The sequence below is a fragment of the Glycine max genome, chromosome 2, assembly GCF_000004515.6.
Source record: "Glycine max cultivar Williams 82 chromosome 2, Glycine_max_v4.0, whole genome shotgun sequence".
Classification (NCBI taxonomy): Eukaryota; Viridiplantae; Streptophyta; class Magnoliopsida; order Fabales; family Fabaceae; genus Glycine; species Glycine max.
In genome coordinates this window covers 17,656,697-17,800,875 of record NC_016089.4, presented here as the reverse complement: position 1 = coordinate 17,800,875, position 144,179 = coordinate 17,656,697, and the positions used below count along the sequence as shown (strand labels likewise).

Here is a 144,179-nt window from a genome sequence, read left to right as displayed (position 1 = left end):
AATGCATTGAACCGAAATTTAATCAAATTAATGAAAATAATAATAACCTTCACGAATGAATCTAACATAAAAATACCAGTCTCCCCAAACTGTCCAAACGGGCAATTCAAGACTAAATACAATGACTAATGCAAACTATCTGCAAGAATCATTGCATTCAGTCTCAAACGGGAATCTAAGGTTCACTCAGCATGAACAACAGTTGTGTATATAGCAAATTAGATTCATGACATAAAACAACATACAAAAGGTAAATTTCAAATTATGGGTTTGGAGGGTCCTTATGCTTTATTATTGTAGTTGGGTATGTGTGTGTGTGTGTCTTTGTGTGTGATGAGGGTGTGTCTGTGTGTTTGTGTCTTTGTTTGTGATGAGGGTGTGTCTGTGTGTCTTTGTGTGTGATGAGGGTGTGTGTAAACCAATCATCAGGGTGTGTCTGTGTGTTTCTGTCTTTGTGACTTTACTGTAAGGGTGTCATACCCTGATTTCGTCCGGGGACCATCGTTTGATGTCATGCAACCTTCTCTTGACCGCCTTGAGGTACTTAACATCCATCGTTAGGTAATCCGCAAAGTTCCGCGACATTCTGGAAGTCAAAAAGAGGCATTGTTGCGCAATCCGTAAAGTTATGCGACATTTCGAAAGTCAAGAAGAGCCTTGTTGCGTAATTCGTAAAGTTTCACAACATTCCGGAAAGGAAATGGGTGTCGTTACGTAATCCGTAAAGTTCCGTAACGTTTCGAGAAGAAACCGGTAAAAAAACACAAAAACAGGAGTGTATTTAGCAAAGTGGGGTGTGTAAATAAAAAGGAGTGCATTTAGCAAAGGGGAGGGGGTGAACTTATCAAGATCCTCCACGTTTTGTTGGAAAATGGTTTCCGGAGCTTCTGAGGCTTTCGTAATGTTTCCGTAAAATTCCTAAAACTTTGAGTAAGCCTATTTCACTTAATATTGGTGAAAGAGAAGAGGAAAAAGAAGGAAATCAAGTCCTATATGCTTCCGTAAAATTCCCATAACCCTAAATAAGAATATTTCACCTAATATGGGTGAGAAGAAATAGAAAAAAGAAGAAAGTCAAGTCCTATATGCTTCCGTAAAGCTTCCGTAACTTTTCCGTAAAATTACGAAAGAAGGGGGTGAACTTATCAAAAGGGGGGGTGCAAATAACAATTTTCAAATTTTCGAGCCTTGGTGAGCTGAGCGACAACCTCCTCCCCCTTTTTCCTATAAATAGGCGAAAGGGGGTTGTTCCAAATATCCCTCATCCCCCTAGCTATGCATTTCAGCTGTTTTGGGTGAAAAAAATTATTTCGGTGAGACAATCCAAGTCGAGGTGCTTCCATAACGCTTCCGAGACGTTTTCGTGAACAAATTCGTGATGGTTTTCCGTCGTTCTTCATCTATTCTTCGTTCGTTCTAAGTTCTTTAACGGGTAAGTTTTCAAATGCGAGACTTTCAATTCATTTCTTGTGTTTTTAGCTTTCATCTTTATTTTGTTCATTTTCGGTTTTCTTTTCTTCTGTTTTTAACAAGCTTTAACCGATCGTTTAAGCCGTTATGTCGCCTAATAAATGATAAAATGAATTTCAACCGCATTTGTGTTGTAATCTCGTTTAATCACTGTAAAAACAAAATCTAACCGATCGTTCACACTGTAACCTCGGTTAAACCAAAAAAAAGCAAAATAATAATAAAATAATCAAAATATATTGAAAAATAATAATAAAATAATCAAAATATCTTTGAATAAAATAATCAAAAAAATCAATCGGACGTTTTTCTTTGAAAGTTTCCTTGGATAAATTGACTAATAATCAAAGTGAAACTAAGGCTAAAATCAACTCACAAATCAAGCTTTGTCCGCAAAAATCACTAAAAACCATTTTAAGGTCCAACACCTTAAACGGTCCTCTTTGCTTTTATCGGTTAACATAGACCGTTCAAAAGCATGAAATCAACATGTAACTTTACCGCTTTTGCAAGAACTACGTAGGTCTGATTTTCTCATCGCAATTGAGGATACGTAGGAGCAAAAGCCCCGCTTTTGTCGACCACCCTAAGAGATCGTTAATGGTCCAACGCCTTAATGTTTCTCTCCTTTTAAAAAAAAAAGAGATCGTTAATGGTCCAACACCTTAACGTTTCTCTCCTTTCAAAAGAATCAAAAGATCATTTAAATGGTCCAACACCTTAAACGACTTTTATTTGGTCAAAATATATCTTGCAAAAAAAGATAAAAACAACTTAACCAACGTTCAGTTCTCAAAGAACTACCTAGGTATGATTTCCTTATTAGAATTGAGGAATACGTAAGAGCAAGGGAAACACCCTTGTCGACCACAAAAAGATAAAAAAATACAAAAAGACATAAAAACGTAAAAGGGAAAATAAAACAAATTGAAGTCATATTTGCACACATGATTAAAGGCTGTCGTCCCTTGTGACGGACGCGTGGGGTGTTAATACCTTCCCTGTGCGTAAATACAACTCCCAAACCTTTCACACTTAAAGTTCGTAGACCACGCCTTTTCCGATTTTTCCGACGTTTTCCTCGAATAAACGTTGGTGGCGACTCCGCGCATTTTCCTTTCTTGGAAGACGCACCCGTGAGCCCCGCGTCGCCCTCCCGCCTAAGGGTAGGTTGCGACAGTTGGCGACTCCACTGGGGACTGTTTTTAGAGAGTTAGGCTAATCAATCAGTGTGCATTCCTTACCATGACTCCTCCTTTGTTAGTTTTCCTTTATTTTTAGATCCTTGTATATAACTCTTTTATGCTTTTAGTATGCTTTTTTAAATGTATGCATGAGATAGATGTTTATTCATTTGATGCACACAAACACCAACACTATTTGCACACACGGTGAGTTGAAAGGGGACCCTATACCCGGGTCCGTGGAAACATACGGAGTGGAGGTGAATCTGTGGTCATGCTAGGTCTCCGACTTGCTTGATAACAGTGAACCCTTATCTAGAGTTTTTCTCTTTAATAGCATATTGTTGCTAGTAGTCCCTATTGCCGCAATATGTTCTTTGAAGGGGATGATACCTCTAGAGACCATCAAGAGAGATATGACCACCTTGGGAATTATCACTAAAAGCCCTTTTAGTTTTCTTCCATGTAGGTCCCTAAAATAGGGGCACAGAGCAAACACGCTTCGTGCCATTTTTTAAACAATGTCATGCACATAACCTAAATGTCATGTATGCTTTTGTTGTATGATTATTTGTGGATATTTCCATACTGTGCACATCCTCGTGTTATGCTTTTGCGCGTCTGCATCATGTCGTCACGCATGCATTGTATGTTGGTCTCGTCTTTTGTCACTGGAAGTTGGAAGGTCCGTATCACCTTCTTAATTGTACACATGGGGCACTGCGTCCCCAAATGTGCAAGTAAAAAGATATGATTTTCCGGGCTCTCATGTCCGTAAATGCATTCATATCATGCATAAGCCTCTCTTCATGACATCATCATGAACATATCGTTCCTGCATTTGTCCATTATCATATTCCCGCATTAGATTTTGCATGAGTCATTGCATCATCATGCATATGTGTTCAACATACTTTTTGTTCTACAAACTGCATACCTTTTGTTTTCATGTTTACTCATGCATGGTCCTTGCGTTTTCCTCTACAAAACAAAAACAAAAAAAAGGGAAGCGTGAAAATTCACACTACATTCTTAGTTGCATGTGTTAGGTACCATGAGCCAACCATGTTGGGATCATAAACTCATTTCTAAAAGAAAACACAAAAAAAAAAAAAAAACAAAATGACTGAGCATGGTACCTAATGCGTTGCTAACTAGGAAATGATGTTTCTTCGGGAATCTCAATCTCAGCATTACATTTTCCATGCATAGCATACGTATTCCCGAGTCTTTCATCTCTATGAAATGTTGTCGAAGTATTGGCGATCAAAATTGTCATTCCTTGGGTTATGGGGTTGAACCAAGCTCATGCTTTTACGAAAAGGTTCATCAAGTCAAGTTGAAGTATGGAAGTAACCATCTTGCAAAAAAATTGGGGCAAAAGATGGATCGAGTTACATCGCTGCTTTGTCTACTGCCAAACACATTTAGGACTGCTGATGTCCCTGTTTACTTCCAGTTTCACCTTGACAAAGATGTCATGGACCATGTTGAAAATCTAAATTGATTCAACCCCATGTCCTGTGTAAAAATTCACAATACTTCAACTGTGCATCATTCGCATAGATCCATGTTTTTCATTGGTTGCATTGTTCATTGCAATCTTTCCTTAAAAAAATGAACTTAATCATTGTTATCAAAAACAAAAAAAAAACATGTTTTACGGTGCCCTTATCGAACCCGTGCTGGAGCTAGAGTAATGGGTGAAGTAGAGGAGGTGCAAAAGCAGATGAAGGCCGACATGGAGGCCATGAAAGAGAAAATGGCCACAATGATGGAGGCCATGATGACCATGAAGAAGATAATGGAAGCCAATGCGGTTATAGTTGCCACTACCAGTGCTGTTGCTAAAGTGAACCCGATGGCCCCATCTGGCCTCAACCAAATGAATCAACCAACCTTAGCTATGGTAGGCAAAGATTTGGGAAGTACGGGCAGCCCCTATTATGTGCAAATTCAAAACAAGCACGCTTTCCCGCTATATGGTTGGCCTCCCAACTAGATGCCACCTAATGTGGCGTACACTCCCAATAAGAATGTCAATAACTCCACTTCCATACTCATTGAGAGCTAACAACCCCAAACCGATCATGCACATGTCTCTTAAACCATGGGGGAGACACATGAAATTCCCCACAACAATCTAGCCGACTTCGAGCCTTGCCTCGGATATGCCACTGAAGGGCAAGCAGTTGGTGGTATACCCCTGCAAAACACTTTGGAGGGCCCTAAGTATCACCCACAACCACACCTCTTGCATTCCACAGTGGGTAGAAACCCTCATGCTATGGCGGAAATGGGAAAGTTGGATCATCTAGAGGAAAGGCTCAGGACCATTAAAGGAGGTTGAGATTATGCCTTTACTGACATAGAAGAGTTGTTCCTAGTACCCAAACATGGTCATTCCCAAGTTCAATGTGCCGGACTTTGACAAGTACAAGGGGACTACTTGCCCCGAGAACCATCTAAAGATGTATTGTCGGAAGATGGGGGCATACGCAAAAGATGAGGAACTGCTAATACATTTCTTCCAAGAAAGTCTTACTGGGGTAGCTGTTACCTGGTACACTAACTTGGAACCTTCCCGAGTCCATTCTTGAAAGGACCTAATGGTTTCCTTTGTTAGGCAGTATCAGTACAATTCTGATATGGCTCCGGATAGGATGCAACTACAGAACATGTGAAAAGAGGGGGCACAAATCCTTCAAAGAATACACCCAAAGGTGGAGGGATTTGGCAGCAAGGTGGCACCCCCAATGATGAAAAGGGAGATGTTAACAATGATAGTAGACACATTACCAGTATTCTACTATGAAAAGATGGTGGGCTACACACCTTCAAGCTTTGCTGATTTAGTTTTCGCCAACGAAAGGATTGAAGTGGGTCTGAAAAGAGGCAAATTTAATCATCCTGCTTGGACGAATGAGAAAACTGGGGCAAATGAAGAGGGTGAGAATGAAGGAGAAACCCATGTTGCGACTACCGTTCCTACATGGCCAAGTTTCCCACCAACCCAACAATGTCATTACTCAACCAATAACAACCCTTCTCCTTACCCACCACCCAGTTATCCACAAAGGCCATCCTTAAATCAACCACAAAACCCACCTACCAGACAACCAATGCCCAAACACCACTTAGCGAAAACCAAAAAGGAATTTTGTAGCAAAAAGCCTGTAGGATTCACCCCAAATTCCAGTGTCATATGCTAACTTGATCCCATATATACTCAATAATTCAATGGTAGCCATAACCTCTGCTAGGTTTCCTCAACCTCCATTTTTCTGAGGATATGACTCGAACGCAACGTGTGCTTATCATGGAGGAGCCCCGGGGCCTTCCATTGAGCATTGTAGGGCCCTGAAGCATAAGGTGCAAGGTCCACTTGATGCGGGCTGGCTGAAATTTGAGGAGAACCACTTGTGAATCCTAACATTGACAAGCGACACCACAAATGGGGCAATTTTGAAAGCTGTTGTTAGATGTCTCTAATGACTCATTAGGATTTTCAAGTTTATGTCATTATTGTAAACCATAGTTACAATGCTAAATAAAATGGATAAATTTGACATCTTTGTCCCTCTTCCTCTCACAAACACATCTTTGCTTATTCAACTTCCACTGGAATGTGGGTGCAAGCCATTGGTTTGTTTGCTCAAGCGACATGCGCTCCTGAGTTTGGACTTCCAAGATTATTCAATTAGAAATTACTAGTGCTACACATTTGGTGAGGGTGCCATAAAACGACGAGTAAAGCAAAAAAAAGTTCAAAAAGAAAAAAGCATTTGATTGATTGTGTTTTCAAGTAAAAATATAGACATTCATGTGAGCTCATTTTATCATTCCTGAAAGTTTGTCTTTTTGACTTAATCTGCCAATTGAAAAATCCTTCAACTGTTTCTCGTCCTTGAAAGTCCTTTTTGAGAATCAGTCGCTTCTTTCGTTCTTCCTTGCTACAAGGTTGTGAAAACAAGACAACGATTGATACCTCAAAGCCCTACACTAGGGCAATGAAAGGCACCATGCATAAACCTTAAGTGAACCTAGGGGCAGATTAGAAGTTCTCACCCAATAGGTTCCCTACTACAAGATCATGACGAAAGACAACGATTGGTACCTCAAAGCCCTACACTGGGGCAATGAAAGGCACCATGCATAAACCTCGAGCAAACCTAGGGGCTGATTAGAAGTTCTCACCCAATGGGTTCCCTGCTACAAGGTCATGACAAAAGACAACGATTGGTACCTCAAAGCCTTACACTGGGGCAATAAGGGGCACTGTGCATGAGCCTCAAGTGAAACTAGGGGCGGATCAAAAGTTCTCACCCATCTATGTTTTTAAACAAAAAGGGGGGGGGGACAAACCCTGAGATTTCAATGGATTGATTAAACATCAAACGGCTCCATTGCCGTCACTCCAAAATGGTCAAGTGAGTAAATAAAACAGAACATACACTCTGAGGGAGTTTCCGGAGAGATTTGCAAAAGATAGGATAAGGTTGCATGAATTATCAACTCTTTCAAAAGGACAGTCAATCTGGGTTTTCCATAAAAGTTAAATCAAAATCAAAATCACAAAATAGGGAAAGAATGTCATGAACATTATACAAATTTCCGTTGCATTGCATTGTTTCATATGAAGTCCACATTTACCAAATTTCAAAGGTTCCATACATCTGCATACCTAAAAATCATGTTAACTGCATAGATTTCCTACACCTAATGTCCCATCTTTTGGAATTTGGGATGGTCGGCCCTCTCAATGAGTCAATCTCTTGCTTTCTCAAAAGGGTGGACCCTAGGGTACTAGTACCCTCACCTTCCGAGGACTACATGTCCTCACCTTAAGAGGGCTACACGCCCTCACCTTCAGAGGGCTACACGCCCTCGCCTTAAGAGGACTACACGTCCTCACAATCAGAGGACAACATGTCCTCGCCTTCAAAGGACTACATGTTCTAGCCATTAGAGGACTACACATCCTCGCCATCAGAGGGCTGCACGCCCTCGCCTTCAGAGGCTACGCGTCCTCACCTTCAGAGGGCTAAATACCCTCGCCATCAGAGGGCTACATGCCCTCACCATCAGAGGGCTGCATGCCCTCGTCTTTAGAGGACTACACATCCTCGCCATCAGAGGGCTGCATGCCCTCACCTTCAGAGGACTGCACGTCCTCACCTTCAGAGGACTGCACGTCCTCGCCTTTAGAGGGCTGCTCGCCCTCGCCTTCAGAGGAATACACATCCTCGCCATCAGAGGACTGCACGTCCTCACCATTAGAGGACTGCACGTCCTCACCTTCAGAGGACTGCACCTCCTCACCATCAGAGGACTGTATGTCCTCACCTTCAGAGGGTTACACGCCCTTGCCTTTAGAGGACTACACGTCCTCGCATTCATAGGGCTACATGCCCTCACCTTCAGAGGACTACACGTCCTCGCCATTAGAGGGCTGCACGCCCTCACCTTCAGAGGACTGCACGTCCTCACCTTTAGAGGGCTGCACACCCTCGCCTTTAGAGGGCTACACGCCCTCGCCTTTAAAGGATTACACGTCCTCGCCTTCATAGGGCTACATGCCCTCACCTTCAGAGGACTACACGTCCTCGCTTTCATAGGGCTACATGCCCTCACCTTTAGAGGACTACACGTCCTCACCTTCATAGGGCTGCACGCCCTCGCCTTTAAAGGACTACACGTCCTCCCCTTCAGAGGACTATGTGTATTCACCTTCAGAGAACTGCACGTCCTCGCCATGAGAGGGCTACACATCCTCGCCATTAGAGGGCTGCACGCCCTCACCTTTAGAAGACTACACGTCCTGACCTTCAGAAGGTTGCATGCCTTCGCCTTCATAGGGCTACATGCCCTCACCTTTAGAGGACTACACGTCCCTGCCATCAGAGGGCTGCACGCCCTCACCATCAGAGGACTACACGTCCTCACCATCAGAGGGCTGCACGCCCTCACCTTCAGAGGATTGCACGTCCTCACCTTCAAAGGACGGCACGTCCTCACCTTCAGAGGGCTGCACGCCCTCGCCTTCAGAGGGCTACATGCCCTCGCTTGTAGAGGACTACACGTCCTTGCCTTCATAGGGCTACATGCCCTCACCTTCAGAGGACTACACGTCCTCGCTTTCATAGGGCTACATGCCCTCACCTTTAGAGGACTACACGTCCTCACCTTCATTGGGCTGCACGCCCTCGCCTTCAGAGGACTACACGTCCTCCCCTTCAGAGGACTACGTGTCCTCACCTTCAGCAGACTGCACGTCCTCGCCATTAGAGGGCTGCACGCCTTCACCTTCAGAGGACTGCACGTCTTCACCTTTAGAGGACTACACGTCCTCACCTTCAGAGGACTACACGTCCTCACCTTTAGAGGACTAGACTTCCTCGCCTTCAGAGGACTTCACATCCTCACCTTCAGAGGACTACTCGTCCTTACCTTCAGGGGGCTACACGTCCCCGCCTTCAGAGGACTACACGTCCTCGCCATCAGAGGGCTGCACGCCCTCACCTTCAAAGGACTACACGTCCTCACCTTCAGAGGGGAGCACGCCCTCGCCTTCATAGAGCTACATGCCCTCACCTTTAGAGGACTTCACGCCCCGCCTTCACAGGGCTACACGCCCTCACCTTTAGAGGACCAGACTTCCTCGCCTTCAGAGTACTACACATCCTTACCTTCACAGGAAAACACGTCCTCGCCTTCAGAGGGCTACACGCTCTCGCCTTCAGTGGGCTCCACATCCTCACCTTAAGAGAATTTAAGGTTTTCTTCTCTTAATGCTTAACCGAGACTTTCACTCCCGGTTAAGGGGCCAGTATTTTCCTTTTATCAGCTTCGGGGCCACCCCCTGATCCTAGAGGAGGGCCAACTATGCAAGTACAACCAGAGAAGGAGACTATCGCGCAGCTATTGTGCATACCGGGGCAAGATTTCACCTGTGCCACTGAAAAGAGACGAGTGCAAATCATGCGCACCAACATGACCACTCTTACACAGATACGGATGACGCTGCTACATAGCAACATTCCGTCCAGCGGCCACAATGCCGATCTCCCCCTACAAAAGTATCAGTTGGTTTGTGTCGTCCCGACATAGGTAAGTATGCATATGGTTCAACTGATTTTTTATACCATCTATTGTTTGAGGAATCACACCCACAAAGACACCCAGTGGACCCGGAGAAGTCCAACAGGGCCCTGGGGTTTCCAACTCTGGTTATGGGCCTCTGTTAGTCCTACAGGGTGCCCGTTCCCCCAGCAAGGTCACGCCATCATGACATAGGTAAGTATGCACATCGCTCAACTGATTTTTGATGTCATCTATTGTTTGCAGGGATCGAGCCCGCAAGACACCCAGTAGACCCGAAGAAGTCCAACAGGGTCTTGGAGTTTCCAGCTCTGATTACGGGCCTCTGTCAGTTCTACGGAGTGCCTATCGCCCCCAGCAAGGTCATCAGGCCCCCTACTAATCGAGCTTTCATCAAGAAGTATTGCGCCCCCAGGCAGGCGCAGAGCGAAACACCACAGCAGCCTGGGGATGGCCGGCAGCGGACAACAGAAGCACCGCCACCACCTCGGTAGGCCGATCCCGCTAGATCACCAGGCATGGAGCGTTATCTACAACACTTGGTTCGCCAGCAGGCGGCCAATCACCGTGGGCAGGTACAGATACATGAGTGTCTCTACCAGTTCAGCCTTAGTCAGTAGGGGCAGGGTTCTGCTCCTTTTGTATGCCCTACTCCGGAGCAGTTTGGGGCTCAGGTCGCATGGCCCAGAGACTGGCCCGAGGCCCAGGCAGGGGAGGAGCCTGCAGGATCCCCCGATGAGGCAGAGGAGGCTCGTATGGATGAAGATATGACTGACTTGCTCAGTTTCTTGGGAGGAAGCGGAGCCACATGACTGAGGTCACTGCACTTTTGTTATTGACATTACTGTTTTCTGTTATTGTCTATGTTTCTATAGACATTACTATTTTTTGTTATTGTCTATACGGTTAATAACGTTGTTGTTATTATTTTTTGTTTCTGTTAGAATTTGGCGTTATGGCCCTCAGTTATTTCGTCACCGTTTTGTTTTGCGACTTACCATTTCGTGCGTTTTTTTTGTTTACCTTATGGTTAGATGTAAGTAGGTAGTGTGCGCCCTCGTCCGCACGACCTGTTCAAAGAGAAAATGAAAAAAAGGGAAATAAACAAATGATAATAACTTAAAAAAGGAAAGAAATAATGCAGAGAGAAAATATATCTTTCGGCTGAAAAGCCAGCACATTTTTGAAAAGAAATAACTTCCATCTTTTCTTTGAAAGAAAAAAGGGGGATTCGCTGATCATAACCAGTTTTTGAAAAAAATGTGTATGCACCTGAAGGGTGAATGCTGTGGAAATTTTCCCGAACACCCAAAATGGACTCGGATGAATGCATAAATTGATAAAAGAGCATATTTTGAAAACAATGGGTTGACTTAAATAGGAAAAATGAATCCTGAACCCTAGTGTCACATGACCATAAAAACTTGATGCTTGAGTGTCCACATGGGTGCATACATGACTAGTTTTGCATAAAATTCCTAATCATCATTGTTGCATGTGTGTCATGGAAATAATGTGGGACATCCCCTTTATCCCTGAACCACTGGCCAGACCAACACCCTGCATATATCTTGTCCATCCGTTCTACAAGCCTTGACCCAAAGTCCCAACTCACCATAAACCTTGCCCTCAAAATAAAACAAAAAGGAGAAAATTCCCGATCAAAAGAATCGGCAAAAAGCAAAAAGAGAAAATTCCCAATCAAGAAAAAATGGGAGAAAGCAAAAAAGAAAGAGAATTCCCGATCAAGGATCGGAAGAAAACAGAAGAAATATGCAGAAAATGTCTTTGGACCAGACAACATCTGACCAATACATAATTGTCACCAAGTAAACAAAAAAGGAAAGGAAACCACGACCTAAAGTGGTCCTCTCACTTTGGTTGCCAACCAAAATCCTGTGCGTCAGTGACTTGTTCGCCTCACACTAAACAAAAACAGAAAAGGAAAGGCCAAGAACACTTAAAGCCAAATTTCCCACCAAGAAACAAACCATTCCCAAGAAAAAGTCTTATTTAGAGAAAAAGTCATATTTATCAAAATCAAGTCATGACATATCTATGGTTCGGAATTAGGATGAAACACTTACCCATGTGAGGTTGATACACTTTGAGTGAGTTCCTTCTATTTTTGTTGGACCCAGTGTTTCCTCTAAATGGTCGTTCAGAAACGAAGTGCTAACATCCAAAATCTCATTTATGGTTATGAGAAAATTTCATCAGCATAGTCTCCTTCCTCGGTAGACACATTGTTTTTCATTCAAAAAAGCATATGTTACTCTAATCAGTTAGAAGTTTTGTCTCTTTGCTAAAGCATGTTCGCATTTTAGTGAAGAAAACACCGAGACTATTTTAGTCTCACAGTTATCCAGAACTACGTAGGTCTGAGTTCCTCCTCACAAATCGAGGATACGTAGCAACAAGAGCCTCGCTTTTGTCGGCCACCCCATAATCTCTATCATACTGACCCTGAGGCCATGTGACACGCAGAGACAAATTATGGTCATTCTGCACCTTTTGTCATCCAGAGGCGGCGAGCCCGATGACATGTGGAGACAAATTATGGTCATTCCACACCTTTTGTCAACCAGAGGCAAGCGAGCCCGTTGACACGCAGAAACAAATTATGGTCATTCTGCACCTTTGGTTATCCAGAGGCGGCGGGCCCGATGACATGCAGAGACAAATTATGGTCATTCTGCACCTTTTGTCAACCAGAGGCAAGCGAGCCTGTTGACACGCAGAGACAAATTATGGTCATTCTGAACCTTTTGTCATCCAGAGGCGGCGAGCCTGTGACATGTGGAGACAAATTATGGTCAGTCCGCACCATTTGTCAACAAGAGGCAAGTGAGCCCGTTGACACGCGAAGACAAATTATGGTCATTCTGCACCTTTTGTCATCCAGAGGCGGCGAGCCTGATGACATGCGGAGACAAATTAGGTTCATTCCACACCTTTTGTCAACCAGAGGCAAGCGAGCCTGTTGACACGCAGAGACAAATTATGGTCATTCTGCACCTTTTGTCATCCAAAGGAGGAAAGCCCGATGACATGCGGAGACAAATTACGGTCATCCGCACACCTTTTCGCCATCCAGAGACGATCGAGTTCGATGGCACACAGAGACAAATTATGGTCATTCTGCACCTTTGGTCATCCAAAGGCGGCAAGCCCGATGACATGCAGAGACAAATTATGGTCATTCCACACCTTTTGTCAAACAGAGGCAACTGAGCCCGTCGACACGTAGAGACGAATTATGGTCATTCTATACCTTTTGTCATCAAGAGGCGACGAGCCTGATGACATGCGGAGACAAATTATGGTCATCCGCACACCTTTTCGCCATCCAGAGATGATCGAGCTCGTTGACACGCAGAGACAAATTATGGTCATTCTGCACCTTTTGTCATCCAGAGCTAATGAGCCCGATGACATGCAGAGACAAATTACGGTCATCCGCACACCTTTTTGCCATCCAGAGACGATCGAGTCCGATGGCACGCAGAGACAAATTATGGTCATTCTGCACCTTTTTTCATCCGGAGGCGGCGAGCCCGATGACATGCGGAGACAAATTATGGTCATTTCGCACCTTTTGTCAACCAGAGGCAAGCGAGCCCGTTGACACGCAAAGACAAATTATGGTCATTCTAAATCTTTTGTCATCCGGAAGCGGCGAGCCCGATGACATGCGGAGACAAATTACGGTCATCCGCACACCTTTTCGCTATTAAGAGAAGATCAAGTCTGATGGCACGCAGAGACAAATTATGATCATTCTGCACCTTTTGTCATCCAGAGGCGGCGAGCCCGATGACATGCGAAGAAACCATATGGTCCCACACCTTTTTTTTTCACTATCCAGATACAATCAAGCCCGATAGCACGCGGAGACAAATTATGGTCATTTGCACGCTTTTGCTATCTGTAAGACTTGATGCCTGATAGCACGCAGAGACTAACGTCGTCTTCTGCACCTTTTTGTCATCCAGAGACAGCGAGTCAGGTGGTGGGCGGAGATACCTTATGGTCATCCGCGCCTTTTGTCGACCGAGGGGAACGAATTCGGCAGTATCAGGATGATGTTGGTCGTTCGGTGCTAATCATTTTTAAAAATTTTGCAGGTTTTTCACTCTCGTCGTCCAGAAACATTCAAGTCCAGCGACGCGCGGAATTCTTCTCTGCTGGGCAGAGACGATCGGGTGCAATGGCGAAGGGAAGTGTCGTGGTTGTCCAACTTTGTCGTTTTCAAAACACTGAAGTTTGTTGATGCTTTTGATGCCTTTTCTTTTCTTTCTGAATGACAGGTTCCACTGGCAGAGATATTGACCGGCCGAATGATGTTCCGCTCAAATGAAATTAGTGTCTTATCTTTACTTCCCGTTTATCTCCAATAAAAGACAAGTAAAGAGGGGCAACTATCATACCCTAATTTCGTCTGGGGACCATCGTTTGATGTCATGCAACCTTCGCTTGACCGCCTTGAGGTACTTAACATCCATCGTTAGGTAATCTGTAAAGTTCTGCGACATTCCGGAAGTCAAAAAGAGGCATTGTTGCGCAATCCGTAAAGTTCTGCGACATTTCGGAAGTCAAGAAGAGCCTTGTTGCGTAATTCGTAAAGTTTCGCAACATTTCGGAAAGGAAATGGGTGTCGTTACGTAATCCGTAAAGTTCCATAAGGTTTCGAGAAGAAACCGGTAAAAAATCACAAAAATGACAGTGTATTTAGCAAAATGGGGTGTGTTAATAAAAAGGAGTGCATTTAGCAAAGGGGAGGGGGTGAACTTATCAAGATCCTCCAGGTTTTGTTGGAAAATGGTTTCCGGAGCTTCTGGGGCTTTCGTAATACTTCCGTAAAATTCCTAAAACTTTGAGTAAGCCTATTTCACTTAATATTGGTGAAAGAGAAGAGGAAAAAAGGGAAATCAAGTCATATATGCTTCCGTAATGCCTCCGTAAAATTCCCATAACCCTAAATAAGAATATTTCACCTAATATTGGTGAGAAGAAATAGAAAAAAAAAAGAAGAAAGTCAAGTCCTATATGCTTCCGTAAAACTTCCATAACTTTTCCTGAACTTATCAAAAGGGGGTGAACTTATCAAAAGGGGGGTGCAAATAACAATTTTCAAATTTTCGAATCCGGACCCTTCAGAATATTTTCGAAGCAAGGTTGCTTCTGGTGGAAGCCCAGAAGCAACCCAGCTCGCCTGGGCGAGCTGGGCGGCAACCTCCTCCCCATTTTTTCCTATAAATAGGCGAAAGGGGGTTGTTCCAAATATCCCTCATCCCCCTGGCTATGCATTTCAGCTGTTTTTGGTGAAAAAAATTGTTTCCGTGAAGAAAATCCAAGCCGAGGTGCTTCCGTAACGCTTCCGAGACATTTCTGTGAGCAAATCCGTGAAGGCTTTCCGTCATTCTTCACCGTTCTTCATCCGTTCTTTGTTCGTTCTTCGTTCTTCAACGGGTAAGTTTTCGAATCTGAGACTTTCAATTCATTTCTTGTTTTTTTAGCTTTCATCATTATTTCGTTCATTTTCGATTTTCTTTTCTTCCGTTTTTAACGAGCTTTAACCGATCGTTTAAGCCTTTATCTCGCCTAATAAATGATAAAATGAATTTCAACCAATCATTTGTGTTGTAATCTCGTTTAATCACTTTTAAAACGAAATCTAACCGATCGTTCACACTGTAACCTCGGTTAAACAAAAAAAAGCAAAATAATAATAAAATAATCAAAATATCTTTGAATACAATAATCAAAACAATCAATCAGACGCTTTTCTATGGAAGTTTCCTTGGATCAATTGACTAATAACCAAAGTGAAACTAAGGCTAAAATCAACTCACAAATCAAGCTTTGTCCGGAAAAATCACTAAAAACCATTTTAAGGTCAAACACCTTAAACGGTCCTCTTTGCTTTTATCGGTTAACATGGACCGTTCAAAAGCATGAAATAAACATGTAACTTTACCGCTTTTGCAAGAACTACGTAGGTCTGATTTCCTCATCGCAATTGAGGATACGTAGGAGCAAAAGCCCCGCTTTCGTTGACCACCCCAAGAGATCGTTAATGGTCCAACGCCTTAACGTTTCTCTCCTTTCGAAAACAAAGAGATCGTTAATGGTCCAACACCTTAACGTTTCTCTCCTTTCAAAAGAATCAAAAGATCGTTTAAATGGTCCAATACCTTAAACGACTTTTGTTTGGTCGAAATATATCTTGCAAAAAAAGATAAAAACAACTTAACCAACGTTCAGTTCTCAAAGAACAATGTAGGTCTGATTTCCTTATCACAATTGAGGAATACGTAGGAGCAAGGGAAACACCCTTGTCAACCACAAAAAGATAAAAAATACAAAAAGACATAAAAACGTAAAAGGGAAAATAAAACAAATTGAATTCATATTTGCACACTTGATTAAAGGCTACCGTCCCTTGTGACGGACGCGTGGGGTGCTAATACCTTCCCCGTGCGTAAATACAACTCCCGAACCTTTCACACTTAAAGTTCATAGACCACGCCTTTTCCGGTGTTTCCGACGTTTTCCTCGAATAAACGTTGGTGGCGACTCCGCGCATTTTCCTTTCTTGGAAGATGCACCCGTGAGCCCCGCGTCGCTCTCCCGCCGAAGGGTAGGTTGTGACAAAGGGCCTTATTTCTTTATTTATAGAGGGTGTGTGTGTGTTTGTGGGTGGGTGTGTGTGTGTGTGTGTGTGTGTGTGTGTGTGTGTGTGCTGGTGTGTGTCTGTGTGTATGTGTGTGTGGGTGTGTGTCTGTGTGTATATGTGTGTGTGTGTGTGGGTGTGTCTTTGTGAAGGGTTAGGGAGGATAGAGTTAAGTTTGAAATCTCACAGCATTTTCAGAATAGATTCTATGAACCTCACCTTCATAGACCTACCCTGGATGAGGTCTCTTTCAGTGCTTTAACTCCTACTCAGAGGGATATCATTGTTGAACCTTTTAAAGAAGAGGAGGTGAGATGTGCAGTGTGGAGTTGTGGCAATGATAAAAGCTTGGGGCCTAATGGGTTTAATTTGAGGTTTATTAAGCATTTTTGGGAGGAGTTAAAACCTGAATTCCTCAGGTTTATTGCAGAATTCTATGTTAATGCTACTTTTCCTAAAGGAAGAAACTCCTCCTTTATTGCTCTTATACCTAAATTAAAGGACCCCCAGGCTATTAGTGACTTCAGACAGCCTTTGTAAAAGGTAGACAATTGCTTCATGGAGTTCGGGTGGCTAATGAGGTGGTTGAGGAGGCTAGGAGGTCTAAGAGGTCTTGCATAGTTTTTAAAGTGAACTTTGAGAAGGCTTATGACTCTATGCCTTGGCAATTTCTTTTCTATATGATGAGAAGAATGGGGTTCCATGAGAGATGGATTAGGTGGATAAGGAGTTGCCTCACCTCAGCTTCTATATCTATCATTGGGAATGGCAGTTCAACCACTGAATTCAAGCCTCAAAGAGGGTTGAGACAAGGGGATCCAACCACTGAAGGTCATTCTCAGAAGTTTTGAGATGGTCTCTGGTTTGAGAATAAATTTTGCAAAGAGTCAATTTGGAGCTGTAGGTCAATCTGAGGATTGGTGCCTCTATGCTGCTGCTTATCTAAATTGTGCTCTGCTCTAGCTTCCTTTCTACTATTTAGGAATTCCAATTGGAGTCAATCAGAAAAGAAAGGTGGTATGGGAACCTATAATAAGGAAGTTTGAGGCTAAGCTGAGCAAGTGGAATCAGAGAAGCATCTCTATGGCTGGCAGAATCACTCTTATCAATGTTGTCCTAACAGCATTACCTCTATTTTATCTGGTGGCTAGCAGCTACAAACTCAATCTGGAAGCTCAGAAATGACATGATATTTCATAATCAGTCTTTTGATATCTCTAAGCTGGCAGATAGTACAGTCTTCCTTATGTGGACTTGGATGAAGGGGTGGAAATGGGATTTCAATGTTCCTTATCACTATTGGTCCTCAGCAATGCCTCTAGTTTTTATTTGATTTTTGGAAGGGCAGGGTTGTGGATTGTTGTTGGGTTGATTTTTTCTTCTCTTTCAGGACTTTATTATCCTATGTATCTTGTAGTACCACTGGTACTTTTCTTAATTTAATATAAATTATCTTTGCAGTTCAAAGAAAAAAAACTAAGCTACCAAAAGTAGATAAAAATACAAAAACATTCAACACTAACAATTAACAACTTGTGAGAGTTAAAATCACAGCAAATACTTCAAAGATATCAGTCCAATGAAAGAAAGGTCATGTAGAGAGGCATAGCATAAGTTACAAATATACCGATAATGCATACAACAACAATTTCAAATTAGTTTTTGAATCAAAGATATAAATACCTGGGTTCGAGGCTTCAGCACAATTGACTTTCCAGCAATGACCGCAGGGCCACTTTCAATTTCGAAACAGCAATGACCACAAGATCAACAATGGCTAAAATCGCTCCTAATGGAATCAGAAAATACTATGGCAGCATAATTTAGTGTTTAGCAAATTAAATAAAAAAGGCTAAATGACATTATAAATAATATATTTCATTCTCTCCTGCATGCATTTCCTTCCCTCTATCTAGTTTTAGCGTTCTCTTCACATAAGCTTTGCTTTCAACCTTGCTAGCTGCTACTTTTGCTTATTATTATGGCCTTTTAGCACTGAAAACTTGTCATAATACTAGTTCTATTACTTGAAAGTATTTTAGTATCCTTACTGAGTGTCTCTAATTTAATTGAGTCTCTCTAATTTGGTTAATAAAATTGATTTTTACTGAGACTTTCTAATTTAACTTTCATTTTATTGCTATAGTAAATATTGATTCGAAGAAGAAAAAGAATACTTTGGGCATAAAAGTTGCTGCTGGGATAGCAGCTGCTGCTTCTGCTTTAGCTATATAATCAGGTACCTAATTTCTAGTTCTTTTTCAAAACTTTGTTGCACTGCTGGATTATGCATGCTTCACTTTTTTTCTTCTTTTAGTTATTTTCTATTTAAGGAATCTATTAGATTGGTTGTTGAATTTGTTGTATTAGCAAAGTGTCAGACCCTTTAATTGTTATAAGATGAAGTGTATTAATGGATGGTCATTTGTTAATTTTATCCCATTCTTCGAAGCTGATGAGGTTTGAGAAATTTGAAAGCTGGAGTCAAGTTGTCTTCTTAGGAGGATTGGCAAGAGAAAATTGTAGGGAAATTGAAGGACAGATGATGGATGAAGGATTCAACTAGCTGATTTTCAATGAGTTTTGACTTGTTGCAGGGAGGCATGATTGTAAAACTGGATCTTTGACATCATATTTAATGCCATTTTAAATATAAGAAAGTCGTAATACCATTCTAAAAAGTTATTTGGATTGCATACTGAAGAGATAGATTGCATAAAGAAAAGGTCAAGGATCATAGTAAATGCATGTGCAATAGGGAGAGATCCTAAGGTTTGGTCAGATAATGTTGAGGTGTTTTATCTTGAGAGATTTGCCAATAGCAACGTGGACATGAGGGGATATGACTTTCGACTTTTACCATTTGGTTCTGGTCATAGAGGCTGCCCTGGGATTCATTTGGGTCTAACTACTGTTAAGATTGTTCTAGCTCAATTAGTGCACTGCTTCAATTGGGAACTTCCATTAGGCATGTCCCCTGATGACTTGGACATGACTGAGAAATTTGGCCTCACAATTCCAAGAAGTAATCACTTGCTAGTTGTGCCAACTTACCGACTAGTTGGTGATGTTGGAAAAGAATAAATTAAAATAGATTAGGTTTGTTGCTAAAATAAGATTTACTTATCATTAAATTAGGAAATGATACTTGTATTTTGTTTCTTAAAATAAGAATTGGTTTATTTTTAATTCTTTTTAACTAGCCTTTTTAATTAGGAAATGCCATTTCAACTAGTCTTTTTTTTAATTCTATTTAAATTTATATTGGTTTATTTTTTTGTATATGAAGGGATAGATTGCATACTGAAGAGTTTGTGAATCCATGGTGCAAACCTAACAGGAAGTTGTGATCGTGTTCGGTGTGAAAAAAAGGTTAAGAGGTTGATCTTGATTGATATTGGAGTCTGTGCTTTTTCTTGAGTTAATTAAATGAGTTTGAGTTATAACGGTGATGGTGGAGGTGCAAGGGTGTTAGGCAAGTTGGAGGAGGACCACAGTTTTTGGATGTGTTGTTTTACTTGGCCTACATGCAATTCTAGTGGATGTGTTGCTATACTTATACGGGGTAAGCAGGGGAGAGATAACGGATACGGAACCCCAACCAAGCAGGTATTTTTTGCAGACTCAAAAGGATATCGGGCCAAGTAGTAACTTGGGCCCAATAGGGAAGGCTGAGGGGTGTAATAAGAATATTTACCCATCCACGGCCCACTCATCTAAGGGGAGCCCAGATATGTTCTCTAAAGTTTATGTTAGACAAAGATATGCATTACCCAAAGCTCTCCCTCTCGAGCCTGTAGCAGAAGAGCCTAACCTGTTAAAGGAGAATAATGATTTGCACGATATAAATGAGTTTCAAGACAAAGGCCCAAACCACAGAGTCTTAGAAGCACATAAGGAAATAAAAAGCTTAGAAGAAAGCAATTCCCAAGTCATGGAAGAGGCTAAGCAGCAATGGCACCTTGCAAATATTATAGGCATACAGGCTGATATAGAACAAGCTGAAGGTATCCAAAGCTTGGCTAATATGGAGTCTCGGGATAGAAAAGAAGCTATGGAGCTGAGAAATAAGAATATTCATAGATGAATATCCTTTCCTACAATATTAGAGGGTTGGGTAGAGGCATTAAATGGGCCTCTATCAGGAACTTGGTGGGGAAGTTCAAAATTGATTTACTTTGTCTTCAAGAAACTAAGAGGGAAGCTATGGATAAAGCTTGCTGCCAATCTCTGTGGGGTCAACCTGATGTGGCTTGGGAATGGCAGCCTGCTTTGAATGCTGCTGGGGGACTGCTTTGTGCTTGGAATAATAATATTGTCCAGGTTGACTTTCGGTTTTCTGACAAAGATTTCATTATGCTGGGTGGGGTCTTGCTGCCTGAAATGCAAAGGGTGGTTGTGGTCAATATTTATGCACCTTGTGACCTTCTGGGAAAAAGACAGCTTTGGCAGACTCTCAAGAGAAAAAAGATTCAATCCCAAGACACATGTTGGTGTCTTGTAGGGGATTTCAATTGTATTAGACACCCTTTAGAAAGAATGGGGAATAATTGTAGCAGCTATGACACCAACATTATAGATGAATTTAATGACTGGATTGCTGAGTTGGAGGTTGATGATATTCCTTGCATGGGCAAGCCTTTTACTTGGGTTAGGCCAAATGGAACTTGTAAAAGCAAGCTTGATAGAGTGTTGGTCACTGATGGGTGGTTAGCTAAATGGCCAGATAGTTCTCAACTCAATCTTGAGAGGAACTATTCTGACCACTGCCCTATTATTTTGAAATCTAAGAGCATCGACTGGGGCCCTAAGCCCTTTAAGGTATTTGATGGCTGGTTAAAGAACAAGGAGTACCAGAAGGTGGTGAGGGATTGCTGGTATGCTAATCAGCCTATTGGATGGGGTGGATTTATTCTAAAAAACAAGCTCAAGACCCTCAAAGCTAGACTGAAATTGTGGAGCAAAGATAACTCAGTAGATTTATGTAACAACATGAAACAACTTCAGCAGAATCTAAATGATTTGGAAAATTCTATGGCATCCCAGCCTTCTAACCATCAAGTCCAGCAGCTGAAGAAACTCCAAGCTGAACTTTGGGAAAAGGCTAATCTCCATGAATCCATCATGAAACAGAAGTCTAAAAGCAAATGGATTAAAGAGGGGGACAGTAACAACATGTATTTTCACAAATTAATCAACCACGGCATGAGGACAAATGCCTTGAGAGGGTTGTTGATTGATGACACTTGGGTTGAAGATCCTCACATGATTAAGGCTGAAATCTTACAACATTTTCAGAGTAGATTCTATGAACCTCAGCTTCATAGACCTACCCTGGATTGGGGTCTCTTTCAATGCTTTAACTCCTATTCAGAGGGACACATTGGTTGAACCTTTTAAAGAAGAGGAGGTGAGGTGTGCAGTGTGGAGCTGTGGGAATGATAAAAGCTTGGGGCCAGATGGATTTAATTTCAAATTTATTAAGCATTTTTGGAAGGAATTAAAACCTGAATTTCTTATGTTTATTGCAGAATTCTTTATTACTGCTACTTTCCCTAAAGGAAGTAACTCCTCCTTTATTGCTCTTATACCTAAGCTAAAGGACCCCCAGGTTATTAGTGATTTCAGGCCTATCTCCCTCATAGGTTGTATCTACAAAGTAATTGCTAAAATGCTGGCTAATAGGCAAAGAAAGGTCATGCCTCACCTTATTGATGAAAGGCGGTCAGCCTTTGTAAAAGGGAGACAATTGCTTCATGGAGTTTTGGTGGCTAATGAGGTGGTTGAGGAGGCTAGGAGGTCTAAGAGGTCTTGCATGGTATTTAAAGTGGACTTTGAGAAGGCCTATGACTCTGTGTCTTGGCAATTTCTTTTTTACATGATGAGCAGAATGGGGTTTCATGAGAGATGGATCAGGTGGTTTAGGGGTTGCCTCACCTCAGCTACTATGTCTATCCTTGTGAATGGCAGCCCAACTATTGAATTCAAACCTCAAAGAGGGTTGAGACAAGGGGATCCTATGGCCCCTCTTTTATTTGATTTAGTGGCTGAAGGCATGACAGGTTTGATGAGGGAAGCAGTATTAAAAAACTGCTTTACAAGTTTCTTGGTGGGGAGTAATAAGGTGTCTGTGGATGTTCTTCAATATGCTGATGACACTATATTCTTTGGAGAAGCATCCATTGAGAATGTCAAAGCTGTGAAGGTTATTCTCAGAAGTTTTGAGTTGGTTTCTGGATTGAGAATTAATTTTGCTAACAGTCAATTTGGAGCTATAGGTCAGTTTGAGGAGTGGTGTCTTCATGCTGCAGATTACCTCAATTGTGCTTTGCTTCAATTTCCTTTCTGCTATTTAGGAATTCCTATTGGAGTCAATCCGAAAAGAAAGGTGGTGTGGGATCCTATAATTAGGAAATTTGAGGCTAGGCTGAACAAGTGGAATCAGAGAAACATCTCCATGGCTGCCAGAATCACTCTTATTAATGTTGTCCTAACAGCATTACCTTTGTTTTATTTGTCTTTTTTTAGGGCCCCTAAAGCAGTGATCAATAGGTTAACTGTCATTCAAAGACAATTTCTTTGGGGTGGTAACCGAGAAGGGAAGAAGATTGCTTGGATATCTTGGAGACAATGTTGTGCTTCTGGAGATGTAGGAGGTCTGGGGATCAAAGATATTAAGATCCTCAATAATGCTCTTCTAATCAAGTGGAAATGGTTGATGTTTCATCAACCACATCAGCTTTGGAATAGGATTTTGATCTCTAAATACAAAGGTTGGAGAGGATTGGATCAGGGGCCTCAAAAGTATTACTTTTCTCCCTGGTGGGCTGACCTAAGGGCTATTAATCAACACCAGAGTATGATTGCTGCCTCTAATCAATTTTGCTGGAAGGTGGGTAGGGGTGATCAGATTCTTTTCTGGGAAGATTCTTGGGTTGATGATGGGACTCCCCTCAAAGACCAATTCCCAGAATTATACCGAATATCTTCCCAAAGAAACTTCATTATGGCAGATATGGGATCATTCTCTGAAAATGGGTGGGATTGGAATCTCCTTTGGAGAAGAAACCTGTTTGATAATGAGATGGGAATAGCTTCAAAATTTATTGATCAAGTCTCAGCAATCAGGTTAAATAGCAACCTGAAGGACACCTGGGTTTGGAGAGCTGAAGCTAATGGAATCTTCTCTACCAAATCTGCTTACCAAGTTATAAAAGATGAGCAGCCTTTTGAAGTTCAGCATCTGGGCTTCCATCAACTCTGGGATATTAAAATCCCTCCGAGAGCCTTTTCCTTTGCCTGGAGATTGTTATGGGATAGACTTCCTACTAAGGATAACCTATCTAAGAGACAAATTCAAACTGACAGTGACCTTTGTCCATTCTACCACAGCAAACCTGAGTCTGCATCTCATTTGTTCTTCACTTGTGACAAAATTCTGCCCCTGTGGTGGGAATTCTTTTCCTGGGTGAAGGAAGTCAGAGTCATTCATTGTAGACCAATTGATAATTTCCTCTAGCATTCATCTAAATCAGGAACAATGGCTACTGATAGAAGATGGAAAGTCTGGTGGTTGGCAGCTACAAACTTAATCTGGAAGCTCAGAAATGACATGATTTTTCATAGCCAGTCCTTTGATATCTCTAAGTTGGCAGATAGTACACTTTTCCTTATGTGGACTTGGTTGAAGGGGTGGGAAAGGGATTTCAATGTCCCTTTTCTCCAGTGGTCCTCAGCAATGTCCTTAGCTTTTATTTAATGCTTCTTAGAAGGGCAGGGTTTGTGGTTTGTTCCTGAGATGTTTGTTATGTTTTTACAGAAGTATTATATTCTATGTATCTTGTAGTACCACTGGTACTTTTCATACATTAATATATATTATCTTTGCAGTCCAAAAAAAAAACATGCAATTCTAGTGGTGTGCAGTGTCAGTCCCCTTCACGTGACTATGCAGCAGAAAGCAGATCAGCAAAAGGAAAGCAGGTTGTGGTAAATGATGGGGCACATGACATAGAAGAAAGCTTTGAACATCAGAATATGGCTTTATAATATGGGCCTAAATTGGGCCAGCCATCAGTATTACTTAATGAACCTCCAAGCTACTTGGGCCACACCCCCTCCAAAAATAAAAATGCAATGGGATGTAATTGGCAGGTATACTCTCGAGGGAGTTGGTCCCATAGGAGACATCAAAGGCTAGAAGTGCAAATACAATTGAAGGGAAACCATGAGCAACCAAATAACATACAGCAAGATAACAAAAGAAATAACTCCAGCAGTGGGACAAGAGATATCAACAGAGACTTTGAACAAGAGGCAACTTAAGATAATATACATACCCAGAAAACTTTTAAAATGTGGGAAATGATCCAGCAATTGGGGGTGACAATGGGAAACATAGAAGATGACCAGCAAAGCAAAATTCTACAAAAATTAAGCAGTATGGAGACCAAAGACAGGTTAGAAGCTGAGAGGTTGGGAGCTAATGTCATGGATCCATGAATATAGCCTCATATAATGTTAGAGGTCTGGGGAGGGGAGTAAAATGGGTTGCCATAAGGAGATTGATCAACAAAGAAAATATTCATATGATATGTCTTCAGGAGACTAAGAAAGACACTATTGACAAGTCATTATGTCAGGCTTTATGGGGAAGTGCTGAAGTCATGTGGGAGATGCAACCTGCAAACAATTCAGCTGGTGGCATTTTATGCATGTGGACTGAAACAGCTTTCAAGCTACAAAATAAGGTCATTGGAAATGGATTCATTTACTTGGAAGGAGAATGCATCAGAGAAGCCCAGAAAATATGCATTGTGACAATATATTCTCCTTGTGACATACATAACAAGAGAATACTGTGGGATTCAGTGAGACAGCTGAAACAATCATCCCAAGTAAGATTATGGTGTGTGCTTGGGGACTTTAATTTCATAAGGAACCCAAATGAGAGAATTGGAAAAACTGATAGGCTACTTGGAGACAATAGTATGCAGGAATTCAATGAATGGATTGATTAGAACCGAACAAGGCCAACACATGACATATTTTTAATCCAATCAAAACACTAATGGAACACTATGAAACCTTAGAGCTGCAAGGATTGATGAGAACGAAACAAGGCCGAACACTAGGTGTTCCTACGTATGAAACCTTACATAAACCAGAAGCTAAATGAGCAAGTAATTGATCTAACGTACATAACCATTCAACTCGTGGAAGGAAAGTTTGCTAATGATAAAAATAAGCAAAACCACCAAAAAATCTAGAAACTCTTACCAGCGCAACTAAACGTAGACCTTAGTCATTAAACATTCGAAAGAAGTATGCAAATAATACTGTTATGAACATCACTAGCTAGAGGCTCACCATGCAGTAGGCATAATCAGCATTCGTATTTCATATTTTTAATAGAAGATAAAACACATGCCAAACAAGTTATATATCAAACAAATTTATATGGAAGGCATTTCGAAAATTTGTGACATACCAAACAAGTGCCCCAAACTCCAAAATAATTGCAAGAAGTGTCAGTAACTTGTTATGAACCTGCTTAATGCAAAATAATGAGATAGTGAGATAAATTACTCACAATAACAGGATCCTTATCACTAGTTATCTCTACTGGTGCTCCAAGCAGTCTATAGATTTAACAGAGACAAACTTCAACATGTTTCCTAAGTAAACTACAAATAAAAAAGAGACCAAACTTACCTCAAACCCAAATAGTGACAATGGCAGTGAGATCTAACAAAATGGCACGGAACTTTAAGCTTTCCTCGTACCTCAATCAGCAATACTGCAACTATTATTATTATTATTATTATGATTATTATTATTATTATTATTATTATTATTATTATTATTATTATTATGTTTATTATTATTATGTTTATTATTATTATTATTATTATTATTATTATTATTATTATTATGTGTATGTAGGGTTTTCTTCGAGCGAGGACAATGTGGGTTCTGTGGGGTTCGAGCGAGGACAATGTGGGTTTTCCGGCAGTGTAGGGGGTTCTGTGGGTTCGAACGAGGACAATGTGGGTTTTTCGGAAGTGTAGGGGGTTCTGTGGGTTCGAGCGAGGACAATGTGGGTGTCAAGGGAGCGGTTTCCGGCAGATTTCAGGCGGGAGGAGAAAGAGAAGAGCGATTTCAGGCAAGAGGATGACAAAGAGAAGAGGGACGACAAGGTTTTCGAGCGCATGCGGCTTGTGAAATCTCAATTTTTATTAACTTATAAACATAACAACATCGGTTTTTTTGGATAACCGATGTTAACTGAATATAGTTAACATCGGTTTTGTAAAAACCGATGTTAACATCAAATACATTACATCGGTTTTTTAACAAATCGATGTTAAAATCAACTCTTTAACATCGGCTTTCTCAAAACCGATGTTAACTCTATGAAGTTAACATCGGTTTTGCCGAAATCGATGTTACCATATTCATCTTAACATCATGTTAACATCGGTTTTTTAAATAACCGATGTTAACATGAAGTAGTTAACATCGGTTTTGCTAAAACCGATGTTAAGTAACTCCATTTAATTACAAAAATGCCACCGCGCTTTCGTTAACATCGGTTTTAGCAATAACCGATGTTAATAGGGAGATGTAGAAAGCCTTTTTTTTAGTAGTGATATTTCTTTTAGAATAGTAATCACTAATCAGCCTTCACATTCAAAATGGAATAAGTTAATTGTTATCCATGTACCTTGAGAAGTGCCACCTTTTGCTCAAGTTCTGTGGCTTTTGTTGTCCTCTCATCCGCTACTCTTTGAAAAGAGGAGCAACTAACAAATCAATCAATATATTTAACCAATGTCAATAAAAATTCAGCAAGCAAAATAGTTGGACAAAGTGGACAGAAGCAGGCTTATTGTGTACTTGTTACAATTGTTCATTTTTGTGTCTTGTAAAGTAAGTCTCTATTTAAAATTTAAATAGCAAGACTGAAACACATCATTCATGACAATATGATGCCAAACTTCACCAAAATCTTAAGGGAATGTAGTCAGACTTACATAACAACATTGAGCAAGCTGGGACGACCCCGCTTCAAATTTAAATGTCACCAAAATCTTTCAACATTTTTGCTGATGAAAATTATTTTACAATCATCACAAGATTGACTATATAAGACTCTTTCATATATTCCCAGACACCCCAGTAATTGAAGATTCACGCATACTTTTATGCATACCAGGACAATTATTAGGATATAGAATTATATATATGAACTTTGTGTCGTTCTTCTAATAGTTGTGTTAATGTAGTAAACTTTTCAGACTAAATGGAGGCTGGGCAGCTTTGCTGCATTTTTTTACTTTCTAGTACTTCCTTTTTTCTGCTAAAGAGGATGCCTTAAACTTCTTTATTTTATGCTTCCCCTCTTCCTTCTAAAAATATTTCTCTATCCCTACAAGGATGCCAAAAGCAATATGACCGGTCCACATAGCAGCCCAAAAATGCTCCAGCCAACCTGATCTATAAGTAAATATGGCAAAAATGCAATCCCAAAAGTAAAAGTAACTGACAGCGATTGCTTGCTGAAAATATCGCAAGGCTTGAATACTAGTATTCTAAATACATGTGTTATTTTAAAAAATATTCTCCACAATAAATTTCCACATGTGCTTATTCCGTACAAGCTGTAGATTACAAAGTTCATATCCAGAATTTTTAGCTGCATAGACAACTTGACAAGCATGTAGTATGTCTACAATTATGTTGCCAATTCAATCATGATATAAACTTAATGACATATGGCAAAAACCAAACGAAAAAATAGTGCTTTAATATGTTTTACACTTCATTTAAAAGTTAAACCACACTAAGCGCTTACATTAGTTATATCCTTGAAAGCGCAGTGGATGACTCAACTGCTCCATGCTCCAATTCCACTTTTCTTTCCATAGCAACCTATTCTACCGATCACAAAATCACTAAAATAGTGGAGAACATCGAAACTTGAGAAATAAATAATTCAAGTTAGAGACCATTTTGGTAGCAATATATGCAGCACGCTTCTCTTCTGCTCTTCGCTCAACAGATTCTACCTCCTCTCTTAGAGCCTACAAGAACAACAGTTTTAATATGCAAACAACTTCATCATTGTATAATTATAGTAATCTTACATGTTACTACAGAATCTACTTACCTACATCGTCGTTGTTTCGCTTAGTTCTCGATTTCTCATCATTGATTCCATGCTTGCCTGGTAAGATATGAATAGTGTTACCTAGGCCATAATTATAAATAACACTCCAGCATTAGAATATACTTAAAGTACAAACTATAGTTAAACAATTAATCCAACACTAATGAAAGAAATTAATGAATGAAACTGAAGTAGGTAGATCACGATGTTGCCTAGTCCAACAAGTCTACAATAGCCAAATATTTTACTGATTCGTAGAGTAAATAGATTCCCTGATTCTGCTAAGCAAGTAAATTTTAACAGAGATCACATACAGACTAACACACAAGCTGCAAATTAATTACAATCTTATAGCTATAACACGGGCAGCAAGAAAAGCATAGTATGTACTGAAAGAAAGTAGTGGTATATTTCTTGGTGATAGTGGCAAAAATTGTTGGTAGAACAATAAAAGTATACAAATTAGATGTTAAGATTCATAGACCAACTTGGAGAAGGGATTATTTAAACTTCAATCAATATGTCACAATTATCCAAGATTGTGTATAAAAATGTATGATGCCAACACTGAAGAAAATCCAACAAGTTCATTATTCATTAAACAAAAAGCTTCCACAAAATCAATCTGGAATGTTTCTGTCTTTAAAATAATTGACACGGTTTTCTACAATGACTACATGAACAAGTGGACTATTAGTAATTTGGAATTTGTATTTATCCATCTATTTGCTTGTAGACATAAGATTAACTTAAGCTTAATAAATGCACTAGTAATATAAATTTAATATAGTGATTCTCAAGATAAATGGGGTGCTGAGAGAATAAAGAATGCCACACATCAAAATAAAAGGTCTGGATGATGTTTTGTTTCTATGACTAGAAGATTCTTTGGTGATTAGCATGTATGATATTTTGGAAAATAAATCAACCCATAAAAGGTGTCCCCAATAGAAGATAGTTAAAGAAGTTGGCTTTCAAGGGATCAGGAGCATTCAAAAAGGATCAATTGATAAATTCTTCATGGCAAAGTTGTCTATCAAACTAAGGCTAAGTTAGCAGTCCAATTTGATAATCTACTCTCACTTTGTGTCACATAGATTCAAATCAAGTCTCTATGTAATATAGATACTGTACACATGTTATATTTGCTCTTGCTGTAATCATACAAAACATTTAGAAAAATTGTACCAATACTAAATCAAAGCAATTTGAACAGAATATAGTTTAGGTGGAAACAGCAGGTGCACGGGAGGAAATAAAATTTTGCAAGACACACATCAATAAATTAACTAAGAGGAACCTGCAGTGAAGCTAGATTTCCTTGTGACATTGCAGCCTGGCTCTTAACAACATCCATAGAACTTACAAGTGCCTCAATTTCAGCATTTTTGGCAGCCAAAGCCTCAACCATATTTGATTCAACTCTGGTCATTTCCCTTTTACTCTCATACAAATCCTTCTGTAGTTGTGTTATGCTAGCTTCATATGATTTACTCAGCTCTCTATGTAGATTTAGAATTAATTTAAGTGATACGATAATCAATATATTGTGAAGAAGTTTTTTATATTCTAGCGTAAAAGGTTTTGTTTAAGTTTTTTAATGAAGAAGCAATGTTCAGTGTCATATAGCATTGGTGGTTATTTATTATGATAGTGGGAAGAAGAAACTGAGGAGAGGGAGTGGTGGGGGATAGAGAAGAGAGATATGATGGTGTTTTGGTCTTTTGAATGCGTTGAACTGGGAATAAAAGGTTGTCCGATAGATAATTGAGTAACAACAAAAGAAGTTTTTTTTCCTGTCCTTCAACCTCTTTTTTGTTCTGTCCCATGTTCATTTTTAAAATAATAAAATCAAACATTGAACAAATGTTTTTGTCCTGTTTTATCCCTTACATTTTAGCAAATCAAACAAACAGAACCTAAGAGACATAAATATTTATTGTTAGTGGAACAAGGCTTGGTTCTTCTTGGTTTTCAGTAGAAAAGATAAAATAAAAGAATACAAAAGAGGGGAGGCACAGGGACTGATTTGACTCGAGCAGAGTTAGTCTACGCAACTTCACCAGTTCCAAATTCCAACTAATCCCAGTTAAGTCCTGACAAAATTTGACCATCCTATAGAAGTAGGCCTAAGTTGTGTAGTTTCTAGAAAATGTTTCAAGCCACCAAGATAAGGGAATTAAAAACATGCAAGAAGAAAGGAACTGACAACAAATACAAAATGCATGCTTCATGAAGAAGAAGAAGAAGAAAGGCACAAATTGATGAATAAATAATAGCAAACAAAGCAATATTGCCAGCACTACTCTTAGTAGTTAGCACAGGTAAAGAAAAAGAACAACTTAGGAGAAATGCACCAAGAATGCCAAAAGAAAAACTACATGAGACACTCGTGTTCACCTATAAATCCGATCTTCCAGCAGCTGAAACCCCATTTGAAATTTTTGTAGATTGCCCCGAAACTGGCAAGAGCAGTACTTGAGGCCTAGAAGCACAAGAGTGAAAAAAGTGCCACTGGTCGCAGGATGGTGTGAAAAATTCCAAGGAAGCTTTGTTGTCCCCTCCAACATCCTACCAACAAGCAGGAGTTGCTCGACACTTTGGTGTCAAATTGCCTACAAGAGACGGGATAAGAATGATTCAAGGAATTAATTCAAATAATTGCAATATTTTAAGTTGAAACTAGATTCAATATTTAATACAATAAAGGAAGTAAGGGGTAAGGCAATGCACCAATGCCTTCAAGCAATTTGATCTTACTCCAATAGGTCAATCACAATGTTTATCAACATATTCAATGTTAAGAAAAATCCATTAGCAATTAGTCATTCAGCATGTGACTATTAGAATATGTACTTGTTCTTCATAATCATTTCGTTCACGTATGCTTGTAGCTAATCCCATTATGTATGTGTCAACAGGGGCTCGCTCCTTATTCCAGCAGATTTGTATTCTTGAAGACGGGATGACAATCCAGCACAGACCTGAGCATCATTAGGAAATAATAATCAGGCATCTATAATAAGCAATTAGGAACATTTTATTGGTTTAAGAAATACCCATACCCGAGCTAACCTTGCCTCTCTAGATTGACCAGTAGATTTTGTTGTTTTAAGTTATCCTTCAGCCTATGTACCAACTAAAAAAATTAGTCAAAAGATTTTTTTACCTCTCCATTATAAGTATTACCTCATCAAGTTGATCCTGTACATGAACTGATTATACATGAACTTATGTAGTTCTAGTTGATGGACAAAAGTATATTTTTTTTCTGGCTCATAAACTTACACATTAGAAAAATAAAAAAAAAATAAAAAAAACTCACTAGTGAATCAACATCCCATATTGAAGTAGCCTCCCCCAAGCGGGAAACCGCACTATAACCCTTAATCATTCCTTGATATATGAAATAGAAAAGATGCTCATATCTAAAAATTTCAACTAAAACAAAACCACACGATAATGAAACAAGCATCATTAATTGGTATTGAAACATAAACAAATTTTGTATTTTAATCACCTATCTACCAATTTTGTTGCTTTACCAACACAAACAATCAATAAACCAGTATCCATTGGGTCAAGAGTCCTAGCATAAATCAGTGTCTACAACATCTCTAATTGTGAAAGAAAGCTCCCAAAAGTATTTCCAAGGTGCTCCACATCACCTGATGTAACCATTGGTTGTGTAGAAGTTGCAGACTCGTTGCAGCAATTAAGAAACACATTTAGACACCAATAATGACAAAGTCAAAACACAAGCAATAATGATTTTCAGGTAAAAGTCTCACTTTGACTTCAGAAAAATCCACTTTCCCATCATGAATCCACAACCAATAATGATTTTGAGGTGCTCTTAGTGTTGGAGAGTCATCTTATAAACCCCCCACCACACCTCATATTAGACTGAATATATTTTGGTATCATAAGGGGTACCAAAATCCATACCTTGGCAAACACCTGCAAAAATGGGCAACTTGTTTGCACAAAAAACACATATCATATCGACGCAAATACCCATTGCAAATACAATGCATTCTCCAAATCTTTTGGTGCATACCAAAATGAAATAAACAAAATTGTTTATAACACTTAAAGAAATACATGAAAAACACCAATGTGGTTGTTCAGATCTCATCTAAAGCTTTCTACATTGGATGCTTTTAACTCTTAAAAAATATGCTGCCCATTTTTTGCGTAATGTTGTCATGGTCTTGATGTCTAGTGGTGTGCCATCAGCAAACCACTACAAATTATAAAAAAACAAGTAATAAGTCATTTTCATTTAAAAAAGGAATAAAAAGAATTACTCAAGTCAATCTTTTGGGGATAGTAAATATAGTCAAATCATTCTTCAACTCCCCACTGATTATGTTCCAAATCCAATGCCTGACATAATAACCACACTCATAGCCTCCGCTTTGAACGTGACTCTACATTCAATGGGAAAAATAATTCAATGTTACAATTCAGATCTTAAACAACACTATCAATCGCAAATAACTGTTAATTGTATGACTAACCTTCACTTCAATCCATTGGGGTGGAGTTTGATCAATTTTTCTGTCAGAAGTAGTCTTTAATGTCTTAAATGCACTGCATTGAAAGATTTGGACGTATAAATGAGGACAAAACTATTTATGTATCCACATTAAAATACATTAAATGGCTTAAAATATGAAACTTAACTTGTTAATTGCAGCTTTTATATGAACACTAAGCTTCTTATGCAACAAATAGAACCACACGACAACATCATTTGTAGGACACAAAACAACCAGCTGCCAATGGGCCCTGAATTTGGCACAATAGTTATGTATGAATAACACAAACATTGGATGCAAGGATACCATAAATATTACTTACTGATTCAAATAAGCTCCTAGGTACACCTCTCGTAGGGATTCCTTAACCCATCATTCGATGTAATCTTGACATTGCCCACGTCTATCCTTTGTGTCACAACCTACCTCATGACGGGACGACGAATGCAAAATAAATAAGCCAAAGTATTCACCTCCAAGGGAGAAAATGAGCAGATTCACCACCAATGTTTATTCGAGGAAAATGTTAGAAAAACCAATAAGAGGTCTACGAATTTTGAAAATAAGGGTTCGGTGGTTGTTTATGCATGAGGAAGGTATTAACACCCCACAAGTCCGTCACAAGGGATGACAATCTTTAATCGAGTGTGCATAACGTGACTTTACAATTATTTATCTTTCCCTTTTTATATATTTTTTTATTTTTTTGGGGTCGACAAGGGGGTTGCCCTTGCTCCTACGTATCCTCAGGTGCGATGAGGAATTCAGACCTACGTAGCTCTTTGAGTCTGAATTTTTGTGTCTTAAATTGATTTTATGTTTTTGAAAAATTTATTTTAATTGCGAACAAAAAGTTGTTTAAGGCGTTAGACCTTGAAACGATGTTTTAAATTTTGAAAAGCGCAAAGAATCATTAAGGCGTCGAACCTTGAAATGATCTTTTAAATTTTGAAAAGCGAAGAGAATCGTTAAGGCGTTAGACCTTGAAACGATCTCAAGTGATATTTGATAAAAAGAAGTTAGTTATGAGTTGGTTTTATCTTGGTTTTGTTTATTAACTTTCAATCTCTTTAAAGACAACTTTACAACACTAGTAGGGAATGATCGTATTCAATCCCAAAAATAAAACTAACCGACGGTCGCACGAAGAACACAAAACAAGAAAACGATGTAGGGAATGATCACAGTTGTGATTTTGTAGTGCCTCGACTTCGTTTCCTCTTTTTTCTTCTTCTTCTTTCTTAATTCTCTCAATTCCCTCCACTTCTGAACCTTGTAACCCTTTAAAACACCCCTATGATGCCTATTTATATGCAAAAGCCCACCTTGGGGCGAGCTAAAACTTAACCCTGAAGCAGTGAGCTCCCCCAGGCAAGCTAGTCCCTTAGCCTTAAAGTTATTTGGTGGCCCAGGCGAGCCAAATGTTGGCCTAGGCTAGCTGGGGCCTAGGAAAAACAAGGAAAATACCTTTTTTCCCTCCTTTCTTGGTATCTTTTGTCTTCCTGATCGAAACACCGAATGGTTCTTTGCTTTGCACTGTAACTGGCGTTCAACACCATAAGTCGACTAGCAAGGATTAAAAGATCAATGAACGATAGTCCCCGGACAAAATTAGGGTATGACAGTTGCCCCTCTTTACTTATCCTTTATTGGAAATAAAAGGGAAGTAAAGATAAGGACACTAATTTCATTCAAGCGACCTTGCTGTCTAAAACAGACACCAGAGAAAACAAAAGAAATTAAACCAAAAAAGCAAAAGGACATTGAAGTCCAATAACACCAAATAGAGGACCTTGAAGTCTTTTAAAAAAACGAAAAAAGGGAGGACATTGAAGTCCTATAGAGCATAAGAGCATAAGTCATTTGATGTTCTTTTCATTTTTTTAAAGCGTAGAAACAGAGGACGTTGAGTCTTAAGAAGCACAAAGACAAGGACATTGAGTCCTATGAAAGATAAGGACAAGGACATTGAGTCCTATTGAGTCTTATGAAAGACAGAAGACGTTGAAGTCTTATAAAGTGTAAAAGATAGAAGACATTGAAGTCTTTGAAATGTAAATGATTGAAGACATTGGAGTTTTTGAAATGTAAAAGACAGAGGACTTTGAGTCCTATGAAAGCATAAAGATAGAGGACTTTGAGTCCAATGAAGGATAAAGGTGAGGAATTTGAGTCCTTTGAATGATAAAGGCGAGGACTTTGAGTCCTGTGAAAGATAAAGGCGAGGACTTTGAGTCTTATGAAAGATAAAGGCGAGGACTTTAAATCCTATGAAAGATAAAAGTGAGGACTTTGAGTCCTATGAAAGATAAAGGCGAGGACTTTGAGTCCTATGAAAGATAAAGACGGAGGACGTTGAGTCCCATGAAATCATAAAGCAAAGGACGTTGAGTCCTATGAAACAAGCCAATAGGTACTAATACCAAAGGGCTCAACCATATGAGAAAGCAAGAGGTTGACTCTTTGAGAGGGCCTCTCATCCTAAACTCAAAAGATAGGACATTAGATTTGGGAAATTGGTATATAAAGAGAAATCTATGCACTTATAGCCTAACATGATTTTTGTGATGCAGATGCATGCAACCTTCATCTTGAAATGTAGTAAATATAGGCTTTGTATCTAGTAATGCAAAAGGTTTTGAATCATGAAAATTGTGTAATGCTCATAACATTCTTCCCTATTTTGGTGACCTTAATTGTTTTCTTTTTTCTTCCCCTCTTTTTTTGTGTGTGAAAAAACACAGATTGATTGTCTTTTTCTAAAAGATGTGATAACTCATGCAACCTCATCCTATTTTTTGCAAATCTCTTTGGGGACTCCCTTAGACTGTATGTTTTGATTTAATCACCTGACAATTTTGGATGACGGCAGTGGAGCCGTTTGACATTTAACCAATCAATTGAAATATTGATCCTAGGGTTCATCCCTTTCTTTTTGTTTAAAACCTTCTATAATTCTGCACAGCAAGGAAACATAAGGCTTTGGGATCAATCATGTGCCCCATTGAAGGATGGCAATGGATTGTCACACTTTGGTATGTGACCAAGTGAATCTTGATTTAAAGTCATAGAGTGATGCCAAGAGTCTGTCAGTCCCACTGAAACTTGATGACATGGGCTGATCTCGAAAGAATTTATACAACAAAGGCTACCCTTGGATTCAAAAAGAATCCTAACGAGTCTGCTTAAGCGACTAACATCAAATGTACCCTACTATCACAATTGTTTTTGGGCATTTTCCATGAGCTCCTAGTCGAATGAGTTTTTTTCTCAAATGTGCAAGTTCGAAACCTCGAGGATTCTCTTTTTCTTTATATATATATATATATATATATATATATATATATATATATATATATATATATATATATATATATATATATATATATATTCTCTTTTTCAACAATCATAAGCGTGCGCGGGTTCCATTCCATAATCCAAACCTAAAAGCAAAATTAGTCATTCTTTGATCCACATGGGCTTTATTGGGCTTGTAACGTGGTCAGGGGTAAGAAGGCTATGAAAGAAAGGATCAAAGAGGCTCAAAGAGTGTTAGGGGTTAGGGTTGCATATATTCGAGCTATCCAAGATATGTATGATAGGGTATCGACTAGTGTTAGGACACAGGGTGGAGAGTCAGACGATTTTCCCATCACAATTGGTTTACATCAAGGGTCAACCCTTAGCCCCTACCTTTTTACCTTAATTCTGGATGTCCTCACGGAACAAATCCAAGAGATAGCGCCGAGATGCATGCTTTTTGCAGATGACATAGTCCTCCTTGGAGAGTCGAGGGAGGAGTTGAATGAGAGGTTGGAAACTTGGAGACGAGCTCTAGAAACACATGGCTTTCGCCTAAGCAGAAGCAAATCGGAGTATATGGAATGTAAGTTCAACAAAAGAAGGAGGGTTTCTAACTCAGAGGTGAAAATAGGAGACCATATTATCCCTCAAGTCACACGGTTTAAATATCTTGGGTCTGTAATACAGGATGATGGGGAAATTGAAGGGGATGTGAATCATCGCATTCAAGCAGGATGGATGAAATGGAGAAAAGCATCGGGGGTGTTATGTGATGCAAAGGTACCGATCAAGCTAAAGGGAAAGTTTTATCGGACTGCGGTAAGACCGGCGATTTTGTACGGAACAGAATGTTGGGCGGTCAAGAGCCAACATGAGAATAAAGTAGGTGTAGCGGAGATAAGGATGTTGCGGTGGATGTGTGGTAAGACTCGACAGGATAAAATTAGAAACGAAGCTATTAGAGAGAGGGTTGGAGTAGCGCCTATTGTAGAGAAGATGGTGGAAAATAGACTTAGGTGGTTTGGGCATGTAGAGAGAAGACCAGTAGACTCTGTAGTAAGGAGAGTAGACCAGATGGAGAGAAGACAAACAATTCGAGGCAGAGGAAGACCCAAAAAGACTATAAGAGAGGTTATCAAAAAAGATCTCGAAATTAATGGTTTGGATAGAAGTATGGTACTTGATAGAACATTATGGCGAAAGTTGATCCATGTAGCCGACCCCACCTAGTGGGATAAGGCGTTGTTGTTGTTGTTGTTGTTGTATTGAGTAAGAACCTCGAGAGCGTTGCTTGTACCTTTTGGGTTGGGCTCTATGTGGCGTCCCTAAATATTGACTGGTTTGATAGTAATAAATTAAATAGCAGAAAACCATGGGAATTTTTTTTTCTTTTTCTTTTCTCTCTCTTTTTCACGGTAATTAAATTCAGAAGGAAAATTATCACTATAGAGTCCAGAATGGCCAGTTCACAACTCTATTCGGAGTCATTTCTTTCTGATCACTCATAACCTCTAAACTATTTTGCTCTTTCAAAAAGAAAAATATATCAGCCATCATTTTAGGTCGTCACGTGAAAAATAATAAGATGCGGTCGGTAAACTCTTTTCAATAAAGTTTGTTAACACTTCCTTTTCAAATAACAAGATTAAACATAATTACATTCATCATCTAAAACTGTCCAAAATATGGGAGTTTGCAAAATGACATAGTGACATCCAGAGCAAAGGTAACAACTGTGGTGGCTTCAGCCACATATATACAATCATCAAAATTTCTATACAATAGGTCTACCCACCCAAAAATCAAAAGAGTAAACCTAGCAGTCTGAACTAGATACACCCACCCACAAAAAGTATGTACACCTAGTCTAAGGAGTCGTCTGCTATGATGAAGAGTCATCACTTTTCGCTGTCCCTCCAGGGCCACTTTCATCTGTAGAGTCTGCCTCAGATGCTGACATAACATCCTCTGGAGAATCAACATCAAGGAGTGGGTCCTCATCATCCTCTGGGAAGTCAGGGGCATCCACAGCAGGTTCAGGAAGTAACTCCTCGGGGTCCTCTTCAAGATCTTCTTCAGAGGATGACACCTCTATCACTTGAACTGGCTCCACTAGTCGATATGGAGTAGGTGTAGGTAGTATCCACTCCACAGGCTGCTGAAGTGTGTGTGCAGGTTCCTCCGGATGTACTAATGAAGTAGCAGTGAGTCGAATCGTGCCACGGAATCGAGGGTCTCCCAAACACCTTCTAGGCACTCCATCACCACGTGATCATGGATCAACTGTGCTGTCATCGCGATCTACAAGAGATAAAAGAAAGAGGGTAGACTCTTTCACAAGAAATCTAACTACAGGTAATAATACAATGCGTCCCATAACCGCTATGCATAGTCAAAATGTCCTTCTCAAGAGATTTCCTCTCTGGTAATCGATTACCAAAGTATGTAATCGATTACCAGTGCCCAAACACGAATTACACAGCATTTGCACATGGAAATCTACAAATTACACTGTGTAATCGATTACACCTAAATGGTAATCGATTACCAGTGCCCTATCTCCCTGTGTAATCGATTACACCCAATTGGTAATCGATTACCAGTGCCTTGTTACTCTGTGTAATCGATTACACACCATTGGTAATCGATTACCAGAGACCATTTTAACATCTTGTCTCCATTTTTAAGCCTTGTAATCGATTACCCACGAATGGTAATCGATTACGATAGGCTAAATTTCAGATACCACCCAAGATACATAGCTGGCCAGCCGCCACACAAGCCTCCTTGCTTTGTGGTACGTCACAGGTTCTCACTGACTGACTATGCCCGGGTTGGTTCGGGATTGGTCAAGCTTGGTTTTGGGAAATAGCACCCCACCTGACGTCCCCAAGGTCTCCTGACCCCTGCAACATATCTCCAAGTACCACTCTGTGGTCAACAAACAAAAGTAGGAAGACTGACTCTTCCACGCTTTCTCACATCAAGCTTGTTGGATTATGGGGCACCCGTCATATTATGGGGCACCCGTCATATGTGGTACTAGGAGGTACTAGACTGACTCTTCAACTCTCCCCCTTCCACAAGTCAAACATAAACACACCATCCCTAGTTGCCCACCTTTCAACTAAGCTCACGCACTCCTACGTAGCCCTCATCCTCGTTCCTCTCAGCACCGGGTCCCCATCAACCCCTCCAAGCTTCCACAATATCCAAGGAATTCAATTCCAAATATCATGAAACTACCCTAAACCAAGAAAGCAGAGTAGAGGCAGAAAACTCTGCCCAAAACACATTCAAATACCACAGCTTTCCTTACTGAAATACCCCAGTAACATTCTCTTTGTTCTGATTCGTTAACCGTTGGATCGCCTTGAAAACTTTACTGGAGGTTACTAGTACATAAATCTACATTTTGACCGTTGGGATCTGCTATAAAATGTCTGGAACCCAAGATGGACTACCCTTCCTGTGACTAGCAAGGCTTAAGCATCTTTCTGCACTATGCTAAAAATCTGTTGCACAATTCAACAACATTTTTCTGCATAATAGGGCAGATTTCGAAATCCAACTTGCCCACATCCAATTTTGCTCAAATTGGATCCTACAAGTCCTAAATCATGTATAAATCATATTTAAACCAAAAGCAAACTTCAGACCAAGGCAAATCAAAATATAGGTACCCAAAACCCACCAATTTAGTGAATTCTCTAGGTTTGAAAGGTGAAAATGAGAATTGGTTAATTTTGGGGTAATCTCTCATCTCAATCAAGTCTATAACATTGATTTAGACTTGCTCAAACTGGTTTTAAGGCGAAAACTCCAGCAATTCAAAATTTGACCTCTCCACACCCAATTTAGCCTAGAAATGGCTCTTTTCTTTCACATTTGTCACTCATCTTCCTCATTTGCTCTGCCCAAGCTTACCTACAAGTCATAATTGACATTCTAAACTAGAATCAACTCACTTTAGACTCCAATTTCTACTAACCCCAAATTTGGCTTCTCTAACCCTCAAAATCTCACACTTTTCTACCTACAACATTGTCATTCTCACATTTCACCCTGAGTTAACTATCCCCATCATCTCTACCAGTTTTCCATCAACAATTTCAGCATACACATACCACAAAGCATCATCATAAAACCCTAAAACAGAATGGGTAGCTTTACTCACATCAAACATGTCAAGTTTAGCATGATTTCAACAAATTCCTTCACAAATAATTACTCTAAGGCAATGACCTAGTAGAACTACCCATGATATCTCCCAAAAACCCAACACCCACGAATTTCATGTGAGAAGAAGTCCACCCATACCTGAAATTCGAAGTCCCACAATGTAGAGGTGTGCTTCAAGACTCCGAAAATGGCTTCTCCTTGCGATTTGGAGTAGAAATGTGGAGGAATTTTGGAGCTTCAATGGGCAACAATGGTGGAGGAGAAAGGAAGAAGAAAAGCAACGTGGGAAAAGGAAAAGCTTTCTGAAATTTCTGGATGAAGAGAGAGAATTTGGCTTTTTAAAAAAAATGATTTTCTTTTCCCCTTTTTTTTCATAAAGCCATGCCACTTGTCCCATTTTTAGTGGAGCAAAAGGGCCCCACCTTTTCCCCTTGATGTGACTTCATACTCAGCCACAAGGAGAGAAAAATTTGACCTTTTGATTGCTAAAATCCTACCTCGGTTTGCATGCTGCCTCTCTGGTTCTAGTTCCTCGCGTTTCTCTGCACCCGTCGGGGCCCATTTTCGAAAGTAGGCAATATATATATATATATATATATATATATATATATATATATATATATATATATATATATATATATATATATATATCAAAACGCTCAGAATGAGACCCAGAGCGTGGTTCAGAGGTTGGTTTCGTTAAATTTTTAGTTGCACGCAAAACGATAATTTTTAGACTAATTAATTGAGAATTAATCTATAACTGTTCAGTTATGGATTACTCTTCGTTAATTAGCCTAACACGTGTATCTTTCCCCCAATGTACATACTTCTACCTAGAATATATATATATATATATTTAAAATGTAACGCTTACAAAATTCCGGGTAGAAATTCTAGGATGTCACACTCTACTCCTTTTTTCTTATACATTAATCTTTATTGCACCTTTTGTGCCTTCCTTGTAAAATCTAGAAATCTTTTGTCTCTCTTTTTCTTCACTCGCCTTTGGCGGATTTGATTTTCTTTTTATTTTCATTGTTGTCCAACTTCATGCATGTGTTGTTTGCATTGCTCTTTCCGCCGGTTTAGTGGTTGTTCCTACTTAGGATTTCTATTTTGTTTTTGTTTTTTTTTTGTGTTGTTTTTAGAAAGCAAATATGCTTTGGCTCAGAGGGGGTAACAAGGGATAAATTAGTGTTTGGGATATTGAAACATGGCCATGTGTCATTTCATATCTTGACTAAATACTTTTGTATTTTGGATTTTGGGGTCAAACCTCTGATAAACACGCTCCTTATCCTTTCTTCCTTTTGTTTATTTATTTTTTATCCTAAATTTTTCCTAGGCCCCCCCTTTCGGGTTTTCAACCTACCGGGTGAGAACTTCTGATCTGCCCCTAGGTTTGCTTGAGGCTCATGCATGGTGTCTCTCATTGCCCTAGCATAGGGCTTTGAGGTATCTGTTGTTGTCTTTTGTCATGACCTTGTAGCAAGGAAAAATGAAAGAAACTGTACAGGTTCTCAAAAATGAATTTTCGAGGACGAGAAATATTTAATTGACAGATTAAGTCGAATGACTCTTGTTCTTGATGACTCACCTTTCTCTCAAAAAGATAACTTTTAAGAATGATAAAATGAGGTCACATGAATGTTTGTACTTCTTATTTTCTTATTTGAAACACAGTCAATCAAACATTTTTTTTACTTTACTCATCGTTTACGGCACCCTCACCAAATGTGTAGAACAAGCAATTTTTGATTGAATAGACTTGGAGATCAACTTAGGAGCGCAAGTCACTTGAGCAAACAAACCAACAACATACATTCACATTCTAGCGAATGTTAAATAAATATGTAAATATGTAACTATGAGAGAACGAGAGACAAGGGCATCAAATTTATCCATATTATCAGCATTGTGATTGTTGGTTACAGTAATCGCATAAACTTGAAAATCCTAATGAGTCATTGGAGACATCTAACAAAAACCTTCAAATTGCCCCAAGTACCATGCATAGTGTTGCTCGAAAACATCAAAATTCATAAGCAATTGTCCTCCTCGAATTTTAGCCAGCCTACATTGATTAGACTTTGCACCTTGTGTTTCAGGGTCATACAATGCTCAATTGAATACCCCAGAACTTCCCTATGATAAGCACATGTTACGTTGGGGTTGTATCCTCTGGGAAACGGAGGTTGAGAAATCTTTGTTGGGCTTATGACCGCCATTGCATTATCAAGCAGATAGGGGAGTAAATCAGCATATGGCATTGGAATTGGGGTGAATTCTACAGGCTTCTTTTCTGGAAAGTTCCTTCCCTGGTTGGTGTTTTGATTGGTATTAGGGGTGGTGTTTGGTCTTGGATGTGAATCAGGTGGATTTTGGGGCCGATTTGGGGGTGGCCTTTGTGGATGATTGGGCATTCTTGGCTGGTAGAGTGATGGGTAATAAGAAGGACTGATATTGGCCGAGTATTGATATTGTTAGGCTAATGGGAAATTTGGCCATGTAGGAACGATAGCCACAACATGGGTTTCTCCCTCCTTCTTATTCCCTTTATTTGCCCCAGGCCTCTTATTACTAGAATTCATTGAAGCAGCGTAATCAAATTTGCCTCTTTTTAGGCTTACTTCAATCCTCTCACCTGCAAACACTAAATCTGCAAAGCTCGAAGGCATGTAACCCACCATCTTCTCATAGTAAAACACTAGTAATGTGTCCACTAACATTGTTATCATTTCCCTCTCCATCATTGGGGGTGCTACTTAAGCTACCAGATCCCTCCACCTTTGGGCATATTCTTTGAAAGATTCATGCTCCCTCTTACACATGTTCTGCAGCTGCATTCTATCCGGAGCCATATCAGAATTGTAATGATACTGCCTAATGAAGGAAACCATTAGGTCCTTCCAGGAATGGACCCGGGAAGGTTCCAGATTAGTATACCAGGTGACGGCTGCCCCAGTAAGACTTTCTTGGAAGAAATGCATCAACAATTTTTCATTTTTCAACTATTCCCCCATTTTCCTATTGTACATCTTCAAGTGATTCTTGGGGCAAGTAGTCCTCTTATACTTATCGAAATCTGGCACCTTGAACTTCGGAGGGATAACGACGTTGGGCACTGGGCACAGTTATGCCATGTCAGCAAAGGCATAATCTCCACTTCCTTCAATAGCCCTCTGCCTTTCCTCTATATGATCGAATTTTTCCCTTTCCACCACAGGAGGCAGTCTTCCCACCACAAAATGTAAGGGTTGTGGTTGTGGGAGATACTGAGGGTCTCCCAAAGTATTTGGTAGGGGTACGCCACAAAATGTCTGCCCCATAGGCCGATACTGAGGGCCTCCCAAAGTATTTGGCATATCCGAGGTGAGGCTCAAAGCCAGATAGAGTGTGGTCTCAGGGTACTTCATGTGTCTCCTGTAACACCCTGAAATATTATTAGTAATTATAATTGATGTTTAATTTTATTTATTGTGTTGTTTTATCCATGTTTTATTTCAAGGATGTGAGTTTAGTTATTAGAAGGGTGTGGGTAGTTAAGACTTTAGCTTCTCAAAGAAGCCTTTCAAGGAAGCTTCACAAAGAAGCCTCATGAGAAAGCTTCTCAAGGAAGCTGCCTGAAGCTGTCTCGATAGAAGCACCCTCCTTCATTAACCTTTTGATCTTCTCAGAATTTGGTCTGGAGGTTCATAGGATAGATGTCCATGATTTGACTGTTGCGATCTGAGATATGTCTTCTGGTGTGTGAGAAACGCTTTTTTTCCTGAGAACAGAAACACTTGAGTGTTTCAAGTCTTATTTTTCGTGTAGCCTTGGAAAAAAGTCATTCCTTTCTCCTTCTTTCTTCCAAAACCCTTTCCTAATGTCCCAAGCTTCTTCTTCACCACCTACAACCACCATGAACCACCGTAGTTCTCCGTTGAAACCCCACACCGAGAGGAACCCTTTAATCAGAGCGGAATCTTCTAAACTTGTCTCGCGGTTTCGGTAGAGAACGAAGCTCAATTTGACCTTCGTGGTTTTCTTCAAGGTAACCATGATTCTACGCTTGTTCCTTGTTAGATTCAGCTTGTCTTTGCATCTTTTCTTTCTTTGGAACCACCATTGTATGTTTTTACGTTTCCTTTGAAAAACCCTAGAGAAAGAGACTTTGTAAAAATTATCTTTTTATGAAATGAGTGTTATTTTCGTGACCTTCATTGAACTCCAATCACATTGACATGATCGAAATATTAAAATGATGTTCCTTTTGTAGAATCCGAAACACCCTTAGCCTTTTCATGTAGTAGCATGAGTATTTGACTCAGAATATTGTTGTTAACCTTATTTCTGAAATCCATAGTAATTTCCTTTGTTTTGGCGTAATAGAGACTTCGTTGGACTGACAAGCATGAATGAAAAATAGGCCTCTAAGTGACGCAAAGAGGAACCGACGGGGAGCTCATGATAGGTGAGGGGAGTTTATTATAAAATTTACCATTTTGACACCATAGTTAGGGTCAGGGAACCTAGCTATGAGAATATATGCCTGTCCCTGTTGCATGCTCATTTTCCTTTATAGAAAACAACGTTTTTAACTAATGGGATGCGATATATTTATTGTTGATGAATGGAATTATTGTCTTTATTTGACTTGTGTTGTTTGAAGACCTGGGGAGTGTGAATCTCAAGCATGAAAGAAATATGTATATGCGGAATGCGATTTACTGTTGATGTTGCTATTGATGACTTTAATTGATATGTGGTGATGTTGATATTTATGATGATATTGATTTGAGATGACGTTGATAATGAAGATCATGTCAACATGAATTGATGTTATTATTGATGATTATGTGAATATGAAATGAGGTTGTTGTTGTTGTTGATAACGTCATTGAGATGAGATGATGTTTATGTTGAGAATGATATTGAAATGGAATGTTGATGATGTTGGAAATGCATTGAGATGTGCATGTTGTGTATGTTCATGGGGGGTGCAGTAACCTTGTCGGATGTCCCTTGTGTGAGAAACTAGAGTGGTTAAAGAATTTAAGCAGTTATGAGGGGATGCTTAGGCTCTTTAATTCATCCATGGTCATGTACTTGACGATGCCCACGTTTATACATCTTATGTTGTGTATGTTCATGGGGGGTGCACTGACCTTGTTGAATGTCTCTTTGGGGGAAAATAGAGTGGTTAAAGGATTTAAGCATTTCTGAGGGGATGATTAGGTGTTTTAATTCATCCATGGTCAGGTACTTGACAACGCCCATGGTTCATGCCTCATATGACACGGGAAATAGTATAAACTATGGCAGTATGTACTTTGTACTAGGGGGTGTGTCACCTAGTAGGGAACTCCCTTGTGGCCAAGGCTGATCACCGAGGGGGGGGGGGGGGAGTTACGGTGCACGAATGGGTGGCCTCGACAAATATTGCATGGTTTCCTAAGTGAGGTGTCGTGTGGACACACTTAGGCTATTTCCTTGGTATTGGATACGGTACGTACCACATTGCATCTGAGAGTTGAGGTCATGTGCATGCATCATTCTGAGCAGTCTTGATTGGATCCATGGATGGATGATGAATAACTGTTGAATGTGGGTGCTGAATAATGAATGTTGTGTAAGCTCATGATGTTTGCCTATGTTTTCTTGCTAATTGTGATTATTTGGATTTAGCATTGGTTCTTTTTATAATGAACTCACCCTTGCAATTTTGTATCATGTGGTTGATACCTGTGATGATCGCGAACCTTGTTCGTGGGAACAGAATGACAGCAGTAGGGTGCAGGAATGAGATTCTGTTGAGGAGCCGCCAAGCCGACGTAATGACTTTGGGATTATTTTGGGAGAGAGTTGTGTTTTGTTAATCAACTCCCCCACAGTTGGTTCATGATTCCTTTTGTTGAACTAAAGATGTAAATTTCATATTTTAATTATATGTATGAACAGATTTTAATTTCCATTATCTGTATGATGTGTATGGAGTTTCTATTCCTATATATATATATACACACTTAAGTAATGGCGTGTTGTTTGGTGAATGTATGTCGAGACAAAAAATATTTACTTTTATTTTCATAAGCAAATTAAGGGAAATTTTCATTTAAAAATTGAAATTATCGCATATTAGAGTGGTGATATCGTAGCGACGAGGCGGGTCGTTACATCTCCCCCATGGGTCGAGGGACCTATGCATGGCCAGATTGGGGTTGTCGGCCCTTAATGGGTATAGGTGCGGAGTTGTTGACATTCTCATCGGGAGCGTGTACAACGTTGGGTGGTGTAGAGTTGGGAGGCAAGCCATATGGTGGGAAGAGATGCTTGCTCTGGACCTGTACAAAATAGGGGCCACCCGTACATCCCAATGTTATGCCTCCCTGGCCTACCATATCTGAGACTGGACTATTTACTTGATTGAGGCTAGATGGGTGAGCCGGGTCAACCTCAGTAGTGGTACTTGCAGCAGTGACTGTAGTCGTACTGGCCTCCATCATTTTTCTCATACTCATCATGGCTTCCATCATTGTGGTCATTTTCTCTTTCATGGCCTCCATGTCGGCCTTCATCTGCTCTTGCACCTCCTCTATTTCACTCATCACTCTAGCTTTGGCATGCATTTGGTAAGGCCACCGTAAAGCGCGTTCCTTCCTTTTGATTACAATGATTACAATTTTGATTTCAAGGAAAGAATGCAATGAGCAATGCAACCAAATGTGAAAAGAAAAATAAGCATGGATGTACGTGAATGATATATTGTTGAAGTATTGCAAGTTTTACACAGGACATTCAATAGAACATAGGGTCGAATCAATTCAGATTTTCATTAAAGCAACATTGTTCATTACATCTTGTTAGAGTCAAATTGCAACTGGAAATAAAACATGGACATCAACAATCCCTAATTTTGTAAATTATTTAGCTCAACCATGTGTTGGTAGTAGCCAAAGAAGCTATGTAAACTCGATCCATCTTTTGCCCCAACTTTTGCAAGCTGGTCACCTCCATACTTGACCTTGACTTGATGAAAACCTTTTCTTAAAAGCATGTGCTTGGTTCAATCCCATAATCCAAGGAATAGAAATTTTGATTGTTAATACTTCGACAACCTATCATAGAGATGAATGATTAGGGCATACTTATGCTATGCATGACAAATGTAATTATGAGATTGATATGAGACGCCCGAAGAACCCTCTTTCCTAGTTAACAATGCATTAGGTACCATGTTCATGTGATTTTTAATCATTTTTCAAGAGAAATGAGTGTATAATCCCCTCATGGTCTTTTCATAGCTATCATCATGGTACCCAACACATGTAACTAAAAATGTGGTGTAAACTTTCATGCTTCATTGTTACTTTCTTTTGTTCTCTTTTTTTGTTTTTGTTTTTTTTTTTGGAAGAGGAAAATGCAAGGATCATGCATGAGTGAACATAACATGCGAACAATGAAAATAGAATGTATGCAGTTGGTAGAACAAAAGCATGCTAAATGAAAATGTATGATAATGCAATGACTTATGCAAATGCAATGCGTGAATATGGTAAATGATAAATGCAGGAATGATATGTCCATTATGATGCCATGAAGAGGTGCATGATGCGATCAAGGAACAAGCTAGAGTGAGTTTTCTATGTGCCCCCTAATTCAGGAACCTAATGGAAAGGATCCAAAAGTCCACTTCTAGTGATAATTCCCAAGGGTACTTTCATGTAACCTTACCGGTCTCTAGAGATATCATCCTCTTAGATAATACATTGTGGCGATAGGGACTATCAGCGACAATGAATCACCAAAAGAGGAAAACTCTAGATGAGGCTTCACTATTATCAAGCGAGTCAGAGACCCAGCATAACCACAGATCGACCTTCACTCCTTATGGCTCACATAGACCTGGGTATAGTGCCTAATATCTCAATGTGTGTGCAAAGGTGTAGGTGTCATGTGTGCATAGAACAAAAATATTTCTAACTACGAATGAAATAGATAGACAGACACACACCAAACACAATAACATAGCAAAGTTTATACACAAATATGGACAAAACAAAGGATAAAAGAGAAGAGGGAAAATAAATAAAGAAGAAGTCACGATAAAACATTGCACACTGATCGAATGGCTTAACTCTCTAACAGTCCTCAGTGGAGTCGCCATCTATCGCAACCTACCTCATGATGGAACGGTGAATGCAAAATAAATAAGCCAAAGCGTTTGCCTCCAAGGGAGAAAACGAACAGAGTCGCCACCAACATTTATTCGAGGAAAACGTTAGAAAAACCAACAACAAGTCTGCGAATTTTGAAAATAAGGGTTCGGGAATTGTTTATGCATGGGGAAGGTATTAGTACCCCACACGCCCGTCACAAGGGACGGCAACCTTTAATCGAGTGTGCATAACGTGACTTCAAAATTATTTATCTTTCCCTTTTTATATATTTTTATTTATTTTTTTGGGGTCGACAAGGGGGTTGTCCTTGCTCTTACGTATCCTCAAATGCGATGAGGAATTTAGACCTATGTAGTTCTTTAAGTCTGAATGTTTGTGTGTTAAATTGATTTTATGTTTTTGAAAGATTAATTTTAATTGCTAACAAAAAGTTTTTTAAGGCGTTGGACCTTGACATGATGTTTTAAATTTTGAAAAGCACAAAGAATCGTTAAGGCGTTGGACCTTGAAACGATCTTTTAAATTTTTGAAAAGCGGATAGAATCGTTAAGATGTTGGACCTTAAAACGATCTCAAGTGATATTTGATAAAAAGAAGTTAGTTATGAGTTGGTTTTATCTTGGTTTTGTTTATTAACTTTCAATCTCTTCAAAGACAACTTTACAACACTAGTGATCAACTAAGATTGAACTTTACAAAGAAAAACGAGATTGTCGATGATAGATGGAAAAGATGAATGTGGACATTATAACAAGGGGGACCCCTAAGGGTACATAGATCACATTCAATCCCAAAAAATAAAACTAACTAATGGTCGCACAAAGAATACAAAACCAGAAAAGACGTAAGGAATGATCGCAGTCACGATTCTGTAGTGCCTTGGCTTTGTTTCATCTTCTTTCTTAATTCTCTCAATTCCCTCCACTTCTAAACCTTATAACCCTTTACAACACCCCTAGGATGCCTATTTATAGGCAAAATCCCACCTTGGGCGGTTGCAGCTCGCCCAAGTGAGCTGAAACTTAAACCTGAAGCAGTGAGTTCGCCCAGGCGAGCTAGTCCCTTAGCCTTGAAGTTATTTGGTGGCCCAGGCGAGCCAAATGCTGACCTGGGCGAGCAGGGGCCTAGAAAAAACAAGGAAAAGACCTTTTTGCCCTCCTTTCTTTATATCTTTTGTCTTCCTGATCGAAACACCGAATGGTTCCTTGCTTTGCACTGTAACTGACGTTCAACACCGTAAGTCGACTAGTAAGGTTCAAAATATCAACGAACGATAGTCCCTGGACGGAATTAGGGTATGACACTTTGCATTGTGTATCGACTGAGGCTCAAGGAATCCATACATCGAACCATGACCCAAGCTAGAACTCCACTCATCCATATACCTATTTTGAACATTTTAAAAAACAAGTTAACATGATGTATATAGCACACAAATATGGATTTAATAGTCAATGATATGGAATTTACTTACATCATCCACAACTGTAGTATAGTTATATTCAAACATTTTTCGCCTGATATTATTTCATTGACATCAACATATGTTAAGAACAAGGATGCATCTACATTTTGAATCCCAAATTTAGTAACATCCCACACCAACTGAACGGGCTTCTCATAAATGTCGTACATGCTCTTAATCAACTCACGCAAGGGGTCATCTATAGCAACATCATTCAACTGTTGAACAGCTTCAGTCACTTTATTTGCGACATCTCAATTTTGATGGCCTCCTTCAACTCCTGTTTCAATATCTCTAGACTTTATTTGTTTTGTTCTCCAATCTCATTCTTGACTTCTTCCTTAATCTCATTCCTCTACTCTTCCTTAAGGTTTCCTATTATTTCAGCCAACTGTTGTTGGGTGATGGATGTGAATGAGCTATTGGAGCCACGTGATGCCCTTCCATAGTATTGAGTTATTGTCACACCAAACCCCGTTGCACGAACACAACCTCCATGATCTGGTCGCCCAATGGCAGTGTTAAGTATGTCATCATGACCATGGGGACAAATGTACCTTGTGTTGTCTGTTCTTCTAACGAGTCCTTCATGAAACACCACAGGGACAACCATCAAGTTAGGTCGATTTTATTAATAAAAAAACAAGTACTTGTAATTATATGTAAAACACAAACAGACAATTAATAAAAAACAATTAATTGTAATTATATGTGAAAAACAAACTTACAATTTTATCAGATATTTCTTGTGCGGCCTAGGATGTCATCTGCCCATACCACTTTGTGCGTGCCAACTTTCACTTAACATGTCTTTCAATGGGAGATGGGGGGGGGGGGGGGGGGGGTCGTCAATCTATGGTGCATTCTCAGTCATCATTGCGTCATGTTCTATTTTCTTAATTTTCTCGTCTAATAGTTTCTTTTCAAGCAAATCATATCACAACGAGAGAGTAAATGGGAACAGTCATTGTATTTTTGAATTTCCTGCATGTTTTTCCTGATTCCCTATCATGTAGCATATATTACTCGAATCAAACCAATTGAAATGGCATGATAATGACAAATACACATTCAAAATCAAACACATGAACATCTAACCTGCCAATTAGGGGTTTTGCGGCTTGCAGCAAATTCCTCCCAAGTTTGTGGATCTAGACCATATTTTACCAAATGATCATGTTTATGTTGTCCCTTAGAGTTAGCATAGACAAATTTGGTGGTGAGGGGAGATTTAAATTGCCTCCATCTAGTGGCCACAGTTGACATGACCTTTTTCTTTGCATTCGGTGCTTATGGGATATCAAATTTGGCCTGCATAACAAATTGTTTTGTAATAGATGCATAATTTCAAAGTTTTCAACTTTTGTTACCAGATAAAAAAAATACACCTCAATGTTAACGTCACTTACCAAAATGTCATCCCATACTAGGTCCTTTAGCGAGTCCGGTACATCTTTCCAATTTTTATGTTCAATTGGAATTTTTTCTCTAGCTACAACCCCTAGATAGTTGTGGAACTTCTCTTTATGTGAGCCCGGTCCTTGCCCAGTTGCAGCATCAATGTTTACAATTGGTCTGGGCTGATCTAAGGTTCTTAAAGTCAACCTTCTTAGCTGTGTGGATTGTCTAGTATTCCTAAACATAGCCTCTGACTGAACATCTAACTGCGGAAGGGATGGTGGTGGTGTTCTCATGACCCTATGAAAATAAAAATAATTTAGTAATCATAAGGACTTACAAATAGCATATACTTAGGTAAATGGAAATATGTGTACATCATCAACGTAGTGTGACTCATTTGGAAAAAAGTTGGTGTCTCACAAATGTCAAGTGTTGAATCATCATGTCGGTGATTGAAACCACTTGGTCTTCCTTGTAGAACCACTAAAAATCTTAAATCGCATGGATCTTGGATGTAAAACACATGTCTGGCTTGTTCGGCCATAATGAAAGGTTCATCCATGTAAGCCACCTTATTTAGGTCTACTAAAGTAAATCCCAATTCATCTTGACGGACACCAATATTTGCATTGACTCACTTACACTTAAAAACAGGCACTCTACATTCACTGTAATCAAGCTCCAAAGTACGGCATGGATGCTTGAATCGGATTCTTGTCTAATGCACTACAAAAGTGATCGAAATCAGCATCAACAGCCATCCCACTATTCTGCACCAAGCTTTTGTCATCTTGGGACTAGGTGTAGAAGGAATAATTATTGATATCATACCCTTTCCAAGTCGGTACATTGAGATTTGGCCCAACAGCTAACAATCTTAATGTTTTGGAAGCACCGTCATCAACAAATATTTCTATTATGCTCTTCCAAAACCCTCATCATATTCATTTTTGGGTTCGTTGCTATAATTTTTTTTATGAATATCTATGTATGGAATGACCTCTACTGTGTTGTTTAATTGTGTGTGTGTGTGTGAACCCCCGTGTCCAACCATGACGAGTTTCAGGAAGGCCGATAGATTTACTGCCTTCAATGTACTGGGAGCAAAACTCGATACATTCTTCAGCAACATACCTTTCCACAATCAAAGCTTCTAGTCAGTATTGATTCTTGGTATACCCCTTTAACACCTTCATGTACCGCTTAACTGGATCCATCCACCATAAAAAACAGGACCACATAACCGGATCTCCCTCACCAAATAAATAATTAAGTGAACCATTATGTCAAAAATGATGGAGGAAAATACATCTCCATTTGGCAAAGGACAATGGCAGCCTCGTTCTCCAATTCATCCAATCTTCTAGGGTCAATGACTTTGCTACAGATAGCATTAAAAACAAAGCATATACAAGTTATGGAAACCCTAACTTTGTCAAGCAAGATTCCCTGAATCACTACAGGCAATAGTTGTTACATTAATACATGACAATCATGAGATTTCAAGCCAACCAATTTCAGATCATTGTCGAATACAAGACTCTTCAGATTTGAAGAGTATCCTTGTGGGACTTTTAGATTACGTAGACAATGACAAAAACTCCTCTTCTCATTTTTTGACATTGTGTGACATGCCGGAACTAGATACGTTCACGGACCTTGTGAGATTGGTTACAACTGCTCTCGTATACTCATCTCAACCAAGTCTTGACGATGCTTCAAACCATCCTTTGTCTTGCCTTTAATGTTAAGAAAGGTGCCAATTAAACTATCACAAACATTTTTCTCCATGTGCATCACATCTATACAATGTCTAACATCAAGATTAGACCAATATGGAAGATCAAAGAATATTGACCTTTTTTCCACATGTTTGTCTCATATGCTGATTTTTTTGTGTCTTCCCAAAGATAGTTATGATGTCCTTCATCCAATCATAAACTTCTTTTCCATCTAATGGTTTTGGCACACTTTCTTTTTCCTGAGATCCATTAAAAGCTGTCTTCAATCGTCGATATGAATGATAATGTTTGAGAAATCTTTGGTGCTTTGTGTATACTGTCTTCTTTCCATGTTTTAGTTGTAGGAAGCTCGTATTTTTCTCACATATAGGGCATGCATGATTTCCTTTGACACTATAACCACTTAAATTTCCATATGCTGGATAGTCATTAATGGTACAAAAAAACCATTGCACACAACCTATAGGTCTACTGCAGATTCTCATTCCCACAATTTTGTCAAGTCTTCGATAAACAGAGTAAGATAGACGTCAATATCATTCCCTAGCTGCGTTGGACCTGCTATCATCATACAAAGCATTATGTACTTTCGCTTGATGCACAACCAAGGAGGGAGGTTGTAAATCATTAGCAAAACATCGATTAATGCAAACTTTCCATTGTGGACTATCAGTCGGATGTCAGAGCAATCCATCACTTTTTCTGCCATCTGCATGCCATGTCAAGTTTTTTGCATCATATCCATTAGCAAACAATCGCTTAAACCTTGGTATTATTGGAAGATACCAATACACCTTTGTTGGAAGACTGTTGTTTATGGTTGCATCATCACTACATTCGCCATTGTTGATCTTGTATTGTGATATACCACATGTAGGGCACTTGCGCATTTTTGCAAACTGATTTCTGTACAATATGCAATCATATGGACATGCATGGATTTTTTGGTACTCCATTCCCACTGGGCATAAATCTTCTTCGCCTCGTATTGATTCTTCGACAACGTGCTATCTTCAGGAAGCAATTTTTTCAATAACACAAGCAATTCAGTGAAACTTTTGTCACTCCAACCAAATCGTGCCTTCAAGTTGACCAAAACTAACACCGCTGACAACCTTGTGAAAGCTGTGCACCCAGGATACAAAGGCTTCATTGAATCATTTTCTATTTTCTCATACAAATGTGCATGTGCTTGCTAAAATCTGTCTTGCCCTAGATCGCGAATTATGTCTTCTATAAGATGGCCCATGTCTACATCAAACGGCTCAGTGTGAGAGACTAATGGCATGTCTAGCAATTCCCTGTGCCATATCCATTTTGTGTAATTTGGAATGATCCCGTGACATATAAGATGTTATCTTATGTCATTTATTGATTGGTGTCTACCATTTCCACATTTAACACATGGACAGAAAAATTTCTCACGCAAACATGGTGCATTAAGTTCAATAAATAGGAGGAATTGTTCAACCTCATTCCCATATTCGTCACTAATGCGTGATACTTTCATCCAACTTCGATCCATGTTTCCCCTTTGATGTGACCCTTCATAAAGTTATCCGGCATGCATGTAAACCTCACTTTTTTCATTAAAGGTGTGGCCCTATCCCATTTAGGAAGATTTTTTATAGTAGATTCAACAATACAAGTTAATTGTCTTTTCTAAATTTGTCGAAATTTCGGCAGCATTTTGCGTAGGTTCCCAAGTACATGAGATGAAATCAGTGGCATGTCATCATCAACCACATTCAACTATGCACTCGAAGAACCAAGTGAAATGCAATATACCAAAATGTTGACAAATTTAAGAAAAGGCAATTAACATATACATATGAATTTGCTATAAAAAATGAGTCTTCCCAGACTGTCCAAACATACAATTCAAGATTCAATACATCGATTAATGCAAACTTTCCATATTAATCATTGTATAAAATCTCAAACAGGAAATTAAGGTTCACTTGCAATGCACATGAACATCTAATCTAAAAACTTCCTATGGATTTCAATTGTATCATGTATGAATTGCTTGTGTGTAATTGTACTTTTATTATATGTGATTTTGTATATTTTCTACTCAAATGGTACATGAGTGTTGTTACAAAACTTGTATTAATGTAATTCGTGGTAGGTATAAACACATGATTGCGTAATTGTTGCAGGTTCTGCAATCAACTGTGCCTAGGATTAGGTGTTTTTGACAACTAAATTAAAGTTGACAAAATTAAATATTGATTTAAATGTACTAAGTTTGATAATTTTATTGAATTTCGATACAAAGAAATAAGATTTAATATTGGTTAACCAGGCTTTAATTCTCACCCTCATGATGAAAATGTTGTCAACCCATTGGGTGCTACACCTATTAATTTTGTTTTTCAATTCAGTGAGGTAGTCAAGTACATAAATTTATTGTTCCAGTTTACTATATCTTTATGTAAGAAGTAGGAGAACTAAAGAAAAAGGAAGCTATATTTACAATGCACATATTGTTTCATGTTGTTTTTTCTAACAACAGGAATATATTTAAATAAACTAATTTCTACCAATAAGTGAAATAATGAATAATAATCCTCTTCATGTTAGCATCCTATTTTTTAAACAATTAAAATAAAACGATATAAATATAAAGTGTAAATAAATAAGTTACAAAAAGTTTTTTGGTGAAATTCCAAGTGGAGTGTCACCATAGACTAATTTGGGTAGTGTTTGATGCATGTAAGAACAATTTTAACGAAAGTATTCCACCACAGCTAACAACTTTTCCTAACTTAACAACCTTGTTGCTTGATCAAAACCAACTCACTAGGGCACTTTCATCAGATATAATATGATGGAAATCCCTAGTAGCTCTAAATTTGAGCCAAAACCAACTCTATGGACAAATCCCTCATGCAATTGGTTAGTTACCTGCCCTTAGTCAACTTGATCTATAGGAAAATGAATTCTTTGGCCAAGTTCCTTCTCTACCCCCTAGAGTCAAAAATCTCAATTTGCCTTTCAATCATTTTACCAGGAGGATTCCAAGTGAATTTGAAAATTCTATGTTTGCTAGTAGCTTTTTGGGCAATTCTGGTTTTTGTGTTGATATCCTAGCACTGAACCTTACCTTTACAAATTCTGGTTTTCAAAGAAAAAACAAAGGCCCATGTTGGTCAGTTGGTTTGGTTATAAGTTTAATGATAGTAGCCTTGTCAAAAATCAACCTTTTGGTATCACTGTTGTGTATTACATTTAATTGAAAAATAAAGCATGGATTGGTTAACTCATGGAAGCTCATTTCCTAAAATAGGCTTAATTTCACAAAATCAAGCATTGTCTCATGAATGATAGAACAAAACATCGTTGGTAGTTGTCGACACGATATATTATACCGCATTGATGTTGGTTCAGGCTATGTTGCTGTTAAAAACATTTGGAATAATAGAAAGTTAGAAAAGAAGATCCTAAACCTTTTTCCCTGCAAAAGTTAGAAAACTGAGCAATATTCGTGATACCAACCTTGTGAGATTGATGTGTTGTATCTCTAATGAGGATTCTATGCTCCTTGTGTATGAGTATCTAGAAAATGGTAACCTAGATAAGTGGCTGCACAAGAAGGTTAAGTCAGGTTCAGTAAGAAAAGTGGTCCTTGATTGGCCTTGGTTGAAAATAGCCATTGGAATTGCTCAAGGTTTGAGCTATATGCACCACGACTGTTCACCACCTGTGGTTCATAGACATATAAAAACAAGCAAACATCCTTTTGGATACTCTATTCAATGCAAAAGTTGTTGGTTTTGGACTCGCTAAGATGTTAATCAAGCTAGGGGAACTCAACATCATGTCAGTTGTGATTGGGTCATTTGGCTATATTGCTCCAGCTTAGTGACTATTAATTTTTTTGTTTCCTAAATTTATTTGCTTTTGCTTAATCTTTTTGTTTCCTAACTAACAAATATATTACTTTTGCCCATTAGTATTTTGTGTGTGCCTTATGAGTTAACTAATTTTTTAGTCCCTAGAATTATAAGATTGAAATATTTAGGTGCTAACTTGGTATAATATGAGAAATCTTACACTAGTTTTAAAAACTCTGGACATAAATTCTCAGGCTAATTGCCAAGTTTTTAACATTATCATTTTGACATACATATGACATTTTATGGAAATAATTATTAGCACAAGAATCATTTAGGGAAAGGTATGTTTCACCCCACCTGTGTATTTGAGTACAGGCCTGTCCTAGGTACTCATTTATTTCTAATTGTCCTAAGGAGGTGTTCAATGCTATCAAAAAATAGTTGGCATTGTTGTACCTTAGCTAGGTCAATTATATAGTATTACTATCGTTGTCTTCAGTTTATCCTACATTCATGTTTTTAACCAGAAGTTATGTTTTCTCTTCAATTAATATAAGTCAAATGAGTAGACATATTCATTGGTATAGGCACCATGTTCTTACAATTTGTCTACTTGTAGAAAAAAGTGTTTATTTCTACATTGGTGTACCTTGTTATTTATTGGAAGTTAGAACAGGACCATATCTATTTTCATTTATCCATGCATTCTGACTTATCAAATTTCTTAACCCACCCAACACACATGTGTCAAATTAGACATAGCTGGCAACAATCACTCTACAAAAAATTAATATACATTTTGGGCACAGTCTTGCTTGATGTTCTGAGTGGCAAGCATATTCCACCCAAAAATTCAACACTAATCCCAGATTTCTACTTTCTCTTTGTTTTAATTCAATGGCATTTTGTTCAAGGAATATTTTATTCGTAGAAGTTTGGCAACTTTTTCCTGAATTTTACTATGTTTGTTGTAGCATCCTGTGATAGATTGGGTCAAAAATTGATGTAGCTCCATGTAGAGCTTATAGGCCTTGGATCTTCTTCATCAATGGAGTCTTTTGCTTCTTGAAGATCAATGGCAGCGGAATGGAGAAGGAGGAAAGGTGATTAGAGATGCCACTTCAAGGAGAAGATGAGTCAAGAACAAGCTCACCACCATAGGAAGCCATGGATAAGAGCTTGAAGGTAGGAGAAGATGAGTGGAGGGAGAAGGAGCACGAAATTTTATGCCTCAAATGAGGTCTGAACTTTGAAGTGTAATTCTTAAATAATCAAAGTTGAAAAAAATGCACACACAAGGTCTCTATTTATAGCGTAAGTGTCACACAAAATTGGAGGTAAATTTGAATTTCTATTCAAATTTCACTTGAATTTTAATTTGAATTGGTGGAGCCAAATTTGGACCAAAATTTTACTAATTATGATTAGTGAATTTAAGCTATGGTTAAGCCCACTAATCCAAGATCAAATCCAAAATTCTCCACTAAGTGTGCTTAGGTGTCATGAGGCATGTAAAGCGTGAAGGGCATGAACAAAGTGTGACTATATAATGTAGCAATAGGGTGTAGCAAGCAAATGCTCATCTCTCCCTTAAGATGATCCAGAATTTAATTGGATTGGACTTCTTCCAATTCAATTAAATTTATCTCCCAACACACACACATTAAATAGTGCACTTAATGCATATGATATTACAAAATTACCCCCAATACAAAAACTAGTCTAGGTGCCCTAAAATACAAGGGCTGAAAAATCCTACACTACTAGGGTACCCTCCCTACACTATGGAGCCCTAAATACAAGGCCCAAAAATAATGAAACCTTAATCTAATATGTACAAAGATAAGTGGGCTCATACTGATCCTGTGGGCTCAAAAATCTACCCTGAGGTTCATGAGAACCCTAGGGTCTTCTTTAGCATCTTTGGCCCAATCTTCTTTGAGTCTTTTATCCAATGCCCTTGGGGGATAGGATTGCATCAAAAACTATCAGTACGCTTATAGAGTTCATGAATAAAAGGTGTGCATAATCCTTTTACATCTACCTCAATCAATGAATGGAAAATGTGACATTATCTTAATATAATTAAAAGACTATGGGCAACATACATATATTGTTATTTATCACGAACCCACTATGCCACTACCTTAATGAACAAATCCTCTTATCCACCATTGGTGGCCAACCAAATAAAGACAAAGAACCAAACACAAATACTACAAAACCATAGTCAATTATTAACTATTGTGTCACAATAAAAGCACAATTAAGAATTTAATAGTTCAAATTTTAGAGATTAATTCAAACCTGGTTTCAGCTTTCAAAATGGTGAGAAGGGCTTCAAAGACGCAAGCAGTTCTTAACAAGTATTGAGCTTATGGTAGAGTAAAAGGAGTTTAAACTATACATGATATCAACTCCTTCACAAGTAGTTAAATATTAGTAAAACAACATGCCTTTGTAGTTTGTTCGTGCCAAACCAAACTTAAAATAGGTACTACTTGTAAAATGCTTTCCAGCCTAACTAGTAAATATATATCAACTCTATACTAAAGCAAACATTACTAGCAAAAATACACACAATTGATATTGTTAAGTCATTACTAAGTGTGGAATCACTAAATTTAAAGTGTGAAGGTTCAAAACACCTTCAACAACCAATTTCCTACATGTTGTTGTAGATTCAGATACTTGTTTAGTTTGATGTTTTATGGTACATGTGTTCCTTGCTATCCTTTATAGATATAGCATGAAGCTTATTTATCAATTCATGTATTTACATCTTGCTCTATTTTTTACGTCCATAGTGGACCAAAGTGTATATGCACTCTTATGGACAAGAGATATGGTTATTTCACGGTACAAAGAGTTTGGAATACTAGTAACTTGGCTATTAGATACAGGAGTAGTGGCCAAGGTATGCATCTAAACTTACTAAATCAGTTGGTGTTCTACTTAACACTAAGGACTTGTTCAGTGAAGGTGTTTTCTTTCTATACCTGTTGAGCTTGCAAGTTTTGTATTTGGGTAGTGTTTGGTAGTTTTGCCTATCTATCATCCATATAGGCATGGCACCTCAATGATCCTAGCGCAGAAGTAGTATTCACAGCTCTTAGAAAATCAGGTGTGAAATTAGATGTTGTGTCAAACTTTGACACTAGATTAAAACCTCTCCTACGGGCATTAAATTCTGTCAATCGGTTTGATGCAGTAGCAGTGTTAGCTGAGGTAAGCTAATTGCTCTTCTCTTTTTTAGCTTTTTGTTTCATCAATTTGTGTTAATACTGGTTATTCTCTCCTCCCTCCTCTCTCATCCATTGATGCATACAATTGTATTGACGCCATTCGCAATGGTGATGCGTCATGAATGTGAGAAATCTTTAGAAGGGAAATAGTGGAAATAAACCTGAATCATTTATTGTCTCATTGAGTCACATCATGCAGGAACATGTTATGATAAAGAAAACAAATCAATGATATTGAAAGTGCAAAAATATTTATTCATATGATGTCATTTCTAAAATTTATCATTCTAGAAGTAAAAATATGCCCACTTTCAAGCTAATATTGTAGCATGTTCTAGAAGTAAGCTTTTCAATGGCTTTGGATGAGGAAGCAACTCATCATGATTTGGGCCTTGAGAATCTTGTTACAGACATTTTTGACCATTGAACAAAGCATACTTACATTTGAAACAATAAACTTACACAAGAGATAATACCAAGTAATGTGGCAAAGTTGAGTAAATTTGGGTTTATTGGTGAAAATATAAGGACATTATAACTAGGGGAGAATAAATTATCATCCCAAGCAAGGTAACTCCTTTGGTATTTAAAATCAGGATTCATGGGTTGCTTGCTTTTGGGTGCCCTTTGCTCCATCCCCTTAGATACCTAAATCCCAATAGAGATCTTCCTAGTTACCCAAAAACATAAAGGGGAAAGATGATACCATTTTTTTACCTCCTGTTATGCTATGCCTTGTTCGTATTGTTGTAAATATAAGTAGTAAACTAAAATAAGAAATATAAAAGGTAATACTTAACATTATGGCAAGTTCCAGTTTGTAACTTGAATGTAATCATGAATTTACGATAACCTTAACCTTGTATGAATATATCTTCTGTTGTTTTTAGCATTTTACCAGTATTATAACCGGTTCATTTTGATTTTAATATCTGCTATGTTTTTCATGCCAACTTAATGAGGTCTCTCTCTATTCATGCATGAAATGACTTGAAACTTTACTGATGCAGGTAGCACAGAGGATTGGGGTTCAGATCTGAAAGATGATTTCTTTACAATAAGTTTGATGTTATGCATGTATAGAGTCCTTTAGGATTTACCTTTGTTTTATATGTTCTGCTCCTTTTGTAGATGCATATCCTTCTTAGTTCACAACAACCACTTACCCACCACAGCAGTGATTTTGGATACCACATTCCCAACACTTAACAAAGGATTACTCTTGTCTATGGTATGCATTGGTACATAATATAAGGATCCTTATAATCTATGAGTCTTATGAATATATTCATTATATACTACGAGCACACTTAAAGTACTTATAGTGCAAATAAATAATTAATGGGCTTCTTGCACTAAGTCCGCCTTTGCTTTCCTTAATTATCCATACTTTCCTTAATTATTCTTCTTTCCTTAATTAGCTCTGCTTTCCTCAATTAGTCTTCTCTACTTAATTAGCCCTGTTTTCTTCAATTAGCTTGCTTTCCTTAATTAGCTCACTTTGCTGAGCTTTATTTTACTCACTAAACATCATAAATTCATCACTTTTAATATTATATGCACAAAAACTTAAATGATATTAATTTAACAATTATTTCCTCAAAAAGAAAAAATTAGGAGAGAAAAATTACAAATTCTTATATAATTTGACCCTAAAATATACTCATAATTAATAGTTATCACATACTTAAAAAAACCATTTATGTGAATGCTAGTTTTAAAAAAAGTTAATACCAAACATAAGAATCTAACATCAACTTAAGATTCCTAGGAAACAAGAACCTACCTACCAAACACCTTATTAGTAAAACAAGGAAACCAATTTTGTGCTCGTGTTCAATTTTTTCAATACTTTTTGTCCACTTGGATGGAGTATGAGACATTTTGAAATCACATCTCTTTGTTCTTAAAATGTTTTGGAGTAGTGTTTGTTATGGTTTATTTTGTATTCTATTTCAAGGGTGTTTCCATTTCTGATGTGCAGAGATTGGACAACCTTATCGGTTGTCAGCCATTTCAGGGTCATGAATTCAATGACTTTGAGGTGAGGGAAGGGGGGAGTCATATAATAACTTTGCCTTATTTTTCTATTAAGTTGCCAACAACTTAATAGAAAAATAAGCAAAGTCACTCTGATTATTCCTCCTCAAAGCCACTAAATCAATTTCTTCATTTGTTTCATACTTTTTCTCTTTCCTGTCTAATAAAACTATTAATATGGTAAATGATTACAAGTATAAATAGTCACAAACTATATTAATTTAAAGCAACATGTTCTGTAGCTATGTATCACACTGTTAGTTGAAGTTCCTGAACTTGATTGTAGGGTGTGGCAACTGTATGGTAAGTTGATCCTTCAAGAAGCAACATGAATTCATTAAAAAAATGATGATTTTATATTGCTTACATTACTTTCATACACACACGCACAAATAAAGGGAACTTCAACCGTTGTAATTCAGAAATTGTAACACATAAAAATAACAGTAAAATTAAATTAGAATACCTTGTCCCAACCATAGTCATTCCACACAAGAGACAAGTTGTCAGGAATTTTGAATGGGCCATTTTCATAAAAGAAAGCCAATTCACTGCTACACCCAGGTCCCCTAGTCAACCAAATTACGACAGGATTCTCCTTCCTATTGCGTGATTCGAAGAAAAAGTAGAACATCCTGTAGCACCAACCAAATGTGAGAAACAACTGGCATAAATATACTAACCTTGAAATCTACAATTTACCACAATATTACAACACATGAAACAACTACTTAATATTGCACAATAAATTTTTAAATGAGCAAGGTTATGAAAATGAAAACTACTTATAATTTACCAAACTGATGTAATTATTAGCGCCTAAAGACATTATATTATAAATTCGCAAGTCAATATACAAATTGAGCCAACAGGAGGTTAATGTTAACCAACTTTGGTTAATTAGAATGTTTCGTCAATATATGTTAAAAATTCAATAAAGATATGGGACTGCATAATTTTTTGTGCGAGGATCGCATAATAATTAAACCTTTAAAAAACATCAAATCTAATTTCTTAAACCCGTCAAAGTATCCTCTGTATATATATAATTGACAAAATTGCATTTTTGGTCCCCCAATTTGTCTTCAATTTCGATTTTGGTCCCCCTTTAAAATTATTGACGAATTTTGTCCTCCTATTTTATCCAATCACCCAATCTTGGTCCCCTAATCTAGAATTGGACGTTAGCTGTTACACAGGAATGTTGACTACTACATGTCACGTTCTTATTGGATGATGACTGTCACGTATCACGTTCTTATTGGATGATGACTGTCACGTGTCATGTTCTGATTGCCCAATGATAACAACAATACATTTCATCTTCCATGAATTCGACATCCAAGTGACAGTCAATATTCCTTTGTAACAGGCAACGTCTAATTCTAAAATGGGGAGCCAAAATTGCTGATTAGATAAAATAGGAGGACAAAATTTGTCAATAATTTTAAAAGGGGACCAAAATCGAAATCAAAGACAAAAAATGCAATTTTTCCTATATAATTATGCTAACATTTTAATGAGATGCACCAATAATGAAGAAACACAGTCGTAGCAGAAGAGTGTGTATCTGCCGCAGGAAGTCACATTTGAAATCCTGTTGAGGTTGTCGATGAATTTCTTCTCCATTTCAGATGTGTGAGTAAGTCATGGCTTTCTCTCATCTCTGATTCAAGCTTTGCAATATCACATTTTGAACTAGCTGTTGTTGCACACAGACAGAATCGTCCCCATAGCACCTTCTGTTCCTGAAATCCGATCCATAGGCTTCAATGACTGTTTCTTGCGCCTCCAAACCTTATCATAATGTCCATATAATAGGTTCATGTCTAGAGTTTTTACTTTTGCAATTAGAACATATTCTCTGCGTGTTGAATCCTTCCACAGGTGTCCACAGATTTCTAGACCAGTTGCGTATTGTGACGATGTCCAATTTCAACTTATCTTATAAGGATACATACTTATCTTTTCGTGGCTTTGGATATGACCCATCAATGATGACTACTTGGTGGTTCTAATGTCATGTGACAAAGAATATCGTCTAAACGATGTGGAGTTTTTCTCACTCAAAGCTGATGCGTGGAAAGAAATTGAGGCCACCCATTTGTCGTTTAGGTACTGCACTATGTGTTAGTGACAACAAAGTTGGGTTGTTTTTTAAAGGTTATATTCATTGGGTGGCTTTTAGTTATGGCATATCAATATCAATGGATGTTATCGTTGCCTTTGATTGTACTAAAAGGAGCTTTTCAAATATACATCTCCCATATGATTTTGGCTTATTAAATAGATTTTGTGAGTGTGGTTTAAGGTATTTGGAGAATTGCTGATGCAGATGAACTTTTCAGTAGAAATATGGGTGATGGAAGAATACTAAGTGCAGTCATCTTGGACAAAGACTATGTCTGTGTCTGTTGATGACATTCCTATTCGATACTTCTTTCCAATATGCTATACAAGAAGTGGTGATCTTGTTGGAAAAGAAGCCAATGGTGGGCTTGTGAAATTTAATGACAAGGGACAGTTGCAAAAACATCAATTCTATCATAAGGATCGAATAGGATCCTCGATAGCTATCTATACAGAGTCTCTACTATCACTCCCTTGTTTCAGCAAGCAAGCTGAAGAAGTTAACCAGTAATAGTGAACAACAACAAAGAGGTACATAGTGGAATATTTTCTTATACCTTGGCTATCATTTGGATACTCATGTTATGATTTATGAATTCTTCTAGTATATTAAATCATGAAAAATGCAATTTTTATTTTATTATGTTCTGTTTTATGATTATTTAATCAGTTTATTACTAGGAGAGATCCAATCATTATATAAGTAGTGAATCTAGTGATACAATTTTTAGCATTTGAAAATTTCATCTTGTGATGGAAAACTCTCTTTATTTAACCAGGTATGAATTATGATAATAGATATTATAAAGTATGGATATAAATCAATCTTCAAATATATTTGATATTTTGTCATGTGTTAACCGTGAGCTTGGCAAGGATTGCAATGTCACTTCTATTTGATCATGTATACTTGCACTTTGTAGAGATATGTGCAAGTTACTTGATAGAATTTTGTCTAGATAAGTGCTACTTTGTGTGGTTACTTAAATAGCTTATTGGTATAATATATACTTATTCATGGCAGTTAACTTGTTATCATATGCACACCATTCATGATTTAATAAGGCTAGTTAATTTGAAATGCTATCAAGTGAAAAAGTGTTTTACACATGGAAACATGTTAGTTATTATTAAATATGCTTTGAATTTATGGTTGATTACTGAATTAGATCTTACAATAGCCATGTGAATTAGGTAATGTATCCTTTAGGTAATTCATTTACTTAATTTTGGTTTACATGCCCAGCTCTCTTGAGTGGTATTTGTATTGATTGTTGTTTTGTTTGTTGCATCTTAGTCTCTATATTTTCATATGTACATCATGCATCATCATGTAGGAGTAAGAAGATTGTTTCTAAAGTTAGAAACTTCTTCAATGCATAAAACTCTATTTTAATTGATTACAAGACTAATCGTAATCAATTACACAAGTGTTTATAGCTTGTAGAGACATTTCTGTATCGGTTTAATCGATTACAAGGTAACCGTAATCGATTACACAATTTAGTTAAGATAATGATTGGTTTTTCAGGAGTCTATGCTTTAATCGATTACCAGATAATCATAATCGATTACTTGCTCTTAAAAGTGTTCCCAGAAGAGATCAAGAACACTTTAAACGATTACATCAAGAATTTAATCAATTACATTGTTCTTTAAGTTTTCCAGAAAATGGGAAGAACACTTTAATCAATTGAAATGATAATATAATCGATTACTTCTTTGAAATAATCGATTACATTGACTATTTAATCGATTACATGAAGTTATAATTGTTTTCTCTATAAATAATCACCTTGTGTTTTCACTTCTAAGAGAATGAAGTGCGAGCTTAAATAAGTAAAACAAAGAGAAAAGATTAAGTGCTTAGAAAAAGTGCGACGCACAACTTCTAAACTTCGTTTTTGAAGATCTTATGGTAAAAGTGAGTTATGAATTTCTCTTGAGTCCAAGAAGACACTCATTCACTCAAGCAAGGTTATTATATATGATTGATCAGGTTGTGTCTTTCATTGACTCGGTTTTTCGTGTGTTTAACACTTACACATTATTAGCATATGCATGAATTTTTGAAGGCATGCTATAATAAGTTTTTCTAGTTTGGGCTAAGGGTAGGTTTCTCTTAGGCTCTTATTCACAAATGACCCTAGGGTTGGATACCTTAATCTCTTTTTCTGGGGTAGGAACTGAGATGGATTGTGATTGCTAGTAAGAATTCTATATGCATAGTGAACCAGTATAAAAATTGGTGTACATCTTCTCTTGATCTTATCTTTCTTTCTCATTATAGTCTTGATCAATTTACTGAAGGTTAAAGAAAATATCCTTTTAAGAAAGAACTTTAACAAAAGATTTTGTGTTAAGGGTGATTGGTTAAATATCGGTTTATTAAAAGTTTGTGATATGATCCTTGGAAAAGAAGTTTTTTTTTTAACTCTGGTTTTTTGTTGGATTTGATTTAGAAACCAATTCACCCCCTCTTGGTTTGTGAGTTCCATAATCTTTTTCAGTATCAGATCATGATTTCATCTTGCTATCGTTTGAACCATCAAACATAGACTCTTGAAACATGGTCTGATAGTGCATAAGATGCAACTTTTAACCTTTTGTATCTATTTACATCCAATCAAAATAATTAACATTCTTGATTCGTCTTAAGACACAAATGTCTTTCGACTTAACACTTAATATATAACAAGAATCTTGATGAGCATGTGAGTCATTTGCATTGTCCTTGGCTTTCTGAAAAAGCAAAAAAAATGTATTCTAACATGGAAAAATGTTGTTTATGTATGGAAAAGATTGTTTTCCTTGGTTTTGTTGTTAGTTCACAAGGGATGGAAGTTGATGAAGAATAAGGTAAGGGCAATAAAAGATTGGCCAATGCCTACAAGTGTTACTGAGGTGAGAAGTTTTCCTAGCTTAGCTAGTTTTTATAGGCATTTTTGTGAAAGATTTTAGCAAAATCAGCGCACCACTCATTGAGATCATTAAGAAAATTGTGGGATTCAAATGGAAGAAAGCCCAAGACAATGCTTTTCAAGTTCTTAAATATAGGTTATGTTTTGCACTTGTTTTAGCACTTCCTAACTTTAATAAAACTTTCAAGATTGAGTATGATGCATCAGGAATTGGTATAGGAGCTATTTTAATGCAAGAAAGAAAGCCTATTGCTTAGTTTGGGGAAAATTTAAGTGTTGCAGCTTTGAACTAACCAACATATGACAAGGAGCTTTATGCACTTGTGAAAGCATTAGAGACTTGGCAATACTACCTTTGGCCAATGCAATTTGTCATTCATACAGATCATAAATCTTTGAAGCATCTGAAAGGTCAAGGGAAGTTGAATTAAAGACATGCAAAGTGGTTGGAGTTCATTGAACTTTTTCCATATGTCATAAAAAGGTAAGGAGAATATAGTTGTAGATGCCTTATCCAGAAGGTATGTTATACTTACTTCTCTTGAAGTAAGATTAATTAGTTTTGAATATGTGAAAGATTTATATTAAAACAATGGTGACTTTGCTGAAATTTTTGCTGCATGTGAAAATGGAGCATTTGGGAAATTTTATAGAGTTTAAGGGTACTTGTTTAGAGAGAATAAATTGTGTCTCAATGTTCTATGCATGAATTGCTTGTAAGGGAAGCTCACGGGGGATTAATGGGATATTTTGGTGTGAAAAAGACTTTAGATGTTGTGCATGAACATTTCTTTTGGCCTAAAATGAAGCTTGATGTTGAAAGAATCTTTGGTAGGTGCATTACTTGTAAAAAGGAAAAATCTAGAGTTTTACCACAAGCTTTGTATACTCTTCTTCCAGTACCTAATGAACCTTGGGTAGAAATATCTATGGACTTTATTTTGGGACTTCCTGGGTCAAGGGGGGATGAGATTCAATTTTTGTGGTAGTTGATAGATTTTCTAAAATGACACATTTCATTCCTTGTCATAAAATTGATGATATTGTTCATTTTACAAATTTATTTTTCAAAGAAATTGTAAGACTTCATGGTGCATCTAAAATTGTGTTTGATAGGGATACAAGATTCCTCAGTCATTTTTGGAAGGTCTTGTGGGGAAAGCTTGATACTAAATTGTTGTTTTCTACATCTTATCACCCACAAACAAATGGAAAAATTGAAGTTGTCAATAGAACTTTAACTCAGTTGCTTAGAGTTGTTGTTCAAAAGAATTTGAAGAATTGGGAAGAATGCTTTCCATTTGTTGAGTTTCCATATAATAAGAGTGTTCGTTCATCTACTAGTTACTTTCCTTTTGAAGTAGTTTATGGGTTTAATCCACTAACTCTTGTGGATTTAATACATTTTCCTGTAGATGAAAGAGCTAGTCTTGATGGAAAAAAGAAGGTTGAAATGGTGAAGAGGCTTCATGAAAATGTAAGGCAATTTCAAAAGAAAAATGACCAATATGCATCACACGCCAACAAAGGAAGAAGGCGTGTTATCTTTGAACCAGGTGATTAAGTGTGGAGGCATACGAGGAAAGAGAGGTTTCCAGGTCAACAAAAATCTAAATTGGCTCAAAGGGGAGAAGGACCATTTCAAGTCCTTGAAAGGATAAAAGACAATGCATACAAGATAGATCTTCCTAGCGAGTACAATATTAGTTCTACATTCAATGTTGTTGATTTGTCTCCATATGATGTAGGTGAAGATTTAAGGATGAATCCTTTGGAGGAAAAAGGAGATGATGAGAATCAAAGGCTGGAACAAGCACACTCAAGCACCTTAAGGGATCATTTGCAAATTCTAGTGGACCTATTACAAGAGCAATGACCAAGAGATTCAAGAAAGACTAAATGGACTTGTTTAAGACATTTGGGCTAAACATAATTCTAACCAACCTAAATTTGAGCCTAATCATGTTTGGATGATGCTAGGTGCACCCAGCATTATTGCTGGTGCACCCAGCATTTTAAGTGAATGGGCGAAAATGCCCTTCACTCAAGTTGATCTGTATGAATCATACGGACGTATGTTTAAATTATACTTACGGATCAAGTTTATCCATACAAACCATACAGATCAACCATAGGATAATTTTAGAATTAACAAAAAATGTTGGGTGCACAAGCAATAAAGCTGGTGCACCTAGCATCACCCATCATGTTTTTGAACTAACTTGGGCTAAAGATGGAGTTGTAGAAGAAGATTTGGGCCAAAACAATTCAAATTAAAGAGCATCAACTATCAATTATACATTGTATTGAAGCTCAATTATGTTAATTTGGACTGGAAGAGTGTTTTTAAGGGCAACAGATACGTTTGGACAAGCTTAAGAGTTTAATAAGAAAATTTTCAACTTTAGAATGATAAGTGTAATCAATTGTTACATATTAAACAAGCTGATTAGTGTGAGTTATTTAGTCTTTTCATTTGCCTAGTTAATGTGTTGTTACATAGGGGTTTAATGCCTAGTAATTTTTTCTGGTATTAAATGAGGCTAAAGCCCAAGGAAACGGATTACATCAGAACATTACGAGGAAATTGAATTACAAACACATCAGAATCAAGCAACTGACTTAACCAAGCTGGTTATTGCTCCAAAATCACATACTCCTCCTCCATAGCACAAGCATAATTGGCCAAAGCATCTGCACATCCATTAGCTTCTCTGTAAATATGACAAAGATAGCATTCTATCTTCTACCAATAAGCCAACAAATAGTATTAATAAGACTCCACCCAGATGCTGATCCCTGTTTAGAGATTTTGATGCTAACAACTACTACCAGAGAATCTATATTTACTTCCAAATTTTTATCCCCCTTGTCCCAAGCTAAGGATAAACCCAAGTAAGCTCCCTATAATTCAGCCACAAAAGCTGATGTATTTCCCAGCTTTTAAACAAAACTAGCCGCCCATCTGCCATGACAATCCCTTAGTAATCCTCCACAAGCTGCCATATCATTATCACTATGCATGGACTCATGTATTCAGTCTTATAACACCTTCATCTGGAGGCTTCTACCTAATTAGAATTTGCTCATTTCTTCTATGTATATGTGGTTTGAACTTAGAGGCAACATCTTTATAGACCTTACATTGGGAACCAATGAACTCCCAACACTTAAAAGGCCTAACAAAGTCAGTATTACGAACATATTGATTTCGCCACAACCATAATAATAACAAGTCGTAGCCCAAAGACTAGACCAATTGGTGTTATCTAAAGCACTCATAGAATTACAAAAATTGAAATTGACTTCTAAGGGAGGGTTTAATCAAATGTAACCAAACCTGGCTAGCCAAAGGGCAATCACGCATGACGTGCAGAATGGTCTCTTCAAAGTGACGAAACGGTGACAAGAGAGAGTACCAATCCCCCAACTCACTACACGCTTCTTGGTAGTAAGCCGCTTGTGCACAAGCTGCCAGATGAATACTCTAATCTTCTGAGGAGCATTAATCTTCCAAATTTTCTTCCAATTTTCAGACTCATTCAAAGTATGAAACTGATTGATTCGTTGATAAGCCCTAGAAACACTGAAATCTCCCAATGTGTTTCCTAGCCACAAAATTCAGATAAGTGAGAGTTTTTCTCTTTTGGTTATTTTCAGAACTTTTTCTGACTTTATCAAGGCTTGATGATCCTTGTGGCATCTCCAACACTTAAGATAAGTGGGTGTAATTTAAGTGCTTGTAAGTTCAAAGGTTTTAAGCCTTTTTGAATTCACATCACACAATCAAATATATACTTAATTGTATCATTCTTTATATAATTAAGAATTTATTTCTTCATATAATTAAGAATTTATTTCTTCAAATAAATTAGCATAAATCTTCTTAGTCCCTCAAATTTAAAATACTCTTTTATTTTTTTTCTCCAATTAAGTATTTGTTCTTTTTAGTCTCTCAAATTCATAAAATGTTATTTTTAGTCCCATAGTAAATTTAGGAGACTGATGAGCAAATTTCAATTGGGAGACCAAAAGTATAATTGGCTCAAATTTTCAAGATTAAACGCAAATCATTTTTATAACCCTAAACACACACAAAAGCAATAAATATTTAAAAATGCTTCTATAATATTACCTTGTATTTTCGCAGATAATTTTTATATCTTACGATAAAAGCACTAAAACTATTCTCTTTTAGTTTCACTATATCCTTTCTTTTCAAAACAAAACTGCAATTGCCTTATATATTTTAAGAAATACTACTATCTTTTGCCATAACGTATTTTTTTCCTAAAGAAAATCCTAAATTAATTAGATAAAAAAATAATATGAAGTTAATATCTGAATAAGTGATATATTCCCTGTCAAAATAAATATAAATAAATAATTCAGTTCAACAATTGGTTAACAACGTACGTTTAATACCAAATGAACCGAATTAAGTTAATGGTCACAACCTCGGTGACTAGGATTTACATCTCAAAGCATCAAAACAAGTTCTCAATGGTTTTACAGGATAATATGCACAAGCACAACACAGGGTCCATTGGTGCCACTTTGAATACATGACACATTGATAAACATATAGCACAAATATTAGTAATGTATTATTATATATTAATTCCATGTTCTTATTGGCACAAGTCTAGAGCCACACTAGTTTAGTTTATACATGGCATAGATAACGGTTTAACCGATACAACTTTAGGTGAACATTCTCTACTGCAGGTTATTTGGTCCATGGAGCTGATATGTCCTGCTAGGAACAACTTGAAGAACACCTGGTAGCTCTGCACATTGTAAAGTAGTAAAAAATTTGCAGGTTATATGGGCCAACGGGGAGCTCAATGAGAAAAATCAGTAGGAATAGCAAATCATGCACAACAGAACAGAGAGAGAGAGAGAGACAAGAGATAATGTTGACTCTCAAAATTTGGTTTCACTCCCTATTAATTAACCCTACAAACTTAATAGATTTTTAATGACTAACAGAAGCACATGTTTTTAGTTCTGATGTGGGGTCACTTTTGATAACTGTATGAACTAAAAACGATTAGATTTCTATAAAGATGTTAGGCCTCTTATAAGTAAATATTATAAGAGGAGAGCCAAGACTTAAGATTTATTAATAGGATTGAATTGTTTCAGTTGTTGTTTATGGTAGTTATTTCAAGCAGTTGTTATTTTAATTAGGTGTGTGTATTTTTAGGACCATACGTAACTGCCTTAAGCAGTTATTGCAAAATAAATTATGTGTGTTTTTAGGACCATATGTAACTGCCTTAAGCAGTTATTGCAGAATAAATTCTGAAGTAACAGCAGGGGGGGTTAGGCAGTTTTTTGAATGGGTTTTCAGGAAGGGAGAGACCAGGCTCTCAAACATCTTGGGGAAACCTATGTATTAACTAGTCTACTCAATTTCCTGTGTAATTTGTAATTTCTGTTCTGTTTCTTTGAATAAAATTCAGTCCTTATTCCCTTACCAGTTGGTATCTATCAAAAGACTACAACTGAATTTCAAGATATTTTTAAAGAACTAAACATATTTTAACCAAATAAAAATAAATGGAGATTAGTGGTCCAGAAAATAGCAAATTAGTCTATGGTATTAAAAGTGTCAGGTATTTAGTCCCTAACTTTTTTACATGGTCGCAAAAACTAGATGAGGGTTCTAATTAGTTGGTGAATAAGTTTTTGCAAAGTCAAACTTACTTTCCATTGTGTCACGAACTAGATTAATCATCTAATGAATAACTTTTTACAAAGTCACGAACTAGATGAGGGGTTTCGAAAAGTCACGGACTAAAATGACTTATGCTTGCAATCCTAAGAGCTAATGTTATGATGAAGAGAGAAAAAAAGACTTGTATTTACAAGATAACAAGTAAATTATTGACGTGACAATACCCTTATGAATTATGATAGAGCCAAAAAAAAAAAGATTTACATCAATAAAGATGAACGGTAAAACAGAACCATCATCCTGCAATTTTGAATCCATTGACCACCACAAAGAAACACACATGCAAATGGTATCTTATTCTAAACATAACATCCTGAATTTAAATACGAACACTCAACTAATGGTTTCTTATTCTAAAATATTAGATTAAAATTTGAATTTTTTACTTTATCTTCCCCTAGATATGATAACAATGATTCAAATAAAGCCAGAATTCACGAAGATGAAAGTCCCTGTAAGTGCTGTCAGGACTGGTCATAATTTTCAGATTGTTGTAATTGCGACAACACAACTTGCAGAGCACACAGAATTAAGATGTCTCATGATTTAAAACTCAGAGAAAGCAAGAGCATCATGAAAATCTCAGGTGGAACTTGATTACGTTAGCAATATGCTTCAAGCAGTTCTATCAGTTAAATGTTTGATACTCTTTTCATATGATATCAGAGCATAAAAGAACATCACAACAACAGTGTTTCTGAAAATATCCAAGGACAATGCTAACTGAAATATGAAGTGTAGCATTAGTAATTACAAAGTTACTGGAAACTGCTCTGCCATAGATATTAAAAGCCTACTAGACCAAGTTTGTTCAGGAAGAAAACCCAAAGAGAAGAGAAATAAAATAAAATCCAGTTTGATTCAGCTTATTTTGTGTTCTGAATGATTTATAAATATAAAGGCTAAAATGCAATTTTAGTCCCCTTATTTTTGTCAATAAGTGATTTTGGTCCCCCTATTTTTAAATTGAGACATTTAGTCCCCCTTTAAAAAAAAGTGATTTTGGTCCCTCCATCCAAATCAATACTTTGACTGTCAAATAATTATCGTTGACCATTATAAAATTAGTTTTTTATTGAATTGAAATTTATTTTAATTAAATATTAAAAAGAAAAATACATAAATTGTGATTCTCTACTACAATGGCCACCGTGAAACTCCAATCCCTAACCCATCATTCATTCTTCCGCACTCCCTCTGATCATTGTCTCTGGCTGCTGGAACTCCGTCGCATTGCCATGCTATACCGGCCTCAGACTCAGACTTGGAAAGATCAAAATACTCTCTGGTGAAGGGGAATATAAGATTGGTGCAATGGCTAAACCTTCTTACATTTCCCGCACTGCGAAGACATCTTATTTAAAGTTTCAGAAAAAGAATGCTGGTGGGGGGTTTAGCCATGTTCACAATTCTGGCTCCTACTTTTTTTTCATCTATTGATTGGTCCTTTTTGATCTTTGTTGCATCCAGAGTGATCATAGTTGCAGTGTACTTCTGTTAGAGGGTGTTGCTTGTGCACTTAAACTCTTAATATAAAAACAAAGAATTTTGTTAACTCTTCACGTAGTATACTTAGATATGAAATTGTAGCAAACATGAGGTTGTTTCTGTATTTGGCTTCAGAAAACATAAACAATTTTTTGCAGAATAGCAATTTTTCGCCGGAACTCAACATTGTTGAAATGTATGCACTTGGAGCCACTATGCTCTGGGCTTTGAGGAATTTTTGAATGGGGAAGTTTACAGCGTTGGTGAATATTTGAGGGATTAGGCCATAGACGAAAAGTGCTGTTGTGAATAAGATTCTTGGGGGTCCTCCTAGGAAGATTAAAATGGGCTTGGAGAAAATGCATAGACGGTTTGAAGAATGCCTGCTAGTGTGAGAAGCACCGTTGATCTTTTCAAGTCTAAGTTTGAGGCTGGCATACTCACTGCAAAGGACCGCAGCGACGGGAGGAGAGAAGGTGACAGAAGGGAGTACGGAGGAACAAATGAGGGTTAGGGATTGGAGTTTCATGGTGGTTATTGAAGCATAGGATCACAGTTTTTTTAATTTTTATTTTTAATTAAAATAAATTTCAATTTATTAAAAAAAATTTATAATGTTCAACCTTAATTATTTGACAGTCAAAGTACTGATTTGGATGGAGGGCCCAAAATCACTGGTTTTATAAAGAAGGGGGACTATATGTTTCAATTTTAAAATAGGGGGACCAAAATCACTTATTGACAAAAATATGGGGGCCAAAATTGCATTTTATCCTAATATAAATGATGCATTGAGAGTATTCAGTTAAAAACTGATTCTCCATAAAAATTAAGCAAAGCCATAGATGCATGTCACTTGCTCTTTTATCTGTATTTCACTGGGGATGGTTTAACATTTGATCAATGTTGTCATGGAAGTAAACTAAGTGGTATCTGTCTAAGCACTTTCACAAATTAAGTCATAACTCTCAAATTTCTAACCAGTCAAAGATCCAATCATCCAAAACACAAATATTGCTTAGATGCAAACATAAACAATCAGCATAAAAGAGCCACAATGCATCAGGGAATTTCAAAAGGATAAAATAAAAAAAATTAAAAATGAACCATATTACATTACATCAGGGAGTTTAGCTGGGGGGAAATGAATAATAAAAATTAGATTGAAAAACAATCAGACTTACTTGAAATCTGTTCAACCTGCTCCGGAGTAAGCTTAGCTGAGAACCCACTGGCTGCAGACTTGTAACTATACAACAAAGCTTCCTTTGCAGCCTCCTCACTGCAAGCATTAACCAATCACACAATTACCCAAAAGAAAACAGGAAGACTAAATTCTCAAGTCCCTCTAAATCTAATGGAAAAAAATGATTTTTTTTTATACTTTCCTCCCTAAAAGGCAGTGAATAATAGTCATATTAGTCCTTTCAAGAAGTAATAGGTACAAATTAATATAACCAATATAACTAATTTTTTATAAGGTAAATAGTTACCGAAAATTGAGTTTCTCCAGACTAATTAGTCCTTCTATTTTTATTTTTATTTTTAAAAAACTCGTCCTTGAATTATGTCTAAGTCAATTTTGACAAGATATTTTTTAAACAAAGGGACTAATTTAAGGTCAGTTAAAAAGTAGAATGAACCAATGTCAAATTTTCAGTGAGCACCCAATTCAGTCCCAAAAAAGACCCCTCGATCCAATTTAACTCCCCAAAAATATAAAAATCAGAGTTCAATTTTCACGTTTTTTCAACCTAGCCATGAATTTGAAAGCAATTATTACAAAACTCAACAATCTTTGTTATATGACAATCTATAATTCGATGATTCCAATGAAATTCTATAAAATTCCCCATCAAGAAAGAATGCAAAGGTGAATATTGTACTTAGTCTTGATAAAACTAAACGCGCAAATTGATTCCTGCAAATGCTAACTTAATCGGGTGAGAGCACTACCGCGCCTCATGTTTATACGCTAAAGGTTTATACTAAAAAGATTGAACCAAAGACAAATGCTAACCAGGATCACAAGGGTACTGATTATGAAAGTGAAAGGAGGTGTTTATTGGAATGCATAAAAATCACTTTCATATGATTTTCAATAAAGAATCTTTTTTTTTTCCTTTTAATTTCTTGTCGTAAGGACGAATAGCAAGACCCTAAACCAAAATCAAATTAGGTTTTGTGATTTACTTTTTTCCAAGTTATTCTAAAATTTATAGATATGAAGGAGTAACGTGTTCTGCAGTTAAATTTGTTACTACTAACAAAATTTGGGGCTACAGAGAAGCATATTGAATAGAACAATTTTCACCTGCCAAGGACTGAAGTGAGGGTTCTGATGTGGTAGGCCTCAGGCTCCTCGTTCTGTGGTCTCTCGGTGTACACGATGTGAACCGCTGGCGCAGTAGGGTCAGAGCCCGTGGTGGCGTGCTGGTCGAGGGGTTTGGCGGTGGAGTCCGACATAGCGACGTTGCAGACTGAAGCGAACAAAACGAGGAGGATCGCGAGTTTGGAGATTTTGAGGATGGTGTTGTTGGTGTTGGACGTGACCATTGCGTGGTTTTTGTTTTCGGGTTTTATAAGGAATGGAAAAATAAATGAAATGCTTGTAGTATTTGGGTGCGCACAATGGATATGCGACTTTTCTTTCCAAGTTGCTAAAACAATGTGCTTTTGTTTTGCTTAGTTATGAAGCGACCGAGTGAGGGAATGCTGAGTTGCAACAACGCGCTGCGTTGGTGTCACCGCGTGGTTCTGCCACTTGGCCATAATATGATTTGGCAGCGTTATCTCATTGCATCGTACGTAGGCTTCTTGGTTTTGTCGATGAGAAGATTGGATTAATCCTCATGGAAAAGTATACTTTAGAGAACTTTTGGCAGAAAAGAAGTTTTTAATTTTTAGGAAATGATAGATCGAGAAATTTAGTTAGTTTCTCAAAACTAAAATAACAAAATGTGATCTTACGGAATAATAAAAAAAAATAAACACAGGTGATTAATAAATATAAAAAACAGAATCAAAATATATTTTTCTTCATTACCATTAATGAGTAGTTATTTTTATCCATTAATAGTTTTATCATTCATTAATAGTATTTAATATTTAACTTTTTAATTAAATTAATGGAACACTTCACCTTGCAAGTCCAAAACCAAAATATACAACCAATCTTAACAAAACTATTACTTCTCATATTTGATGATATGTATTTTAGAAAAGATATGTTTTCAATATTTTTTTATCAGTTTTTCACAAAAAAATATTTCATACACAGATAAAAATTTTATTTTTAGAGTTTATTTTTTTACCATAAGAATATCATGTTATTTTTTATTAAATTACATGATAAATAATTGAAATAATTAGTAAAAATTATGATTAAAATGGACTTAAATTTTATTAGATCTGACTCTCTTATTTTAATTTTTTATGATGAGAAAAAATTAAAAAACAAGTATTAAAAATTTACAACAATTTCATACTATATTCAACCAATTGATAATTCACTTTTAAAGAGTGAGGGAGATAATTTTAGTTGTTAATGAAAATTAATGATTATCTATACTTATTACCAATCATGGAAATATCTTCTTTTAGTGTCTACAAAATTTAGATAATTTTATCTTTTTTTTTAATTTTTAAACTTCTACTATTCTCTTTTAATAATTACTCACTATTCTCATATTGTTAGTTATTTTTAATTTTTTAACTTCTAAATTTTTTTCCTTTTCTTTTATTTTTACTTAAAATACGTAGAGAGACGCACAAAATATATACAGGTGTTGTTATATCAATTGTTCACATTTTTATCCTCAGCTGAAATTATTTACTTTATTATTGCTCATTTTAAAATTTTCGAGTCCATATTTTATTTAAATTTTTAATATAATTTTTGTTCTTTAAAAGATAATGATTTATAATTTTTTATTTAATAAAAATTTATTTATTTTTAATTCTTTAAAGTTATAAATAAGGATTAAAGTTGAATAAATTATTTATAGGAGTTAAAGTAAAAAAATTATTATAATTTTAGGGACCATAAAATTATTATAATTGAAACCAGCAAACTTAGTCAAAACCCAGAGCAGATTTAGGTGAAGATTTCAGTAACATAATATAGGTTCTGCAACTTAGTAATTTCATATCTAGCAGAAACGACATGGTTTTACTTATAATACTCAATTACTCATACATACTATATTACTATCACTCAATTTTGTAGCACCTCTATCTCTGTTGAAGCTTTTATACTTTTTCTATGATTGAAAAGAGAGAAAGAGAAGCTCAATTGTTCATTTACTCAAACGATTTTTCCATTAATGATTCTCCTGTATAGGAAAAGTGACACCCTAATAAGAGTTCAGGCTGATTGTGGTGATACTCTATCATTACAAATTTGACAATTTAAAGTAGCTACAAGCCTACAACTGTTTCAATGGCTTCTGCTCTATTAAGCTGCTGTCAAAAGGATCTTCCTGCAACAAAACTGCTATAAATTGCATTTGCAAACAATTCGAGATATTAAAAGTACTGAGTCACAGAACTTTGATAGGTGTGCATAACCAATAATTCCATATAAGCTCTACTATTGAATGAGTTAGAGGAGCTATAAGACTAATTTGATGACGGAAAAGGGAGAGGGAGACATGTGAGTTTGAATCTTTTTCATTAAAAAAAATTAATAAATTAACATTTTTCAATAAAAAAAAATAAACTATTGAATGAGTTAGAATTACCATGAGATCAAAGCAACAAAAATATATGAAGTTAAATGAAGAAAATGTATTATGTTTAAGCCACCATCATATTCACTCAAGTCCTATTCAGAAATTTAAAATACTGGTTCTTCTAATATCATTCCAAAAGACTCAGTAATTTCTTATTGAAAATAAAAAGAAAAAAGCAAACCAAGAGAAAATAAAAATAAATGTGATCACTCTCTGTTATTTTTATTATATTTATTTTACAACTTATAATTTTTATACTTTTTATCTATAACTTTTAATTAAAAGTTATACTTCATCTATAATTTTTAATTAAAAATTATAATAAAAATGTTGGAAAAAGATTAAAAGTATTATACTTATAAGTTGTAAAATAAATAAAATAAAATAACAAAGGGTGTGTGATTAAGGAAAATATATGACATATATATTGTATGTATAATTATAAAGTTGAGAAATATTTTACACTTAAGTAAATAATGTAAGAGAAATTAAGGATTCTGAAAAGAAAAAAAAAGACTGAGAAAACTTAAGGATATGTATTAAATGTAATAATCATTGCATTAATGGTAAAATTTAGAATAGGATAAATATCTTATTTCTATTGTTCATTGAAAGTTTAGGTTTAATTAACTCTATTTTCAATCGAGGTAAATTGAAAAACCCTCATAATAAATGTTGATTGCACGCTAAAAATAGATAAAATCAAATTCCAACAAAAATTATCCATCCTCTTTCCTTATTAGTCTCCCAGTAAAACAAAGATAACAGATAATTTAGGGGCACAATTTTAAGGGGGAGGACTATTCAAGTCTTATAAGAGAGACTATTTTTTTTTACGATATTCATGTGAGATCTTACAAATACAACGTTTTATATTTTTTTTATATTTAATTTCATAGCATGGCTTTATTAGTTCAATTAAACAAGGAGTTGTGTTTTTTGGACACCAAAATTTACCTCCATCATTTCCTATTTGTGGACCCTGTATAGTAAACATGAGTACATTTATCGAAGAGTAAATTTATCTATCATTTCACCATGTAGGATAATGGTATAGCTTGAGCATACCTTGAGTTCACAAGCAAGAACCATTAGCATCAAACTATCAGTACCTTTTCTACATTAAAAGGGGCAACATTTTGTTTGATGAATGTAGCAAAATCTGTGTTTCTAACATGTTAGCAAACACAGTGAGTGCAGGGCAATATAAGACACCAGAAGTTGGTAAAAATATTGGAAAACAGCACAAAATACAAAGCTAAGCAGCCTCCCATATTGCTGCCCACAAGAAAAACAAATATGCTCTAAGCCATAGAGAATCAAATCAGACTGCAAATCTTCAATTACAAAAGAGAAAATCAACCCCAGCATAACTATATCTCAAAGCTCCAACAGAATTCAATGAGAATAGCCTACATTGGTTTTGGATATAACATGCCCCCATACCACCAAACATAAGTAAACGAAACGGAGAATATGGTTGGCCACTTCAAATAATGATGCTTGGAACTAAACAAGATCATACTACAAAAATTTACCACATCAACTATAGAATCTAGATGTAATAGACCAATGAGGAGATAAAAAAATCACTGTAAGTTCAATTTAACATATTATTTAACATATTATTGTTATCCTTAGTCCAACATGTTTTAGGTGCATATAATTGAATACTGGTTAAAAAGGTTTCTCCCTCTGAACAATCATTATTTTTGAAGAACTAGAACCAAAAATATTCAGACATCATCAAATATATCAAGACCTAAACCTAGCAAAAGTAGCCTTTAGTAAAAATAACAGTAGTATATGTGCTTAAAATAACATACCAAGTTCCAACATACATCAATCAAGCAGTAAAAAGAACATCAAGCATGATATAAGCGTTGCGCGGTTGATCATGACAAAAGTAGGACACTTCTTGAAACCTTAAACCACACCAACAGCTGCAACATTTTACACCTGATCCTTTTCCAACCCGACCTGCAGAACGAAATAAACAATTGAAGATGTTCATAAGCCAACAAAGAATATTGTGGGGACCTATCAAATACTGGAGTCTGGAGGCATTTGTTAGGAGTTTTGCATTAAATAGAATAAATTACTTGATGTGATACTTAAGCCTTGAGGCTTTCCCACCTAGTGGATTAGTCTTTTGGGTTGGGCTCTTCTCTTCTATTTAAGTCCTAACAATTGGTGGTGCTTTCGTTGAGGGTTGGGCCACGGAAAGGGCTACCTATAGGCTGAAATAAGGTGCAAACAGAATATTGATAGACGAGTGAAGTCGTCCAAGGGAAAAGGACTACTACTGGGTCAATGTCAATAGAGTGAAAGGAACTATGGACATCGACCCTTAAAAGGGGTGACAATGTTAAGAGTCTCACATTGAGTAGAATAAACTACTTGATGTAGTACTTAAGCCTACTCTCCCACCTTATAGACTAGTGTTTTGGGTTGGGCTTAAGTCCCAACAATTTCCTATTGTTATGACCATGACAATTGAAGCTCAATTTGTGAATGAGGATTTAAGCTCTATATTTTGTATCTATTCAGTCTTACTTACTATATTTTGAGACTCAGTTATACTTTTGATGGGCTGTGATTTTGTTTTAAATCATCCATGTTTGATGATTTAAAACAGAATCACAGAGCAGTCCTAAAATCCATGTTCGATGATTTAAAACAGAATCACAGAGCAATCCTAACCTCAATCAACATATTTGTACATCCCCACCACTAGACCTATCTACTAGACTAGCAAAAAGCACAAACACATCATCTAAACAAAACCTTTGGGAAGGTCATTGCTAGGAGACTCCTTAGGATGCTCATCCACCCAATTCAAATCCTCCCTCAAATCTTCCTCTATCTCTAAGTCTTCTAGCCTAGCATCCTAAGTTACATCCTCAGTCTCCTTGTCAGATGATATCTCTGTTATAATTATGTGTATCTTTTGATAGATTTTGTTTTTAGCTTCCCTAGTCTCCTACTTAGCTTGTGGTAGAAGACAGCAGTATGGCTTGTCTTGTCAAGCTGTCTCTATCCCTTTTTGATGTATATATATATGTATTATTTGAATGTAATAAAGCAAGTGAGTGAGTGAACAATTTTTATTTCTCACATATTCAAGCTTCAAGTTGGCATCAGAGCTGGTTCTCCGGCCACCATCGTCGCCGCCGCTGTCCGCCGCCGCCATCCGCCGCCGCCGCCGTCCGTCGCCGCCGCCGCCGCCGTCAAATTCGCCAGCGAGTTCAGGGTTTTGTGCGCCTCGAGGAGCGCGACACAACCCCGCAAACCGCGTGGCCAGATTCGCCGCCACGCGCCGCTCTACAGCAGCGCCTCTTCCCGGCGCGTGAAGCCCACGCGCCGACCTCCGGCCACCGGAATCGCGCCGGACTTGTCTCAAACGGAGCGCCGTCTTCCCCTGTTTTCGTTCCAGCCTCTAGTGCAGTGTTTACATGTCATTTTGTGCTTCCTCCTCTCTACTCCGTTAGGTTTTTTTGTTTTTCCTTGACAAAAATGCCGTCTTCTGGTCCTGTTTTTTCATTCTCTGGAACTCCCACCATTACTACTGCCAAACTCAACTGGAAAAACTATATGTCTTGGTCTGCTTCCGTGGAGTTATGGTTTCTCGGCCAAGGATATCATGATCACTTGGAAAAGGGAGTTGATGCTGTTCCGAATGACAAGAGAGCTGAATGGGAAAAGCTGGATTTTCAGTTGTGTGCAGTGCTATGGCAATCTGTTGAACCGGATGTTTTGGAGATCCTTAGATCATTCAAAACATGTTGCTCTTTTTGGAAGAAAGCACAAGAGATATTTGCCAACGACATTCAAAGTTTGTTTGATGCAACCCAGAAAGTTGCTGCTCTCAAACAAACCAGCCATGATATGATTGCGCATGTAGGGAAAGCTAGAGCAGCAGTGGAAGAACTGAAGAGATTTCTTGCAGCAAAATCGTTGGAGGAAGTGAATAGGAAGCTGGACAAGTTCTACATGGTCCTTATCTTGAGAAGTCTACATTCACATTTTGATCATGTGCGTGATCAAATTCTTGCAGGTGACCAAGTCCCGTCAATGGACTCCCTCATTACTAGACTTCTTCGCGTGCCTCAAGCCTTGAAAGAAGAAAATTTAGCTGAAAGTGTGGAAACATCAGCTATGGCTGCATCTCGTGGAAGAGGGGGAGGTCGCAACAATAGAGGAGGTCGTGGTGGAAGGAGTGGACGTCCTCAATGCACATATTGCAAGAGGATGGGTCACACTCAAGAGAATTGTTATTCCCTGCATGGCTTCCCTGACAAAGTAGCTCAGGTAACTCAGACCGAAAAATCAGAGCCTAAGTTCTCTAATACAGAGTATCAGGAGTATCTAAAGCTGAAATCCGAGAAATCCAGCAACCAGGCTTCATCTTCCTCTGTACCATGTTATTCAACAGCATGTATTTCTCAATCTATTGACGGTCTCAGTCCTTGGATACTTGATTCAGGTGCCTCTGATCATATTTCTGGTAATAAGTCCTCTTTTACATCCATTTCTTTTCCAAAAATTCCTCATCTTGTCACTGTAGCTAATGGTTCCAAAGTTGCAGCTCAAGGAAGTGGTCAAGTATCTTTATCTTCCTCATTGAAGTTGGACTCTGTTTTGTTTATTCCACAATGTCCCTATAATTTAATTTCATTGAGTCAGTTAACTCGTTCATTAAATTGCTCAGTAACCTTTACCGCTAATTCTTTTGTTATCCAAGAACATGGCACGGGTCGACTGATTGGAGAAGGACATGAATCACGAGGACTTTACTACGTGAAGTCCAACTTGTCTGTCTCCTGTTCAGCAACTTCAAATCCCAAACTTTTGCATGATCGTCTAGGTCACCCAAGTCTACCAAAACTAAAATTGATGATCCCTAGTCTGAAGAATCTTCGAGTCTTAGAATGTGAATCTTGTCAACTAGGAAAACATGTTAGGTCATCATTTCCACAAACTGTTCAAAGATGTAATTCAGCTTTCTCTACCATTCATTCTGATATTTGGGGACCAAGCCGTGTTACATCTTTTGGTTTTCGATATTTTGTAACTTTTATTGATGAATTCTCTAGATGTACTTGGGTTTATTTAATGAAAGACAGATCTGAACTTTTGCCTATCTTCATGTCCTTTCTCAATGAAATTGAAAACCAATTTGGAAAAACAATTAAGATTTTCAGAAGTGATAATGCCAAAGAGTATTTCTCTCATGATTTCTCTTCTTTATTATCTTCAAAAGGCATTCTGCATCAATCTACATGTCCTCATACACCACAGCAAAATGGTATAGCAGAAAGGAAAAATCGTCATCTCCTTGACACCGCACGATCACTAATGTTCGCCTCTCATGTTCCTTCACACCATTGGGGGGATGCGGTGCTCACTGCTTGTTTCTTAATCAACAGAATGCCTTCTTCTTCTCTTAAGAATCAAATTCCTCACTCAATCATTTTTCCTCATGATCACTTATTCCATGTTCCACCCAAAGTGTTTGGTTGTACTTGTTTTGTCCATAATCTCTCCCCTGGTTTAGATAAACTTTCTGCCCGAGCAATCAAGTGTGTCTTTTTAGGTTATTCTCGTCTTCAAAAGGGTTACAAATGCTACTCTCCACCTACCAGGCGATACTATATGTCTGCAGATGTAACCTTCTTTGAAGACACACCTTTCTTTCCATCATCTACGGACTATTCTTCTTCCATCCAAAATGTTCTTCCGATTCCCTCTCCATGTCCTCTAGGTACCTTAAACCAAGATGTTAGTGAAGTTCCATCTTCTCCACCACATCCACCTGAAGTTGCTCCTCCACCTCTTCTTACATATCAACGCAGGACACAGCCAGTTGGTTCTACAGTATCTGAAGCTTCTCCTCTTGATTCTCATCCTTCTTCAATCAATCCTCAAGCCATGGATTCTGCTACTTCTCATCCCTCTGATTCAGACTGGCCCATTGCCATCCGCAAAGGTACTAGATCCTCTCGTAATCCTCATCCTATCTATAACTTTCTAAGCTATCATCGTTTGTCTCCTTCATATTCTTCTTTTGTTTTCTCTCTATCTTCGCATTCTGTCCCTTCTAATATTCATGAGGCACTGAGTCATCCTGGATGGCGACAGGCTATGATTGATGAAATGCAGGCTCTTGAACATAGTGGTACTTGGGAACTTGTTTCCCTTCCTCCTGGCAAGAAGGCTGTGGGTTGCAGATGGGTTTATACAGTTAAAGTTGGGCCTAATGGTGAGATTGATCGACTTAAGGCTCGCTTAGTGGCTAAAGGTTATACTCAGGTATATGGCCTTGATTATTGTGACACTTTCTCTCCAGTCGCTAAGATCACTACTGTCCGTCTGTTCCTTGCTATGGCTGCCATGCGTCATTGGCCTCTCCATCAGCTTGATATTAAAAATGCATTTCTTCATGGTGACCTTGAGGAAGAGATCTACATGGAGCAACCTCCTGGGTTTGTTGCTCAGGGGGAGTATGGTCTTGTGTGTAAGCTGCGTCGATCCCTCTATGGGTTGAAGCAATCCCCTCGGGCTTGGTTTGGTAAATTCAGTCATATTGTTCAACTCTTTGGGTTGAAACGAAGTGAAGCCGATCATTCTGTTTTTTATTGTCATTCATCCCCTGGGAAATGTGTTTATTTGATAGTATATGTTGATGATATAGTGATTACAGGGAATGATGCTACTAAGATTGTCCAGCTAAAGGAGCACTTATTCAGTCATTTCCAGACCAAAGACCTAGGGTATTTGAAGTACTTTCTTGGTATTGAGGTGGCTCAATCAGGAGATGGTGTTGTGATCTCACAGAGAAAGTATGCTCTTGACATTTTGGAGGAGACAAGCATGCAGAATTGTAGACCTGTTGATAGCCCTATGGATCCTAATCTGAAGCTCATGGCAGATCAAGGTGAAATCTATCATGACCCCGAAAGATATAGGAGACTTGTGGGAAAACTAATTTATCTCACTATTACAAGACCTGATATTTCCTTTGCTGTTGGAGTAGTTAGCCAGTTTATGCAAAATCCCCGTGCTGATCATTGGAATGCTGTTACACGTATTCTTAGATATATAAAGAGAGCTCCGGGACAAGGACTGCTTTATGAAGACAAAGGTAACACACAAATATCTGGGTATTGTGATGCAGATTGGGCTGGCTGTCCCATGGATAGGAGATCCACATCAGGATACTGCGTCTCTATTGGAGGAAATGTTATCTGTTGGAAAAGTAAGAAGCAAGCTGTTGTTGCTCGATCTAGTGCAGAGGCTGAATACAGATCTATGGCTATGGTTACATGTGAACTTATGTGGGTTAAACAAATTCTTGAAGAGTTGAAATTCTGCAAAGTGGTGCAAATGAAGTTATATTGTGATAATCAGGCTGCTCTTCACATTGCTTCAAACCCAGTCTTCCATGAGAGGACCAAGCACATAGAGATTGACTGTCACTTTATTCGAGAGAAGCTACTGTCCAAAGAGATTGCCACTGAGTTCATTAATTCTAATGATCAGCCAGCTGATATTTTGACTAAGTCTTTAAGGGGGCCTAAGATTCAGTTTATATGTTCCAAGCTTGGTGCATATGATTTATATGCTCCAGCTTGAGGGGGAGTGTTATAATTATGTGTATCTTTTGATAGATTTTGTTTTTAGCTTCCCTAGTCTCCTACTTAGCTTGTGGTAGAAGACAGCAGTATGGCTTGTCTTGTCAAGCTGTCTCTATCCCTTTTTGATGTATATATATATGTATTATTTGAATGTAATAAAGCAAGTGAGTGAGTGAACAGTTTTTATTTCTCACATATTCAAGCTTCAAGTATCTCGATAATCTCAACCTCAGGCTCGGCATCCTCTACCTCGACCTCAAGTATATCACCCTCAACCTCAACCTCAGGTATAACACTCTCAACCTCGACCTCAAACTCAACATCATCCATATCCTTGTCAAATAACATTTCTATAATCTCTACCTTCCTAGCGTGTCAGTAGTAGGGTGGCGTCATCTGTGTCCACCAAAGCTAGAAAGTGTATTATGATGGGATTGTCTCAGGCTCATCCAACACCCTCATTGTAGCACAGAGAATTCCCACAAATCCGTCACAATGGTAATCCTTGTCATGAAGCCAATATCCGTCAAGCATCAACGTGCTCACATGGATCCTCAATCTCTGGGCCACCATCTAGATCTACATGATTTTGGTTGTATGGGTGGGTCCTCGATCACCACACATAAACCACCAAACAATATGACCCTCGAGTGTTAGAGCAACCCACGCTAGTGAAGGACACTCATCGCATCACTATAGCCGCATTCTCCATTTGCACATTCCTCTAATTCTATCAACGCTTTTAGAACTCCTCTTCCTCTTCATTGCACTGTTTTACTCTATGTTGCAGTTCAGATCTGGAGACGAGATCACGCTCTCCCAATTGCTATGCACGCCAAACTTTTGAAATTCTTTTGCGACTGATTCATTGAATGGGTTGGTCATGTGCGTCAAGGGGTAAAGTTGGAAAGAAATCACTTTTCAAAAGTTGAATAAAACAAATATTTTTTATAACGAAATTTGCCATGTCATTTTTGAGTGATGTCATTTTTGAGTGCGTAAGAAGAGTTTTCGACTCCTCTTGTTTGGATGAAGTAGCATTACTAAAGAATTAATTGAGAAAAATAAACTATTACACAACCTCTGGACAAAAATTCATTACAGGTGAATAACCACATTATAAGTACTTTTTACTTGAATAGTTGGCCCAAAAATTCATTACAGGTGAATAACCACATTTAAGTACTTTTTACTTGAACAGTTGGCCCAACAACAGATATCAGACAAAAATTAGAAAGAAGTAAGAAAACATTTACTTTGGAGTTTAATGGTCATATCCTAACAGTGTAAAACAAACTTATACATGATGAGTTATGATGGATGATGACATAAAACTATTTTACAATGTCGGTGCATTACCTATTTTCTCTTTACTTTGATTTGATGATGTAAACAAGAGAAAACTGTCATCATGATATCCAAAAACTGCACACGGTATGCAGTTGGATGAATTTTCCATCATGATATCCACAAGTTGTACATGTTATACAATTGGATCATATTAGTACCCTTCAGGGACATCTTGTAGAGTTCCCTGATCTTTCCACCATCTCCAAATCTGCTAGATGTTGAAGATGGTTGACAGGGAGATTTGTTTGCACTCGATGAAAGTATCGTGGCCAACATTTTCTTCAAAAGCATCTGCAACTGACTCCAATATTTTGCATGTAATTCGGGATAACTAGTACCGAAAGTGTCGGCATTTGTATCTGATACATGGCGTCCTTCAAGCATATGAGCCAAAGCTGATTCCAGCACCTGCAAAAAAATTCTGGAAGTATCAACCAATGACATTTGTCGACAGAAATATCCACTGGTTCAATTGATGTTAATAAAACTATTTCGAGCAAGGTGTTCATTAATAATCTATACTATATTTTATGGAATGGCATAGAAGATATTGTACAACCGTTAATTGACTCTAAAAAATGCAGGTCAGGAAATTATAAGAATTTTCATCATTTTATATATTCTCTGACCCTCCTTAATACCAAAGATGGTCGTGTTTGTCAAATATAGCACTTAGGCAAATTATAAAGTTGACATCAAAACACATGTAAGATATCACACCTTAACCCAAAAACTTTGAGACATTTTAACCAAGTTTCAACTGGGAAGTAAATCTATGGTGGGAATACAAAACCTAATTTCAGGGATTTTATAATCTTTTTTGTAGCTGGGCAGGGGCTAAGTTAATTATAGTTACACTGACAAACAGATCAACGGACTCTGCCCAAGTATGCTAACTTACAAGGAGTCTTTATTACTACCTCTGTCCCTATATATACCTTTCAATTGATCCACACCCTTTAAGAAAAGTGGTTCATTTAGTAAATCAAATTAAATTTGTCAATATTTATACTGCTTTTCCAAAATTACCCTTCATTTCTCTCTACTTAATTGTTTCTCACCAAGTAGTAATTATTGTTTGGAGAGAGAATACAGTAATTAATTAAGGGTATTACAGGATAAAAATAATTAATGCACCTGAGTTTAGAAGAGGGTCTTATAAAAAGAAACAAACATTAAATGAAAATGGTCTTATATATAGGGACGGATGTAGTAGTAGATATAAGAGATACTGAGATAGTAGATAGCATAGTGACACAGAAAAGGGTAATAATGAATTAAATCATCTCATTGAAAATTTCAGTAACTCATAATCAGAATCAAATGACTGTAAAAGTGCAGGAAAATACCACATTGGAGTGTAGATGGCTTGAAAGGCTTAATGAAAGAGCTGATCTCTCCATAAGAATAGTCAAATACATATTAGGATGAGTTTTGGGGCCATAGAAGTCCAGGGCCTTTTGCCAGTTCCTCTCTGCCAGAGATGCATACTGCTTTACTCGTTGCACAGCACTATTTTCGCCTTTAGACAAAATGCTTTTCTTATTGCCAGAATTCATAAATCTCAAACAACAGTCTCTCTGATAGCAAGCCAATTGGAAGTAAGCATATGCAGCCTCCTGTTTGCGCAGTTCACCGAGCGACTCATACACAGATAATGCTTCTCTAATGGCCTCGTTAGCTGAAATCTCATGCTTTCTCAAATCTTTCCTGGCTTTTCTGTCATGGGGCGTGGTGTGACTTACCCATGTACCTTCCAGTGATCCAGTTTCATAAATTGCAGTAGTATTTTCTCTTGCCAAAAGCATTCCAAACCGCAGAAAAGTATGAGCAAACTGTGTATGTGCCTCATTCTTCAAGCTGCTTGTAACAGAATCATCATGTTCATTGATGGCATTCAGTTCTAACCTTGCCGCCCCATAATATCTAAGGGATTCTATATATTTCAGTTTTGCAGTTTCCAATGCATGATTATATGCATTATGGAAAATATTATGTAGTTTAAGATTCTCAATTTTAGATACCATCTCCTCAGCCAAAGCCCGTCTGCCATGGCCCAAATTACAGTTAATTAATATTATGTTGGTGTGATCTGAAACTTCTCTGAATGCATCTATAGCATCTGTAAATGCCAATTCAGCCTTACTCAACTCTTTATTTTCAAGTCTGATTCGACCAAATTCATTGCAAACCCACCCTTTCTTTTTAACCACAGATTGTAACTCAGACAAGCTAGTTGGAAATTTAAGTAATGCTTGTCTAGCTTCTTCATAGCACTTTAAAGCAGATAAAAGATTGGACTCTACGTCTCCCACTACTGGTTCAACTAGGTACTCAAATATCCCACCAATTTTGACTTTACCTGTTTCCTTTGAAGTATTTTCCGTTTGAGAGACAACACTAGAACATGAAACGTCCATCTCTGAGGATCCCTCAACAATTCTAGAGTTTGTAGCAGCCAAAGATTCAATTTCAATCCTATTCTCAAGAGTATCCCTCAGATTAAGATCTCCACCATAACTACTGTGCTCAATGTATTTGCTGTCAAAATCTTTTCCATTTTCCTTGTCATGAATGAACTCATCTACTGGGTCTTTTGGAGGAAAGTAATTGGCATTTTTAGCAGACAACCGTTTACTATGCTTTCTACCATGAGTCATGAAGCTTGCATCTGCACTACTACTGCTTGCACTATTCCCACTACTAGCTCTGTCACTTTGGCAACTGCAATTTACCAAGGAACATGAACTGCAGTTGTGGTTCATTTGAACCAACTTCTTCTTCAGCCTTTTAACTTCCTTCACAACCTCAGATGACATTTTCAATTCTCTGGTTGCAGGTTTTTTCAGATCTTTTATTGAGATTTCTTTGCCCTTTATCCTATGGAATTCAATATAAACATCTCCTACTAGTGCCCATGCCTTGGCCCAGAAAAGGTAAGTAGAAGACTTTCTTTCAATATAGCCATTAACAGTCTCATCTTTTACATCATCCTGCCACGTCTTTTCATTAAGATCAATGAGTTTTCTCTCTAAGGATGAGCCACTGACCATTGAAGAAATAAATTTTGTGTCTTCAAGATGTGGAGGCATTGATCCATAAACAGAACATGATAGCTGTATAACCTTTAAAGCTTGATGCAGTTGGCCATCCTCTTTATAAGCTTCTGCAAGTGCCAAATACGATTCCCCAAGCAAAAGAACAAGCTTCCACAACTTATGATCCAACTTGGATGTTGGAAGCCATTCTCGGATGTCACAAACTTCAATACAGTCAGCATCTCCACAGGCACAAACAGAAACATTAAAAGATGATGGTCTATCACGATTTTCATTGAATTGATCCATCACCTCCGGTTCAGTGCTCTGAAGCTGACGCATCCATCTCAGAGACTTAATGGCCTGTGAAACATGATGTACGGCAGCTAACTTGGATGAGATTGGATCAGCAACTGTCTGAACCACAGGTGTGGAAACTGGACATACTTCACAAGCCAAAGAGCTATCATCAGGATACAAGCTTGGTGCATCCCCTTCTTGGTTGCTCAATTCTGTGCTACTGACAGCTATAAGTTCCCCAGATGTGGGTTTGTATGCTTCAGAGACCATCTTTGCAGGACATTCTGATTCTAAGTGCTCAATCATATTTCCATGTTCGGCTGATTTGTCATTAGCATGCAGATAAAATAGCTCATGTGCACCTCGTTCAGAATTACTGTTTTCAGCATCCCAAGATGACTCTTCGACTTCAGTAACAGTTAGTTCACATTCTAGGGCCAGAGATTCTGAAGTTAAATTCAACTCATCATCATAATTTAAAATCAGCCTCGCAAATTGTTCATGAGCAACTGCTCGTACTGCCTGTTCAGCAAAACAATATCAGAAATGCAGTAATCTCAAAAGAAAATAAATGGAAACCCCAGGAAAATGGGGTTGGGGGAATACATCAATTGTAATTTGTTGTTCAAAAAACATACCAGATGGTCTGAGTCATCAAGAAATTCCAAACACTTTCTAAAGAACCTCACACATCTAGCCCTATTTGTAGCAGCCTACAGCAAAAGAGACGGTAGTAAGGAAAAAACTGTTAGAAACCACTAAAAGCAGCATTAGCCCAGAAATACATTTCATTCATTCACACCATTGAGAGCGAAAGCCTGTGTGCAATTCGATAGAGGAGAGTTCCCAACGAATATACTGCATCACTTCTACCCCTACTGATCGATGATCGCAAGGACCTTGAAGCATCATCACTATGATCAGATGAACAGTTTTTGGGAATAATGGAAAGATCAAAAAGTTGTATATCATCTTCACCAGCACCTTTATAAAGCTGCAAAACTCTTTGTCAGGTTTCCTAGTACTACTAAGGGTAACAATTTTGTTAAAAAGAAATTAACATAATAAACCTAAAGGCAACAAATATATAAAATGTATAGAAAAACAAAAATAATAGTACCCAATAAGCTCCAGGATCCTGTTTGCAATTATCCCGAAGGAATCTCAAAACAGACAAACCATTTTGCTGTACAACATGAGGATGAAACGCGGGTGTCCCCTCCTCTGATATCCCTTTCAAAAGAAAAATATCATCGGTTTTCAAAAGCTCGTATCCCTGAACAACACCATTGTGATGATAACATATAGCCAACTCAGGCACACTTGCCATGACATTGTCAAGCCATGCTTCAAGCCAAGTCAAAGGTGTGACCTATCAAAATTGGGAAACAAAAATATTAACAATCTGCTAAAAATGAAATACGAGACATGTTTTAGAAGAATGCTCCTCACCTGTCGTGTGACATCCCATAAATGCAAGCTCACAGCAACATACTTTTCATTACTAAATAGAAGTAGATCACTTCCTAAGAGCATGCGAAAGTTATGAAACTGCCAGAACAAAATCCTCAGAAAGCTATCATTACCAACTTTTCTTTGTTTTTCAGACTCTAGAATAGATGATCCAGGTTTTTCACCCACTTGTGACACCTTTTTGACTGGACTATGGTTCTTATTTCTCCTATTTTTCTTGCTTCCCCAATAGAAGCCTTCCTTCTCAACTTGTGAGTACTCAGAATGGCAATTGTATCCTTCAGCGTGAACATCATCGTTCTGTACCACAATATGGGGTGGCTTTCCTCCAGGAAGTACAGAAGAATTTGATTGCTCTTCTGATGGAACATGATGTGTTGGTGGACAATCACATGCCTCCATTCTGACCGAATGCATAGCAAAATTCAAGAATAAAGATTGATCTGCACATTTTGATTGATTGTTATGCCTCCTAATCAATTTTTCTCCCTCTTCAACATCTGGCCTGCACTTCAAAAATACTGTTAGTTGTAAACAAATCAAATGTTTGAAGATTGTTTGGAATCTTGTAATTATGTAATATATTGAGTAAATAGGGAAATATTGTAATTAGGGGTAATTATGTAACCATTATCCATTACTATTGTAATTATAAATAAAAGCCTCTTCTGTATAGTAACACATTCATTCACATGACCTCTCGGTTTTCTCCCTCTTGACAAATTTGATAAACACAAGGTTGCCAAATACAAAGAAAAGTCCAATAGTGGGTACCAGAAATGACAGAGGATTTAATTTCACAACAACCTTAACTAAGAATTTTATTTATTTTTTAAACAAGTCGAATCCCTATTCAATGTCTGAATGACTTGTAAGAAAAATCATCTTTGAAGCATCATACATCATGAACTAAAATGCACAATTTACACATGGAGGATGCATTAAAACCAGAATATGAAACTATTCAGTTGTCCGTACATTTCCCTCCTTGTTGAAATATCATTATCTTGAACTAGTAATCTTTTCTACTGATCAATATAAAGAATTCATTTTCTTATTGCTTCAAAAGACATTAGATATAGGAGCCAAATTTTCTAAAGCAAAAAATTTATTATGGACCAAAAGACAATTGTCGACAGCAATTATATGACAAAGCTATAATTAAGTGAAAGTCAGTCATGGCACCAAAATGGAGTCAAGAGTAGGTCAAATACACACCCTGTGTTTAAAACAAGAGTATGACCAATGCGACGAACAGCAATTGATAGTCGAGCCTTAGAATATGGCATTTTAAATATCTGCTTCAAAATGTCAGCTGGGGCAATGACATCAATCTCATCTCCATAATCAGCCAAGCCAGATACTGCAAGGGCCTCACATTTTCTATTGAAATTTGATGCAACAGCAGTGCCTTCCCAAGGAAAATCTGTTAAATTGGAGATTTCAACACCAAAAAAGCATAAGTAATATGAAATGTATGAATCTATGATAGACAAATGGAAACCAGTGTAAGCATGCATCTGCATTTCATGATAGCACTCATACATCTGTATTTCATTACAGCACACTTCTATCCTTGACTGATAATGAGAACAGACTCAACCCAAGAAGGAACTATAGATTTAACTTTCGAAGTGCTGGAAAAGAAGAAACTACAAATGGAAAAAAATGGTAATGCAGATCTATGAGGGTATGCAGTCCTCTCAAACCTTCCCACTTGTCTTCTGCAAATATAGGAGTATACTTACTCAGTAGTGTAGTTTTCTTTTCTTAGCTAATCTGTAAAGGCTAAAGTACAGTTAGTTAGTCTATATAGTTAGTTAGTTAACTGTTAGGACTGCTGTAACTAACTAACTCAGGTTAGTTGATAGTTACAGTTGTGTAACTGATTATAAAAACTGAGGTGTAATCTATTTCTTCTCGGGTTGAATGATATCATTCATTTCACCTCAATTTAGTTTCCTAAATTGTTTCTCAAGTTACCTTTAGCAAACCTCCCCTATAACCAACTTCCCTCAGTTCTTTCAAACAGAGTTCATTTTTTTGCCATCATTCTGCCAGGTGGGAAATCTGTTATTCCCGTATTCAAGAAGCGGGGTCCTCTCTTGTCTCTACTAACTCATGTGGGCAGGGCCTCTGTATTTCTTATTCCCCCTTCTACTGTACACCTATTTAATTGAGGTTTAACACTATTCCCCCAAGCAGTTTAACCTTGCCTTTGAGGTAGAAGTAGGGAAATTATCATTATGGCAGCTGATTCCTGGGAACTTTCAGAGTTGGTAAATCCAGCTGTTGAACAAGGACTTCCTATCTGCCATCTGCAATAATCTTCATGTTCAGCAGCTGCACTCTCAATTCCCACTCTTCTAAGTTCTGACAGAAAAACTGGTAGAGGTGCCAACCCAGCCACCCTTCTTGGGCTTAGATAAATGGTATAAACAGGATGGAAATGGCTGTAGTCAAGGAGCCGGAGCTGATATGCAATCTGTCCTGTTATTTCTATCACTTTAAAAGGACCATGAAAACAGGGATTCAAGTTGTCAACAATTGTTTTAGCCAATTATTTGAGTTTGTATTTTTGGAATTTTGAAGTAAATCAAATCCCCAACCATGGAAGCATGCTGCTTCATTCTATTTTGAGCTAGTAGCAAGTATCCCCGGAGTTTATCAAATACAGAACTCCTGCATCCTGCCAATTGATGCACTTCCTGCACAGTTGACAAATGTCCAGAACATCCTAGTAAAGTGGGAGGTTCTCCCCTGTAGGTGCTTTCAGAGGTGACTTTTTATTTGAACAGTTGTGGTTAGCCGTTAGCCTTATACTCAAGGTTTTAATTGCAGTTGCTGTTGGGATTGTGGTCATCACGACGTGAATGTCTATTAGAGTATTGTAAGGAACTGCAGTTATTCAACTGCAGACTCACCTAGCTATTGTTTAAGTTAGTTATCTAACAGCAGTTAATTCTATGAATGTTTCACAACTTTGCACAAAATTACATTAAAATGTTTTATATCATTATATAATCTTTAATAGCCTATAATTAATAGGTTTTTCATCACTATGAGATATCCAAAGTAAAAATCTAATTAAAAAATATTAAAATAAGACTAAATTAGTAGCTACTAAATTACTAAAACATATATATATATATATTATAACAAATCCATACATGTTTGAGTATTCATTAGCATTAGAAGACATAATTCTATTAAAAAAAGCATTAAAATATATATTTTACACTTAATAACTCATTGAAAATCACACTTATTATTGGAAGAAAAATAAATGCAAAAATAAGAAAAAATAAATAACTCAATAAATTCTATGAATTCATGAATATTATCCCTCATTGAAGATCAAAACAGAGGTCAAACAGACTTATAAAGGAAGGAAATAAAAGACTTAAAATAGCGTTAAGCCTGGCCCAATTCTGCCAAGCGTGATCCATTGTTTATTCTAACCCTAAATTCCTAAGTGTCCTCTAACGTTGGAGACTCCAGAACAGAACACACGCAACTCAGCCGCACCCGTCTATCATCTCTAGAAGATACGACTGCAGGAGAGGAAAATGCTTGTTCACAGCAACAAAGAATCGCATCTCAACGCACCAGAGGCCCCTGTCAGAGACAATCGCACAGCCCATGAAACTCGTAAAGGGATCACAGAAGCAAGACGCACACAAACTTACGGGGTGGTGGCCGCACCGGAGACCCATTATGTTCTGTTGCCTTTTCGTTTGCGTTTGTTGCTGCCACAAACACCGTTACACGCGATTTTCGATCACTCTACAACATTGGTCTGTAATGGTAACGTTGTGATCCAAACCGTTAAGATGCGGACTATATTACCGATTCAGAGCAATAGTCCACCAATGACGCAAGCTATAGTCCACCAAAACTAAATTTCGGAAAAATCAAGTTCAAAACTGTCTAGGGCCTATTCATTGTCCTTAATATATCATAAAACAATTTGATCAGTAGGAATTATTACTGTGTTGGTCTGGCACATATCTAGTACAAATCTAATGGATCCAAATTTAGAGAAAAAAAATAGTGTTTATTGATAGAACTCCTCTATCTTTGGATTTATATCAATGGGATCGAGATCAGAGATTGAAGAACAATGTTAGACAAAAACATGATAGCTTACTTTAATAAGATATTCAAGAGTCCTAGACCCTTCCTTCACCTTCTCTCAATCAATCACCACCTCCAAACTAACTTCCTTATCTGTTATAAGTGCCAACTATTAACTGTCTGACATACGGTCAGCACTGCTAGTAACAGACCAGAGCCCCAACCTTCTACTATTGTAGTTTTATTTCTAATACAGACCCTTTTAATTGGAGGCCTGCTAACAATAACAGCCCCCTGCCTTCCCCCCCCCCCCCCCCAAGCCCAAAAAATTTTCACCTTGTCCTCAAAGCTAAAATCAGGAATATTGTCCTAAATATCTGGTGATAATTCTCATAATCGAGATTCTGCCACTTATCAGTACCTTGGCATCACAAGAAGACCAATCTCTAACATTCAAAAACTGTGCCGGCTGAACCTGTAAGGGGCTAATGCATGCAAAGAAATTGCCTGCTTCAACAGGGAAACATGAAAAACTGGATTATTTGGCTCCCCAATAAGCAGTTAAGTACAGCTAGTAAGCAACTTGGCCAAAACTTTTGAAAATACGAAATAACACATAATCTTGGGCTTAACTTCTCATTGGCTGCTTGACTTGTAGCATGATTCTGTAAGGTTGAAACTTTAGAAAAACCCAGCTCTAGGAATTGGTTCACCATTCTATGTTTGTTATCTTGAACTTTCATCCTACTCTAAGCCTTAAGCAAATTAGCTAGCAACTCTTCGAATGTTTCATCTCTTTCAGTAGTCAATCTGTAGACTTCATTAACTGTGGAGGGAACTGTAGTGCATATAAGTAAAAGCAGAGGGTCTTGGCTGCATAGAGACTGAAATGGGATCAGTCTCGTAGCACTGCTGCAATTGGTATCATACCAGAATTCTGCCAAACTCAACCATTTAGTCCACAACTTATCTCAAATAAGTCTCCAAGCACTGATTGACAAGTAGTTTAACTGTCAGAATGGAGATAGTAAGCAAAACTGAACTTAAGTCTAATAATATCTGCCGCCCTACACAGCCCAGTCCAGAAATCATTGAGACACCCCATTCTTGTTCACTATTGTCAGGAACCCAAATTAGAAAATAGAAGAAAGCAAAAGAAAGATGGAATTTCTTGATTGTAAAAGAACAGAAAATAGGAGAGATAACTCTCCTCCAAGAGTTTCCCCTTCACAAAGAGCTAATGCTCAATTTACAAAATGATACAGATCTGCCTCTCTCCTATCCTTCTTCCCCTATTTATATATCTAATAAACCCATCTAACTAACTATCTTAACTAATTCTCCCTTCTCCTTATATCCTAACAATACAAACCCCTCCTAAAAATCAACCTTGTCCTCAAGGTTGAAATTTGAAAACTGGAATTGAACACTGAAACATCCTCAAGTTTTCTCTGATAGCTGGAAGACAACTGCACCCCAAGTAACAGCCAAACCTTCCCCCAAGGTGGGATAACTAAGCTATCACTTTACTCAAGAATATATCAAGGACACTCCACGCTGTTCATTGATAGCATCCATTTTCAGATGGTTACAGCGAACCAGATGCAGAAAAATTCAATGAAAATTCTAATAGCTTATATTGATAAAAACAAAAATCAACTAAAAGCCTAGTATTCCACAAGACAAACTCTAAAGACAAGAGACATATCAAATTACAATGTATCACAGCTATGAAGAACAAGAAAGCATAAAACACAAGCACCCAAAAAACAAAAAGCAGAATAGAACATCTTGAAGCATTGAATAAGAACTTCCACTTATAATATATAATTAATGAATTCCTCCAAGGGTAAAGAATTAGCACCTCCTCCAGTTGCCTTGGAGTGCACAGCGCCAACAGGAAGAACCTTGTCCGGAAAATTTGCCAGAAGCGGTGGCGTATTAAGATCAGTCTCGGTCGGCAGCATCCGGTAACGGTAACGCGGAGCATTCACCCTGAATAATCAACAACAAAAAACGCTCAATTCTCAAAAAACAACACAGAATTCAAATTAAAACAAAAACAACAATAACTAGAGAGAGAGAGAGAGTACGTTTGGGGTGTGGGGAGAAGAGCGGAATGGAAAGCGTGGTGGAAGGACTTGTCCGTGGGAACGGGGATTGAGCCGCAGAGGAACCCGACGGGTTTGGGAGTGGCGATTTCAAGCGTTCCAACGCACACAAGTTCCTTGGAATTCTCAGAGTTCGACGAAGATGATGATGGCAACGATGACAATAGCTTCGCCATGTCCATTCGCTTCCGAAGACGCAGCTATGGACACACGAGAGAGTTGGGGTGAACGATTGAAACCAAAACCCTCGAGAAGGGAAAATGCGGTGAATGTGTTTGTTGTTGGTTTTCTGTGCACGCACGCACGCACTCTTAGTCTTGTAGCTGTTATTTTCAAGTGAGGCCCAGATCTTCGGATATCTCTTCTTGATTTTTTTTTCCCTTATAATTTCTTTATTTTATTTTTTTTTTTGTTAAGAACAACTATTTATTAATTTTGTTAATGATTAATTTATATGAAAAAATTTAATAATATAATAGAGTTCTTTACTTTTCATATTTTTGTAATCACAATACTCAAACCCGAATTGTCAAAATATTTGGATTTTTATAAAAGATGCGTTATTTTATTTCAAAATCCAAATAGTCCTGGCTTTGGTTGGTTGAGAGTATTGAGAGTTGAGACAAACCATTCCACAACATCCACAATGGAGTAACCTCTACTGGTGCTTCTAATAGGACTTGTACACATTACTTATTTTTATTCTTTCCAATTCAAACATTTTAAAACATAAATCTCTACAATTGAGCATCTTTCTTTGGGTATTTTCAATGGATCCCACAAAAAAACATACATCGTTATATTTTATTAATAACTTATTTATTAATTTATAATTATCTTATTTATAAATTAAGTTTAAAAATTAAGAAATTTTTTAGACTATTATTATGTAAAATATTTTTTGACTCAATAAAAATATAAAAAAACATAATTAAATTATATTTTATTTAAAATGATAAAAATAGTTAACATCACACAAATAGAATATGTGAAATAATAAAAATTACATAATTAAGCCAATAACTAATTTTGAAAATTTGAGGGACATTGATAATTTGACATCAAATTAAACCATTGATTCATATTGAATGAATTTTGGTTTGGATCCATTGAATGAAAAACAAATCAAAGAAGTTGGGAATTTTTTCAGAGTGAGAATGAGAGAAATTTGAGAAGTTTTATTGTGTAAAAAAGATTGAATCGTCCTTTATTTATACATAAAAAAATCATTGAAATGGTAAAAACAAATTGCAACAGTGATAATTGTTTTATTAAAGTTGAATGAAGCAAAGGAAGAGGGAGTAACAATTGAGAAAAATGAATTGTTGTATACTTGTATTAAAATACTATTTTAAAGAATATTTTTTAAAATTAAAAACCTTCAAGCACTGATGCTTCTCCAAGTAATCTTTGTACATTCCCACAATGACATAGTATGTCCCAAGCATGATACTTCCCAAGCTAGGTGCTTCACATGGACTCGATAAAAATTGTAACACCCTGAAATATTACTATTTATAAATTGAAGTTTAATTATATTTATTGTGTTATTTGACTATATGTTGACTTGAATGAGTGGAGGTATGGCTTGAATTAGTCATGTGTGAATTTCTTGATGTGGATGTTGAGTTATGTGGAGTTTTGTTGAGCTAAGTTGAAATTATGAGATTTTAAATTTTACCTAAACCTATTCCAGTAAAATCGTGATCCTGGATTCATTAACCGTTGGATCGTCTTTAAATTTTGTCTGGAGCTTCGTAAGACATTTCCCCATAATCTGACCGTCGGGATTTTTAAAATAACAACTTTGGATGTCTCTCTAAGCGCAAAGGGCGCGCTAAGCACAATTCCAACCCGAGAGTGAATTGCACTGAGCGAGAATTGGCCCGCTGAGCGAGCCATTGTGCAGAGGAAGTTGCGCTGAGTGAGAATTTGCGCAGTGAGCAAGAAAACTGGACTCCCGCTTAGCGAGACGAGCTCGCTAAGCGAGATTTGCAGATTATAAATATGTTCCCCAGTGTGAAAAACACGATTTTTCACTCTCCTCTTTCCAAAACGCCACCCAAACCCTAACACCTCCTTCTCCACCACCCACGACCACCGGTGGCCGTCGCGAGCTGTCATTGCTTGGCGCCGAACCCCCACACCAAGAGGAACACTTTAATCAGAGCGGAATCCTCCTCAACGATTCGGTGGAGAAAATTCCCCCAATCCTCCATTTCATAGCTTCTCTAAGGTAATCTTGATTTCTAAGCCCTTCTCCTAGTTAGTTTGAGTTCCTCTTAGTGTCTCTTGTGTGTTGGGTACTGTAATAGGGATTTTTTACACTTCCTTTGAAAAACCCTAGAGAATGAGATATTGTAAAAATTATCTTTTTATAACATTGATGTTATTTTCGTGACCTTCACTGAACCTCGGTCACATTGGCATGATCGGAATTTTAAAATGATGTCTCCTTCTAGTAGAATCTGAAACACCCCTCAGCCTTTTATGTTTTGACAGGGGTATTTGACTCTGAATACGGTTATTAACCTTGTTTTTGAAACCTATACTAAATTCCCTTCAATTTGGTATATAGAACCTTGCATTAGGACTGACGAGCGTGAACGAGAGAGACCTTTGAGCAACGCAAACAGGAACTGAAGGAGAGCTCACAATAGGTGATGGGAGTTTATTATAGTTTACAACTTTTAATGCCATAGTTGGGGTTAAGGAACCTAACTATGGGGATGTATGCATGTCCCTGTTGCATGTTGGTTTTCAAAGAAAATAATGTTTTTCACTAATGGGATGCGATATATCTATTATTGATTAATAACATTACTATTAGACTTGAGTGGTCTGAAGACCTGGGAAGTGTGAATCTCAGGCATGAACTACAAATGTATGTATATGTGAAATATGACTTACTGTTGATGTTGCTATTGATGACATTAATTGATATGAGGTGAGGTTGATGCTTATGATGATATTGATATGAAATAATGTTGTTATTGATGATTATGTCAATATGAGTTGAGGTTGTTATTGATGATTATGCTAATATGAAATGATGTTGTTATTGTTGATAATGTTATTGAGATAAAATGATGTTGATGTTGAGCATAATGAGATGAAATGTTGATGATGTTGAAAATACATTGTGATGATGTATGTTGTGTATGTACGTGGGGGGGTGCATTGGATGGCGTTCCTAAATAATGACTGGTTTAATAGTAATGAATTAAATAGTAGAAACCATGGGAAATTTTTTTTTTCTCTTTTTTTTCGCACTGTTATTTATTTCACGGTAATTAATTTCAGAAGGAAAATTATCACTATAGAGTCCTGAGTGGCCAGTTCACAACTCTATTCGGATTCATTTCTTTCTGATCACTTATAACCTCCAAACTATTTTTTTCTTTTTCAAAAAAAAATACCAACCATCATTTTGGGTCGTCACATGAGAAATAATAAGGTGTGGTCAGTAAACTCTTTTCAAATAAAGTTCGTTAACATTTCTTTTTCAAATAACAAGATAAAACATAATTGTTTTCATCATCAAAAACTGTCCAAAACATGGGAGTTTGCAAAATAGCAGTGACATCCAGAGCAAAGGTAATAACTGTGGTGGCTTCAGCCACAATATATATACAATCATCAAAATTTCTATACAAGAGGTCTACCCACCCAAAAATCAAAAGAGTAAACCTAGCAGTCTAAACTAGATACACCCACCCACAAAAGTATGTACGCTTAATCTAAGGAGCCGTCTGCTATGATGAAGAGTCGTCACTATTCGCTGTCCCTCCAGGGCCACTTTCCTTTGTAGAGTCTGCCTCAGATGCTGACATAATATCCTCTGGAGAATCAACATCAGGGAGCAGGTCCTTACCATCCTCTGGTAAGTCAAGGGCATCCATAGCAGGTTCAGGAGGTAACTCCTCTAGGTCCTCTTCAAGATCCTCTTCAGAGGATGACACCTCTATCAATTGAACAGGCTCAACTAGTCGATATGGAGTAGGCGTAGGTAGTATCCACTCCACAGGCTGTTGAAGTGTGCGTGCGGGTTACTCCGGATGTACTAGCGAAGTAGCAGTGAGTTGAACTGTGCCACGGAATCGGCACCTCTCATTGCATTCGAGGGTCTCCCAAACACCCTCTAGGCACTCCATCACAACGCGATCATGGATCAACTGCACTGCCATCACGATCTACAAGAGATAAAAGAAAGGGGGTAGACTCTTTTACAAGAAATCTAACTACACAGGTAGCAATACAATGCGTCCCATAACGGCTATGCACAGTCAAAATGTATTTTTCAAGAGATTTCCTCTCTGGTAATCGATTACCAAAGTATGTAATCGATTACCAGTGCCCAAAAACGAATTACAACAGCCATTGCACATTGGAACTTAAAAGTTACACTGTGTAATCGATTACACATAAATGGTAATCGATTACCAGTAGCATATAACACTGTGTAATCGATTACACACAAATGCTAATCGATTATGAGTAGCATATAACACTGTGTAATCGATTACACACAAATGGTAATCGATTACCAGTAGCATATAACACTGTGTAATCGATTACACACAAATGGTAATCGATACCCAGCAACTACTAAACGTTCTGTTTCAATTTTTAAACCCTATAATCGATTACACACAAATGGTAATCGATTACCAGAGGGAATTTTTCAGATAAAACACAAGATAGATAGCTGGCCAGCCGCCACACAAGCCTCCCTGCTTCGTGGACTTTTGTTCCTTTATTGGTTGACTGCCAGGAGCTCGCCTGCTTAGGTACGTCACAAGTTTTCACTGGCTGACTATGCCTGGGTTGGGTCGGGATTGGACAAGCTTGGTTTTGGGCAATAGCACCCCACCTGACGTCCCCAAGGTCTCCTGACCCCCGCGACATATCCTCAGGTACCACTCTGTGGTTAACTAATAAAAGTTGGAAGACTGACTCTTCCACGCTTTCTCACACATGGCTTATTGGGTTATGGGGCACCCGTCATATGTGGTACTAGGTGGCGATCGGGCAATGGCGCAAAACAAATATCCCATTTCCACAAGCCCAGGCATAAGCACACCATCCCCAGTTGCCCACCTTTAAATTGAGCTCACGTACACGTACGTAGCCCTTCTCGTTCCTCTCAGCACCGGGTCCCCATCAACCCCTCCAAGCCTTCACAATGTCAAATCCATTCAATTCCATTTGACATGAAACTACCTTGAAAAAAAAAACAGAGTGGAGGCAGAAATCTTTACACAAGATTCATTCGAATTCCACAGAGTTTTTCCTACCAACATACCTCAGTAAAGTCCTCATCCCTGATTTGGTAACCATTGGATCGCCTTGAAAATTTAACTGGGGGTTCCTAATACAGAAATCTAAGTTTTGACCATTGGGATCTACTAAAGAATTTTTAGAACACGAGATATACTACCTTTCCCGTGACAACAAAAATTAGCACTGCACAACCAGTTTTTTTTCTGCATAATTGACAGATTTGCTGCATAATTGGGCAGCTTTTCTGCATAATTTTGCAGATTTTCAAAATCTAGCTTACATGCATCTAATTCCACTCAAATTGGATCCTACAAGTCCTAAACCATACATAAATCATGTTCAAGACAAAAATAAACTTCAAACCAAGGTAAAGCAAAACATAGGTATCCAAAACCCACCAAATTTAGTGAATTTTCAAGGTTTGAAAGGTGAAAATGAAAATTGGGTGATTTTGGGGTAAACTCTCATCTTCATCAAGTCTATAACATTGAATTAGACTTGCTTAAACTAATTTTAAGGTAAAATCTCCACCTATTCAAAATTTGACCTCTCAACACTCAATTTACACTATAAATGGCTCTTTTCTTTCACATTTGCCACTCATTTTCCTCACTTGCTCTGACCAAACTTTCCTACAAGTCCTAATTGACATTCTAAACTAGAATCAACTCACTTTAAACTCAAATTTCCACTAACCCTAAATTTGACTTTCTAAAACCTCAAAATCTCGCATTTTTCCACCTACAACACTACTATTCTCACATTTAACTCTAAGCTAACTCTCCCTATCCTCTCTACCAGTTTTCTATCTACATATTAAGCACACATATATTTCAAAACATCATTATTGAACCCTAAATCAACATGGGATATTTTGCTTACATTAAACATGTCAAGTTTAGCATAATTACAACAATTTCCTTCACAAACAACTACCCTAAAGCAATAACCTAGTAGAACTACCCATTATAGCTCCCAAGAACCCAACACCCACAGATTTCAAGTGAGGAGAAGCCCACCCTTACCTGAAATTGAAGGTCCCACGAGGTAGAGGTAGGCTCCTAGACTCCAAAAACAACTTTATCTTGCAATTTGGTGTGGAAATGAAGGTGGATTTGGAGCTTGAAGAGAGACGACAATGGTGGTGAAGAAAATGAAAAAGCAACATGGAGGGAGAAAGAGGGGGCTGTGCTGCAAGTTTCTGGATAAAGAGAGAGAAGATTTGGCTTTTAAAAAATGGTTTTTCTTTTCTTTTTTTCATTTTCTTTTCAAAAGCAATTCCACATGTCCTTTTTTAATTGGAGCAAAAAGGACCCACCTTTACCTTTGATTTGACCACATACTCAGCCATAAAAGAAGAAAAAAATTGGACCTTTTTGGATGCTGAAATACTGCCTCGGTTTGCATGCCACCTCTCCGGTTCCAGTTCTTCGCGTTTCTCTGCACCCGTCGAGGCCCGTTTTCAAAGTTAGGCGATATATATATCAAAACGCTCAGAATGAGACCCTGAGCGTGGTTCAGAGGTTGGTTTTGTTTAATTATAAGTTGCACGCAAAACGATAATTTTTAGACTAATTAATTATGAATTAATCTATAACCGTTTAGTTATGAGTTACTCTTTGTTAATTAGTCTAACCCGCGTATTTCTCCCCTAATGTACATACTTCTACTAAGAATATATACACACACACACACACTAAATAATATATATATATATATATATATATATATATATATATATATATATATATATATATATATATATATATATATATATATATATATATATATATATATATATATATATATATATATATATATATATATATATAGATAATTATTTAAATGTAATACTTACAAAATTCCGGGTAGAAATTTCAAGATGTCACACATTGACCTTGTTGGATGTCTCTGGTGGGGGAAATAGAGTGGTTAAAGAGTTTTAAGCATCTTTGGAGGGGGATGACTTAGAATCTTTAATTATCCACGGTCAGTGCATTTGATGGTGCCCATGTTTCATACGTTGTATGTTGTGTATGTTCATGGGGGGTGCAGTGACCTTGTTAGATGTTCCTGGTGGGGGAAATATAGTGGTTAAAGAGTTTTAAGCATCTCTGGAGGGAGGTGGCTTAGAATCTTTAATTATCCACGGTCAGTGCATTTGATGGTGCCCATGTTTCATACGTTGTATGTTATGTATGTTCATTTGGGGTGCAGTGACCTTGTTGGATGTCCTTGGTGGGGGAAATAAAGTGGTTAAAGAGTTTTAAGCATCTCTGGAGGGGGATGGCTTAGAATCTTTAATTATCCACGGTCAATGCATTTGATGGTGCCCATGTTTCATACTTCATATGACATGGAAATAATATAAAATTTGTCAGTATGTACTTATTGTTTCTCATGGGGAGGAATACTTGTACTAGGGGGCATGTCACTCGGTTTGGAACTCCCTTGAGACTCAGGCTGATCACTTTGGAGGGGGAGTTGCCTATGCACAACAGGGTGACCTCGACACTTACTGCCTAGTTTTCCTAAGTGAGAGTGTCGTGTAGACACGCTTAGGCTATTTCCTTGGGGATGATACCACATTACATATGAGAGTTGGGGTCATGTGCATGCATCATATTGAGCATGAATGATTGGAATTGTGGATGGATGATTACTATTTGTTGAGTGTGTATTGGACTACTGAATGTTGGTGCAAGCTTATGATACTTGTTAATGTTTTCTTACTAATTATGGTTATTTGATTTTTATATTAATTTCTTTTATGATAAACTCACCCCTCGCAATTTTTGTATTGTGTGGTTGGTTCTTGTGATGATCGCGAACTCTTGTTCGTGAGAGTAGAATGACAAAAGTAGAGTACGAGAAGTGAGATTCTTTTGTGGAGCCGCCGAGCTGACGTGATGACGTTGGGATTATTTTGGGAGAGAGTTGTGTTTGTTTACAATATAAAAAGGACTCTCCAAAATTCATCTCAAATCAAAATCTAGGTATTTCGGGTCACTAAATGAATTAGTTTTGGGTCAAAACAAACCTAAAGCTCCAAAATGAGTTATGTAAGTCCGATGATTGGGGAAATTTGTAGAAAACTAGACTTTGATAATACAAAACTTTGGAAAAAGGTTTCGTCCCAAAAATTGTCCTATGCAAAGAGCTATGAGGTGCCAAAGTTGACCTTTTTACCATTTTAGGTCATGTCTATGGTACTTAAAATGTGTAGTTTGACTCTTACCATTTTGTTTTGAGTTTGGTAACTTATGCTCATTAGTTTGGGTATGGTATGATACTAAGACACATGGTCTAGCAATGGATTAAGGATATTTGTATTCTACTCCATTTCTAGGCTTACCTAAGCACTTGTTATGGTAAATCTAGAGATTTTGACCAAGTCTTTAAACTATACTCTCTAAGTTCATCTAGATGGGTCACATAGGGCTACTTATTGCCTTGTCTTGGATGGTGATCATAGTCCTTAGCTCAAATCCTTAGTTCAAAGTTGCATCTAACTTCCTTAATACTTGTCTAAACTACAACTCTCCATGTCTCAACACTACCAAAGGCTTTTCCTATCACTTTCTCACTTTTTCCTCATCATAGAAGTTATCCCAAACATGATTTAGGCCTCTAACTTATAGCTACATCCTAGTACCATAATTCCAATCAATTCACCACTAGAATGACTTCTAACTTGCCCCAAACCATTCCAATTCATCATTACCAAATTGATTATTTACTTAGACTCAACTTTCTAACATCCAAATTCACTCTTAAACCTTCCAATCACTTACTTTCCCATCTTAAACACTCTACTTCCATTGTAATTTCACAATGCTATTATGTTGCACACTCTAATACAAGCCTTAATACATCAATTATCCCATGGAAATGAAATCAACTTACTAAACTCAGATTTATTTACCGCACAATAAAATGCATTATTTTGGTTCCAAATCATGCCCAAAATAGAAATTTTCAAGTCCTAGTGGTTAAAGTATCAACCTTATAACAAATATAAACCATGATAATATTGTTCCAAACCTCAAACACATGTAAAAAAAATTTGATTAAAACAATAAGGGCAATAACTATACTCTTAATCATCTTATTTTATCCCATCATCAAGACACCTTCATATTTTTCCTTATCCCCCTTTTACCTACTCAACCTCACTCTACCAACTTAGATCTTTGGACAACTTAGATCTTTGGATCTTCTAACTCAACTAACTCAAGGATACAAACCAATAACATCACGGTTTGTACAACAAGAGCAAATGAAACTATTTGAACAACATCTTAAGAAATTTAGCATTAGAAGTGAAAGTCATCCTAACTGAGTCCCAAGCGTGCACCCTCACAACTTTATCAAGATTTATTTCTTCCTTGAAACATTCATCTCACTTAAATGCAAAAATGATAGAAGAAACAACTCATACACATTGATCAATGACTTATATAGGAATTGAAAATAACTTATTCATAAGACAATGATAATTCAAAATACATCTAATCAACTCAATTCATATAAGGTAAAGGGACAAGGGAAAAACCCATGTCACCACACAATTTGAAAAGGAACATTCAATGTAAGTTACTCATTCATATGAAATAAAAAAACACTCATAAGAACTAAGACACTATATTTACAAAGGTAGTGCCTACTCAAAAGTATACTACTTGAAACGCATCCAATTGACTCATGTTCACGAGGAAAATAGTGTTACGAAATACCTTACATCACCACATGATGTTGAAAAAAATAACAAAGAAAGTATTAACTCACAAGATAAGGGGTAGTATAAGGAAATGGTTTTACATCCTAGCTTTGTAGTCTAGCTAATCTTATACTACTATTGGTAACTATAAAGGAATACTAACACATCCTTAAGATGTTGACATTTTCTTTAATGACATTGTATTGAACTAATGCATACATAGTGTAAATAATCTCATATTGCTACCATAGTAGTAAATGTAAAAGCATACCATTACAAACAATCTTTCATCTCACATTACTATCAATGAACAATGAACAATCAATACAAGATCACACAACATGAAATTTCCACTTCACAACTCCATTTACTAATGGTAGATGCAAAAATAATCAATATAAGTAATTATTATCTCACATCATTATTTTCCACAGGTGATGCAATAGCACACAATTCATCCATATTGTTGTCAATTGACAATCAATACTAGATCACTCACAGCACAATCAATAGTAAGTCAATGCCCCAGTCTTTGTAGGATGAAATACTCTAATGAAATAACAAATATCACACTAGAAGGGGAGTGAATAATGTGTTAGATAAAAAACTTAGTCTTTTTGAAAGATTAAGTTTTTCACAGGTTTAAGAAAAATACTTTTAACAAAAAGTGTCCAATCATTCAAAACAAATTTGCAAAGATAGTTTTCACAAAAGTTTTTGTGTCCAAAGATAAGATAGAAGTAATAGAAAACAAACAAGTTATATAAGAGGTTAGAGTAAAAACACAATGTTTATACTCGTTCACTCAAACTAACCTACGTTTAATTCTCCTTCACAACCTATTAACAGTTCCACTAATCACAATTAATTACAAATGTGTTTTTATTCTGCCACTCTTGGTTATAACAAGTATTCTCTATGTCACTTCTGGATTACCATTAATCTCTCCTTGAGATTTAGAACACCTAAGTATTCTTTGATCACTAAGGGGGTGTTTGGTTTGGTTGTTTTCTGTTTTCATTTTCACTGGAAATAGAAAATGGTGATGGAAATGTGTTTGGTTGGATTTTTGTTTTCATTTTCAGTGAAAATATTTTCCCAAAAGAACCAAAAACTGGAAACAATAAAATCTCGTTTTTAGTGTTTTCAGTTGAAACTAGGAACCTCATTTTGGGTAAAATGAAAACACGGTGGCAAGGAATGTAATTTTAAGCAAATCTAAAAATACATTTCCTTTTGAAAATGCATTTTCAGTGTTTTTATTTCTTGAAAGTAGAAAACAAGAAGTCAAACCAAACATGTTTTTAGAATTCTAATCTTTTGAAAATGAAAACAGTTTTCAGAAAATGAAAACAGGAAATGAAAACAGAAAATGAAAATGCAAACCAAACACACCCTAAGTCATTTCTGGCTTTCCAAACAACAGTTTGAATGAATACAATATTCAAATATCTCAAAGAGAGGATATACACTTAAGCTCAAATACAAAGAGACAACTTTGCATTAATTCAATGAGATTCAAGGAAAAATAAAGCAAAAGGACAGCACCACAAGCCAAGGTGGAACACAAAGAAAGTCCTAGAATGACACTAGATTAGATTGACAAATTAAAAACAAGACTCAAAGCAAAATTCTAGTTATGTGAATTTGGAAACACATCTAAAAGATGAAAAACTCCAAGAAGTCAAATAGGCCTGCAATACAACTCAAAATAATGAACAATTTTCAAGCAAATCAAGCATACACATTTTTTGTTGTTGTTCTGGACGTGTATTTTGATGTTAATCTTTATCACCTTTTCTCGCTCATTTCTTTTTCATTTATGTTCATTATTTTCCATTGTTTTTTTCCAGATGTCTATTTTATCCAGTTAAAATTTTAGCTAAAAACTCAAAGTATTTAAGCCATAGTGGATTTAAGAAGACAGTGTGCCAAAACTAACAACAACCAGAATTTCAACCTAGAAATCAAGAGTGGTGTTTATGTTGCTTAAGGCTTGGATAGTTACAATTTGTGTTTGCTTATGCTCAATTGTCTTGGATAACAAAATTCAAGAGAGCTTAAGACTTATTTTGATTCACAAATCCAGCCACAACTCAGCACCATAACTCAATTTCTTTATAGGCATCATATAGGAAACTTAGAAAACAAGAAAAGTTCAACAACAAGACTACTTCGAGGAATTGATTGAGAACATGTTATGAACTAAATAACATGCATGAATTAGACCCAAAATTCAAATGATAGGCTAAAAAATGTATCTAGAATTCAATCAACAAAATCAAAATTCAGCACAAACTTAGAACCTAATGTGACAATTATTATGATTAAACATGACTCTAAGACAACATGAATGAAGTTATTTACACTTAGATTTTTGTGTTTTATTTTCTAATCAATATTTTGTAAGAAAATTGAGATCTAAAGGTTCAACACAAGAAGATTATGACTGAAAAATGATAGAACCTAAAATCAACACAAAAACATGATTCAAGAGATACATGGAACACCAAACTACAATATAATGGAGTAGATACATGGAGAAGACGATGAAGAACAAGGAATTAAAGTGAATTGACCGAAAAAAAGATAGAGGAAGCAAAAGAACATCACCTAGATGAAGATAATCTGATATCACATAATGTAGCTCCATGTAGAGCTTGTAGGCCTTGGATCTTCTTCATCAATGGAGTCCTTTGCTTCTTGAAGATCAATGTAAGCGGAATGGAAAAAGAGGAACGGTGATTGGAGATGCAACTTCAAGGAGAAGATGAGTCATTAACAAGCTCACCACCATAAGAAGCCATTGATAAGAGCTTGAAGGTAGGAGAAGTGAGTTGAGGGAGAGGGAGAGAGGGGAACGAAATTTTGAGAGAGAGAAAAGGGAGAATGAGGTATTAACTTTAAAGTCTAATTTCTCAAATGATCAAAGTTACAAAATGCACACATAAGACCTCTATTTATAGCCTAAGTGTCACACAATTTTCACTTGAATTTGAATTCTAATTTGTGGAGTTAAATTTGGAGCCAAAATTTTATTAATTGTGATTAGTGAATTTCAGCTATGGTTCAGCCCACTAATGCAAGATCAAATCCAAAATTCTCCACTAAGTGTGCTTGTCATGAGGCACGTAAAGCATGAAGGATATGCACAAAGTGTGACTATATGGTGTGGCAGTGAAGTGTAGCAATCAAATGCTCGCTTCCCTTTAGGCTGGTCCAAAATTTAATTGGATTGGGCTTCTCCCAATTCAATTAAATTTCTTTCCCAACACACACATCAAATAGTGCAGTAATGCATGTGAAATTACAAAGCTACCCTTAATACAAAAACTAGTCTAAGTGCCCTAAAATACAGGGGCTAAAAAATTCTACATTACTAGGGTACCCTAAACTTGTGGGGTACCATCCTTACACTATGGAGCCCTAAATATAAGGCCCAAAAAATAATAAAACCTTAATCTAATATATACAAAGATAAGTAAGTTCATACTTAGTCCATGAGTCTAAAATTTATCTTAAGGCTCATGAGAACCCTAAGGCCTTCTCCTACATCCCTGTCCCAATCTTTTTAGAGTCTCCTAACCATGTCTCTGGTGATGGGTCCCCTCCTTGGGTGGATTACATCAGATACCATAATCTTACATAGACAACATGTACATTGGGATGTACAAATATTAGTACTTGTACTAGTGTTATATATATATATATATATATATATATATATATATATATATATATATATATATATATATATATATATATATATATATTATACATATTTTTCCCCATAATAAAGTTAACTAATTGATTCCATTGCATTTTCTACAAATTATGTGAGATATTAATATTCAAATATGCAATAAAAGACATTATGAAATATTTTATAGATATTCTAGTGCTATTCATGGATTAATTTTTGCCAAATGATTTTTTAATGCAAGATGGAATTCCTCATTCAGTTTTCTTCATTTTATGCTTGATAGCTGGAGAATACTGCCTTTGTGGGAAAGTGTCTTTAGAATCACTTTATATGGCTTGGGATTGTTTTCCGAATTTTCATTTGGGACAGCGAGCAGAGATTATGTCAACTGTGGATTTGCTTCCACGTAATCTGAAGGTATGATGATTAGCACAATTATTTTGTTTGGGTAGAAACACTCATTACAATGCTTCCTTTTGTGCTATTTAAAGTATGTTATGCATGAGCACTATATTTTTTTCCAAGAATCCAATTCAAGCACTATTATCCATTATTCACTGTTTGATAGATGTATTAGTTCACAACATCCTTTATGTTGTAGTCAAATTTACAAAATGAAGATACAAGAATCTCCATTCAAGTCCCCTCTAATTTTGATAATATTGTTAGTTTAAGCTTCAAAGTCATTTCCCATTGAGCAATAAATTCACACACCTAAACCCAAAAATAAACTTAGATATCAAATGGAGAATTTGTATTGACTGTTGTTTGTTTCTTTCCTGTTCTTTGGGTTTCTAAAGAGTACACCAAAGCAAGTACAAATCACAATTTCTGCTGAAGAGTATGGGGCCAAAGAAAAATCCTTCCTATCTTTGATACACAGACAGTGAAGTACCATCCTCATCATTATCTCACATGATCGGGTCAATTTTATTCTTTCATTATAGTTGCAAAGCGTGTGATGTCTCTATTTCTATAAAAGTTTTCTCTCAAAACTCAATAAACAATGACCTAGAAATCATTGCAAATTGGAATTAGCTTTTAGCTTGGTGTACTTGGCTAGTGACTCATAATTGATTGTATCCACTTTCCTTGCCAATTCCATATGCACTTACTATTCAACAACCAATTCTTTGGCATCTTAGCTTTTGTCTGTGGTGCCAAGCAGCTGACCCTAACATCTGTTCTATGAGATAGTGGATGGTGGGATGGCTTCTATACAATTTTAGATACAAATTAAAATACTTTGTACTACCCATATATAAGTGCTTTAAACTAAAAACAATCCAAAATTTAATATATATTCATATTTAATATTAAATTAAAAAATGATAATCTTAAGCTAAACAACAAGTTAATAATACCAAAATTCAGGAATCAAACAATATCTTTTGCAAATTTAGTTACACTTAACAAATTTTTCGTGATAGAGGGAACATGTAACAAATTGGTAAGAGACAATGAAACATTAGGTTTAAGAGGAGGGTTAAAAATTAAAGAACTAATGTATGCTATACGCAAACCTTGGCCATTCATTGCCAACTACAATTTGATCTGGACTTTTGTAGGGGATGCGTTGTTGAACATTATTAGCATACGGTTTCACATGATGGTTCGTGCAAGAGTTTGGGTACCAATCAGTGGAGGGGTCAATACCATTAGCAATAAGCAAGGTCTAAGGATGTTGCTTAATAGGGGTGGTTGAGGTTAGGAGCCTTGCAATAGGTGGTTAGGCATGGGAGGATCCCAAGGCTATGTCTAATGAGGTGTAGTGGAACCCAAGCTTATGGCTCTATTATATATAAAATGAAGTATAGCGAAAAAGGGCAACATATGGTTCCCTATCTGAACACAACAATGAAAGAACGAGGAAACAGAACAACGAGAACATAGACCTATTGAGTACTGAGGGAAAAAGAAAACAGAACATAGACCCCTCTTAATGTGGACAGAATAAAGTCCAAAAGATTTAAACAAACTAGATAGTAGATGTAACGACCCGCCTCGTCGCTACGATATCACCACTCTAATATGCAATAATTTCAATTTTTAAATGAAAACTTCCCTCTTAATTTGCTTATGAAAATAAAAGTAATTTTTTTGTCTCGACATACATTCACCAAACAACACGCCATTACAAGTGAATATATATATATATATATATAGGAATAGAAACTCCGTACACATCATACACATAATGGAAATTAAAATTTGTTCATACATATAATTAAAATCTGAAATTTATATCTTTAGTTCAACAAAAGGAATCATGAATCAACTATGGAGGAGTTGATTAACAAAACACAACTCTCTTCTAAAATAATCCCAACGTTATCACGTCGGCTTGGCAGCTCCTTAACAGAATCTCATTCCTGCACCCTACTGCTGTCATTCTGCTCCCACAAACAAGGTTCGCGATCATCACAGATATCAACCACACGATACAAAATTGCATGGGTGAGTTCATTATAAAAAGAACCAATGCTAAATCCAAATAATCACAATTAGCAAGAAAACATAGGCAAACATCATGAGCTTACACAACATTCATTATTCAACACCCACATTCAAGAATTATTCATCATCTATCCATGGATCCAATCAAGACTGCTCAGAATGATGCATGCACCTGACCTCAACTCTCAGATGCAATGCGGTACGTACCGTATCCAATACCATGGAAATAGCCTAAGTGTGTCCACACGACACCTCACTTAGGAAACCATGCAGTATTTGTCGAGGCCACCCAATTGTGCACCGTAACTCCCCCCCCTCGGTGATCAGCCTGGGCCACAAGGGAGTTCCCTACCAGGTGACACACCCCCTAGTACAAAGTACATACTGTCACAGTTTATACTATTTCTCATGTCATATGAGGTATGGACCATGGGCATCATCATGTACCTGACCATGGATGAATTAAAGTGCCTAAGCATCCCCTCATAAATGCTTAAATCCTTTAACCACTCTATTTTCCCCCGCAAGGGACATCTGACAAGGTCAGCGCACCCCCCATGAACATACACAACATACGACGTATGAAAGTGGGCGTCGTCAAGTACATGACCATGGATGAATTAAAGCACCTAAGCATCCCCTTAGAAATGCTTAAATTCTTTAACCACTATAGTTTCCCACACAAGGGACATCCGACAAGGTCACTACACCCCCCCATGAACATACACAACATCCAACGTATGAAACATGGGCGTCATCAAGTACATGACTATGGATGAATTAAAGCGCCTAAGCATCCCCTCAGAAATGCTTAAATTCCTTAACCACTCTAGTTTCCCACAGAAAGGACATCCGACAAGGTCACTGCACCCCCCCATGAACATACATAACATGCACATCTCAATGCATTTCCAACATCATCAACATTCCATTTCAATATCATTCTCAACATAAACATCATCTCATCTCAATGACGTTATCAACAACAACAACAACCTCATTTCATATTCACATAATCAAAAATAATAACATCAATTCATGTTGACATGATCTTCATTAGCAACGTCATCTTAAATCAATATCATCATAAATATCAACATCACCACATATCAATTAAAGTCATCAATAGCAACATCAATAGTAAGTCGCATTCCGCATATACATATTTCTTTCATGTCTGAGATTCACACTCCTAAGGTCTTCAAACAACACAAGTCAAATAAAGACAATAATTCCATTCATCAACAATAAATATATCGCATCCCATTAGTTAAAAATGTTGTTTTCTATAAAGAAAAATCAACATGCAACAAGGACAGACATATATTCTCTTAGCTAGGTTCCCTGACCCTAACTATGGTGTCAAAACGGTAAATTTTATAATAAACTCCCCTCACCTATCGTGAGCTCCCGTCGGTTCCTCTTTGCGCCACTTAGAGGCCTCTCTTTCGTTCACACTTGTCGGTCCAACGTAAGTCTCTATTACCCCAAAACGAAGGAAATTACTATGGATTTCAGAAATAAGGTTAACAACAATATTTTGAGTCAAATACTCATGTCACTACATGAAAAGGCTAAGGGCTTTTCGGATTCTACAAAAGGAACATCATTTTGAAATTCTGATCACGCCAATGTAATCAGGGTTCAGTGAAGGTCACGAAAATAACACCCATTTTAGAAAAAGATAACGTTTACAAAGTCTCTTTCTCTAGGATTTTTCAAAGGACACATAAAACATACAATGGTGGTTCCAAAGTCGGAAAAGATGCAAAGATAAGATGAAACTAACAAGGAACAAGTGTAGGATCACGGTTACCTTGAAGAAAACTGCGAAGGTCAGATTGGGCTTCGTTCTCTACCGAAACCGCGAGACAAGCTTGGAAGATTCCGCTCCGATTGAAGGGTTCCTCTCGGTGTGGGGTTTCAACGGAGAACAACAGCGGTCCATGGTGGCCACTAGTGGAGAAGAATCTTGGGACGTTGGGGAAGGGTTTTGAAAGAAAGAAGGAGAAAGGAATGGCTTCTTTCCAAGGCTACACACAAAAGAACGTTTGCAACACTCAAGTGCTCCTGCTCTCGGGAAAGGAAGCGTTTCTCACACTCTAGATGTTATATCGCAGATCGCAATAGTAAGATTGTGTACATCTGTCTTGTTAACCTCCAGACCAAATTTCGAGAAGATCCAACGGTTAACGAATGCAGGAGGGTGTTTTTATGGAGACAGCTTCAGGTAGCTTCCTTGAGAAGCTTTTCTCGGGAAGCTTCCTTGAGAGACTTCTTTGAGAAACTAGAGTTTTAACTACTCACACTCTTCTAATAACTAAACTCACCTCCTTGAAATAAAACATGGATAAAACAACACAATAAATAAAATTAAACATCAATTATAATTACTAATAACATTTCACTGTGTTAAAGTAGAGACCAGTGTTATCAATTGCGGATTGCTAAAAATGGTGGAAAGCCAATAATCCGCTATATCATATATCAGATAGCGTTCTGGGCATATAGCCGAAGTCACATAATGGCTGAAATTATGATATATATACATATATATAATTAAGTTGTATGCAAATAAAAATAAAATACATAAAAATGACATAACATTATCTCAAAAGTTCAATTGGCTGGAGACTCCCTAAGATTACAAGAGGATGTTGAATGCACGACACAACCACAACACTAATAGCAGCCGCTGTAGTGGATGGAGTTGCAATTGCGGGTCTGGGAAATTCCGCTATGGAATAGCGCTATTGCGGCTATTTAACAACACTATCAGAGACTACAAAATGTTGCTTTGTTTAAGGAGAATATTTTATGTTGTAAAACTCCTTTCATTTGTAAAACAACTACAAAGAGTAATGACATTGTTATTTAATTTCTATTAAAAAATTGTGGTGCACATTTTAACTACAAGTTGATTGTATGGCCTAGGTTGAGGGAAGGAAATGTCATGTTTAGTTACAGGTATTACATTTTAACATTTCCATGCTCTTATTTGACTTGTATGAGTTCATGATAATGGACTTTTAAAGGGGGGTTGTCTATGTAGAGTGATTTGATCATTCATTGTATTCTTTTCCTCTCTTAATAAGTCTTTGTTTTATTAAAAATATTTCAGGTATTACAATATTAAGTTCCACAGGACAGAAGGTAATGTGAATATTATTCTCTCTGTCTCCTATGTTATTATGTGATTGCTTTTCTTTTTATTTTTGAAGTAGTTAATGTATTTTCTGAAAACATTTGACAATTTTGGCTTGATCCTATAAAAGCTATTTGTGTTTCTCGAGTTGAGTATTGATTTTTAAATATCTTACATCTCTGTTGTCTAAATTCAAAGGTCACTAAAGTTTGTGAAGAACATATTGTGTGGAACCATAGGACTCGAGAATAATATCCAGGTAGATTTTTGCTTACACTTGGAATATAAGGAAAAGTGAATATTATTTTCTGATAATTCAAAGAGTATGACAAGGATCATTATTTATACAGCTTTGATCATAAAAACTAAGTATTTTAGAATTATGGACTACAAATTAAACCTGATTCCAACTAAGGAAACCCTGACCAATTAATCCTAATGAGGGAATAAATCTAATTAAATATGTTCACAAAGAAATAATACACATGCTTCATATTTTACACATGCTACAACACTCACTTCATGTTGGCGAATGAATATCTATCATTCCCAACTTGCCAGTAAGATCTTAGAATCATTTCATGGGTAAGCCCCTTAATTAGAACATTCTATATTATATTTATTTATTACTCTTGTTAGTGGGCTTATAGCCTTATACTAGTAGTATTCGTACTTAACGAATTATTAGTATAAATATGAGTTCTTGGTTATGGTTTTGCATCATATTACACATATCAATTGGATGTGATTAATTGTAATTCCTACTTATTGACGAGTGCCTAGTTTTGGATGTCTATGGGTTATTGTGTCTTACAATGTTATTTCTTTCCTTATTGTGAATATAATGTTTCTTGGCACATAACCTATCCAGTAATGGAAACTTTTGATTTCATTCACCCAAGATTTCACTTGTCCATTCTGTTTGATTAAATGCTCGTGTTTTAAGGTTAAGAGTGTGTTTGGATGAAAGAATTTGAAATTTTGAGAAATTTTAAATTCTAAGAATTTCAAATACTTCAATTGAAATTCTTTTATTTTTAAAATTTTGTGTTTGGATAAAAAACAATTAAAATTATGAGAGTGAAAGAAAATGAATGCAAAGAGAAGAGAAGATATAGTTGGTGTGTTGTGCTTCTAAAGAGAAGAATACTGATGCGGCATGGGAAGTCGCAAGAGAACCGGGACACGACGGCGTACACCACCATACTCGACCACAACATTCAGTCAACAGTGCAAGGCATGACCCAGGCCATTCGCACTAACGAGCACCTCCGTCGCGTGATGGGTAGCAACGGCTGCTCCCCTGACTTGCGGGTGCAGTTCTACATGCCACCCTACGCCCACACCCGATCGATGCTCCACAAGCTCAAACGGTGTTTCTTGAAGAAGAGGATCATTGGCGTGAGGGAAGAGTAGCGAGTTCGAGAATGAGATTTTGGGAACTTTCAGGTGGAAGAGATGATGAATGTTATAAAGGAAATATGTGAATGTTTTGGAAGATTCTTCTATCAAGAACAAAATTTCAATTTCTCAACTTTTAGAAGGAAATTGAAATTCCACATTTTTAGTTGTTTAAAATTCCAAAAATTTAAATTCTTAGCAAAAAAACATCCAAACAATAAATTTAGATTATAGAAATTTAAATTCTCTGATAAATTACTTTCCTAAATTAAAATTCTCTATCCAAACGCACTATAAAACTACTTTCTCTTTCTAAATCAATACTTTTTCAATTTGATGTTGAAACTTGTCTCTAATGCTCTTTTGACATGACCTTTTCTAGGGTCTAAGATGTCATTTGTCATCATTGCATGATCTCTTTAACTTTGAATTTTGGGTCAATAATCTTTAAATCTCTTGCTGACATTCTATTCTCTAAGCTCTATTGAACCATCAATAACCAAGTACAAATAATTTTGCAGGTATGAGATGAATGTCATGATGTAAATATGTGTGAAAAATGATATCTCGAGATTAGAAATAAGGATAATTTGTGCTCAGTTATTTTTTTAAATATATTATTTTCTCTTTTATATATATATATATTATATTTAATTAATTATTAGTTATAGATTACCTATTTAAAAATTTAGATGTTGGGAAAAAATTGTCTTTTATTTGGTATCTCTAATTTATTCTTGGACTTTATTGATTATATGATTTTTGGTCGTATTTATATTTCTCTTTTACCTTTTTTTCATTCGTTTTCATATTTTTGGCACACCAACAATGTTGTCTTGTCCCACTTTCAAGTTAGACTATATGAAATTCTAAGTGGGCCAAAAGCATACAAATTAATCGGCTATTATGAAATTCTATTAGAAGTTACAAGCTCTCACTAATTGAATTTAAATTTGAAGGTTAGCAATAGAAAGGGGTAGAATATAAACTTGCCACACAAACCCAATGGTCAAAAACCTCACTAGCCAACTCTTATCTTTTCAATTCTTATTCCTCACCAACAACCTCAAGATACTCACCAATTCTCTCCCAAACAATGGTGGATGGCAATGCTATGTTCTTCTCACTCACCTCCAATCCTCTCCTAAACCCTAACCTTCCACCGAGAGCTTGAATTTATAGGAACACAAAATCAAAAATCAATTGACTGATAATTTTACTAAAGCCTTGCCTAAGGAAAAATCTTTTTTTTTTCATGTTAGCAGTGAATTGGTTCCTATATTTAGGTATTTTTTTTGTTGAATTCCACTTTTCAGCTATATTTTAAAAAGGGTGCGTTAAATTTGTGAAATTATATTTTAGCCTATCTTGTATCTTTTTCTTTCTCTATCTCACCTTGATATTGTTTTCTCCTTAGCCACATTGCAACCAAAATAGGATAGATGAGTACCTTAATTAGTAATGTGAATTATTTTAAAGGACCTAAGCCTCTAATTGGATTTTCTCATAGACAAAGTCTTGTTATTATTTTATAAATTGCAAGTTTTGAATTCTACTGCTAATTTCTCTACTCAAGCATTGCAAATATTCTTTTTGGGTTGTGTTCATAATCTGACAACTTATGTGTTCCTATTGATTGTTGGTTATCGTCCCCCATTATCCATTTTCATTGCTGAGTGCTAATCCTTTACTGATGCTCATGATGTTATATCCAATCTTTGTTTTGAAATGTTGTAAAGATGATGAAATTGTTCAGCTGTTATTATATCTTGTATATTTGTTTTCTTTTTTGTTTATCTTGTATATATGTTTTCTTTTTTACTTTTTGGGTTCCTAATTTTTTTTTATAAATACTTGGAAATATTTTTAAAAATATTACTGCTACATCTTATATAATATTTTGATATCTTATATCACTGCTTTAAATGAAATTAAAGATAAGTTGTGGGCAAAATGGAATGGTTTTAAAATTAATTTTGTTGTTGTTTATATTCTGTTGCACGACATACATTACTACAAAAAATATTTATTACAATGTGCCAACTACAACGGTTGGCCAAAAACCGTCTTTAAAGAATATTTGGTGGTAATATTGTAATAAATTTATTAATAACGAAGATGGTTTTCGAATAACCGTCTTAAAATTGTGAGTTTAAGGATGGTTCGAAAAACCATTGTAATTGAATCATGTACAAAGACGGTTTTACAAAACCGTCTTTGTATCTTCTCTCTCTCTCTCTTATCGGGCAACGCACTGGTTGAGCTTTTTCACCTCGACTTCTTCGTCGTGACACTGAGGGAGTTGGTTCACTCTCTTTGTGTCTCTTTCTCTTCTTTGTCCCTTCACGCCAAGATCCGAATCGAGGACACGCCACTAGACTACCTTGATCGCATCATCCTCGTCAATGCCTCCACCGCCGCTGCCAACGGCGAGGTCTCCACGACACAAGGGGAGCTACTTAAGGTCTTCAATTGGGTTCTCGACATCATTGCTGAGACAGTTGGCACTACTCCTTTTAATTAAGTCGTTGAGGTCAATTAAATGTTTTTTCTTCTATTTTTCGTGTTCTTTCACGGTGCTTTGGATTTCTGCTGTGTACAGTACCATGGCCTGCTGCAATCTTTCATTTTGGTCCACCCAGATTCTCACTTCCCCATACAGAACCTCCCTTACGGAGTCTTCAAGGCCCAATCTGCTTTGCCTCCTCGTCATGGCGTCGCCATTGGCAACTTCGTCCTCGACCTCTCTGAAATCTCTTCTGTTGGTCTCTTCGACTATCCTCTCCTTAAAAACTCTGATACCCAATGAAAGAGCAGCATATAGGAAGGTGAGAAACTGCCATGCCACTTTTTATGATAGATGTGTGTGTGTTTGTTTTATTCTCTTATTTGATGTTTTCATATTTGATATTTGGTCCTGTTCTCCTTTTCTATCATTTGTCCATTGCAAAGATCGTGAGCTGTGTTGGATGAGCTTGAATCTTTGAAGCCTGAATTTAAACGCCTGGTGGAAAAAATGAATGACTCACATTTAAAAGCTCCATTCCTTGAAGAAAATGGCTTCAATAAGGCTTTGCAGAGTTCAGTGAATTCATCTTTGGAATGGTTGGCTGTTAGTATACAGGTGAGGACTTGAAGATAATGTTTTAGTATAAATTTATGGATACTGAAAATTCTCAACCTATTTGCATCTGTGCCTTGGTATCTCAACTAGGTGCAACATGAATTGCTTGGAAATTTTCATTTGTTTGCTTATTTTTTTTGTTTGTCAAAATGTCTTTGTGAAGAAATTGTGTAAATTGCACAAAACTTCCAATTTTTTTGCTCTAATGTGCTTGAATTCTGGTTTTGATTGTTTATTGGTGTCAATTCTTTTTTCCCCTGAAATATCTACAGCCTGCTGCTGGATTCAGTTCACACTCTTCATGGAATTATGATAATATGTCATCTTTAGATTCCAGGCCTATTGACAAGCAGTTTCAGAAAATGTAAGTTTTTCTACCTATTCATATTCTATTCACTTTTGGGTTTTGGCCATTCTGGGAGATAAGTACATGAACAGGAATTGCGAATCGAGATTTCGCTTGCATTTTCTTTTTGCCTCCCTTTTTGTCTGCAATTGTGTTTTCTTTTTGTGTGCATTTATGTCTATATTTCTGATATTTGTTGAAAATTGAAATTATAGGGTTTTAGGTATAGAGGGGGGAAAAGGAGAGAATGGATATTGAATACTCTAAAGTTGATGGACTTGATATGGTGTATTACAAAACATTTAAGTTATAACACTTACCATTATTTATACTAATACAAGACACACAATCATAGTTAAACGAGGGAATGAATAATGAAATATAAGCAAATATGGAAATCAATCTTAATTAGGAGATAATCTAAGATATAGTCAAGATACTGTGAGATATTTTTTATATAACAATATTGATATTGGACTTTGTGTAGGTTGAATATCCAAGCAATAGTGATCTCACACATGCCAAGGATTCAAGGTTTGACTTGCTTATTCTAATTTGAAATTTAGTTCCATGTCCTTTTTATGTTTCATATATTCATGATTTCTTGTTGTGCAACTTTCATAATTCTCATGTTCTTAATCTTTATTATTCTTTATTTTGTGGTCAATTTCTCTATCCATTACAATTTGTATTATTATTTTAAAACTATTTTTGTTATTTCCTTTTTCTTATTAATATGTTGTTTCTCATTATAAGTTTGTAATGCAATATGATTATAAAATATGCTGAAATTTTAATGTCAAATATTGTTCTAAGGGGTTTCATTAATTATTCATTTGCGATTAGTTAAGAGATAGACAGATCTTATATAGAAAATGGATTTTTCAAAATTTGCATCACTTCACCATTTTTTAGAATTATGAAGATTGGATTGGAGCTGATAATAACGTTGACACTATGAAAGTGTTCTCCATAAGTTTTGATCCATTCTATTAAGTTATTGTCCTTATAATAGTGATAATTCTTTATTTATTTTTTTTCTACTGATTTGTGATTCATACTATCACGAATTAGAACCTAAAATACAAAGCTATATCTTAACTTGTTGATTGCCAGTGACGAGGTTAGTTAGTGTATTGTTTCATAGTTTCCTTAGCATTTTGGTTGTGTTTTATCTTACCCATTTTTATTCTAGAAAAACTAACCAATTAAAAAGAAAGAAGAAGGGGAGAAAACTGCATTCTTCAAAAGAAATTAAAGTGAAACAGCTAATAATATGTGTCTATGACATTATCTTATTTACTTAAATGTGTCATTTTGGATATATATTCTTATCATATTATTCTACTAATCCTCTAATTAGTACTTTATGAAAATTGTATTAATTAAATGAATAATTAAATATATTTAATTTCTTAGAACTATAAAAAAGTCAATACTTTCTTTATCTAGTAAGGGGATTGGTAGGATTTAGAATTATTTGATATAATTATATGTCAATAGTATTTTTGGGTTACATCTCAATAGTTATAACTGACATGCAATTTTATGATGTCAATATTTTCCTAATAAATATTTATTTGCATGAATTGTTTTTACTGATAACTTTTAATTCTTATTCCATTTTGTTGTGGCAATTTGAAGGTCAAAGTGAAACATCTTCACAGAATAAGGTTGATGTTCATGAAAACAACCTAGATTCTCAAGTTGAGGATCGGGAGCTCAAAGTCCAGCTTTTGCATAAGTATAGTGGATATCTAGGGAGCCTCGAGGGAATTTTTGAAGAAGAAAAATAATGGAAAGTTACCAAAGGAAGCTTGGCAACAACTACTTGATTGGTGGAATAGGCATTATAAATGGCCATACCCTTCGGTAACTAAAATTCTATATCCTTTATAAACCATGCGATTGGTTTGTTTTATTTTTACTTTTCTGGGAAGTAGTGAATAAACCCAAAAATACACAATAAGTATAATAAAAACTAATTTAAAGTATCACATACATCATTTCATAAGCCAATCACTCTAAATCTAGGACAAACACACCTCATTGGGGATTGAAATTACTAAAAAAGTTCTTATACACTACATTTTCACGTTACCTCCTAACTCTTTTGTAATTTATGTTGTGTCATTGTCGAAGTATCTTATTTTTGTTTACCCAACTCATTTTTTTGTTAAAACTTAATATTTTTTTTATGTAAATACAAGATTTATATAATAAAGAAATTAGAGATGAAAAGCAAATCTAATTTTGAATTATTGAGCTTATAAAAAATTAGAAAAATAAGACGTGATTTAGATAATAAGACCATAAAAAAATTAATTAGCACAGTAATTTCACATATATATTATTTTCTTTTTAGTTTTTTGATTTATTTGGTTTGCACTGAATTGGATTAGTTTATGAACACTCCTTGCTAAAAAATAAATGGCAATCAAGTTTTATTTCATAATTCATTAATTCTTGGGCATATTATATTGTGTATTATATTCATATAAATATACAATAATTAGAATTGTTCTGCAATACTTGAAAATATCACAAGGATGATCAAAATAAAATGTTAAGGAACCTGTTTATAGGATTTGGCATATTCTGTCCCAAATATAATAGCTGTTCGCATTTGTGTTATTTGTCAGGCTAAGATAGTAGGAAAAACAAGCTATGCCAACAACTTGTCTGGGTATGATGAATATATTCCAATGGTAGACATACCTAATGATGCTGGTTGGGAGAAGCAAGCATCTCTATAGAGGTCTTACACCTCTAAAGATTAGTGACTTATGGTCCATAGGTATTTATATGGTGTACTCTTTTTATGAACTATATTGCCCCTTGATTGTTCTCATACACTCCATCATTCCGAGGACCATAGGTCTTGGAAGGAGCCCTCACAATATTGAACCTTATGGTTTTGTTTTAGTTGAGATTCCTTGTATTTGAATATTGATTATCTAATTTTATGTAGTAGTGGTAGAATTCATATAGAAAATTTGTTATTAACCTTATGTACTATTTTATTAGAATTTTCCCTTTTTATTATTTTATTAGAATTTTTAATTTTTTTTATAATAAGATATTCTAAGACAATTATTTAAAAAATCATCTTAGAAAGTGTATATTCTAAGACAATTCTTAACTAAGAATCGTCTTAGAAGAATATCCTTCTAAGATGGTTCGGGTACTCTTCTAAGACTATTGTTAGCTAAGAACCGTCTTAGAAGAATACTCTAAGACGGTTTTTCTAAGAACCGTCTTAAAAAGATACCCTTCTAAGATGATTTTTATTCTAAGACAGTTTTTAGATAAAAACCGTCTTAGAAAATGATATCTTTCTAACTTTTATATTTTAACTAAAAATTCAGCTGTTGCATGCTATAGCACTAGTTTTGAACATGTGATTTTTGAAATTTTGGGTCTCACCTCTTGGTTTCAGATTCCTACTTTTGGATTGAAAGCATGAAAAAATTTGTGTGATTTGATTTCATATTTTTTCTATTTTTACGAGTTTGAACTATGAAACAATTTCCCATCGTTGACTAAAATGTTTGAATTTTGCTTATTTTACTTTGAGTTCAGCATGACTTATGTTGGAGTTATAAGGTTGACTTAGTGTGAAAGGAGAAGGGGGCGGGGGGAGGAGAAGAGGTTGTGGGTTCAGTTTTTCCATTGACAAACAACTAACAACAATTGACATTGGCCGATAAAAAAAATGTTAAAGCTGAAATGGTTTGTTCCCATAAGGTTAAGGCAACACATGTAGCATGGTTTGTTCCCATAAAATGTCAAACATGCAAAGACCACTTGTGGCATGACCTATAGAACATAAGGCTCTGTGTTTCCTACAAGTGTCCATTGGCTTGTTTGACATCCAATAATGAACTATTATTTAATAGTTGGTGCTTCACTTTGCCCAAGTGAGGATATTTGGAGTGAACCTTAATCTGAGATATTTTGATGGTTTTTTATTTAACGTTTAATCAAGGCTTGTTTTCTAGATGTAACAAATATATATCATTATTCCTTGGGGGAAAATCGGCAAGCAAAAAAGATCATATGGCAGTTCATATAGGTGGTTTCTTTGCTTACTACTATTTATTAAGTATTTAGTATTGATATTTTGTATAACCTTTTGTACAATTTCTCACTATCAATGTGCAGACTCAGATGTTGAAGAATGTGATGAGGTATACTAGATAGATAAGAGCTTGAAGTGGCTTTTGAAGACTAGCAACTTGAATTCGGTCCTCACCATAAAGTGTGGTCTTCAAGGGTACAATGAATTATGGGCTTAGGATTGTTATAATTCCCTCTACATCAAGAAGATAATTGGACAATTTTTTTTTAATTACTAATTTGAAAATATTTTTAAAAATATTACTTAGACATCGTTTATAATATGTTGATGTGTTATATCACTGTTTTAAATTAAATTAAAGATAAGTTGTTGGATAAATGGCAAGGTTTTAAAGTGAATTTGTTTGTTATTTATATTCTGTTGCATTGCATAATAGATTTATTTATTATTCTTATGAGTTCCTATTCTGTTTGTATTATTTTTTGTTTGTTTCCAGATCAATTTTAGTTTTTTTATTTAATCTTTGACTAAAAATTCAAGCTGGAATGCTTGTATTTTGTTTATTTTACTTTGACTTCAGCATGCTTTTGTTGAAGTGGAATGGTTTGTTCCCTTAAGTTCAAGGCAAACAAGGAATGCTTGTGGCATATAAGTCAAACAAGGAAACACTTGAAGTTTAGTTTTCTTCCCATAAGATGTCAAACAAATAAAGAACACTTGTGGCATGACTAGAACTGAAGGCACCATGCTTCCTACAAGTGTTCGTTGCTTGTTTGACATCTAATAATGAACTATTTAATAGTTGGTGCTTCACTTGTCCAAGTGAGGATATTTGAAGTAAATCTTAATCTAAGATTCTGTGTTAAGATATTTTGATGGTTTTTTATTTAACATTTTATCAAGGCAAGTTTCCTAGACGTGTAACAAAAAATTATCTATGATTATTCCTTGGAAAAATTTGGCTAGTGAAAAAGATCATATGGTAGTACTATAGGTTTTTAAATTTCTATCTTATTACAAACAAAGAATATTACTTGGAAAATATCTTTTCAGAATTCAAGTAGCTGTAATGTTGTTGTTGAGAAATCTTTTTTCTTCGATTAGTGCATGACAAAAGACTAAAAGGGGTTTTTATTTCTACATGACAGTTTAGTCTGTGGTTCTGGCATGCTAATACTAAAAACTGGATACAATGGAAGCCATTATTGGTTAAACTGTTAGGGAACTGTAATTCAAATTATTTATTAATGTATAACTGTTAGTTGATGAATACGACTAACTTTTGTGTATAAAACTTGTGTAAATTGTATCAAACTCCTTCAATTTATGGTTATTTTGTAGTGTTGTAATTACTTTTGGTTAAAGATAGGTAATAAATACTTAGTACTTTCATTTTGTGTGTTTAATAATCATTTTCTCTCAATTTCAGGTTAATTAGGAAAGTTTTGAAGTGCTGATTTTCACCCTCTCGCTAAGCCAATATGATGGCTTAACGAGCCATCTGCTGAGCGCAACATTCCTCGGCTAAGTGCGAGGAAGAATCTAGAAGAAGGATGAGCTATGCTTGTTCGCTGAGCGAAGGGCCATCCCGCTAAGCGCACCGCTTCAGTCCATCCACTGAGTGAGAAAAGCCGCACTAAGCCGAAATTCACTAATGTGCGCTAAGCGGTTCAAAATTGCGCTAAGTGCACGAGCACGAACAAAGCCACCTATTTAAGCCTGAAATCAGATTTTTGATGGGTGTTTGGCCTTTTCTTGAAGCTTCTGCATGTCTAGAGAGTTCTAGAGAGAGAAAGGTCCAAGTTCCAGAGAGTTTGAGAGATTTTGTCGTGTGAAGATCTGTAGAGACCAGAGCTTGAAGATGAAGCCATCCTGAGAGCTTAAGATGAGTTTGTGAGTGATTGTGAGGTTCTAAAGGTGGAGGAGACATCCCCACTACTTGTATTTCTTCAATATTTCATCCTTCTCCTCTCTTTGTTGTAATGGAAGCTTCCCAGTTATGGAAAGCTAAATCCTTTGTTGGATCTTCCTTGTAGGTACTTGATGTAAATATCTTTTTATCTATTTAATGATGTTTTGTGTGTTTGCTATGCTATTAGAACTTCATTCTACCATGCTTTTGCCTTGATCACGTAGACGCATGTGTTTTTAGGATCATTCAATAGTGGAAACTGGTCTGATTCTTAGAACTTGATAGGACGAGGCTAGTTTGTCGTATTATCACAAGGGATCGGGGTATGGTAACCTAGTTGTTGTATGTTTGTCTTAATGCGGTCCTGGCCGAGTTTAGTCCAACAAGAGGAATCTGCGGATGATGCTTGATCAGGATTAGACTAGACTATCATGAGGAATCGAGGTTTAGCATTTCAGGAGACACCATAGAACGCATAAGCATTATTAAGTAGAGAATATCTTTTTAACATCAGGCACCTATTAGGAAGAGCAACGTGTCGTCTTTTTGTCTTTACACATCATTACTCACATATTTTTTTTTTAATAGTTAGCTTACACACCTGTTCATAGTAAACACATCTTTTTTTACACTAGACACCTATTCATTGAAATGGCTTTACCAAATAACATAAGTTCCCCGAGAGTTTGATACTCTGTTCTTATCGTTTTATACTACTTGCGCGATCCGGTGCACTTGCTGGAGGTGAACAAAAACCATAGATGCCATGTATGTAATTTCTATTATTGTGATTTTTAGCTTTTACGAACCCAACCCTATGATGTAAGCTCCATTGGAGCTTGTAGGCCCAGGATCTTCTTCATCAATGAATTCCTTTGCTTCTTCGAAGATGAATGGCAGCGGAATGGAGAAGGAAGAGAGAGAGGAGATGCCACTTCAAGGAGAAGATGCGTCTAGAAGAAGCTCACCACCATAGGAGGCCATGGATAAGAGCTTGGAGGAAGAAGGAGATGAATGAAGGGAGAGGAAGAGAAGAGCACGAAATTTTATGCTCTAAAAGAGCACTGAAATCTGAAGTTTAATTTTCAAACGATCAAAGTTGAAAAAAATGAACATACATGACCTCTATTTATAGCCTAAGTGTCACACAAAATTGGAGAAAAATTTGAATTTCTATTCAAATTTCACTTGGATTTGAAATTGAATTTATGGAGCCAAATTTTGGAGCCAAAATTTCACTACTTATGATTAGTGAATTTTAGTTATGGTTCAGCCCACTAATTGAAGATCAAGTCTAAGATTCTCCATTAAGTGTGCTTAGGTGTCATGAGGCATGTAAAGCATGAAGGACATGCACAAAGTGTAACTATATGATGTGACAATGGGGTGTAGCAAGCAAATGCTCACCTCCCCCTCTAAAATTTAATTGGATTGGGCTTTTCCCAATTCAATTAAATTTATTTTCCAACACACACATCAAATATTCACTTAATGTATGTGAAATTACAAAACTACCCCTAATACAAAAACTAGTCTAGGTGTCCTAAAATACAAGGGCTGAAAAATCCTATATTTCTAGGGTACCCTACCTACATTATGGAGCCTTAAATACAAGGCCCAAAAATAATGAAACCTTAATCTAATATGTACAAAGATAAGTGGGCTCATACTTAGCCCATGGGCTCGAAATCTACCCTAAGGCTCAAGAGAACCCTAGGGCCTTCTCTTACATCTCTGGCCCAATCTACTTGGAGTCTATCCAATGCCCTTGCGGGGTAGGATTGCCTCATTCCCTCCCCCTTGAAAAGGATTTGACCTCAAATCCCGAGATTCTTGAAACTCTGAGCTTTTTTCCTCAACACATGTAAAAAGAACAAAAACATATATATTAGTGGTGTTTGGTATGTTGAAGTAAGGTAAGGTCTGAAAATCCATTTCCTGGGCATCTTCCCATGAAGGAACATGGTTCCTCACCAACTCAATGAGTGGTGCTACAAGTATAGAAAAATATGGGACAAACCTTTTGTAAAAGTTTGTTAAGTCATGGAAGCCCCAAATTTTCCTTATACATGGTGGAGTGGGCCACTCAGGAATGACCTTTATTCTCTTAGGGTTCATGGGAACCCCTTGATCACTGTTTAAAAAAATTAAGAAAAGTAATGCAATAAAATATACCTTTTTCTGTATTTTCATGTTGATTATTCCTACCAAAAAGTATGACAAACCTAAGGTGTCCCATATGAGTAAGGTGTCCCATATGAGTACCTAAGTTTGTATTGAAACTAAAAATAAGAACAAACGTACCTAATAAGTCCCTATGTACACAAATCATGAAGATGTTGGGTGCATGAATGATTTTACAAAAGAGGGTTGCACCACTCAAAAACATTCATCATACCACCTATTTTAGGGATTTGGTGCCTAATAATACATATTTTGGGCACCAACAAAGCACAAGGGTTTAAGCTCGCTCTTGTGAACCAAACCCTCATCCAACAACTCCTTTACTTGAGGATTAAACTCAAGCCTAAGAGGTGTGGCAATGCTAACAAGTGTCTTTTTACAAAGGACAAAATGTGGAGATTGTCTAAGAGGGGAAATTTCTTTAATATTTGTCTTTATTTAAAAATGTCTTTACTTCTTAGCTAACCTCTTGGAGGAGACACTTACCTCCTTACACTCCTTCTTAACCATTAAAGGTTATCCATCTTCTTGGGGGTAGATTTCTTCACTAGATTCTTCCCCTTTTGCTTCTTCACTTTCACTAGAGGAAGGTGAAGTAGTAGCCTCATCTTGGCTACTATAAATGTCTTGGCTCCTCATAATCATGGTTTTCTTGGTGGGGCATTGAGAAGTAATGTGTCCACTTCCAAGACATTTAAAACACTTTATAGAGCTAGTCTTTTCTTGCATACTAGCCTTAGGGGGTTGCTTTTCTATGGTGTTACCCTTATCTTTCTTGGGTTTTGAAGGTGCAGCCCCCAAAATTCCATGGGCTTGGTCTTTCCTTGGATAAGAGTGAAAGCCATAAGATTTTGAAGAAGGCTTTCTTTTAAGTTGTTGCTCTACTCTTATACAAAGTTGGACTTGCTCATCTAGGTCCCTATATGGAAGGAGTTTAACCTTGTCCCATACTTCTATATTAAGCCCACTAAGGAACCTAGCTATGCTTGTTCTTTCCTCCTCCCTAAGTCCAGGTCTTAAAAAGAGTAGTTCCATTTGTTGTCTATATTCTTCAACACTCATTCTCCCTTATCTAAGCCTTTGGAGCTTGTCCATAAGCTCCCATTCATAGTAGGAGGGAATGTGCCTCTTCCTAAGGGCCACTCTTAAGATCATTCCAAAAATCTACTGGAGGATCCCCATGAGTCCTTCATTCCCTAACAAGGGAAGTCCACCAATAGAGGGTATACCCTTGAAAGCTAAGGGTAGCCAATGGAACTTTTCTCTCTTCTCTAATATGATGGCAAGCAAAGAGTTGTTCAACCTTCATTTCCCAATCTAAGTAGGTCTCAATATTATCTTTTCCATGGAAATATGGGAGGCTAATGTTAACCTCTTGAGGCCTTCTATCCTTTTCTCTTCTTTGGGAGTGATGTTTAGTATGTGAACTATGGCACCCTCTATAATAGCCTCTAAGTTCTTCACTTAAACTCTTGCAAGAGTCATGACTACTATATGAGGCATGTTTTTCTCTTTTCATTTCTTTCATTATTTTTCTTCTCTCTTCCTCTCTTATTTTCTCTCTTTCATCTTGACTTATTTCTTCCACTCTTTTTTTGCCTTTTTCTTTTCTCTCTTGTTTTTCTTTCAAAAACTTAAGGGATCTCAATTCATCTAATATCTTATACAAGGGGTCCTTAGGAGGAGAACCCTCACCATTAACACTAGATGAAGAATGAAGACTCATGTTGGTTCCTAAGTTATGGTTTTTTATTGTTGGGGGTTTGAAAACAAAAGGTAAAAGAAACTATGGTTGAAACTAGCCAAAATAAACACTAAAAGAGGTTTGAAAGATAAGGTAAAAACTAATTGGTAAAAGGCAAGCTATCTAGGCGGTTTGACAATGGAGGGTAAAGGAAATAAGCTATGAAAGTAAGCAAGAAACTAAAGTGCAAGAAATGCAAACTAGGCGGATCCTAAGAGTGTTTGGATGGCCTCATTTAAGGTTCCCAAAAGAACACTCCCTATCCTAAGGGAGAATTGCCTAAAATTATTACACACAAATGGAAGTAGGGTGACCTATTGGAGGCTCCCAACTTACTTCCAATGAAAGGCCTTTTTGTTACAAAATTTGAAAGCAAAGAAAATTGCCAATTACAAAATTACAAAAAAAAAGTCCTCAATTTTGGTGGCTATTTTCTCTTTGGTGTTTCACTCAATTTGGAGTGCTTCTTAGTCCAATAGCTCTTAAGGTGGTTGGCCCCTTGCTTCTTGACTCAAATTCTTCAAGGTATGACACCATTCGTCCTTTCCAATTCCCTATATGGCAACTCACAAGCAAGGAAACAAAGAGACAAGCAATAACCAAAGACCCAAAAAATAATGAAATGAAAGCTAAACCAATAGAGTTTTAACAAGACAAATTTTCAAGGATTATCCAACAGTTAAAGCAATGAAAAGCACACAAAAGCAAGCTAGGACTCAAAGAGAAACCTAGAATGGCTCTAGAGTAGAGTAGAAAAACTATAAAAAAAAAGAATCAAGAAACCTCTAGTTTTGGCACTTGTTTTCACAATAATTTTCAATTGAAATTTCATAACTAGGATTGGTGTAAAATAGGCACCAATTATAGAACAAATTTTGAGCCAAAACAATAAGCACACTTCCCTTTCACTTTTTTTTTCCTGGACACTGATTTTTCAGACAACTTGTGTGATTTTTCTTATTTTTTCCTTTATTCCAAATTGCTTGGTTCTTTTTTCAAATTTTTTTTCCGGATGTCTAGAAAATTCAGTAAGAATTTCAGCTCAAAACATGTAGTGACCAATTTACAGTAATTTATACAAGTTCGTATGTTCAAGCTGCCAGCACCAGCGATTTCAACCTAGAAATCAAGAGTAGTGTTTATGTTGCTTAAGGCTTGGATAGTTACAATTTGTGTTTGCTTATGCTCAATTATCTTGAATAACACAATTCAAGAGAGCTTAAGACTTATTTTTATTCACAAATCCAGCCACAACTCAGCACCACAACTCAACTTCATCATAAGCATCATGTAGGAAACTTAGAAAACAAAAAAAAAAAAAAAAGAGTTCAACAACAAGAGTACTTCTAGGAATTGATTTAGAACATGTTATGAACTAAATAACATGCATGAATTAGACTCAAAATTCAAAAGATAGGCTAAGAATGAAAAGAATACATGAACAAATGTATCTAGAATTCAGTAAAGAAAATAAAAATTCAACACAAACTTAGAACATAATGTGACAATTACTATGACTAAAGTTGACTCTAAGACAACATGGATTAAGTGATTTACACTTAGATTTTTGTGTTTTTTTTTTCTAATCAATATTTTGAAAGAAAATTTAGATCTAAAGGATCAGCACAAGAATATTATGAATGAAAAATGATAGATCCTAAAATCAACACAAAAACCTGATTCAAGAGTAGATCTACAAAATTTGAACCATAGAAATGCAAGAACAAGTGTAGATCTAAGATTTAATTGGTTTATTTTTTTTGAATCTACTCTTAACAGCACCAAACCACAAGACAATGGAGGATATACATGGAGAATAAGATGAAGAACAAGGAATTAAAGAGAATTCACCGAACAAAAAGATAGAGGAAGCAAAAGAACATCACCTAGATGGAGATGCTCTTGATACCACATGATGTAAGCTCCATTGGAGCTTGTAGGCCTAGGATCTTCTTCATCAATGGATTCCTTTGCTTCTTGGAAGATGAATGGCAGCGGAATGGAGAAGGAAGAGAGAGAGAGGAGACACCACTTCAAGGAGAAGATGAGTTTAGAAGAAACTCACCACCATAGGAGGCCATGGATATAAGCTTGAAGGAAGAAGGAGATGAATGAAGGGAGAGGAAGAGAAGAACACAAAATTTTGTGCTCTAAAAGAGTTCTGAAATCTGAAGTTTAATTTTCAAATGATCAAAATTGAAAAAAATGCACACACATGACCTCTATTTATAGCCTAAGTGTCACACAAAATTGGAGGGAAATTTGAATTTCTATTCAAATTTCAGTCGGATTTGAAATTGAATTTGTGGAGCCAAATTTTGGAGCCAAAATTTCACTAATTATGATTAGTGAATTTTAGTTATGGTTCAGCCCACTAATCCAAGATCAAGTCCAAGATTTTCCACTAAGTGTGCTTAGGTGTCATGAGGCATGTAAAGCATGAAGGACATGCACAAAGTGTGACTATATGATGTGGCAATGGGGTGTAACAAGCAAATGCTCACCTCCCCCTCTAAAATTTAATTGGATTGGGCTTCTCCCAATTCAATTAAATTTATATTCCAACACACACACGTCAAATATTCACTTAATGCATGTGAAATTACAAAACTATCCCTAATACAAAAACTAGTCTAGGTGCCTTAAAATACAAGGGCTGAAAAATCCTATATTTCTAGGGTACCCTACCTACATTATGGAGCCTTAAATACAAGGCCCAAAAATAATGAAACCTTAATCTAATATGTACAAAGATAAGTGGGCTCATACTTAGCCCATGGGCCTAAAATCTACCCTAAGGCTCATGAGAACCCTAGGGCCTTCTCTTACATCTCTGGCCCAATCTATTTGGAGTCTATCCAATGCCCTTGTGGGGTAGGATTGCATCACCCTAGCTATCTCATAAATTCTTTACTCTCTTCATTCTTCTTGCTATAGAAGAGAAGTAAATAAGGAAGTATTGAAAGTTCTTGGGATAGAACAGAAGGTAAATTTGTTCTTTGAACATTCATTGTAAAACTAGGATTGCACGCAACTGATAATAAGATAAGATGTTAGGATTTCTGGGAAGTCTGCAATCTTAATTTACTTTTCTATAATATTTGACTCTTTGTAGTTACACATTAAAATATTATTGTGCAAATTTTAATTAGAATGGTCTTTCACCTCTTGCAAACATTGAATAGGCATCCAGAAATTAGTAAGCTTAAACTCATCAGTTTATGCTTGATGTTGTACAACATACAATGATCTCATTATTTAGCTCTTGTAGTCATGAATACCAAATGACCATGGCATGGCAGTAATCTGGAAGTGGATTAATGACACTAGTAAGAATTAGAGGCATGTCCACAAGGTTTGTAGAACTATTTTATGTTTTAAATGTGGTTGCTTTTGGAATCTTTTATTTATTTATTTATTTATTATTGTCATGATGCTCCTTTTTTGTCCCTCAATACTTCAATGCATCCATTAAAGTACTCCATTTATAAAATTTGTCTTAATACTTATTTACAAACCATGATGGGTTCTTACAAGACTATGCTTACTCAATGTGTTTTTTCAATTCCTATTAATTATCTGTTAGACTAACTATGATTAGTAGTTAGACTATTAGAGTAGGACAGTTGTGTGAGAGCTGTAATCAACTAACTAAGGTTAGTTGACAGTTGAAGTGTCATCAATTTTCAGTGGGTTGAATAATATTTCATCTTCATAATTTATCTTTTTCTTTGAATCCTTTTATGGTATCATAGTGCTAGGTTCGATCCTCGGGTAGATTTTTCATGGCTTCCACAAATTCTAATTGCAATGGAGGTTCTTCTCTGCTTCCTCCCCCTCCCCTGCTAACACCGGTGGTGACTTCTTCATCTTCAACCATGACTTTGTTTTTGCACTCCATCTCTGAAAAATAGAATAGGTCCAATTATCTTTTTTGGTGTCAATAGGTTCAACCTATTATCAAAGGCTAGCCTTTTTTTAACTACTGATGGTTAGCTTTGTTAGCTAACTTAACTAGCTCAAGGTTAGTTGATAGTTACTAATGTTAGTTCTAACAACTGTCTTGTATAAATACTAGAGATATAATTGTTTTCAGTTGAGTTAGTTGTTGGATCGAGTGGCCTCAGAATAATTAAGAAGGGGGGGTTAAATTAATTATTCCTAAACCATTACTAATTAAAAATTACTCTTCTAAGGCTTTTACTAAATTGTTAAGAGAATGAGGAGTAGAAGAGAAACTTAATAGAAAGTAAAAGTGGAAATTAAATGCACAACGGAAAGTAAAAGAGTAGGGAAGAAGGAAACAAACACACAAGAGTTTTTATACTGGTTCGGCAACAACCCATGCCTACATCCATTCCCTAAGCGACATACGGTCCTTGAGATTTCTTTCAACCTTGTAAAAATCCATTTACAAGCAAAGATCCACAAGGGATGTACCCTCCCTTGTTATCTTTGAACCTAGTGGATGTACCCTCCACTAGAACTGATCCACAAGAGATGTACCCTCTCTTGTTCTCAGTCAAACCCAAGTAGATGTACCATCTACTTGTACCACAAAGGATATACCCTCCAATGTGTTAAGACAAAGATCTCAGGCGGTTAAACCTTTGATACTTTGTGAATGGGGATACAAAAGAATTCTCAGGCGGTTAGTCCTTTGAAAACTTTTGTATAAGGGAAAGGGAAGAATCAAAAGAATTCTCAGACTGTGTCGTTTTGAATTCTTTGACAAGGGAGAAGGGAGACACAAAAGAATTCAGGCGGTTAGTCCTTCGTTCTTTTGGAAAAGGGAGAAGAGAGACACAAAAAGAATTCAAGCGGTTAGTCCTTGGCGAATTCTTTTTGGCAAAGGGAGAAGGGAATGAAAAAGATGAACAACACAAGTTTTCAAGGTTTTGAAAAACCAGAAAAATTTGGAAAGCTTTTGGCAAAAGGAAGAAGAAGAAGAAGTTCAAAGAGACTCAGAAATCAATGTGGAAAACTTGCTTGCGTAAAGAATGAATTGGAAAAGATTGATTGATAGAATGAATTAATTGAAAATGCAAAACAAAGCCTTGCTTTTATAGACTCTTCATGTCTGGTCAAGAAGACCATTTAGAAGAGTTATAACTTTTAGAAAAACTTAAAACCAATTTGAAAAAGTCAAAACCTTTTTGAAAAGTTACATCTTTTGATTTATTCAGAAACAACCACTGGTAATCGATTACCAAATCAGTGTAATCGATTACACAAAGCTTTTAGTGAAAGGATGTGACTCTTCACATTTGAATTTGAATTTCAACGTTCAAAGGCACTGGTAATCGATTACCAAAACATTGTAATTGATTACAACTTTTTTGAAATCAATTGGAATGTTGTAAATTCATTTGAAAACTTTTTCAAATCCATTTTGCTACTGGTAATCGATTACAACAATCTGGTAATCGATTACCAGAGAGTAAAAAATCTTTGGTAAACATGTTTTGAGAAAAATTCATGTGCTACTCAGTTTTTGAAAAAACCTTTTCATACTTATCTTGATTAAGTCTTCTCTTGATTCTTGAAACTTGAGTCTTGAATCTTGTTCTTGATTATTCTTGATTCTTGATTCTTGGAAACTTGAAACTTTTCTTGAATCTTTCTCTTGATTCTTGAATTCTTTGGCATCATCAAAATAACCTTTGAAGGCATTGCTTCCACATTAGTTAATATCAACTCCATTTCTGAAGTTTGTGATTTTCTCTTCTTTCATTTATGAAATAATTTTATGGTATCATAGAGCTTTGTTCGATCTTGAGCCTCAACAAATTTCCAACCTCCTCCTACCCCTCCACCACCATTTTCTTCAACTTCAGTGGCTGATTCTATTCCTCAACTGATTCTGATGGCGGTTCCGATACATCAACCTATTCCAATGGTGGTTCCGATTCCAGATCCAGTTTCGATGGAGATTCCTCAGTCTATTCTAACGTTGACTCCAATTCTGGTTGTTGCGACACCGCTTCATGCGGTTCTATCGCCGTGGCGACTTTGTATTCACAATCACATCCTTCTCGCATGCGATTTCTATGAGCAAGTAGAACCAGTGTTGAGAGGTCATCGCCTTCATTATTTTCTTGAACATCCTACAATTCCTCCGTGATTCAGAACTTTAGCTGATCGTGATCTTAGAATCGAATCTCCTAAGTATTTTGCTTGGGAATCATAAGATAAACTTCTGCTATCCTGGCTTCTATTTACAATTTATGTAGAGGTTCTTCCTTGGTTTCTTGGATGTCAAACTTCGTGGCATCTGTGGGATAAAATCCACTCTCATTTTCGTTCCTTGATTCATGCTAAGATGAGACAACTACAAATTGAACTTCATAGCATGCAATTGGAGAATAGATCAGTGTCTGAATATCTACTTCAAATTCAGACTATTGTTGACTCTCTTAGTTCAATAGGAGTGACAATTTCTTCATATGAACATCTTGATGTTATTCTTGAAGGGCTACCTAGGGAGTATGAGTGTACAATGTCTTTGATTTGCAGTAAGTTTGAACCTCTTTCCATTGATGAGGTTGAAACATTACTACTAGGTGATGAAGTTAGTAGGCTTGACAAATTTTAGAAACCTGATTCTCTAATAGTATTCATCTTACTCAAGGAGCTTTTACTTCTAATAGTTCTATTAATTTTTCTCAAGGAGCTTCAACTTCTAATAATTTCACTTATGCTCAACCTATTCAAGTGGTTCAAAATTTTCCGAGTTCCTCTAATGGCAGTTCCAATACTCAGAACTTTGATACTCAAGCCAATCTTACTCAAGGAAATTAAAATAATTTTGTTAGAGACTGGAAACACAATTAAGAAAAATAGCACAATAATATGAGGGAATAAGTGTATTATTTCTGACTCAAGAAGGAACAATACAAAAGGAATGAATTCCTCTGCCCAAAGCTCAACTCCTACAAAAAGGTATCCTTTTCTATCCATAACAAAATGCACAATCTCCAAAATATCCTTTCTCTCTCCTATCTCATTTCCTAAATATCCAACAATACCTTCATACTTTTTATAGCATTTTGTGACCCCACTTGCCACCTCAGTTCCTCTCTTGGCTTCCTAGTTGGATCTAAGCCCATACCTTTGGCCCTATCAAATTCCATTAACAATGGTAACCAGTTTTTTTAACTTTGGTCGAGGTGGATGTGGCTATGATGGTGGAAATAGAGGTAGAAGTAATGCTGGTAGAGGTGATGGTCGTGGCCGTGGAAGGTCTACAAATGTCCAGTGTCAAGTTTGTCATAAATATGGTCATGAAGATTCATTTTGTTATCATTGCTATGAAGAAAATTATGTTCCTACACAACCTACGAACTATGGAAATACACAATCTACTCCTTCAACACAACTACCTTCTGTGCAATAAGCTGTAACTCAACATCTTCCCTCTGCTCAGCAGTACATGCCTATAATGGCTCTTATTCATTACTACTATCCTCAAATGCCATATGTGCACAATGCTAGAATTCGAGCAACTATTTCTCCTCAAACTCGACCTCAAGCCAACATAGCTACTGCTTGTTCAACATCTTCAAACTACTAGTATATTTTGGTGCCTTTCATCATGTCACAAATGTCTCTCAAAACATCCAGTAAGTGACTCCCTTCAAAGGACCCGATCGAATCACAATTGGTAGTGGGCAAGGTCTTGGGATAAATTCCACAGGTCTAACTTCATTTCAATCTCCTTTAAACCCTAAATTTTCTCTCATTCTTAACAATTTGCTCTTTGTTCCTTCAATTACTAAAAATTTGATTAGTGATTCACTTTTGTAAGGATAATTTGGTTTACTTTGAATTTCACCCTACCTTCTGTTTGGTGAAATCACAGGTTTCTAAAGAGGTTCTCCTCAAGGGGTTGGTGGGACAAGATGGTTTTTACCAATTCCTTTATTTGCTTTAGCTTTCCAAGTCAAAGTCCTTTGTAAACACTACTGTTTGTGCAAATCCTAGTACTAAATATGTAACTAGTACTCAAAATAATGCTTTTGTTGGCAATTCTACCCTTTGTAATTTTGTTTGTTCAAATTCTAGTACTAAATCTATAAATAGTACTCAGATTGTTGGCAATTTTCCCCCTTGGCAATAGTACTCGATCTTCTTTTACTACTTGGCATTCTAGACTAGGCCATCCTAGTGTAGATGTCATGAAACATGTATTCCAAATTTGTAAATTTCTATCAATCAATAAAACTGATCCAAATTTTTGTTCTCACTGTTGTCTTGGCAAATCACATAGACTACCTTTTTCTCCTTCTTTAACGGTCTTCCCTTTGAACATATTTTAATAGACTTGTGGGGCCCTGCACCTTTTGTATCTACTTTTGGTTATAGGTATTATGTTACATTTGTTGATGCTAATACCATATTTACATGGATCTATCTACCAAAAAACAAATCAAAAACTCTAGACGTGTTTAAATAGTTTAAGGCTATGGTGAATACTCAATTTATTTTTCCTATAAAAGCTATACAATCTGACTGAGGTGGAGAATACAGACTTTTCACTTAGTTCTTAAGTGAATTGAACATTCAACATAAATTAATCTGTCACCATACTTATCATCAAAATAGAGTCATAGAAAGAAACCACACACACATAGTAGACATGGGTTTAACTTTGTTATCTCAGGCTACTATGCCTCTTCATCAAAATGGAGTCATAGAAAGGAAGCACAAGCATATAGTTGACATGGTTTAACTTTGTTATCTTAGGCTGCTATGCCTCTTCATCAAAATGGAGTCATAGAAAGGAAGCACAGACAGCACAAACACCAATGGTGTTTTGTGACAACCAAACTATTGTAGCATTGGCCTACAATCCTATACTTCATACAAGGACAAAACACATGGAGATTGATGTATTTTTTATGAGAGAAAGAGTTCTAACTAAGTAGTTGATTGGGCATCATATTCTCGGCCTTGATCAATGGGTTGATGCTTTGATCAAGCCCTTCTCTCCAACCAGATTCCAGCTTGTCAAGGGCAAACTCAATGTGATGGATCCTTCCTCCAAGTCTCAACCACCTTGAATTTGAAGGGTGATATTGGAGTATTGTAAAGGACATGTAGTTATTCTATTGCAGTTAGAGTTAGCTATTCTAACTTATTAGTTTATAAATATAGGATTGTAAGTTTGTAACCATTGATTCATTGAGTTAATGAAACTAATTCTTCTCCCCTTTCTTTTCTCTGTTATCTTTTCTAAGATGGGGAATTTGGATGAGGAGATTGTTGCATAGTTAAAGTGTTGGGATGATTAACACTAGTTGAAATAGTCTAATCTGATTCATCCATCAACGAAGGAAAGGGAAACTTGATTTTGTTGAAAATTACATCTTTGGAGATGTGTATTCTACCATCTATAGTGAGGAATTTATAGCCTTTGTGAGAAAGAGATAACCCAAAAATATACACTCTTGAGACCTGGGTTGCAACTTGTGTTGATTATAAGGCCTGAGAGAGGAAAATAGGCACATCCAATAACTTTGAGGAATTTGAAATCTAGAAGCTTGTGAAACCATCTTTGATAAGACACTTCATTTTGAATTGTTGAAGAAGGAAGTTTGTTTATTAGGTAAACACTAGAAATAATTGCATGATCCTAATAGTCAAGTGTCATTGAGGCTTGAGACAACATAGTTAAAGTTTTTTCCACTATGTGTCTATGTTTCCTCTCTACAATACCATTCTCATGGTATGAGGACATATCAGTCAATGCATAATACAAGGTCTGTAAGATACTTAGAGAAAGACCTATATCCACTTCCCCGATCAAGCTGAACAACTTTGATAGGTAGGTTAAAAATAAATGTTTAAAAATAGTTAAAGTGTCTGATTTACTTTTTAACAAGCACAAGCAAGTAAATCTTGTATGGGCATCAACAAATTTTAAATAATATTTATAACCAGTGTTGGACATAATAGGAGAAGAACCCCATAAATCAGTATAGATAAGTTAAAGTGGAGTTAAATAGATACTAAGAGAAAGGGAGGAGGAAAGTCTATGGAATTTAGCAATGCAACAATGTGAACAAAAGTCATAACCAATTTTATTGATAATATGAAGATTACAAAGTTTGAATACAAGTTTCACAGTATCAATAAAAGGACGTCTTAATCTAGAATGCCAAGTGGCAAAAGATACAGAACTATTAGAAACTATATTTACAAAAAAAGCATCATTGACTCTTCACATAATTCAAAATAGAATATGAAGATGCTCTAAATACTAGTTTTGAAACATCAGATGAAATGGTATTGACAATTATATGAGACTTGAGTCACAATCTAGATGATTGAAGCAAATTAGGGAATTGGTAAAGGCCATTAGCATCAACCAACCCTTAAAGCAGGACCTCTTTAGATACTTGAGATTTGACTAAGCAAAACTGAGAATGAAACTGAGACTCGTCTAGTTTTTTGTCATAGAAGGAACAAATAACATGTTATTAAGAACAAGAGGAATTTGAGAGTTAAAAGGAGATTTAAAGGAGGTTACACATGAGGAATTGAT

General features: G+C 36.7%; 4 protein-coding genes, 2 long non-coding RNA genes and 1 pseudogene across 7 annotated transcripts; 4 read left to right on the top strand and 3 right to left on the bottom strand.

Annotated features, from left to right (window-relative positions):
• The first annotated feature begins 17,123 nt into the window (after window positions 1–17,123).
• On the top strand, window positions 17,124–19,515 carry LOC106797376 (cytochrome P450 CYP736A12-like). The gene is made up of 2 exons (XM_014771654.1): window positions 17,124–17,262; window positions 19,136–19,515. The coding sequence occupies exons 1-2, from the start codon at window positions 17,124–17,126 to the stop codon at window positions 19,513–19,515; spliced, it is 519 nt and encodes a 172-aa protein (XP_014627140.1).
• An 8,600-nt stretch (window positions 19,516–28,115) lies between these two features.
• On the bottom strand, window positions 28,116–33,151 carry LOC113000766 (uncharacterized). The gene is made up of 5 exons (XR_003266077.2): window positions 31,669–33,151; window positions 31,460–31,587; window positions 31,004–31,218; window positions 28,604–28,660; window positions 28,116–28,517 (listed from the first exon to the last, which is right to left on the bottom strand). It is a non-coding gene; the product is annotated as an uncharacterized lncRNA (long non-coding RNA).
• Window positions 33,152–54,645: 21,494 nt separating this feature from the next.
• LOC113000442 (receptor-like protein kinase 5) lies at window positions 54,646–57,772 on the top strand (annotated as a pseudogene).
• Window positions 57,773–63,173: 5,401 nt separating this feature from the next.
• Window positions 63,174–69,990, top strand: LOC121174348 (uncharacterized). Its single transcript, XR_005890389.1, has 2 exons — window positions 63,174–65,193; window positions 68,999–69,990. It is a non-coding gene; the product is annotated as an uncharacterized lncRNA (long non-coding RNA).
• A 2,178-nt stretch (window positions 69,991–72,168) lies between these two features.
• Window positions 72,169–77,502, bottom strand: LOC100777195 (subtilisin-like protease SBT3.10). The gene is made up of 3 exons (XM_003518925.5): window positions 77,129–77,502; window positions 75,999–76,096; window positions 72,169–72,373 (listed from the first exon to the last, which is right to left on the bottom strand). Exons 1-3 carry the CDS (start codon window positions 77,368–77,370, stop codon window positions 72,303–72,305), a joined length of 411 nt encoding a protein of 136 aa, XP_003518973.1. The 5' UTR covers window positions 77,371–77,502; the 3' UTR covers window positions 72,169–72,302.
• A 3,828-nt stretch (window positions 77,503–81,330) lies between these two features.
• Window positions 81,331–100,188, bottom strand: LOC100780584 (uncharacterized). Of its 2 annotated transcripts, XR_413146.4 has the most exons (10): window positions 99,516–100,187; window positions 99,287–99,417; window positions 94,564–94,771; window positions 93,325–93,850; window positions 92,993–93,244; window positions 92,675–92,866; window positions 92,511–92,585; window positions 89,884–92,394; window positions 88,544–88,942; window positions 81,331–81,527 (listed from the first exon to the last, which is right to left on the bottom strand). XR_413146.4 is itself a non-coding variant. In XM_006575065.4 (9 exons), the coding sequence occupies exons 1-9, from the start codon at window positions 99,713–99,715 to the stop codon at window positions 88,643–88,645; spliced, it is 4,395 nt and encodes a 1,464-aa protein (XP_006575128.1). In that variant the 5' UTR covers window positions 99,716–100,188; the 3' UTR covers window positions 88,415–88,642. The 2 variants fall into 2 exon arrangements, 1 of the variants encoding a protein (XP_006575128.1); XM_006575065.4 differs by lacking the exon at window positions 81,331–81,527 and having other exon boundaries at window positions 88,415–88,942; window positions 99,516–100,188.
• Window positions 100,189–122,510: 22,322 nt separating this feature from the next.
• Window positions 122,511–125,741, top strand: LOC102663043 (homeobox protein rough sheath 1). Its single transcript, XM_014773081.2, has 5 exons — window positions 122,511–123,070; window positions 123,195–123,366; window positions 123,639–123,730; window positions 124,200–124,246; window positions 125,357–125,741. Exons 2-5 carry the CDS (start codon window positions 123,259–123,261, stop codon window positions 125,506–125,508), a joined length of 399 nt encoding a protein of 132 aa, XP_014628567.1. The 5' UTR covers window positions 122,511–123,070; window positions 123,195–123,258; the 3' UTR covers window positions 125,509–125,741.
• The last annotated feature ends 18,438 nt before the right edge of the window (window positions 125,742–144,179 follow it).

Excerpts from the sequence above, each read along its gene's own strand:
- LOC106797376 (XM_014771654.1), top strand. The coding sequence starts at position 17,124 with ATGGGGTTCCATGAGAGATGGATTAGGTGGATAAGGAGTTGCCTCACC. Across the intron at positions 17,263-19,135 it reads AGGGGATCCAACCACTGAAG|AGATAGATTGCATAAAGAAA; the intron begins GTCATTCTCAGA and ends TGCATACTGAAG.
- LOC102663043 (XM_014773081.2), top strand. The coding sequence starts at position 123,259 with ATGAATGACTCACATTTAAAAGCTCCATTCCTTGAAGAAAATGGCTTC. Across the intron at positions 123,367-123,638 it reads GGTTGGCTGTTAGTATACAG|CCTGCTGCTGGATTCAGTTC; the intron begins GTGAGGACTTGA and ends AAATATCTACAG. Across the intron at positions 124,247-125,356 it reads ACACATGCCAAGGATTCAAG|GTCAAAGTGAAACATCTTCA; the intron begins GTTTGACTTGCT and ends GGCAATTTGAAG.
- LOC100780584 (XM_006575065.4), bottom strand. The coding sequence starts at position 99,715 with ATGGACATGGCGAAGCTATTGTCATCGTTGCCATCATCATCTTCGTCG. Across the intron at positions 92,586-92,674 it reads ACAGGCTTTCGCTCTCAATG|GCTGCTACAAATAGGGCTAG; the intron begins GTGTGAATGAAT and ends CTTTTGCTGTAG. Across the intron at positions 88,943-89,883 it reads GCCATCTACACTCCAATGTG|GTGCTGGAATCAGCTTTGGC; the intron begins GTATTTTCCTGC and ends ATTTTTTTGCAG.
- LOC100777195 (XM_003518925.5), bottom strand. The coding sequence starts at position 77,370 with ATGGTCACGTCCAACACCAACAACACCATCCTCAAAATCTCCAAACTC. Across the intron at positions 76,097-77,128 it reads CTCACTTCAGTCCTTGGCAG|TGAGGAGGCTGCAAAGGAAG; the intron begins GTGAAAATTGTT and ends TAATGCTTGCAG. Across the intron at positions 72,374-75,998 it reads GCAGGTTGAACAGATTTCAA|AGCTACCAGGTGTTCTTCAA; the intron begins GTAAGTCTGATT and ends TACAATGTGCAG.